Source organism: Schistocerca americana, chromosome X, assembly GCF_021461395.2.
Source record: "Schistocerca americana isolate TAMUIC-IGC-003095 chromosome X, iqSchAmer2.1, whole genome shotgun sequence".
NCBI lineage: Eukaryota > Metazoa > Arthropoda > Insecta > Orthoptera > Acrididae > Schistocerca > Schistocerca americana.
Genome location: NC_060130.1, coordinates 84908445 through 85052623, shown reverse-complemented (window position 1 = coordinate 85052623; position 144179 = coordinate 84908445). Strand labels below are relative to the sequence as shown.

Below are 144179 nucleotides of genomic sequence, written 5' to 3'. Positions count from 1 at the left end.
CACACTAGGGATGAGAGGAAAAAGACTGACAAGTTAGCTGATGAGCACGACCTTATCATGCCATTGCAAGAAAAATATCTGAAGTTGTATACTCCTGGAGAATAAGTGACAATCGATGAGCAACTTATTCAATTTCGAGGATGACATTCCATATGACAATATCTGCCAAAAACCCAAAGATATATGGCATAAAGGTTTTTGTTTTGGTAGACTTCAGAAAATTTTATCTTATGAACTATGAAATATATGTAAGTACACCGCCAGATTGTCCTTTCAACAAACCAAACTAGCATTCAGAAATAGTGCAATGTTTTGTTACTCCTCTATAGATGCTGGCCGCAGTGGCCGAGCGGTTCTAGGCACTTCAGTCTGACACCGCACAACTGCTACGGTCGCAGGTTCGAATCCTTTCTCGGGCATGGATATGTGTGGTGTCCTTAGGTTAGTTAGGTTTAAGTAGTTCTAAGTCTAGGGGACTATGACCTCAGATGTTAAGTCCCATTGTGCTCAGAGCCATTTGAACCTCTATAGGTACTGGCATAAATATAACTACTGACAAGTGGTACACCAGCATGTCTCTCGCAAGAACTCTATTGCAAGAAAAGGTGGACATTTGTAGGAACATTGCAATAGAATAAAGCAGATCCCCCCCCCCCCCCACCACCATTTTTGCCCAATTAACAAAGAACTCTAGCTTCAAGCCTGTTCAGTTTCACACAAGCTATAACAATGGTGTCATATGTTCCAGGCAAATCATGATTAATTGTACCCATCTCCATGATGTACAATAATGGAAAGACCGATGAGGATGCACTCTCTCAGAAAAAGCCAGAAAACATTTTACAACCATTCAAATGGTGGAATAGACTCGTGTGATCAATTATGTAGTAATTAGCATGTTGACAGAAGAATGAGATGATGGCTACTGGCAGTGTTTTTTCATTTGGTAAACATGCCTGCTCTGAATTAATATATCCTTTACAAATTGAGCTCTGGGTGCTCAAGCTTTATCTCTCATCCACAATAAATATTGCTCAGTTATTCATTAATAACTTTATTATGCTCACAGAGGATAAAAGAACTAACTATAGATAAACAGTTGTAGATAACAACAGTCACTATGCCAACTGTGCAAAAGATGCTTTTTATAGTCTACAATGTTTTTGCTCACTTAGTTCATTGAAGTAATTGGTGGTGTTGCTACAAAAGTTACAAGATGTGAGTTTTTGAAGAATGTCGCTAAGGCCTTAATTACTGACTATATTTTCCAGAGACTGAATGGTCCTTACATACATCGAAAACCACAACAAAAATAAAACTTTATCTACCAGAGAGAGGAACTGGTACCAGCACACAAGGCTGTGAAAAACACGACCAGCTTGCTTCCATTGCCTAGCATGAGATGAAGGTGTCACATGTGCCCAACTAGAATGACAGCAAGTATTCCACAGAAAGAGAGATCTGTTCCAAATGTGTGTGTAAACAGCACAGTAAAGTGATCTGGACAGTCTGTAAAGATGACAAGAATGGACATTTTATACAATTTAAGTGTAAAATACTATGCCTCTGTCTTAAAAGCTTACTGAAACTTCATGTTCAAAAATCAGTTAGTTGGAAACAACAGGCAATCAAAATATCATAGAAATTATCAACATCCTTTCAGAAGGGAATAGAAAAGTATATTTTAAATAATTATCTCAAGAAATGATGTATTGTTTTCTTCTTTGTGTTTTAATTTTACGTCAAATAGACACAACCGAGTAATTGCACATTGAAATAACATATTTGTATTGAAGCGTTAAGCCTATTAAAGAACAGAATTTTCATTTCCTGTATTTTCCACTTTTTAAGGAAGACACGGTAGTCCCTACTCCAGACAGGGTGATCATCAGAGCAGTTGACACGCTATGGAGAAGATACACAACAGACACCATCACGGGCGGCCTTACATTAGCCACACACGACAGCCCCCTTACAACCCGAGGTGGTGTGTCCAAAGCACTGGCAGGACAAACAGTGCATCGGGTTAGGGAAATAAGGCCGCACACTGAGATGGAGGAAGCCGGCCTTAATGCGCTCGGGAAGTTTTTTGGTGCTGAAAGTCAGTATAAATGAGTCCAACTTCAGGAGGTCACCATCCACCCATTTCATAATGTTCTCGACATTGACAATTTCTTCTTGGGACCACTTGGCTTTCAGTTCTTCTCGGGGAATGTCAACCAGATCCTTGCAACTCACAACACCTTTGCTATAGTTTAACGTGTTTTGCAGTTCACTTTCGATTGCATACTCCTCGAGGCACTGAGCTTTCTGGATGTTCTCGACTTGTTGGAAATTAGAAGTTTCGACTGAAAGGGTCCCATTCTGTGTTTGACAGTTTTTAAAGTTCCAGCAATTCCCTCTAACACTTTTTGAATGTAAAAAGGTGAAATTTTCTCAAACCTTCCCTCTTTCCGTCTAATTATAAGAAACACATTCTGGCCACAAGTATGTGTTCTGTTACTGATACCTGAGAGAGTCTGTACGAATCACAAGTCCAGAGGACTGCTTACACAAGCCCTCTTGTTTGTTTGGGTGTAGATACCTACCACCAGCCCACTCTTTCTGCTGAGAGGAGAAAAAGAAGATTTCAAAGGATCCATCTCGGTCCCACAAGCTGCTAGGGAACTAGAAGTCCACCTAGACAGAGCCCCGTGTGCCTAGTTAAGCCAACTGAGGTGCGGCAGGTTCCCCAGAGGTTGTCCGCTAATGACTGTTCCACCTCGATAGCCGTACATCTCATCAGCAAGCAGCACACCTTGAGACAGGTTTTTTTTTTTAGAGAGGTTTATTCCACCCTAGCGATCCGGGCGGTCGAGCCAAGATGCCCGTTCCCTGTGACACACAATGTTCCACCGTCGCGCTGCACGGTGGTCACTGAAGCATGCCCAGAGCTTATGGTGACAGAGGACTGGCGACGCTTACCAGTCCCCAGCTCAGGAACCCCGGGATCGCCAAGCCCATACTCAGCAAACAAATGCTGAGCCCCTGAGGGGCAAATGCAGGCAGGTGCTGTTCAATGTGCACTGTATCTCCCTGAGCATTAACTTAGGCAGATTAATTTTGAGATCTACTCTGGCTGGTAGGGGGCCCACATTAAACTGTGTCTACAGATAGTTTGCTTGATTGTACCGGTATGAAATGAGCGTTTTTTTTTTTTGTTGTGAAAATGAAACACTAATTTTGAATTGAAAAGTAAAAACATTTTATTCAAAGTACTGACCATTGCTTTCTATACATTTTGACCACCTACCTGGCAATTTGTGGACACCACGCCAATAGAAATGTTCGCCTTTTGAAGCAAACCAATCAGACACCCAATTTTCGACTTCTTCGTAGGAATCGAAGTGTTCCTCTGCCATTGCGTGTCCCATTGATGAAAACAAATGGTAATCGGAAGGGGCCAAGTCTGGTGAATATGGCGGGTGGGGTAGCAGCTCCCAGCCAAGTGTTTCGATTGTATCCTGAACCAGTTTTGCTTTGTGTGCAAGTGCATTGTCGTGTAAAAAAATTACTTTGGCATGTCTTCTGGCCCATTCTGGTCCTTTTTCGATCAATGCATAGTTCAAATTGATCATTTGTTGTCTGTAGCGATTAGTATTCACAGTTTCACCGGGTTTTAGTCGCTCATGGTAAACCACACCTTTCTGAGCCCACAAAACACAGAGCATTGTCTTCTTGCCGATTCGATCTGGTTTTGCAGTCGATGTTGATGGTTGTCCCGGATTAACCCATGATTTTCCCTGATCATGATTCTTAAAATAAATCCATTTTTCATTGCCAGTAACAATTTGATGCAAAACTGATTTTCTTTCATGTCTCTGTAGCAAAATTTGACAAATGGTTTTTCGGTCTTCCATCTGTCTTTCATTCAATTCATGTGGCACCCATTTTCCACACTTTTGGATCTTTCCCATAGCTTTAAAACGGTCAGAAATTGTTTGTTGTGCAACATTTAGCATTGCTGCCATTTGCTTCTAACTCAAAGTATCATCTTCATCCAATATTGCTTGCAATTCGGTGTCTTCGAACTTTTTGGTGGTCTTCCACGTTCTTCATTTCTTAAACCAAAATAATTATTTCTGAACCATTGAAACCATCTTTTGCATGTTGCTTCTGATAGAGCACAATCACCATACGCCTCCACAAGCATTCGATGCGAGTCTGCAGCACTTTTTTTCAAATGAAACCAAAAAATTAATGCTTTCCGCAAATCATCACTTTCTGGTACAAAATTCGACATTGTTAACACGATGAAAACATATGATGATGTTTGTTCCATGACTTGATGTATACTAAATATCTTTGACAGATGTCATACCAACCAAACAAAAAAAAAATTAAGGCTCGTTCACAACAAATGTTCCCTATCGTCACATTTGTATCTAAATGCTCATTTCATACTAGTACATCTGGTATGATACAGCATTTCAAATCAGTTTTTTTCTCTCTCTCTCTCTCTCTTTTCTTTTCTGGAGATTGTGCTGTGTTTTCTGTGAAGATCGACGTTGATTCACTCAGTACAATGACCACATTGGCCACTTGCTGTATTTAGTGTAGCTACTGGCTGTCTGGAGTAATTTATAGTAGGTCGCTTGCAAGCAATAAAGAACCACTACATGAAGGAAAAGTTAGTTCTGTTGATGTACATGTCCTTCTACATCTACATACATACTCCACAAGCCACCATATGGTGTGCGACATTACCATAGAATTTGACATAATGACAATTTGAAGAGCGATTATATGATGTACATATCTTTTTATTTAATTGTCTTAATCACAAAGTTTTTTGAACAGAATCAGAGGTTTTGGTTAGACAATAGACATCTACAGACTCTACAATATAAGTAAAAGAAAATACACCAACAAAAAAAGGCTTACTCATGGGTAACAACTCGGCTGGCACCATAGCAGAATTTTTTTTTTATTTATTAATCAGAAAATGAGTTTTTCCTCAAATTCCCTATTTTTACACAAAAGACTACCTATTTTAAAATATACGTCGGTGATATAATTTTTCTGTACGAAGGATAGGAAAATGAAACTAATAATCTTGCCCCAATGGTAAGTTCTATGCACTCAGTGGAAATTGAAAAAGAAACAACAAAGGCGATAAGCACGCATTTGACATTTAAGAAAACCCACCACCACAGATAGCATATGTGGTGTCACCGCCAGACACCACACTTGCTAGGTGGTAGCCTTTAAATTGGCCGCGATCCATTAGTATACGTCGGACCCACGTGTCGCCACTATCAGAGATTGCAGACCGAGTGCCGCCACACGGCAGGTCTAGAGAGACTTCCTAGCACTCGCCCCAGTTGTACAACCGACTTTGCTAGCGATGGTTCACTGACAAAATACGCTCTCATTTCCCGAGACGATAGTTAGCATAGCCTTCAGCTACGTCATTTGCTACGACCTAGCAAGGCGCCATTATCAGTTGCTATTGATATTGTAAAGAATGTACAGACAAGAGCTACGTTCAACATTAATGGATTAAAGTTAAGTATTCCACCAGCTACATCCTTTTTTTCTAGTCTAACTTCCTCGTCCTGTTCCAGACCTCACGCCAGCCTGCATGAGCTAAAACGCGTGCCTTTCGGCTTCCTCTTACATTAGTGGGTTGGCCCTATTGCCAATCCACAACAGCATATCCATCCAAAATCATGTCATTGTCAACGATACAAAAAAAGCCCTCTTCAATTTGATGATCCATTGTATGATATGAATCACTTTGTCACAAGAAGAAATAGATAAAGAACTCAGTGTCTTGAACAATGCTAATGGATATAAAACTAAAGATGTAATGAACATTTATTACAAGATCAAAAAGTGAATGACAGCAAGAAAACAAAACTTGTCACAATCGAATATTGTGACAAAGTGTCCCAAGAAACTGAACACCACTTTTGCAAATCCAATGTAAAATTAGGTTTCAAAACTAACACAATTTCTCAAATATGCCTTCACCATCATATTGGGCAGGAGCAGAGTAAATTTTCAAATTCAGGATTTTACAAAATTACACACAACAATTGCAACTGCTTTTATATTGGGCAGACTGGATGTACTTCTTTAAAACACAGTTTAAAGCACACACACATAAATGCGTGTGCACGCATGAGTGCCCCCACCTCCAAAACACACACACACACACACACACACACACACACACACACACACACAAAATGTGAAACAGCATTTTGTGATCACTTAAAAAAATCAAAAACATGAACTAACAGACATAGTACATAGTTTGAATATTTTGCACACCACTCCCAAAAGTAGACGTCTCAGCATTTTGGAGGACCATGATATTTTTTGCTGTAAGAGACAGTATCCTGACCGTATTCTTAGTGAGCAAAGTGATTTCAAACAAAACTTTTAGTTCACAATCTTTTAAGAACTTATTTCTTGACATTTAATTTCCTAGTGTGAAGTGTCATCATGTGCCATTGAAGGTCAACAGAGGTCAACTGTGCTTCAGTGATCTACAGATCATTGTGGGTACATGGCACTTGGGGCAGCGTGCCACTAAGTGCAGGAATGTTCACAAATTTGAATAACACAAGAACTTTAGCCAAAATGAACTAACATGAATTGCCACTAGAAATTATGCTGTCTCTCATTTAAGTCATTGAAACATTGTTCAAATGGCTCTGAGCACTATGGGACTTAACTTCTGAGGTCATCAGTCCCCTAGAACTTAGAATTACTTAAACCTAATTAACCTAAGGACATCACACACATCCATGCCCGAGGCAGGATTCGAACCTGCGACCGTAGCGGTTGTGTGGTTCCAGACTGTAGTGCCTGGCCGGCTATGAAACGTTGTAATTTACATATTTCTTGTTACTTCACATTCATTTTATTTCCATCTTAAGTTTTGTTACTTATTGGTTTAGTCACAATATATCCTGGAACATGAGAGACAGGCCAACATACACGGTCTTGAAGTTTATTCTATCTTCTTCCTTTATAATACTAATCCTGAAGCCCTCACAATGTATCCAATTAATAATGTCAAGAATTATACTTCTCAATTAACCTTCTTTTAATTACTTTCCATAATAATCTGTACATTATGCATGCATCAGTGACCTCTAAGACAGCCTTACAGCCATTACCTATCAGGTTAAAGCATGCATGGCAGTTTTGACTCCTATTGTTATTACGTGGTTATGACTTGTTTCAGTGCAGCAGAATGAGAGGTATATCATGTTTATATTATATTTTCTGTCCTTTATTTTTAATCTCTTATTGTAGTAGATAGTAATGTTTTTTCTTTTACTTCTGTTGTACATTTTGAAGATGGCTATCGTATAGCCGAAACTGGTAATTTTGTGTGTGTGTGTGTGTGTGTGTGTGTGTGTGTGTGTGTGCAAGAAACAGGTAGAAGGCATAAAAACAAGAGAGCAGATGACCGTGGTTGGCTGACCACGAGAATAATAAAGAAAAGCCAGACACTCTACGACACAATAAAACGTCAACCCTAAATGCATTATAGTGGAGAACACAAAGGGAGAAACGACATGCACTAAAACTTATACAGAATGATAAAACCCACCGTCACATATAAAATGTTAAACTAAATTAGCCAATGAGGCGATGTCAGCTAAAATTAATGGCAATGACTCCGGTAACTGAAGAGTCCATCACAGGGCAGCCAAAGAACAGCTGGGTGCTGCACCAACACTGAGGTGGGTCATCACGGTGCAGGAGGTAGCCGTGTGTCGACCAAGCGTGGCAAATGCAGAGCCGGCAAAGAACCAGAGTGTCCCTGCAAGATACCTGCATGGAGGTCTGCCACACAATCGTAGTCTCCTTAATGGAATGCAGTTTGTTCGTGCATGCTGAGGTTGTGCCATTTTGTCTCCCAAAGCCGCAAAACCTTGTGGCGTAGTACTGAACGCAGGTCAGTTGCAGAGAAGCCGATCTCCATAAGCGGTTTCCCTGCAGCCTGTTTGGCCAGCCTGTTGACAAGTTCATTCCCTGGGTTTCTGACGTGACCTGGAGTACAGACAAACACCACTGAACGACTGGACCGTTCCAGGGCATAGACGGACTCCTGGATGGTTGCTATCAAAGGATGACAAGGGTAGCACTGGTCGAGAGTTTGTAGGCTGCTCAAGGAATCAGTACACAGAAGAAACACCTCCCAAGGGCATGATGTGCTCAAGACCATAAGATATAGTCACCAGCTCGGCAGTGAAAACAATGCAGCCATCGGGCAAGGAATGCTGTGCAATATGTCCTCCATGGACAACATACGTGAAGCTGACATGAGCATCAGCCATCGAGCCGTCGGTGTAAACCACTTCGTGGCCTCGGTACTTGTCAAGAATCAAGAGGAAGTGACAGTGGAGAGCTGTGGAGTTAACTGAGTCCTTAGGGCCATGTGAAAGGTCCAAGCGAAGCTGTGGCCTAGGTGTACATCACGGAGGTGTACGTGAATGGACCTCAAGTATAGGTGGTAAAGGCAAACTCCAGTTCAGAAAGAAAGGATCGGACATGAACTGCAATTGAAAGCCCTGACCTGGGCAGCCAATGTAGGAGATGAATTGCCGTGGGTGGGAAAAGCAGACGGTAATTTGAATGCGCAGGAGAACTACGAACATGTGCTACATAACTGGCCAGCATTTGTGCATGCCTAACCTGCGTCCACAAGGATGCTGGTCACCGGAATTGTCCTAAAACCTCCCGTCGCTAGGCGAACACCACAGTGGTGCACTGGGTCGAGTAAGCACAATGCTGAGGGCACCGCCGAACCATAAACCAAACTCCCATAGTCAAGGCGGGATTGGAAAAGGGCCCTGTAGAGCTGCAGCAGCATAGAGCGATCTCCACCCCAGTTGATGTTGCTCAGGCAGTGGAGGGTACTGAGGTGCTGCCAGCACTTCCACTTAAGCTGAAGAAGGTGAGGAAGCCGAGTCAATCGGGCATCGAAAACCAGTTCTAAGAATTGATATGTCTCCACTACAGTGGGTGGATTTTCATTACAGTAAAGTTCTGGTTCTGCATGAATGGTACGACGCTGACAGAAGTGCACATCACATGACTCTGAAGTTGAAAACTGGAAACCATGGGCTTTAGCCCTGCGCATTGTGGATGGCTCCCTGTAGGTGCTGCTCAGCAATACAAGTACTGGAGGAGCAGTATGAAATGCAGAAGTCGTCTGCATATAGAGACACTCATTACAGAGTCCTGCAGGACCCCATTCTCCTGGATATGGGGGGGGGGAACTATGGGAGGCACCAACTTGTACACAAAAAGTACGAAGTGACAGGAAATTCTGGATAAAAATCAGGAGTGGGCCTCGCAGACACCACTCATACAATGTGGCAAGGCTACTCATACAATGTGGCAAAGTCACTTGTACAATGTGGCAAGGATGTGATGTCGCCCGTTCGTGTCACACACTTTTTGTACATAAAAAAAAGACAGAAACCAGGTGTTGGGGTCTGGAAAAGACTGTTCGAATGGCAGACTCTAGGGCACAAGATTATTAGTGGTAGAGTGACCCAGGTGGAAGCCGCCCTGACATGGAGTCAGTAGACCACATGACTCCAGGACCCAACACAACCACCAATACACCATACATTCCAGGAGCTAACAAAGAACATTGGTGAGGCTGATGGGCCAATAGCTATCCACATCAGTCGGGTTTTTACCGAGTTTAAGCACCAGAACGATGGTGCTCTCCTCCCATTGGGATGGAAGATCCGGCTGAAGATGACAAGGACATGTCGCTTGTAGTCAGATGATAGATGTTTAATCATCTGACCATGGATCTGATCTGGCCCAGGAGCTGTGTCAGGGCAATGAGCAAGGGCACTGAGGAGCTCCCACTCTGTAAATGGGGTGTTATAGTGTTCACTGTGGCGTGTAGCGAACGAGAGGTCTTTCCTTTCCATCCTCCATTTAAGAGTGCAAAAGGCTGGGGGGGAGGGGGGGCAGGTAGTTCTCCGACGCAGAGGCTCGAGCATAGTGCTCAGCAATCACGTATGCGTTGGTAGACGACATGCCATTGATGTTAATGCCAGCGACACCTGTTGGGGTCTGGTACCCAAAAAGATGTCTGATCTTCGTCCATACTTGGGAAAGTGACGTATGGCATCCAATAGTCGAGATGTATCACTTCCAACAACCCTGCTTCCGTCATTTGATAAGCTGGTGAACACGGACACATGGAGTCAGTAGACCACATGACTCCAGGACCCAACACAACCACCAATACACCATACATTCCAGGAGCTAACAAAGAACATTGGTGAGGCTGATGGGCCAATAGCTATCCACATCAGTCGGGTTTTTACCGAGTTTAAGCACCAGAACGATGGTGCTCTCCTCCCATTGGGATGGAAGATCCGGCTGAAGATGACAAGGACATGTCGCTTGTAGTCAGATGATAGATGTTTAATCATCTGACCATGGATCTGATCTGGCCCAGGAGCTGTGTCAGGGCAATGAGCAAGGGCACTGAGGAGCTCCCACTCTGTAAATGGGGTGTTATAGTGTTCACTGTGGCGTGTAGCGAACGAGAGGTCTTTCCTTTCCATCCTCCATTTAAGAGTGCAAAAGGCTGGGGGGGAGGGGGGGCAGGTAGTTCTCCGACGCAGAGGCTCGAGCATAGTGCTCAGCAATCACGTATGCGTTGGTAGACGACATGCCATTGATGTTAATGCCAGCGACACCTGTTGGGGTCTGGTACCCAAAAAGATGTCTGATCTTCGTCCATACTTGGGAAAGTGACGTATGGCATCCAATAGTCGAGATGTATCACTTCCAACAACCCTGCTTCCGTCATTTGATAAGCTGGTGAACACGGACACGGAGGTGCTTAAAGACTACGAGGTGATCCAGGAAAGCGTGCCGCTTATGACGCTGTAGTGTTCACCGATGCTCCTTCTTTGCCTCAGCAACTTCTGGCAACCACCAAGGGATCGTGTTTCACCAGGGGCACCCGAAAGAGTGCAGGATCATGTTTTCTGCCGCATTAATGACTGTTGTAGTCACCTGCTCAACCATCACATCCATGTTACCGTGTGGGGAAGAGTCGATGGTGACCACAGAGGTGAAAGTTTCCCAGTCTGCCTTATTTAAAAGCCCATCTGGCCAAGCGACCGTGGGCCTCACGCCAGGGTAGTGACAGGAAGATGGGGAAATGGTCACGACCACACAGGTAGTCATGTGCTCTCCAGTGGATAGACGGGAGAAGTCCTGGGCTGCAAATTGATAAATAAATGCCCAAGTAACTACCATGAGCCACGCTGAAATGTGTGGCGGCCTCAGTATTTAAGAAGCAGAGGTCGGACTGAGACAGTAAAGTTTCGACATCTCTGCCTCAGCCACTAAGCACAGTGCCACCCCACAAGGGGTTATGGGCGTTAAAATCTCCCAAAAGTAGGAAAGGTTTAGGGAGTTGATCAATCAGTGCAGCCAATATGTTGAGGGGTATAGCACCATACGGAGGAAGATATATGTTGCAGACAGTTATTTCCTATGTCGTCCTTATTCTGACAGCCACAGCTTCACAATGGGTTGAAGGGGCACATCTTCACTACAGAATGAGTTTAGGACACAAATGCAAACTACACCTGACACTCGATCATAGTCGCTACGATTCCTGTAATATCCCTTATAGTCGCTACGATTCCTGTAATATCCCTTATAGTCGCTACGATTCCTGTAATATCCCTTATAGTCGCTACGATTCCTGTAATATCCCTTATAGTTGCGGAGGGCAGGGGTCCGCATTGCCGGGAACCAGGTTTCCTGGAGGGCAACACAGATAGCAGGTATAAAGCTTAACAGTTGCCGGAGCTCAGCCAGGCGGTGGAAAAAACCACCATAATTCCACTGGAGGATGACATCGTGAGACTGGGAAGACATGGAACATTCAATGAGGCATTTTACACCTCAGAGTCACCTGCTGCCACCAATTTATGGCCTGAGCAGTCTATATCCGTTTTTTTCTGAGGGTCTGGCGAGATCTAGGTCCTCAGTGGACGCCAGAATCTCCACCTCATCCGCAGACACAGAGCTTGGAGGTAGCGGTGGTGTATTTGCTACCACAATACACTTGGTCTTCGGGATCTTTTTCGATTTCTCTCGCTGTTCCTTGGGTTTCCCTGGCTGGGAGGACTTCACTGATTCAGTCTCGGGGCCTGAGGATGAGCGTGAAGCCCTGTGACCAGCTACTTTTGGGCTCTTCAGCCACTGGCGGGTGTCATCTTTCCCACTAGCAGAAACATGGGAAGGGAAAGACCAAAAGACCTCTTCCTAGCGAGAGCAGCCGAAGAAGTTGTATGCTTCTCTGGCTTGGAAGTGGGGACGGACGTCCCCGATGGTTGGGGGGGGGGAGTGTTGCTCCTGAAGTAGATGATGCAGGAGCAACAGGGAGGGAAGTGCCTCACCCCCTCCCCATCAAGGGGGCAGGTGTAGCTTTCTGGCTCTGAGAGGTGAGTGGGGTTGGCAGAGCTGATGGGGCTAGAACTGTTGTAGCAGCGGCGTAAGACGATGTCATGCGTACAGGATGTAGGCATTCAAATTTCCTCTTAGTCTCTGTGTAGGTCAGTTGGTCCAGTGTCTTGTACTCCGTGCTTTTCCTTTCTTTCTGGAAAATCCTGCAGTCTGGCGAGCAAGGTGAATGGTGCTCTACGCAGTTGACACAGATGGGAGGCGGGGCACATGGAGTATTGGGATGTGATGGACATCCTCAATCTTGACATGCGACGCTGGAAGTACAGCGGAAAGACATATGGCCGAACTTTCGGTATTTAAAGCAAAGCATGGGGGGAGGGATATAGGGCTTTACATCACAGAAGTAGACCATCACCTTGACCTTCTTGGGTAATGTATCACTCTCGAAGACCAAGATGAAGGCACTGGTGGCAACCTGATTATCCCTCGGACCCCGGTGGAGATGCTGAATGAAATGTACGCCTTGCCATTCTAAATTGGCATGCAGCTCATCGTTGGACTGCAAAAGAAGGTCCCTGTGAAATATGATACCCTGCACAATATTTAAGCTCTTATGGGACGTGATGGTTACAGAAACATCCCCCAGCTTATCACAAGCAAGTAATGCCCATGACTGGGCAGAGGATGCTGTTTTTTTTTTATTTATTTATTGTTCCGTGGGACCAAATTAAGGAGAAGTCTCCATGGTCATGGAACGAGTCAATACATGAAATTGTAACACGATATTAGAAACAGATAAAATGAAATATAAAAAAACATATTCAGGTGACAAGTCATAAGTTTAAATAAAGAAAATCAACAATGTAACACTGGAATTTGCTTAATTTTTTAGCTCTTCCAGGAGCTCCTCGACAGAATAGGAGTGAGCCATGAGGAAACTCTTCAGTTTAGACTTAAAAGAGTTTGGGTTACTGCTAAGATTTTTGAGTTCTTGTGGTAGCCTATTGAAAATGGATGCAGCAGAATACTGCACTCCTTTCTGCACAAGAGTCAAGGAAGTGCATTCCACATGCAGATTTGATTTCTGGCTAGTATTAACCAACTGAAAGCTGCAAACTCTTGGGAATAGGTTAATATTGCTATGACATTAAAGAAAATATATACTGTGAGGGCAATGTCAGAATTCCCAGACTATTGACTAGGGGTTGACAAGAGGTTCTCGAACTTACACCACATAAAGCTCGAACAGCCCGTTTTTGAGCCAAAAATACCCTTTTTGAATCAGAAGAATTACCCCAAAAAATAATACCATACGACATAAGCGTATGAAAATATGCGAAGTAGACTACTATTCGTGTTGAAGTGTCACTTATTTCAGATACTGTTCTAATGGTAAATAAAGCAGCATGTAGTTTCTGAACAAGATCCTGGACATGGGCTTTCCACAACAGCTTACTATCTATCCGAACACCTAGGAACTTGAACTGTTCCGTCTCGCTTATAATATGCCCATTCTGTCTGATCAGAATATCGGTTCTTGTTGAATTGTGAGTTAGAAACTGTAAAAACTGAGTCTTACTGTGATTTAGCATCAAATTGTTTTCCACAAGCCACGAACTTATTTCATGAACTACATTATTTGATACTGTTTCAGTATTACACACAAGATCCTTCACTACCAAGCTGGTGTCATCAGCAAACAGAAATATTTTTGAATCACCTGTAATACTAGAAGGCATATCATTTCTATAAATAAGAAACAGCAGTGGGCCCCAGCACCGACCCTTGGGGAACGCCCCACTTAACAGTGCCCCATTGGGACTAAACATCACTACCACTCTCAATATTGTGGAGAATTACCTTCTGCTTTCTGTTCTTAAAGTAAGAGGCGAACCAATTGTAAGCTACTCCCCTTACTCCATAGTGGTCCAGCTTCTGCAGTAATATTTTGTGGTCAACACAGTCAAAAGCCTTCGTTAAATCTAAGAAAACACCTAGCATTCGCAACCTTTTATTTAATCCGTCCAAAACCTCACAGAGAAAAGAGAATATAGCATTTTCAGTTGTTAAACCATTTCTAAAACCAAACTGTACATTTGACAGCAAATTATGCGAATTTAAATGCTCCAGTAACCTTGTATATACAACCTTCTCGATAACTTTAGCAAACACCGATGGCATAGATATAGGTCTAAAATTGTCAACATTATCCCTGTCTCCCTTTTTATAAAGTGGCTTCACTACCGAGTACTTTAATCGGTCAGGAAACCGACCACTCCTAAAGGAAAAGTTACAGATATGGCTAAGTACTGGGCTAACATACATAGAACAATACTTCAGTATTCTGCTAGATACTCCATCATATCCATGAGAGTTCTTGGTCTTTAGTGATTTAATTATTAACTCAATCTCCCTCTTGTCAGTATCATGGAGGAGCATTTCAGGTAACAGTCTCGGAACACTTTTTTCTAAGAGCGCTATATGATTCCCTGTTGGGACTAGGTTTCTATTTAGTTCACCTGCTATATTCAGAAAGTGATTATTAAATACTGTACATATATGCGACTTATCAGTAACACGGACATTCCCACTACGCACTGATTCTATATCCTCGACCTGTCTCTGCAGACCAGCCACTTCCTTTACGACTGACCATATGGTTTTAATTTTATCCTGAGACTTAGCTATTCTATGATCAAGACTGACCCAGATCTCATTTTGGACAAGCCCTCCACCTCTCCAAACTTGTCCTCTAAATGCTCAACAAAAAACTGAGGCTTCATCATCGTGAAAGATTCCCGATCAGCTCTCGAACATACAAGGTATCGGGGTGAATAAGATCCACTGCCATCCTTAGCCTGACGTTCCTCCCATGGTGTGGCCAGGGAGGGGAATGATTTGGGATTGTACTTCTGTGCATTGAATTGAGCCCATGAACACTTAGAGACTGCTAGTGTTTGACCACCAGCAAGAGATGATGTACTACCCTTCATCGCATGTCATCCACCCTGATGACATGACCAGGGGGCACCAATGGGCACCACCCTGCAACAGCAAAGGCCTCCTGGCAGGATGGCCATTGTCAGGAGTCCCGATGCCCCAGGGGGATGGGCATCTACCACATGGCATACATGGGGAGTTAACGGCGGAGGCATCAGCAGAGCGATCTGTGTGTGGTCAGGGGGCTACAGCCAACAGGGTACATGGCGGCCCCACCACAACGGACTGGCTACTGTGCTGCGTATCAGGTGCAACCAAGCAACCCAGTCCATTATCATCATCAGCATAGAAAATGATACTGCACAATTGATGGAAAAATACGCACCCAGGAGGGTGACCTCGCCCAACAGTTGGAGAATGAGCAGAAGTGCAGATCCACGTCGATGAAGGATGCGATAGGTCTCAGCACATGATGCAACATGTAAGGCGACCTTCCCCATTTGGCTCGCTCTTCGGAAAAATTTTGAAAAACTGAGGTCAAACCCTACAGGGGACCATCAAAAGGCCGAAACATGTGAGACTCCTTTTAGCCACCTCTTACGACAGGCAGGAATACCTCAGGCCAATTCTAACCCCTGGACATGCAGGGAGGACACCATTGAGGAAAAAGTGAAGGTTGATTTCAGTTAATTAAAATCATGTTTATTTATACGTACCACATCTCATATGTTGGACCTCTATGGCTACAGTTTACGCACCAGTGACCAGCTGGGAGTAGTTTACCTCAGTTCATAATTGCAACAATATTTTTCTGTTCTTAGGGTAGGTATTTTTTTAAAATAATATGATGCACTTGTCCAATGTGGTCTGTATTGTTGAAATCAGAAAACTTTAGTTTTTTAAATGCAGTTATTAATGCAAGGTTTTGGACAAGATCTGTAATAGTAATAGTTCTGGTATATATTTTGAAAATGATGATCCTGACAATGACATTCAAAGAACATAGCTGGGAGAGTCTGAAAAAGTAATGTACACACAATGGAAGTACAGTAGTGCCCATACAGTCTCCTGAAATTAAAAGTCAAAGAGATCCAACTCAACAATGTTGGCTCAGTTTAAATGAGTATGTAATTTCTAGGTAAATGTAATGTCACTACACATTAAGGAGTATCAGTGATTGTGGAACAACTTACGTAACCCCCAGGGACTATATTACCTCGATGTTGTGGATGAAGTATAGTATCCAATAAATAAGACAACTGTACTACAAAAGTCTAGCTTGGTTTGGTTGTTGGTTGGTAACAGGCAACCAAACTAAGTATAGTCTGTAACAAGAGAAGCAGTGTGTGTTCCTGGATTGTGTGGCTATTTCAGGCTTATTGAAGGCTTCAATAGAATTCACAGTGGAAAAAAACTGTTTTGCATGGGGAAAATGGTGAAAGTGGCAACCCATCTCTCTTGACGATAATACAGTAAGAACTATTGCCTTGCTAAGAAGCAAGGACGTCAAAGTCTAAGGAAGCCACCCACTACAGAAATGAGGGTCCACGACACTGAGGTGGCAGCCCCATCACTGGCCTTGCCTAACAATGGACTGGTACTCCATAGTAAGGACATTCAGCTTACTTGAAAAACTACAGAAACAATCCTCTGGCAAGGCCATAATATCAATAAAGTGAACAGTTTATATATTCACGGAGTGGGAACTTACGCAATGCTGCTAATAAATGATGATGAATTTTCGAACAATTATATTACTCCTTTCCTAGAATTTCATCTCATTCTTCACTCATTTGATGCCCACATCAGTTTCCCACGCCAACTCTGTCAGTGATAATTAAGGTTATATTTGAATACATAAAGTGATATTTGACTTATTGAGCTGTGTTGCAGCTCGCGATGGTAGGTTGGCATCGTGTAATAGGGATAGTGGCGTCTCGTTTTCTTCTCATGTTACTGGTGCCACTACATTTGCAAGCGTTGTCCGTCCACCAGTGGCAGCAGCAGCAGTTATCGATACCTAGTACCATAGTACTATCTTTGGAAGGCCATCAGGTGTTTTCTGGATTGGAGAGTGTCGGATAGTTTGGTAGAGACAGAGCAGCAGTGAGGTCCGGCAGCGTGACTAGCCGGGACCACAGACAGCACACAGACACTGCCGGATCGAGGGGCTGTAGTTGCGAAGGCGACAACCTCGTTCTCCACCAGACCCAGGATGTTTGAGTTGAGTGAACATTAACCCAGTAGTGAAACCTCCACTATTTTGAGATCACGCCGTTTGTTCGTGTGTTGCTGCTGGCAGGGTCACTGAGACGAAGAGCAATTAGTGGAGTGGTAGGAGTTGGTGAAATTAATTAGCCGTCCTCCACCTTTTTTTTATTAATCATTGAATTCCTTGTTTTTATTGATGAAGTTCAACAAGCGGTATTTTTCTGCCTAGTGGCTGTTAACGTCCCAGTTACCTGCCCTAGAGGTTAGCATATTTTCGCGGCAGTGTACCTTTCCTCACCTTGCCGCTGCTGTCCGGTAAGGCGTGTAGTTGAACAGCCTCCTTGTTTGTGATTCGGATATTTGTTTCTTTTGGACTACTTTGCTCGTAGTGGGTCCTCCAGCTTCTGGATGTTCTAAACACTGGATTCTGAAGACACAGTGCCATCCACCAGTTCTGCCTTGCCTGGGTTATTCCATTGTTGTGTTGGTTATCAGACATTAGGTAGATGTTGCAAGAGTGTTGGCCTGCATTTAAACCGTCACTAGTTTGAGTTGCCATCCGGTTAAGTGAATACAACTCTTGACCGCCTGTCTCATCGTTTATGAAGTTGAGCGACTTTCCCGGATCGATCCTTGGAGCACTGTCTGAGGCCCGCTTCTCTTTTGATTTGGTCAGATTGTGATAATTGTCAATAAGGCCTTCAGCCCTGAATGAAATTTCTTTTAAGAATTTTTAATTAGATATTGTCTTTTGATAGTGAAAATTTGATGATTGTTCCTTTTTTTATACTATTTTAGTATCTCTTGGAGAAGTTTAACTCATTCTTAAGAATCTGCTATCTAGGCCTTCAGTCATCAAATTGTTTTTGAGTTATTACTATTGGGGCCTTCAGTTGACAAATAATTTGAATTTCTTATTAATAAGGCCTTCAGCTGTGAATGCAACTTGCTTAAGAAATTGTTTATTAGACATTGTGTCTTAACAGTCAAATTTGATAATTGTTCCTTATTGTCAACCTTATTTGCAACTGTCTTCAAATAAGTGTATGTGATTTAAACAAAAAACTGAGCAACCAACGGTAACTGAGTACAGCCCCGTCCACACTGAATCCTGCCTTTCCCTAAGTACCACGTCTCACTTATACCTTTGGTTTAAAATTAAATATTGGGAGTCAGGAAAGTAACAACAATAATATGTGATACTTTACCTCCAGAAACAAAGAAATTTATGGACCATTATTTTTACCCATTCTGAGTTGTCTTCTGTACGACAGAACAATGTAAGATTGTAGATCGTTAATGATACCAGAAACAACAAGAGGTATTAGTTTTAAGGCTCCTGTAAACGATCAAATAATATGTCAAACTTTTTTATGTTTGCCAAATATCTGACGATGTACAGTGCTGCTTGATGTATTTGTCAACATAGAACATGCTTCACGCGTATGAGAGAAATTTTGATTGGTGGAAAATTTGACAAGATGGCAGTTGTTGTTTGTGTTGATGTTTCACTGAATGTGTTTAGTCAAAATGAGTTTTACTACAATTTATCTCCCACAACTACAGAAACTATGATGAAGGAGAAAAACACAATAGCACTGAAAATTACGTAAATAGTAGAGGTGTTACATCTTTCCCAGCCATATATTTCATAGGAAGAGAGAAGGGAGCCATGTCATATTCTAAGCACATCATCCAAGTGGGAGTGTAATAAATTTAAAAAATTGAAGCTCTCTGGTTCTTCAACAGATGGCGTATGCTGTATAAACTCTCATTAAAGGAGCAAGTAGAAAACTTGGGATCCTTTTTCAACATGAGGACGAAGTAACTCTAAAGAAATTATTAAAAGTTTTACTGTCCATTCAGAGAAAGTTGATGTAATCATCATGTTCCAGGTGTAACATCTCCTTTAATAGATTTTCATGTGTATATGTATCTCATTTTCAACTATCCTCTTAACCTGCATCATCTTCTTCTTCTTCTTCTTCTTCTTCTCCTCCTCCTCCTTCTTTAAACACAGCATCAGAGTCAATGTTAGAAATGTTTTATTTGCATTTGTAACCACTCCAACTAGTGTTAAAATACAAAAAAATTGGAAATTTGTGGTAAGATCTTCCAGGACCAAATTGCTTACGTCATCGGTCCCTAAGCTTACACACTACTTAATCTAACTTAAAGTAACTTATGCTATGGACAAGACACACACCCATGCCCGAGGGAGGTCTTGAACCTATAACGGGGGGGAGGGGGGGGGGGAGCCGCACGGACAATAACAAGACGCCTCAGACAGCGCAGCTACCCCGCACAGCTGTTAAAATACAGTGTGCGCTTCAGAAGTGAGGTTAAATTGACAAACTTTGTTGGTACATGTACAGTCTTGTCTGACAAATCAGTGGCTTGATAAGAGCAAATGTGACAAACAAGTTTCACTGTTTATGAGGGCTTTTACGAAAGTTGTAACCAAGAACTGAAAATTAATGCTACTTTAGCCATAAAACATTACGATCATTTCGGCATTTACTTAGCAAGCAACACGAACACTACAGTGTGATTCCCCATCTGACTGCTGTACAGTTCATGTACCGGGTGGTTATAATTAAACTTTTCCTATCTGACATGTTAGAACATGGAAACTAATTACCGTATGAGTACCAAAGTTGGTAGCATTAATGTCCAGTGTATAGGGTACATGACATCCATGCGTCGCAGCACCACTGTCCAGTTCCAACTATGACCACCAGGTGCCATGATCGGTCATCGTGATTCATAGTCTCTCACACCTGACTAGTCGCAGTGCACTTGTTGATGTTTCAACGTGAGCTTGGACAAAAGGAGCAGGGCATTATTGGTGAAGCTCTATTATCAAAACAACAGTAACGCTGCAGCTGCACTTCGAGAATATCACTGGCTGAAAGGATTATGAAAGGGTCCTCTTTCTCCACCTGCTGTGCAGAGCGTGATGAAGTTCGAATCAACTGGAGAACACGGTGTCGCTCAGGGAAGAGCCCGACAACCGGTTGCACCAAAGATGGCTGATGAACTCGCTGTTGCAATGGAAAACAATGCTGCACCAATTCCTGCAGACAACACTGCACGCAATTCCCGATCCTCAGGCAGTGTGTGTGTTGTGTCACAACAGTTGATCATCCCATGGTCCATTGTACAGAAGTTGCTTTGAACCATTCCCAAATGGTATCTGTACAAGATCCATATCGTACAGCCGCTTGCACCACAGGATCCACAACGACGTGTTGATTTTGTTTTCCACTTTCTCACAAGGATTGAAGGTGACAAGGGCTGACCCTGGACCGTCCTACAGAGAGACGAAGTTCATTTTTCTCCAACGGGTGAGGTGAACACACAAAACTGCCCAGTGTGGGGATTTTCACCTCCAGTCACTGTGCACGAAGTTCCTCTGTGTGGTGAACGTGATACACCTTGCTGTGGTTTCATGGCTAAGTTCATCACTGGTCCATTCTTTCTAGAACAGATTGGCACTCAAGGACCAAATACGTGTAGTGTGACTCGCCAGCGGTACTGTGTTGTGCTTAGCCAGCATGTCATACCCAACCTACAGTAGAGAGACGCATTGAACTCAACAGTTTTCACGTAAGACGGGGGCCCACCGCACATCGCTCAGGAAGTTCACCAGCTTCTCCAAAACACATTTGGAAACAATCGAATTATGAGCTGATCACTTACAAATGCTTGGCCGGCACGATCACCTGACCTCACTCCCTGTGATTTCTGGTTGTGGTGCTACCTGAAGGACAGGGCTTACCCGGGGAACAATCACACACATGCTGATCTGAAGCATAGCATATCAAGAGAGGTACGCAGCATATTTACGGGACATTCTTTGTTCTCCTGTGCAGAATGCAATCCTGTGCTTTCAGACTCTTCTGGACACTGATGGGTGCCATATTGTGCCCATTTTGTAGCAGTAATGTTACTGAAATATAATGGTATGATGTACCGTAGCAGCACATTAGAAGTGGTTCAATTGAACTGAGTCCATTATTTCTCTTCCCCATGTCCTTGACACTAATGCTACCAAGCTCGTCCTTGTGCTGTGATTAGCTTCCATCTTATAATATGTTAAATAGAGAAAGTTTAATTATAACCACCTGGTATAGGAGGCAGGGAATGTTATGTAGGAGGAGGGTATTAGTGTGTAACATCCCGTCGACAACGAGGTCATTAGAGACTGAGCGCAAGCTCGGGTGAGGGAAGGATGGGGAAGGAAATCGGCCGTGCCCTTTCAAAAGAACCATCCCGGCATTTGCCTGAAGCGATTTAGGGAAATCGCGGAAAACCTAAATCAGGATGGCCGGAGACGGTATTGAACTGTCGTCCTCCCGAATGCGAGTCCAGTGTGCTAACCACTGCGCCACCTCGCTCAGTCAAAGGATTGTTATGTAACCATCTGGATCGCGTTAGTTATGATAATTATGAAGCAGTTCAGAAAATGGTCCATCAACAATAATAAACTACTGCAACAAACAGTATCTGCAAACCAACAAACCCTTGTTGCCTGCAACCCCTTCAGTTTAGTACTGAAGTGAACGAATTTAACTTAGGTAAAGTAGGTACAGCCATAATACCTTTATCCATTATGGATATGGAACACTGCAATAGTGATGAATAAAGATTTTCACGAATAACTGCAACCAATTGCCTTTTGTGATGGTTCAATTTTTAGAACACCATGACCACTTTCATATCATTAAGCAACTTTTAATTAAAAAGTGAGTATCATGTCTTGATGAGTTGCTAGGCAACTTGAAACCAATCATGATATAATAAAAACTGAACCATCACAAAAGGCTACTGGCTGCAGTTACTTCTGAAAACCTTTATATAAGCCACAGTTGTTATAAAAAAAAAAAAAAAAAAAAAAAATCAGTTATAAGTCATATATTATTAATACTTATTGTTGATGATGTAACTACATTATAAATACACTCCTGGAAATGGAAAAAAGAACACATTGACACCGGTGTGTCAGACCCACCATACTTGCTCCGGACACTGCGAGAGGGCTGTACAAGCAATGATCACACGCACGGCACAGCGGACACACCAGGAACCGCGGTGTTGGCCGTCGAATGGCGCTAGCTGCGCAGCATTTGTGCACCGCCGCCGTCTGTGTCAGCCAGTTTGCCATGGCATACGGAGCTCCATCGCAGTCTTTAACACTGGTAGCATGCCGCGACAGCGTGGACGTGAACCGTATGTGCAATTGACTGACTTTGAGCGAGGGCGTATAGTGGGCATGCGGGAGGCCGGGTGGACGTACCGCCGAATTGCTCAACACGTGGGGCGTGAGGTCTCCACAGTACATCGATGTTGTCGCCAGTGGTCGGCGGAAGGTGCACGTGCCCGTCGACCTGGGACCGGACCGCAGCGACGCACGGATGGACACCAAGACCGTAGGATCCTACGCAGTGCAGTAGGGGACCGCACCGCCACTTCCCAGCAAATTAGGGACACTGTTGCTCCTGGGGTATCGGCGAGGACCATTCGCAACCGTCTCCATGAAGCTGGGCTACGGTCCCGCACACCGTTAGGCCGTCTTCCGCTCACGCCCCAACATCGTGCAGCCCGCCTCCAGTGGTGTCGCGACAGGCGTGAATGGAGGGACGAATGGAGACGTGTCGTCTTCAGCGATGAGAGTCGCTTCTGCCTTGGTGCCAATGATGGTCGTATGCGTGTTTGGCGCCGTGCAGGTGAGCGCCACAATCAGGACTGCATACGACCGAGGCACACAGGGCCAACACCCGGCATCATGGTGTGGGGAGCGAACTCCTACACTGGCCGTACACCACTGGTGATCGTCGAGGTGACACTGAATAGTGCACGGTACATCCAAACCGTCATCGAACCCATTGTTCTACCATTCCTAGACCGGCAAGGTAACTTGCTGTTCCAACAGGACAATGCACGTCCGCATGCATCCCGTGCCACCCAACGTGCTCTAGAAGGTGTAAGTCAACTACCCTGGCCAGCAAGATCTCCGGATCTGTCCCCCATTGAGCACGTTTGGGACTGGATGAAGCGTCGTCTCACGCGGTCTGCACGTCCAGCACGAACGCTGGTCCAACTGAGGCGCCAGGTGGAAATGGCATGGCAAGCCGTTCCACAGGACTACATCCAGCATCTCTACGATCGTCTCCATGGGAGAATAGAAGCCTGCATTGCTGCGAAAGGTGGATATACACTGTACTAGTGCCGACATTGTGCATGCTCTGTTGCCTGTGTCTATGTGCCTGTGGTTCTGTCAGTGTGATCATGTGATGTATCTGACCCCAGGAATGTGTCAATAAAGTTTCCCCTTCCTGGGACAATGAATTCACGGTGTTCTTATTTCAATTTCCAGGAGTGTAGTTTGTTTAGAAACAGTCCATTTAAAGAAACAATCAAAAGTTTTGAATCTACAAAATGACATTCTCATAAAATTTTTACCTGCTGTTAATGATTTGTTTTTAGGACTGATATACTTTATTTGAAAGCCATCATTTCCTTGTTTGTAAAGAACATTTTCTCTCCTTTGAAACATGGAATGTATGGCATAGCTTTACTCAAAATTATTATTGTTATATGAATTCCAGAATTTTGAAATTCTAAATTTCAATCTTTTCCAAACTGCAGTCTTACTGCATTTTAGCCATTTTTTTCCTGATACTAAAATGCATAATGCTACTAGGAAAATATTGATTAATGAGATGTTTCAGCTGTATAATTTTCTTTCTAGAAAAATCTTGGCAGGCTTTAAGAGAAACTACAAAAATTTTAAGTGCTCTAAACTCCAACTATAAGAATAGAACCCTATTTCAGAGTCATCTATTATACCCATTAGATTATTGATTATTTGATTGCCTATTCTGTACAGTCAGTCTATGTTCAGCTATATGAACTTCAGGCTCAAAGTTTTTTAAAAACTCAAGAAAGTGTGGCTGCCTGATCACTAACCAAGAACCACGATGAACCAACCATCCTAGCATTAAAACATTCTCCCTAATAATTTAGGGAGCAAGTCAGATACCTTATCAAATCTTAAAACATACCACATTTATCTCATTTTCTGCTAAAATAGAGGATATTGGGAGCCTAATCTCATTATACCTGTCTGAATATAAAATATTAACAAAGAGATAGAGGGGCTGGCCAGTACTTACCTCAGCTCAGTACAGCCGATAGATACACAAAAAACAGAACCAAAATTTACGTTCCTAGCTTTCGGAACAAATGTTCCTTCATCAGGGAGGAGAGAGGGGAAAGAAAGGGAAGAAGGGAAAGTAGATTCAGTTACTCACAACCCAGGTTATGAAGCAACAGGGAAAGGAAAACAGGGAGGGTAGCAAGGATGGAGGCATGGTTGTCAGAGGGAAGCCAAAGATATTCTACTGTAAGTACTGTGCCAGCTTCAAACCAAAGAGGATGCATACAGAAGTAAAGAGGTATATAGTATAAAGATAAACACAACTATGTAGGATGAAAAGATGCATGAATGGCTAAAGAGGAAATGGAAAGAGGAGAAGACTGAAGAGTAAATGGGAGTGAGGTTGTTTAACGTAGGTTCAGTCCAGGGGGATGGCGGGATGAAAGGATGTGTTGGAGTGCAAGTTCCCATCTCCGCAGTTCAGAGGGACTGGTGTTGGGTGGGAGAAGCCAAATGGCACATACGGTGTAGCAGGTTCCTAGGTCCCTAGAATTATGCTGGAGGGCATGCTCCGCTACTGGGTATTGGACATCTCCTAGGCAGACAGTTCGTCTGTGTCCGTTCATGCGCTCAGCCAGTTTAGTTGTTGTCATACCGATGTAAAAGGCTGTGCAGGGCAGGCATGTCAGTTGATAAATGACATGTGTAGTTTCACATGTGGCCCTGCCTTGAATTGTGTATGCTTTACCAGTAGCGGGGCTGGAGTAGGTGGTTGTGGGGGATGCATGGGGCAGGTTTTGCAGCGGGGTCGGTTACAGGGGTAGGAACCACTGGGTAGAGAAGGTACTCTGGGAATATTGTACGGTTTAACAAGGATGTTACGGAGGTTAGGGGGGCGACGAAAGGCAACTCTGGGTGGTGTGGGGAGAATTTTGTCAAGGGATGATCTCATTTCAGGGGTTGACTTGAGAAAGTCATATCCCTGGCAGGGGAATTTGTTGATGTTTTCGAGGCCAGGATAATATTGGGTGACAAGGGGGATGCTTCTGTGTGGTCTGGGGATAGGAACATTGTTGTTGGACAGGGAGGAATGTATTGCTCGGGAGATCTGTTTGTGGACAAGGTCTGCAGGATAGTTGCGGGAGAGGAAAGCACTGGTTAGGTTATTGGTGTAATTGTTGAGGGATTCGTCACTGGAGCAGATACGTTTGCCACGAATACCTAGGCTGTAGGGAAGGGAGCGTTTGATGTGGAATGGATGGCAGCTATCAAAGTGAAGGTACTGTTGTTTGTTTGTGGGTTTTATATGGACAGAGGTGTGGATGTGAGCTTCAACAAGATGAAGGTCACCATCCAGGAAGGTGGCTTGGGTTTTGGAGAAGGACCAGGTGAAATTCAGATTCGAAAAGGAGTTGAGGTTATGGAGGAAATTAAGGAGTGTTTCTTCACCATGAGTCCAGACCACAAAGATGTTATCTATAAACCTATACCAGGCCAGGGGAAGCAGCTGTTGGGTCTTCAGGAAAGCCTCCTCCATGTGGCCCATGAAGAGGTTGGCATAGGACGGAACCATCCTGGTTCCCATGGCCATCCCCCTGATTTGTTTGTAGGTCTGGCCTTCAAAAGTGAAGTAATTATGGGTGAGGATGAAGTTGGTAAGTGTGATAAGGAACCTCACTCCCATTTACTCTTCAGTCTTCTCCTCTTTCCCTTTCCTCTTTAGCCATTCACGCATCTTTTCATCCTACATAGTTGTGTTTATCTTTATACTATATACCTCTTTACTTCTGTATGCATCCTCTTTGGTTTGAAGCTGGCACAGTAATTACAGTAGAATATCTTTGGCTTCCCTCTGACAACCATGCCTCCATCCTTGCTACCCTCCCTGTTTTCCTTTCCCTGTTGCTTCATAACCTGGGTTGTGAGTAACTGATTCCACTTTCCCTTCTTCCCTTTCTTTCCTCTCTCCCCTCCCTGATGAAGGAACATTTGTTCCGAAAGCTAGGAACGTAAATTTTCGGTTCTATTTTTTGTGTATCTATCGGCTGTACTGAGCTGAGTTAAGTACTGGCCAGCCCCTCTAACTCTTTGTTAGTATTTGAATATAAAATATATTCATTTAAAAGGTAGTGCACTGTAAGCTCCATACCACAAGCACCAAACATTTGGGGCACCAGAGCAGGAAGCCATGTGTCATCTGATTGTGCCTTCTCCAAAGGAGAGTACCTATGATTTCATGTTGCCTCAGAAGATGGAACTGCCAAGTAGCTGGTTTCACCAAACTCTCTCTTCTTCCCACCAGCACACAACCCTGTAGCTCAAAAGTATACAGCACATAGGGTGCACATCATGTTCAGCCACAGATGTATTAGCAGCTCAAAAAAATTCCAGGGATATTACAGTAGAAGGAGAAACAAAAGAAATCCTCTAAGCAGTGAAAACAAGTCAAGAAAAATCGCTCTGGAAACTAGGTGTTTATGTCAAGTTACTGATGGTCTGCCAGGGCCTTTACACCATTTGTTAGCAGTGTATAACACCATGCCCCTATCATCTACCAGTCACGCCTTTCCTTTCTCTTTGAGTCATGCCACATTCTCTTCCCTTATATTAATTAATTTTATGTTATAAAGTTCCTTTTTCCCTCCCTTGTCCATCCATTCTCTCGTGACAATCGCTTTTACCACTCATAATTAAAACCCAACTTTCCATAACTTCTAATTATTGTTGTACTTATCGTGCACAAATACGCAAAATGTGCAAGTTTTTCCTTACCTGCAATATTGTAATTTGTAATTTCTAAATATAGTATAACATGCTTATTGTAATATACAGGGGTTGGGCACAAACACGGAAACACTGTGAGAAACGCATTCTCGAATATAAATGCAGATGCTAGCCAAGGCTGTGCTGTTGTATTTGTCAATGAACAGTGTCTCTGCAATGTCATTAATATGTTACAAGTGTCAGTGTAGTCAGAACAGTGTTCTGTGTAGTTGCGAGTGCATTACGTCTGAGCAAAATGAACGTGGGGGAAATTGTCGGTGCTTACACGGTGGGAACTTTCGTAAACACGGCAGCTGAAGTGTTTGGTGTTTCAAGAGGCACCATATTGAAGTTTTACACTGCATATGGGGAAGAAACTGGAAAAATATCACCCACTAAGTCACAACACGGACAAAAGTATGTATTGAGGGATTGTGACATACGGTCATTGAAAGGATTTTGACGAAAAATAGGGGGACGACAGCTGCAAAAATCAGTGCAGAATTAAATGTCATGTTCGTAAATCCTGCCGGCACCAAAACAACATGAAGGGAGCTTCATAAGCTGTAATTCCAAAACCCGTTATCAGTGATTCAAATGCCTGTAACAGGAGAATGTAGTGAAGAAGCCATAAAATCTGGACTATGGAGCAATGCAAGCTAAACATTTGGTTAGATGAATCTTGTTGCACACAGTTTCCAACTTCTGGTCAAGTTTACATCCCAAGAGGGAAGGATGATAGGGTTTCAGTGGTGATTCGGATAGCCATATCACACAGCCAGAGCTAAATGAAGAAGAAGAAGAAGAAGAAGAAGAAGAAGAAGAAATGTTGAAGCAAGGTATCTTGAGGGCTGCACATTGGGGATTTCCCTTCACTAAATTGGATATTAGATATTTAGTTAAAGGCTACCGTGAAAAACCAGGCCGAAAAGAGAAAAAATTTCGTACTAATTTGCCAGTAGAAGAATGGGTGCATTTATTCCTCACACGACAGTCAGAAGATCTTTCTGTTTGCTAAGGCGAAAATATTAAACGTGCTCATGCAGAACCTATCTGTAACATATAAAAGTCATTGTATCATTCCATATCAATTATTCGTAACAAAGGGCTACCTTAAAATGTGTAAAATGTCAACAAAATCAAATAAAAAGCATGTAGAACTTTTAAAAAAGGCAGTAACTGTCCAAATTCGCCCTCTATATACTGTAACTTCGGACAGATATTTAAAAAACACATGTGTCCGAAATCACCCCAATCCAAGGGGTGACTTCGGACACTTTATTTAACTGCCTCAGATAAATATACCTACACATACACGTTCTGGTTCTGGGATATTTTATTCGTTACACATATACCCTACCACTTCCATAACAATCAATTTAATCTAACAATATACACGAAAGTCACAATCAAAATAACAAAAAAACCGTCCGAAATCACCCTGTTTGATGGTAGTAATTTCATTTTATTAGTTTTGTTTATTAATAGAAAATGTTATGCAGGCATGCTGTTCCTATCTTGTCTTAAAGGTTTCCCTGTCTACTCCACTGTTATTTATTTACTGTTAAATTTTTTACTTTTTCATTGCATTACCACCACACTGTCAAAGATGTTACTTATTGCAGGTTTCTTCCAATGTTGTTTGCAAACATTGTAACTTCTTTGGTGACAATACTCAGTAAATGTCTGAAGATGGCCTTGTAAGCCGAAAACTGGTTAATACAATAAAAGTAATATTGTAGAACAAAAGCAAACGTGTGCTTTTCAATTATTAATAGCTGTTCTATTCACAGAGACAACTTCTCAATTTACGTATGGCACATTTTCTGTCATCATTGGCCTTTGGAGACTTAACATGATCAAAACCTACTCCTTACATTATAGTTGGTATTTGTTAATTCTAGTGCACTTTAGCCAATCTAATCTATGTATTGTGCAAATCCATAACAAACAACACATATTTTATATGTAAAAAGTACACTTTTATTACAATGCAAAAAATATAGTTCGGAATTTACATAAAATTTAAAATACAATATCCAGGTTGATCAGTGTGTCACATTTCACTGTTTGTCAACCAGCAAACTGAGATCATGAGTGTATCACCACTTGCAAACAGGATCCAAGAGTTTTAGTATTTGGGTAGACTAGTTAGTTTACTCTGACACTTGTTGCAATATAATTTTTTATTTTATTTCATTAGCATGTTTTCAGGCTACACTCAAACTCCCATATCCCAAGATTCTATCCAAATTAGAACCTTTGAAACCAAAATCCATGCTTTTACTGTGATGTTTCTTAATGGCCTTTCTAGGCTTCAAAACACTCTTGATGTCATACTGATGGGGCTCTTCTTTGTAAGAAGGAACTGATTCACTGAAGAAACCTATTGATCTCTGAATATTATTGACCCCAGCTCTGTTGTCTGGAGATGATGGACTGACAATCTCAGATGTAATGTTCTCCACTACATCTGATTCATTAAGATACTGTGAACACATTTTCTTTTTCTTTCTTTTCTTCATTTCAGGGGGCCCTTTATGTCCTTCAGAAATCTGAGTTTTATGTGGCTTACCCACTTTTTTTACCTTGATCTTAGAGCCTCTAGTGTCAGCTTCACTAATCATACTGGCATTTTCAGAATCTTTGTTTCCAATTTCTTCAGCATCTGACGTAACTTCCGTAAGTTCTTTTATCAATATTTTACTGCCTTCTTTGTCACTCTCGTGTTCTACCACTGGCTTGTTTTTCTTGTCTTTCTTCTTATTCTTTTTCTTTTTTTTCTTGTCCTCCTCATTTTTATCCATTTCCTCACCCTCATGGGCCACAGTATCACATTCACTCACTCCAATTTGTGAGCTTGAAATCATGGTCGCTGTAAAGACTTGTTGGTTGTTTTGTGAATCTTTTGCATGTTTCCTCTTTCTTTTAAACCTGATCTTTTCTAAAGATTCTGACAAAGAATGACTGGCAGAATTATCTTCAATTTCACTTTTCCACTCCTGATCTATATCCATACCTGTAACAGAATTTTCATTCACATTTGAAATTTCTTTCAAAATATCATTCTGCTTCTCTTGCTCATCTTTATCTTCATGCCTGTAAGACCCAGGTTCACCTTTTACCCTATGCTTGGGCAAATGTGAGGATAAACAGTCATCAATAGTTTTTTCTTCACATACATTTAAACTCCGCCCAACTGTATGTTCAGCAGAAATCACGCCATCCTCTGAATCAGCTTCGGAGATGTTTACTGTATTAGTGTGGTATGAATACTGTATCTCAGATGATTTACTGTTAGCAGAACTGTACTTCTTTCCAAATATACAAGCCACCCCAGCAGAAATCACGCCATCCTCTGAATCAGCTTCGGAGATGTTTACTGTATTAGTGTGGTATGAATACTGTATCTCAGATGATTTACTGTTAGCAGAACTGTACTTCTTTCCAAATATACAAGCCAGGTCATTAGCACTATATCGACTGACATCCTTTCCCCTTGTAAACTTCTGGTAACTGCAAAGAAAAGAAACAGACTCTAAGCAATAGCTTCAAATACAGAAATTTATCATTTAACAATCAAACTTCATTTACAAACAATACCATAACATGCTTAATTGTTCCAATACTTTCCAGTTACATGTTTTTACTCTATTCAGTGTTAGTTAATAATATGAACTGTTAATTGTTGCACGATGGAAAGCTTGGTCACAGTAGGCCCTGTGCCACAAGTGACAGATGACATTATTAAAGATTACCAACAAAATGCACTTAAAAAGCAAAACTTGTAGAAGACCAAGAAAAAATATAAGGAGAGAAAGTGATGTAACACCCTAGTCTATAGAATTATAAAAGCCTAAAATGAAAACTTTCTCCAAGTTGCATATCATCCTGTAAACCAGAATAATGAAAAAAATAGACTTTTGCATTACAAGTTAATTCCAAAGATAGTTAAAAATCAGATGTGACTTACTCATATCAGACTCTACTGAATGTTCTGTAGCCGAGCTACTACATCACAAATGGTAGTTTTCTATATCAGCATACATTTCAATGATAACAAAATTATCATAAGGTATACAGTGAAATTGCTGCCTTTTTTTCTGCTTAACACCAAACACAAGTTACGTCTGAAGCAACAACACATGTAATAACTAAGTACATAGGTTACAGATTAGCTGTGCATCATTATCAAATATATTACAGTCAGTGCATAACTCAGTGGAAGTGGAGAGGTCTTGTCAGTGTTCACCTGGACTGACTTAGGGATGCCACGGAAAGTCTAAATCAATACAGTTGCATAGTGGTTTAACGTCCACTGCAGAGAAATATGAGATTAGTATATGTATCACATTCTCATCATAAAAAAAGGTCTTAAAAAACAGAACCAATGTCAAACAAATCAACAACAAATCAGCTTATACTAACATAGAGGTGTACTGTTTATTTTAACCCTTTTGCAGGCACATTTTTTGTAGCGACTCAGTGAAGTTAATCAAAAAAAAAAAAAATATTCATTTCTTGGATAATTTTATTTTTGTGATTTAGGACAAAAAAACTATGGTGGCATGATTATCCCCCACAGCTCTTTTGTGAGCTGTTATTTTGTTGATAAATGTAACAATTTCCCACTGTGGAAATGAAGCAATCTTTTCTGACTTCACAAGTGACAACAGTAGTGAGCTCATGACAATCAGAAACTGACTGTTGTAGCAGTTTTTATACACACGATACAGCGTATTATTACAAGATGTCAGGCACATTCAGAGGAAGTAAGACATATTCCCAAAGGCCTTGAAAAACCATTAAATTGGTGGTAAGTATGCTTCCCAAGATCCACAAAAGAGAGACAAATTTTGTGGCAGGTATATCTTCCAAGCCTCTTGGAGAAACTATTTTGATGGTAACCATATTTCCCAAGGGCTTTTAAAACAACGTTGTTTGGTGGGATTTATAATTCCCACAACAATAAGAGCTGTATATAGTAACAAACAGAAACTACAACTGGTGCAGCAGATTACTGCTAGTTGCCAGGAGTGTGCAGAAGTGATACAACATATTCTCGTAAATGCAGTAAAGAAATACAGTTAGTAGTAAATATAACCCCCAGGGTCCACGAAAGGATTAAAAAGTTGTGGTGTCAAATGCAGCAGTGATAGTTGTATTAGATGCCAGAACTGTGTATCAACCATTATAGGCAATGGTACATTGAGATGAGACTATCATTCTGTGCTGCATCACATGATAAAAGTCATAGTGTTCAGTAACAAATATATTTATCATTCCTGTGAACCTGGATTGTTTCCAAGTTAAATATTTCAGACTGTTCAATTTTTAATAAAGTGATCTAATATTTTGAGTTTGTTGTTGTATCCTCCAGAAATAGAGCAAGGTTTGCTAGGAACAACTACAGTAGCCTCTGCTCTGGCAGATGCCACAGTTTGAGTATTCTCATAATAGGTTGTTGTTGTTGTTGTTGTTGTTGAGGTCTTTAATCCAAAAACTGGTTTGATGCAGCTCTCCATGCTACTCTACCCTGTACAAGACTCTTCATCTCCAAGTAATTACTGCAACCTACATCCCTCTGAATCTGCTTACTGTATTCATCTCTCGGTCTCCCTCTATGATTTTCACCCCACACACTTCCCTCCAGTGCTAAATTGGTGATCCCTTGATGCCTCAGAATGTGTCCTACCAATCAATCCCTTCTTTTGGCCAGGTTGAACAACAAATTTCTCCTCTCTCCAATTCTATTCAGTACCTCCTCATTAGTTACGTGATCTGCCCATCTAATCTTCAGCATTTTTCTGTAGCACCACATTTCAAAATTTTCTATTCTCTTCTTGTCTAAGCTGTGTATCATCCATGTTTCACGTCCATACATGGCTGCACTCCATACAAATACTTTCAGGAAGGCCTTACCAACAGTTAAATCTATACTTGATGCTAACAAATTTCTCTTCTTCAGAAATGCTTTTCTTGAGTCTAAATTTTTTATCCTCCTTACTTCAACCACCAACAGTTATTTTGCTTCCCAAATAGTGTCTCATTTCCTAATCTAATTCTCTCAGGATCACCTGATTTAATTTGACTACATTCCATTATCCTTGTTTTGCTTATATCTTCTTTTCAAGATACTGTCCATTCCATTCCACTGTTCTTCCAAGTCCTGTGATGTCTGTGACAAAATTGCAATGTCATCAGCAAACCTCAAAGTTTTTATGTCTTCTCCCTGGACTTCAACTCCTATTCCAAATATTTCTTCTGTTTCCTTTACTGCTTGCTCAATATACACACTAAATAATATCAGGGATAGGCTACAGCCCTGTCTCACTCCTGTCTCAACCACTGCTTCCCTTTGGTGCTCCTCGACTCTTACAACTGCCATCTGGTTTCTGTACAAATTTTAAATAACCTTTTGCTCCCTATATTTTACCCCTGCCACCTTTTGGATTTGAAAGAGAGTATTTCAGTCAACATTGTCAAAAGCTTTATCTAAGTCTACAAATGCTATAAACATTAGGTTTGCCTTTCCTTCACCTATCTTCTATCAGAAGTTGTAGGGTCAGTATTGCCTTGCATGTTCCTATATTTCTCCAGAATCCAAACTGATATTCTCCAAGGTCGGCTTCAACGAGCTTTTCCATTCTTCCGTAAAGGCTTTGTGTTAGTATTTAGCAGCCATGACTTACTAAACTGATAATATGGTAATTTTCACACCTGTCAGCACCTGCTTTCTTTGGAATTGGGATTATTATATTCTTCTTGAAGTCTGAGGGTATTTTGCCTGTCGCATAAATCTTGTTCACAAAATGGAAGAGTTTTGTCGTGGCTGGCTCTCCTAAGTAGCTCTAACAGAATGTCATCTACTCCCAGAGCCTTGTTTTGACTCAAGTCTTTCAGTGATTTGTCAAACTCTTCACTCACTGTCATCTGCCTTCTCATCTTCCTCTACGTCCTCTTCCATTTCGATAATATTGCCCTCAAGTGCATCTCCCTTGTATCGACCCTTTATATACTCCTTCCACCTTTCTTCTGAGTGAAATGCACTGACCTAAAATGTTATCACTATTGGTATTTATACCATTCTGCAACATAATTTATTATTTTTGAAGAATCATGTCCCTTTGGTGATAATGGAAAACACGAGTATAATATAAACAAAAGGTGAAAAGTTCTTGGCCTGGTGCAGAGGTGGGATTCATTTCAAACATTCCCACACACTCACAGTGTAGAGTAACACAAGCAGGTGTCAACTTGAGCTGCAGAACAGTTTTGTTCGTGCAGCTTTTTTAAACAGTCACGTAGCATGTGTTTGTTTCAAACAGCTAAACTGGAACACTATGTTGGCAAAGTTCTTAGTATCAGCAATGGAAATTCAGTCAAATCTAATGACAATCTACATCCTACATCTACATCCTACATCTACATCCTAATTGTCAACAGTTGTGAAATCACAGATGAAAATATTAATACTGTGCTGAACATGGTAGTGGACAATTAGCAGTTAATGGTGTTTGAAAGAGCTCACACCATAGGTATATATGAACAAGACACATTTCAGATTTTATATGAAAAATTAATTATGGGAAAACGTTATGCAAAATTGTTTCCACTTTTGTTCACTGATGGTCAAAAGCAAATGTGAAGACTAATTTCTCAACAGTGTTTGAGACCATTTAAAAGAAATCTGACTGGTTTTGTACATTCATTTGTTATTGTGCACGAGACACGAATCAACGCATGATAGCAGAAAGGAAACAGCAATCAAAGCAGTGGGTGTAAACTAGTCACTCTGCATTATGAAAGGCAATTGCCAGCATTTTCTGGGAGGTGAAAGGGATTTTTCTTATTGATTACCTTGCAATAAATGGTGAATACTAAGGCATTCATTTACGAGGACAGTGTATCTGCCCCAAAAGATGCTGTGTAAATGGTAAAGCAGATTTAAAATATTGATTGTTGGAACATCTACTCCATTTACCAGACAGACATCACTTCTCTTTCAGTTATTTCTAAATCTACAGAAATTTGCGGCTGGAAAATATTGAGGCAAACGAAGAGATAATGGTAGCCATAGACTGGTAATTGCTAGACCTTCCAGAACTGCATTGTTGGGATGACTGAAATGCACTGACCTAAAATGTTATTAGTAAAACAAATAAATAAAATAGAGAGGCATTTTAATAACAAAAATAGTCTTTCATTGCCAAGCTGCTAACTTTTCACCTTGCCTTCATATTTTGTCCAAACTAATTATACTAACAGGGTAATAATAATACCAACTGGTTACATGTGAGAATCGAGCAAGCTTGATGAAGGAGCATTTTGGAGCAACCCGAGTGTCATGAAAGTCAGTTTCAAAGAGCTGGAAACTGAATCCATAAAAATGTATGTGATTGGAAATGTCAGAACTTACAATGGAACCTCTAAAGATCCTGCAGATAGTCTTCATGACAAAATCTTGAAGAATGAAATTACAATGAAATCCAGACCATTAGCTGCTTACAGGTGTTCATAAATATCAATGGGGACAGTTGAAAATGTGTGCCCTGACTGGGACTCGAACCCAGGATCTCCTACTTACATGGCAGACACTCTATCCAACTGAGCCATCGAGGACACAGAGGACAGTGAAACTGCAGGGACTTATCTCTGGCACGCTTCCCATGAGACCCACACTTTCAACTTATTGCCCCTACCCACTATACTCATTACTCGCGGCAGTCAGTCTACCGATTCCCATAAGAGTTTGAGCAATGTGAGTTCATCCATACTGAAGAAGATCATTGGCTGGTAAACCTTATCTATATGAAGATGGTATCTGTTCTTTCGGACATGTCCAAAAGAACAGATACCATTGGCGATCTTGCAGCTCTTGAACAATGAAATTACAATGAAATCCAGACCATTGGCTGCTTACAGGCGTTGATAAATATCAATGCACTCACATTGCTCAAACTCTTACGGGAATTGGTAGATTGACTGCCACGAGTTATGAGTATTGTGGGCAGGGTCACTATAAATGTAGTGTGTGGACAGTAAGTTGGAAGTGTTGGTCTCACGGAGGAGCATACCAGAGAGAAGTCCCTGCAGTCGCACTATCCTGTGTGTCCTCGATGGCTCAGTCGGATAGTATGCCTGCCGTGTTAGCAGGAGACCCTGGGTTCGAGTCCCGATCGGAGCACACATTTTCAACTGTCCCTGTTGGTATTTATCAATGCCTGTAAGCAGCTGATTGTCTGGATTTCATTATGATTTCATTTTTCAAGAGCTGCAAGATCACCAGTGCTATCTGTGGTTTCAGACATGTCGAAAAGAACAGATACCATCTTCATATAATATCTTAAAGAGGTTGCATCGGAATTCCAGCACGCATTTGCCAATTAACACTGGCAACACTTTATTCTTAAACATAAACAAAGATGTAACCATGCCTTTTTCACTCTTATTGTTTCTTCTGTCTGTGGTCTCTAAAGTGATTCAGATTTACCACCCAACCGGAGTATCAATAGGGAGAACACGTCAGAGATACTTGGGCTACAGACTTTGGCCACAGCTTGCTCCCTTGCAAAGTCCTGCTGCGGCCACAAGCAAGTCGTGGAGAGTTAGCCACTGATGTGAGTATGCCAGTAAATACTACAGTCCGGCTCTTGCTACTTCGTCTCTCGCTAGTCTTTGAAGTCTTTAATAATGTGCTATTGAACAGCAGTTTTGGTCTTGCCTCACGTTTGTGACTTGGATTGCTCCCTGGACTTTTGTACATGCTTAAGGTGCCTTTGTTAGGCTCTGGACTTGTTTTTGGTTATCCTTTTACTTTGTGGGTTCTGCTGTCATTGAGCTCAAGAATCACCTGTTTGTTCTGCAGGTCTCAGCTTTACCACTAGCGCAATGATCATAAACTGTGTTCTACCTATGCTGAGTAGGATAGAAAAGTGGCAACAAGTGCTTTCCCATTGTGCAACTATCACAGTGACACATGGATACCAAGTTTATAAAGTTATGGCAACAGCAATTGCAGCTGCAGCAGCAACTACATCTGTGGCAACGGCAGCAACAACAGCTCGAAAAACAGTGGGAGCAACAGCAGCAGCATGAATAATGGTGGGAATTCCAATAACAACAGCAAAAATAGCTATTGAGACTACTGCAAAACCAACAACAGTCTGCAACTGGAATTTCCTAGCTTCCCCCTGTGCAGTTTGCTTGCTTCAACGTGGCACATGAGATCTGGGAAGTCTATTTATGTGGTTTTGTTCTTCACTGCATGGCAGGTCAAGTGAATGACCCATAATGTGAGACTGCACATTGTCTTCTAGTTATAAGATGTATTAAGTAGTGCAAAAACTAGATGTATTAAGTAGTGCAAAAACTATGCCCATTCTCAAACACCATTAGAAGGAGCTTTCCTGATATTTGTGGTTTGCTGGCTAACTGCTATGGTCACCAAACTCGTGCAGTTGCAGCTAGGCTTAAAATTAATCAGTGCGTTAAGCAACGTCTGCAAACATTCATTCACAGCATGGGCTGCTAACTTGCAAGGCTTTGCACACAAGTGTAAAATTTCCTGAAAACCTTGTTTTAAACTCTGATGTTGTTATCTGACAGAGAAATTAGATTTGACTGATGGAGAAATTAGAGTGAAATTTGATCCCACCTCAAGTGATGTGTTAATGACTGCCAAAGCTCACAAAGAAACTGCATCAGTGCAAACTACGTTTTACGATTCCTCTGGTGTCGACATTGTTAGTAGTATTAGTTGCCGTTGTGCTCTACGATCAACTGATAACTTCCAATCCACATCATCATGTGACTCACTGAGCACCCGTTCATCCTGTAACACGGGATTCAGTAGTTAGCGATCCACCTCCCTTAAATTATCAGTAGACACACAAAAACAGAAGCACTCAGTTCACTATCACTGTGCCCCAAAGTGAGTGGAGGGTCAGCAACGATTTCTCCCTATTGTTGCTAAAGTGTCCCAGGAAAGTTGATGGAAGATTGTGGCTCACAGCATAAATGGTGTCACTGCCGTTTCTGTGACATCACCTGTTTTAAATGCCACAAAGTGGGGCAACTAGTGAGTGTCTGCCTCATCCGACATGTGTCAACAACACTGGCTACAAGCGCCTGCATGCTATCTTGCCAGTGCCTGCAGTAGCAGCAGCTGGGATGTAGAGGCTCACGTTGCCACTGGACATTAATGGAGTGATCGAAGACTTCCACAGGTGCAGCCACATCTCTGATTAATGAGGACACATACAAACACACTGGCTCCCCACAGCTGAGGCCCCTCAGCACAGAGTGGTGACTTATGATGGCCAGTACTGTTATGGGATCAGATCAAAGTCCAATCTAAGTATAGAAATTAGTCCAGCAACTAATCCTGCTAGTAGTCAACTCTTGGACGAAAACTATCATTTTTGGCTTATATGCTTTTGCACTTTTTGGGTTTCAAATTCAGGTCCAGGTGAATTTCATTTCAACTGCAATACCATTCACAGAACTTGATATGTCATGTGTATAATCTAAGCAACTGTTTGAATCTACATTAAGTTTTGTAACAGGGTTCCAGGCTCATGTATCCTTAAAGCAATCAGCAATACCTATGTTTTCTAGAGCTTGTTCAGTGCCTTTTCCCATGCGTGAACAAGTTAAAACAGAACTAGATATGTTGCCAAGTATGGGAGTTATATCAGCAGTATTGTCTAGACAGTGGGTCACTTAAGAAACCAAATGGATTACTCAGAATTTGTGGTGATTGTAAGTCCACCATTAATACTCAACCAAATTTCTATCTGTATCCAATATCTAGGCTGGACGAATTATTGGCAAAATTGGCTGAAGGGTCATTAATTTTCAAAGGTAGATCTCACTGACATAGCAGTTTCTAGATATTAACAAATCATTTGTCATATATCCATGTGTCACTATAACAGGTTGCCATTTGGGGTCACAAGCACTCCAATGTTCCACAGGTACCTCGAGTAAATCCTCCCAAGTATTCTCAACGGTAATAACTATATAGATGACTTGCTAATTACCAGGGACAGGTGGGAAAAGCACCTGTGCAACATACTGATGTTGCTCGAGTGGCTCAAAGCCAATAGTCTGCATTTTTGTCTCGACAAATGTAGTTTCTTTGATCTGAGTGTCAAGCACATGGGACAACCCCTAACAACTCCAGTCAGACCTCAGCAAAGTAAATTACAACAAAAGATTCTCACAATGCTTTCAAGTAACTCAAAAAGCACCTTCGGTCAGCCCCTTGTTTAGCAGTCTGGGCAAACTCTTGCCACTGTTGTGTCAGGTTGTGACATTGGTGCAGTTCTATCCCATGAATAAGCTGACAGCACAGAACAGTCCATTATGTCTGTCTCTAAAACATTAAATGTGACACAGACAGATTATTTTCAAATTGAGGAAGAGGCACTGGTCATCATACATGACGAAAAGAAGTTTTAAGTCTATTTATATAGCACTAAGTTTCACCTAATAACTGATCACAAGCCTCTCATTTCATTATATAGCCCCAATTCAAAACTTCCTAATAAGATAGCACAGCAGCTGCAATGGTGGCCATTATTCCTTATTATCTATGCCTATGAGATCCATTATCAGTCCACCACACAGCACTCCAATACAGACGCACTTTCCCCCTTGCTGTGTGGCAATGTAACTGACAGTTGTCAGTGTTCTCTTTAACTTTCTCTGTGTCACATGGATGGCTACCATCACCATCACAGCAGCTACAATCCATGCCCTATCGATCATCTTTGCAATAGAGGGGCACCTTCCATCGTGGTTTCCAACACTGGCCCTCAGTTCACAGTGTCTGCATTCCAGGGCTTTTGTCAATGCAATGGGATCAAGCACCTGACTGCCGCTTTCCATTCTGCATCCAATTTGGAATCCCAGCAGATGGTCAGGACCTTCAAAACACAAAATGAGGACAGCTGACTCCAAGAAAGCATTCAACAGCTTCCTCACCACTTATCAATCCACTCCTGTAACTGACAAAATTTTACATGGGCAAAGACCCTGCAGCCTCATTGACCTGCTGTGCCCACCGCCCATGCACTGTACCATTCCACCGTGTGGGCTCCCAACCCTGGACTCGTATTTCCAGCCAGAACCCCGGGTATTCTGAAGGTGTCATTGTTGGCAATAGGGGGTGGCACAGGAATCAGCTTCATCCACAATGTGACATGCCCCATTCCCTTTCCATTCAATTGCCGACTGAGCATGACCTCCGCAACCATGCCAGGGACAGGCCTGCCCACCAGCCTATCTGCTACCGCTATAATATCCACCCTCATGTTATGTGCGACGGATTCAACAATGACTAGTGATGAGAGAGCCACTTCCAGCTCCCACCACCACTACTACCGGCCTCCTCACCACATCATCGACGGAGGTTGAGTGCTTTCGGACTGAGATGCCTGTGGCGGCAAAACCATCGTTCCCATCTCCATCACAGCTGGTACCCACTCCCCTGCAGGCTGGCCTAAGCTGTGCCCTGGAACCCACCGATCAGCCAGGACTCCCACAGACAGTACCGCCGTCTTCTGGCCCAGCTGATCAATGTTGAGGAACTACCGTGGGAGTCGCCGGCATGGATTTATCATGTCTCCCCCCTTCCTTGATGGTGTCAGCACATGCTGGGCCATTTACGGCTACCCAGGCATTGACCTATGTCTGTGCGAATGCGCACAGGTTACCTGAACTCTTACGGGAATCATCACCTCAGCTAGTGCGAGTAATGAGTGGATGGGCAAATATCTATTGGGAACATTACGAATGTTGGTCTCACGGGAAGTGTGCAAGGGATAAATCCCTGCAGTCGCGCTATTCATCTGTATCCTTGGTGGCTCAGATGGATAGTGTGTCTGCCGTGTAAGCAGGAGATCCCGGGTTCAAGCCCTGGTCGGGGCACACAATTTCAGCTGTCCCCATTGAGGTATATCAACAACACCTGTCGGCAGCTGAGAGTTTCAATTAATCATCATTCACTACTCGTTGTTTCTGCTTAGTCACCTAAACGTTTGGTAGTGGATGATAACTTGTGCGAACACCTTCTCTTCGACATGAAACCACACTGGCGGTATGCAACATCAAACGGTGCACACGCATCAGTCTCTCTACCAACAGATGGTGCTGCCATACCAACAGTTACGTGGTGCCGCCACCTTACGTGTAAGGCAAAAGTAGACAGACTGACCAGGTTTCATTTGAATGAACCTCATACATAAACGGGCTACAATTATTTCTTTTCCCCTTACAGCCAAAGGTATTGCTCAAGCACACTCTATTCAGAAGCATTTTGCTATTCACTTTTTTTTGTTTTTAAATAATTATAACATCATCTCCTAGGAAAAAATACATACCAGAGTATCATACCTGATGATGTAGGACTACACATTTGACAACTTTCTGGTGTACCTTCAGTAATGACGCGTGATTGTGTGTCTATACAGCTCACAGACCTGCTTATAGAAGTCACCTGGGTCCCTGGCACACACTGGCGAGCCGCCAAAGAAACAGTATTATTTAAATGATCACAAACAAGTGCTTGGTCTATTCTGTAACCTGTATTACTGTTGTCCACTCAACATGTCCAATGCTATGCACAACACGTACTTCATTGTATCTTACGTATTGCTCTATAAAGAACTTTGTTCCATAAATCTTGTTTGTTCTTGCTACAGCAAACTTGGCAACGAGTGATGGTTACGCTTTCTCCACATGTTGGTGTCAGTGCTAAGTCACATGACAATAATCTCAATGGAAGAAATACTCTAACATATCACTGCCCAATAAGAAGTTTTCGTGGAACAGCAGTAGGCTCTCACCATCGCTCTCAATCAAATGGCACCTGCTTGTTCATAGCAGGTCACTCACCCATCGGTGTACGCATTGCCCTTTCTGGCATATTAGAAATTGGCTGAAGACTGAACTGTTGTGACAGTGCCACGACATTTAAGAGTGCCGCCACGTCAGTACGCGCAAACGGTGATAGAGGCGCTCCGCAATTAGGCTGAGTGCAGGAGTGCCACCCAGCTATGAACGGCGCCGGCCACATGTCACGGCATGGCAGTCGAATGACCGATACGGAATTGGTAGCATGTAACCAGCTATTGTTTCTACGTTTGTATATCCACGCAATTTATTTGTGATTGAAGGTTATAACACTTTTTGGCGACGAGGTCGGATATTTTTGTTCCTGCGTTGTGGATTTGTGTGTTCGTGTCGGGGCAGACATGGAACAGCTTATGCAAGCGCTCATTGAACAGCAAACACAGCTAACAGCTGCTATTCAGGCGTTGTCGACGTCACTTACTCATCATCTGTCTTCCTCTTCTCCGCCTCCGTTCCCTCCTTACGACGAGGCCGCTGAAGACTGGGAGGATTATGAGAAGCGTTTGCGGCAACACTTCTTGGCTTTCGGCGTTGTCGACGCTCCTATGTGTAAGTCTTTATTTCTATCTTGGATTTCCCCACGGATCTATCAGCTGCTATCTCAGTTAGCCCCGCTGCGGGAACCTGCCTCTCTGTCCTTCCAAGAAATGTGTGACTTATTGTCAAACTATTAGCGAAAAAACACCCACGTCATTGCCTCCCACGTGGCGTTCTACCGGTGTCGTAAACAGCCCCATCAATCTTACCGGGCTTGGGCGGCGGAACTACACGGTCTGAGTAGGAAATGTCAGTTTGTCACGGACACTCATCATGAGTCTTATGCAGATTCAATGGTTAGGGATGCTATTCTACAGCTTGCTCCTGATAAAGAAGTTCGGCAATGTGCCTTACAACTGCCAAACCCATCGCTGTTGGAAGTTCTAAGCACTGCTCAATCTTTTGAAGTGTCTCACGCTGCTGGTGCGCAAATAAACGCGTGGTGTGATGTAGGCGCTATACAGACCACTTTCGACACGGACAATTTGCCTGTTTCCCAGGGGACCGACGATGTGGCGGCGGTTCACTTGCGTCAACAACGTCGCGTTGGGCCGCCACGCTCGCAGCGAAAACAGCAACCACAGAAGCAGGTTCGTTCCGCACTTCCTTCTTTTCCACGTTGTTTCGTACAGCATGACAGGGCTGCGTGTCCAAAACGTTGGGCCATGTGTAATTCATGTAGGAAAAAAGGCCACATTGCTTCTGTGTGTCAGTCCCCTAAAGTTCCTGTCGACGAGGACGAGGCATCGGACATGGATGTTAACTGTGTGCTTTCTCAAACAAATAAGTTGTTTGTTACTGTTCGTGTTCTGGATAAAGACATTCACATGCAAGTGGACACTGGCTCTGCAGTAACTCTCATTAATTCTCACACGTATTTGGAGTTGGGCTCCCCTCCCTTGTTTCCAGTTACGCGAAACCTGAGAAATTATAATAAACAGAAAATTCCTATCGTTGGCCAGTTTGATGCTTCCACTGCCTACAAGTCTGTTGTTCGGCCCCTCACGTTTTATGAGGTGGATCATGCGGGCACTGAAAACCTGTTCGGTTATGATGCTTTCCAGTTGTTCGGGTTCTCCATTGATGATGATGTGCACCTCATATCTGAGGATATTCTGTATCAACAGCTGGATGGATTGTGTTCTGAATTCTCGTCCGTGTTCTCTGCTGGTCTGGGTTGTGCCAAGGATTTTGAAGCCCACATTACTCTTAAACCTACAGCTCGCCCTAAGTTTTTCCGGGCACGCCCTATTCCGGTGGCGTTGCGTGCACCTGTCAAGGCTGAGATAGACAGGTTAACAGCTTCAGGAATTCTCCTTCCTGTTACCGCCAGCGAATGGGCATCGCCAATTGTGGTGGTTTCTAAACCAAACGGGAGTCTGCGATTGTGTGGTGATTTTAAAGCCACTGTCAACGCTCAGAGCCTCATTGACACTTATCTTCTTCCCCGTCCTGAGGAGTTATTTACCAAGTTCGCTGGGGGCCAGTTCTTTTCCAAACTTGACTTATCGGAGGCGTACCATCAGTTGCCGTTGGATGCGTCTTCCAAGGAATTTCTCGTCATCAACACTCCTTGTGGGTTGTATCAGTACCAGCGGTTACCGTTTGGCGTCGCTAGCGCGCCGGCCATTTTTCAGCGGTTTTTGGAACAGGTCACGGCTTCCGTTCCCGGCTGCATAAACTATCTGGATGACATTGTTGTCACAGGAGCCTCCAATGGGTAGCACCTTCGCAATTGGCGTTCACTGTTTCGGGTTCTGCATTCGGCTGGGTTGAAGTGCAATCTGGACAAGTCACAGTTCTTCCAACCCTCCATCGTGTATCTTGGTTTCCACTTGCCCCGTGAGGGTATACGTCCCCTACGTCAGCATGCTGCGGCCATTACCGCTCTACCCCAGCCGTCTACGGTAAAAAAACTTCAGGCGTTTCTAGGCAAGATTGCTTATTATCACAAATTCATTCCATCCGCAGCGGCGGTAGCTCATCCTCTGCATCAGCTGTTACGCAAAAACGTGCCTTTCTGTTGGTCCGACGAGTGTGAGCAGGCTTTTGTCCACCTGAAGGCTCATTTGCAGTCGGCGCCTTGTCTTGCCACATTCCGTCCGGGTCAGCACTTGGTTCTGGTGACTGACGCGTCCCAGTATGGCCTAGGGGCTGTTCTCACCCATTGGTATGAGGATGGGTCGGAATGACCCATCGCCTATGCTTCCAAGACCCTCAACAATGCGCAACGGCGTTATTCTCAAATCGAAAAGGAGGCGCTTGCTATCATTTATGCTCTAAAAAAGTTCACCATTTTTTTTGTATGGTTCTAAGTTTCACCTCATCACCGACCACAAGCCGCTGGTCTCTCTGTTCAGCCCATCGGCATCGCTTCCGGATAAGGCAGCTCACCGCCTGCAATGTTGGGCCTTATACTTGTCTCGTTTTCACTAGGAGATTCACTATCGCCCCACGGCCCAGCACGCCAACGCTGACGCGTTGTCGCGTTTGCCGATGGGCCCCGATCCGGTTTTCGATCGAGATGAACTACTCTGTTTCCACATTGATGAGGCAGAACGTTGTACGGTCGAGGGTTTTCCGCTTAAAGGTTCGCAGGTCGCGTCGGCTACTGCACGGGACCCGGTCCTCCATCAGGTGATCGGTTTTATTCAACGGGGTTGGCCGGACAGGACCAAGGGCCGGGCATTGGATCCCCTTCGCAACTACCATGCCTTGCGCCTTCGTCTCTCTGTTCGTGATGGTGGTGTTCTTCTGGCCACGGATGGCGCATCTCCACGGGTCGTGGTGCCAGCCTCTCTTCGCAAAGATGTTCTCAAACTGTTGCATGAAGGCCATTGGGGGATTTCTCGGCCTAAGTACCTGGCCTGCAGGCATGTTTATTGGCCCGGTATTGATTCGGACATCGCCCACATGGTCGCTGCGTGTGGTCAGTGTGCTCAACAACTGGCTGCACCCCGTACAATGCCCTCTCCGTGGCCTGACCCGGCACAGCCATGGGAACGGGTGCACGCTGACTTTGCCGGCCCCTTCCTCGGCACTTATTGGCTGCTGTTGATTGACGCCTTCTCGAAGTTTCCGTTTGTTGTTCGATGTCCGTCGCCCACCACTGCGGCGACGACGCTGGCTTTGTCCAAAATCTTTGCGCTAGAAGGTCTTCCATCCACGATCGTCACGGACAATGGCCCTCAGTTCTCTTCGCAGACCTTCCGTGATTTTTGTACTGGACACGGGATTTATCATGTTACAGCACCGCCCTTCCATCCGCAATCGAATGGGGAGGCCGAGCGCCTTGTCCGCACTTTCAAAAGCCAGATGAAAAAATTCCTTAGTGATTTTTCCACAGATGATGCTCTGTTGCATTTTCTGAGTTCTTATCGCTTCACGCCTCTGGGTGATCGCAGCCCTGCTGAACTCTTGCATGGCCGCCAACCGCGCACTCCACTGCACCTGCTTCACCCTGTCAGGCCTTGTACTGTGTCCCCTCGTGTGGGAAAATACTCGGTGGGCGCTGACGTGTGGGCACGAGGGTATGGATCTCGCCCTAAATGGATTCCAGGGGTGGTCAAGGCTCTTCGCGGCCGCCGGCTTTGTGAAATACGTATGGACGACGGCATGGTTGTTCGCCATTACGACCAGATGCGCCCACGAGTGGTGGCCACGCCGGTGCCACCGCCCCTTCCTTCGCCTCCACCAGCCCGAGAAGCCAGTCCTGTCGCTGCTGCCGATCTCCCGTGCGTGTTGCTGCAGCCGACGTCGCTACCGCTTCCGAGTCCGCCGGAACCAGTCCCATCCGCGACGCTGCCCTCTCCGGGACCCATCTCGCTGGAGCACACCGCCAGGTCCACGACACCTATGGATGCTGCTCCAGAGTTTTCACCCATCATCTCGTCGAGGAGGCATGTTCCACGCACGGGCTTCCGTCCTGGACATTTTCGACCGTACTCTCGTGTTTCTCCGCAGGATCTTCTCGGGGCCTCCCAAGAGGCCATGGATGTCTCCGCGCTGTCCATGTATCCCAGGAAGTGAGTGTTTTTTTTCAAGGGGGGAAAAGTGTTGTGACAGTGCCACGACATTTAAGAGTGCCGCCACGTCAGTACGCGCAAACGGCGATAGAGGCGCTCCGCAACTTGGCTGAGTGCGGGAGCGCCACCCACCTACGAACGGCGCTGGCCGCATGTCACGGCACGGCAGTCGAATGACCGATACGGAATTGGTAGCATGTAACCAGCTATTGTTTCTACGTTTGTATATCCATGCAATTTATTAGTGATTAAAGGTTATAACATGAACTCCTATGAGACACGGTTACACCAACATTTCCAGGTTTTTCACGTGGGAGATGCAAACCTGTGTAGGGATTCTTTCTTTCCTGGCTTTTGTCGTGTTTTTATCAGTAGTTGTGCCAACTTGTGCCTTTGCAACAACCGCCAGCTTATCATTTAATGAAATGTGCAAGCTTCTCTGAACCTATTACTGTGACAGAATGCATTGAAACGTGTGTAGAATTTTACTATTGTCAGAAATGTCCAAACAAATCTTACAAAGCCTAGACTTCAGAATTACGTGGGTTGAACTATCTTTGTGAATTTGTCACTAGTACCCATCACAAATCCTATGCTGATCACACGGTTTGTGACGTTATTATTCGCCTGCCCCCAGAAAGGGAAGTCTGCAAAAAAGCACTTCAATGTAAAAATCCGAAACTTACAAGTGTGCCCAATATAGCATATTGTGATCAGATTGTTGCACGGGGGGAAGGTACTGGAAGCTGCTCAGTCAACCATTGTTAGGCATGCTGCAAGTGTTCAGGATAACAGGAAATCCATTGTAGAAGTACAAACTTCAACTCAGCATCACATGGGGCATCAGTTATGGCCACAGCAGCAAGAGGCCACGTCACAACAGTGACTGCATGCCCCCCCCCCCCCCCCCTCCCCTTTCCGTCTTGCCCATACAGCTTCATCCAACATCAGCATGCTGTGTGACCTAAGTGTTGGGCTGTTTGCAACTGTTGAAAGAAAGGCCACATTGCATCGGTGTGTAACTCCTCTTAAAACATGGCAGACACAGTAGTACCAATGGACATATACTGTATCTCTACAATGACTATCTTCCCAAACAAATTGTTTATTAACTTGTGTGTTGGCACGGTGTTGGCACACAAATACACAGGCAGGTCACTCAGACCCATTGCTTATGCTTCTAAGACTCAGCAGCAGTATTCTCAGACTGAAAAGGAGGCTTTAGCGATTGTGTTTGCGCTCAAGAAATTTCAAGTCTTCTTGTATGGTTCTAAATTCCATTTAGATAGGATCCAAAATCCCTTGATTGCACTTTTTAACCCTTCAGCTCCTGTGGCAGACAAGGCAGCGCATCATTTGCAGCAGTGGGCTCTCTTCCTCTCCTGTTATTATCAGGCCCATTATGGTGCAACATGTCAATGCCAATGCCTTACCTCACCTGCCAATCGGACCAAACCCATTGTGTGATCTTGATGAGTTGCTTTGTTTCTATTTAGATATTGACAACCAGAATGTGGTCAATGGTTTTCCCATCACCAGTGCCACAATAGCATCGGCTGTCACCGTGGATCCTGTACTTAGTCAGGTCCTCTCTTTTGTGCAGCACAGTTGTCCAGAAAACCCCCAGGCCATGCCTCGGATCGATGCATAATTACTTCTCCGTCCAGCACCGCCTTTCTGTGTTTGATGGGTTTCTTTTGTTAGCTATGGAGGATGCTCCTCCCGAGGTTGTGATTCCCGCCTCCCTACACCATGATTTACTGTGGCTTCTGCATGTCAGTCATTGGGGGACCTCTCACACCAAAGCTGTGGCCCACTGGCATGCGTATTGGCTGGACATAGATGGGGACATTACACAGCTTTTTGCTGCTTGCACTCACTGTGTTCACAGTGTTGCCACAAGTTTCCCCAAGTGAAATCCCTGATTTCCAGACAACTTTTAGCATTTTTTCCTGACAAATTTTGAGATGTAACAGGTAAGTAAAGACATAAGTTGACAAGAAACATGTAAGGTCTTCTGTATTTCTGTGAGCAAAAATCTTACTAACATCAACATCTTTTGCAATGAACTGTTTTTAGATGGAAAAAGCAATCCAAATGATATGTGTGTTTCATTAAGACCACTGTTGTTATTTTATTTCAATAGTACAAAATATGCATTTTCTTGGAGTCGCAAGACAAATTTAAAATGTCTTCACTGATTTCAGAAATAACCTCAGAAAAAAGTAGGCCTCTTGAAAGAAGTGTATAAGGCACAGAAGAGTTGTGTAAACCAAAACCATAGGTGACCACCAATAAAATGTTGGTTCTACTATGTTTCTTATTGTCAATTATTACCCACTGTGTTATGTCTATTATTTTACAGGTACTGTGTAATTTTTCTTTCGAGAAATATATGAGTATGTAGCACATAAACTGCCAGCGACTGCCACAGTTTGCTGCTTCTTATCATCCATACTTTCTAATATGTAAACTACTTTCGAAGTGCCAAAATCTATTTCTATAAATAAAATGTCTATAAAACAGCGCACTGTACAATGTACTTGTGGTGAGACAGTCACAATTCCTGAAATCCATCAACTGTGGTCTCTGGCCTAGCAGCAAGAAATTGTGGCAACACTGACTGCAAGCTGAGGGGAGTGGTAGGAAAGGGAGAAGCAGTAAGAATGGGGGCGTAGGGAAGTGGTGCACGTTCTCAGCTGCGCCCAGCCAGCGACAATGCATGACATCTCAGTAAACAAACCATTTCATCTACTGAGACAAAAATGAGATTTTTCCAGTGTGGTCCCCCCCCCCCCCCTCCAAATTTACCTGATATGTTTGAAATTCCCTGATTTCCAGAACTTGGGGCAACCTTGGTTCAGGAACAGGCGGCCCCACAGGTATCTTTTTTCCCCGGCTGACACCGTAGAATCCGTGAGCAGTGTGTACATATTGATTTTGCTGGGCCCTTCCTAAATCACCTGTGGCTCAATGTAGTGAATGCCTATTCCTTACCTACATGGAGTGTTGTCTGTCCACGTCCGTGGAGACCTCTATTTCAACCCTGTCCAAGATTTTTGCACTTGAGTGAATTCCATATACCATGGTTACTGATAACAGTCCCCAGTTTGTTTCTCGACAATTTGCATCTTTTTGTCAGGCTAGCAGAGTTCGCCATCTCACAGATCCGCCGTTTCATCCTCGATCTAATGGTGACGCCGAACTCATGGTTTGGACATTTAAAACTCAGGTGCAGAAGTATGTATCCGGCAGGTCTTCCCAAGTTGCTTTAGACCGTTCTTCGGGTTTGTACAGTTTCACTGTGGTGGGGAACAAGGGCCGAGCAGTGCTGCTACACGGATGCCAATCATGGACCCTCCTCCACCTGCTGCATCTGACACCGAATCTGCCATCATCGCTGGCTCTGTGACAATTCCAGCCATGTATGCCTGTTTGCGCTCGTGCTTTCAGACACCAGATGAACTCTGTTCCTGCCGTCAATGAGCACTGCTGGGGCCACCACCTGTGTGTCATCTACACTCCCGACGGGCAGATGTCCGGTCCCTTCGACCAGCTGCGGGTGCGCATGTCGGGGTCTGTTCCAGAGAACTACTGCCCCCCCCGCCCCCCCCCCCCCCCCCCACCAATACCAATGCCTGTTCCTGTGTTGCACATGGTCTGGTTTGCAACGCAGTGGGGGTGCTGCCTGGCACATCACTGCCTGAGGTTCCCGCCTCCACCCCCACTTCTCGACTGTCATCGCAAGTGCAGCCTCCACTGCACCTGATGCTGCAGCCGCCGCTGCCTCTGCCAGAGGTGTTACACTGTCATCTCCAACGGCCCCATTGACACCTCCAACGTCAACCGCTGACCTCAATGAGCACGTCGCTAAGGAGATATCAATACCCAGTCCTGCTCTACAGCCTCTCACGAGAAGGGGGATGGCATGCCAACCTGCTCCCTCATCAGCTCCGCAGCTACTCGACGATGTCTGCCTGCCACATGCTGCAGCAGCCGTCATCGTCATCAGGCAATGAAATGGATTACCAAATAAGCAGCAACCAGTCGCAATTTTGCATATCGATTTCAACTGATTAACAGCCATCATCGGTTATTACTCAAGAACATACACGTTGAAAGCACCGATGATGGCTGTTAGTCAGCTGAAATCGATAGAAAACTGCTATGTAAACAAAGAGAACTTCATCTCAGATTCAAGGGAAGAAAAAACATAGCTGACAAACAAACGCTGAATGAAGTGAAAATGAGCATATGGAGAGCAATGAGAGAAATGTTCAATGACTTTGAAGGTAAAAATCTGTCAACCGATCTGAGTAAAAACCCTAAGAGGTATGGGTCAAATGTAAAATCAGTAAGTGGTTCAAAATCATCTATTCATTCACTCAGTCAACATATTAGCAATGAAATGCAAGATAACATAGAGAAGGCCGAAATAGTGAATTCAGTCTCCCAAACTTGTTTCACCACAGAAGATCATAACACATTCCCTCCTTACAATCATCGTATGAATGTCAAAATGGCAGGCATTGAGATAACCGATTGCGGAATAGAAAAAAAACTACAATTGCTTAGTAGTGGAAAGACATTAGGACCAGATGAGACACCTGTAAGATTCTACACAGATTATGCAAAAAACATGCGCCATTTCCAGCAGTAATTTATTATAGGTTGACAAAGGGTACTTAGCAACTGGAAGAGACAACAGGTCTTTCCCATTTTTAAGAAGGGCCGTAGGAAAGATGCACACAATTATAGACCTATATCATTGATGACAATCTGTTGCAGAATTATGGAACACATTTTATTCTTACGATTATGACATTTTTGGAGAATGAAAATCTCCTCTGTAAAAATCAACATGGACTCCACATAGAGAGATCCTGCAAAACTCACTTGCTCTGTTGGTCTACAAGATCCACAGCACTGTAGACAACAGCACTCAGGATGATGCCATTTTCCTTGACTTCAGGAAGGCATTACACACTGTCCCGCACTGCAGTTGCTCGAGTTTATTCAAAGTCTTCACGTATGCCACTGAATTGATGGTTGACCCTCTTGGCATCACATACACGAGAATGACATCATCACAATCCCATAAGACTGTCACCATGACTTTTCCGGCAGAAGGGGTTGTCTTGAATTTCTTCTTTTGTGATGAATGAGGAGGATGCCACCCCATGGACTGCCTTTTTGTTCCCACTACAAAGTGGTGCACCCAACTTTCACTCCCCATAAGAATCCGTTACGGAAAGGCCTCTCCATCGGTCTCAAAACACTCAAACAATTCAGATGAAATGGCCTTTCTTTGAATCTTGTGGTCTGCTGCGAGCGTTTGTGATACCCATCATGAGCACCTCTTTGAAAATCTGTGAGTCTCGATCATTGCAGATGCACTTCCACTGCTGACCAACAACTGTAGAGCCAAATGTCGAGTTGTGATGCGTCGGTCGGCATGAATAATGGCATCCGCACAATTCAGCATGTCTGGAGCAGTGGCTGTGAAAGGATGTACCGAGCGTGGCTGATCAAGGAGCTCTGTTTCTGCATTTCCTGAAGCTGTAACTTTCCTGGCCTATCACTCAACTGTACTCCTATCAACTGCAGCATCATCATACACTGCACACAAATGTTTACGCAAGTTTACCATGGTTTCTTTTTCCGCCACAAGAATTCAATAACAGCTTGCTTCTTGTAACATGAGTTGTATGTAGACACCATTTTGATGCTGTACTGCGGCTCTGCCATCTGCCAGAATGGTTCAAAACTTCACTGGCACACAGAACAAACATCAAATGTGAAGCACCAACAAGGACGTTTGTCTGTGTATATTAAGGGCTTTTTTTTTTTTTTTAAATGAGGGGCATTACTTACTGAATGACCCTCATATTACCTGTGTGTGAACATGAAAGCTGTAGACACTTGTAGTGAACTACATGCAGTGTGTGGAGAGAACATTGCATTTATGTACATCTGCATGAGGCTTATCATATTCACTCTTGCATGAAACTTTGCACTTATGAAAAATCGAGCGAAGTGGCGCAGTGTTTAGCACAACGGACTCTCATTCGGGAAGACGACAATTCAAACCCGTGTCCAGCCATCCTGATTTAGGTTTTCCATGATTCCCTTGAATCGCTTCAGGCAAATGCCGGGGATGGTTCCTTTGCAAGGGCAGGGCCGACTTCCTTCCCCATCCTTCCCTAATCCGCTGGGACCGATGACATCCTGTTTGGTCCCCTCCCCCAAATCAACCAACCAACTTATGCAAAATGGTATGAAATTTATTTCATTAATAAACATTTGTTAAGTATAAAAACATAGCTTTAAACACCAAATGAACAACAGTTACTACAGAATTAATGGTGCTATGGAAAATGGATGGATGGCTCTTGTCTTTTGGTCCTACGGAGTGTGTGAAAGCAGTTTTTCTCTTTATTAGAACATAAGTTTACCTTGCACTTCTCACACAGCTTTTGCAGCTAGGACATTTGTACATTTTTCTCTTCTCATTCTACACTGACCAGTCCTTCAAGGGATCTAATCTTATATCCTTTCGAGGTAACAATGATCCCTTGTATTTATGCCTGTTGGTCTCTATCTGATCTTTGCTAGCTGCTCTACCTCTTTTTTCACTCCAGGACCAGCCTAGTGAAGAGTTTGAGCCAATTCAGTTCTAAACTCATTCTGGTTCATTGATGTGACTGCTACTTCTTCACGACCCCCCTCCCTCGTCCTCCCTCCTAGTTATAACCTTCTGTAGAGGATCCAGGAATTTATTACAATTATGTCAATTAGATGGAAAAACAAACTTAAATTCCACCTTTTGGCTCTAACCTTTATATAGCATCTGTCAATGTTGCTGTCTAATAAATCTACATTTTCCATATATGAGCTACAAACAGAAACAACAAGACCTGCTACCATTCTGTGTTCTCTTTTCTTTTTGTCAAACATTTTCACTTCAGATTATGGCAGCTCACAGACAAAAATAAACAGGAAATGGACAATAGTATTGTCTATATACAAAATGGAGGAAATGACCATTCTGTCAACAGTAGTAATGTATTCCTCAATACTCACATACTTCTTTCTTCGGTTCCTTTACATTTTGAAATTTATAGTTTGGTATATTATTCCTTTGGAACCTACTCACTGAATGCCTTGCTTGAATTGGTAAACATCTAGATCTATGGAGGTATAATATCTGACAGAACAGATCTTATAGATCTGGTCCCTTGGAACTTCCCTTCTACTACTACGTTTCCTGATGCTACTATATCTGGTTCATGATCTAATCTGAATTTTGGATTATTTTCTTGCCCATTGTAGATTTCAATTTGCAAATACCATTTTTTTCACTCAAAAAGATAAGTTTATACCCTGTTTATGCGGTTTCTCTTTCACTGGCAGGAATACCTCTGGTAGACGCACGTCCACGAAGCTCTTGCTAAGTTAAGTTATTAATATTTAAATAAAAGCAAATTTAGTTAATATTACATTTTAGACTAGTCCATTTACTCCTTCTCTGGGCTATCTAGTGAAGATTTTGCTTTTCTGTATTTAGATAAAAAAGAAAGTATTTGAGAAAGGAGGGTATTCATTAGTTTTGTTTACATTTTAGGTTCAAATGGTTCAAATGGCTCTGAGCACTATGGGACTTAACTGCTGTGGTCATCAGTCCCCTAGAACGTAGAACTACTTAAACCTAACTAACCTAAGGACATCACACACATCCATGCCCGAGGCAGGATTCGAACCTGCGGCCGTAGCAGTCGCGCGGTTCCGGACTGAGCGCCTAGAACCGCTAGACCACTGCGGCCGGCTACATTTTAGGTGTAAATTTCATGTGAGTGCAGATCTCTATTTTTGACTAGACTTGGTGGTTCAAAATTAAATTAATTCATGTCTGTCATAAATAGTTTAGGTAGTTAATTTAACTTTCAAAAGTAAGTTTAAAAGTTTGTTGGCATTAGCATTTAGTTACGTATTAGTACAGGTTGCAAAATTTCAGTGCTCTTGTGCCAAGTTATTTTCTGCTTTTGTATAAATTTTTCTATCAAATCATGTGTGACAAATGTGGTGGTTGCCGTAGAAATCTGAAGGAAGAGGTGTTGTGTGAAGACTGTAGGTTATGGTTTTATTGGGGCGAACGTAGCGGCGAGGAAACGAGGGTAGATAGTGAAGCTCTTCAATGGCAGTGTAGGTTATGGAGAAAGCACATTAAAATCACTGAACTGGAGGAAAACATTTGTGCCCTTAAGGCTGAATTAGAAAATGTGAACTTGGAATTATGTAGGCTAATGGAGGAAAAAGAGGCAGGATGCTCAGAAAAGGCAGCAAGCAAAGAGTGAAAAAAGGAAACCGTTGAAAAAAAAACTTTCAAAATTCAATTAGTAAATCAGTTTGCTTGCTATCTGAAGTAGTGGTGGAAGGGCCTCATCCAGATGTAGTTGAATGTACATTGAAACAGAATATTAGCTTAAAGAAAAAATGTTGCGATCAAATCAGAATAGGAAAGAAGAATTCTGCTTCTAGGTAACAGTCATGGGAGGTATGTAGGCCAGCAGCTTCAGGAGAAATGAAGTGCAGAGTACCATGTCACAAGTTTTGTGAATCCAAGTACTAGCCTTATGCTGTCTGTCAGACAAAAAAAGATGATCTGTGGTGATTTCGATGTAAACGTTCTATGCAATTCTGATAGGAATAGTGCAATAGAAGTTATTAATGACATATAACTTAGAATCAGTGATCAATTTCCCTACACGTATAGCTCAAGACAGTAGCACTCTAACAGATAATGTATTTGTGCATCAAGAGGATGTAAAACTAACATATGCTTTCCCTGTGATAAATGGATCATCAGACCATGATACACAATTGATTAACTTACAAAATCTAGCAGGGAGTACAGTTTAGAAAGCATTAAGTAAAAGTGTAAGGTTGCTCAAACCAGCATCTACAGAGCACTTCAGAAAAAGTTTAACAAATGTTAATTGGGGAGATTTATGTAATGAGACAAATGCTAATGATAAATGCCACATATTTCTTGACAAACTTATATCCCATTTTGAACATTGTTTCCCAAAATAACTGCTAAAAGTAACACCAAACAGTTTTCGAAGAAATCTTGGATTATTAAAGGTGTTAAAGTGTCTTCGGAAAGAGGAAGAGAACTGCATGAGACATCAAGAATTAGTTAAGACACAGAAGTGATTTAACACTATAAAAATTATTGTAACCTACTGAGAAAAGTTGTCAGAAAATCAAGAATATGTATGTTGGAGATGAAATTAACAACTTGGGTAACACAATCAAATCAATATGGAATGTTTTTAGATGGGAGACAGGAAAAGTAACCACTGGGGCAGGTAGTATCACTATTAAAGAGAATGAGACCATCTTAACCAATAGTACACAAGTAGCTAATGTATTTAACAAACATTTCTTAAGTGTTAGGTGAAGAAATTGACAAGAATCATTCAAAAGAAAAATCCAAGCAGTACATGGAAGAGCCAGTTTTGAGAAATATTAGATTAATTTTCACCTAACAACCTCTTGTTAAATAAGGAAAGTCATTACAACTTTGAAAAATAAATGTTCTGCTGGAGTATATGACATCTCTAACAAGATATTACAACAATATGGAGCAATTAAAGCTGATGTTCTGAGTCACATATGTAATGCATCACCAACTCATGGTATTTTCCCAGACAGGTTAAAATACGCCATAGTCAAGCCTCTCTACAAAAAAGGGAACACCAAAGATGTCAATAATTACCGGCCTGTATCCTTGCTTGCAGCATTTTCAAAAATAGTCGAGACAGCAGAATACTCAGTACTGGTTAGCCATCTCAACAGTAATGGGATACTTAGTAAATCAGAGTTCAGACTTCAAAAATGCTGTTTCACTCAGACAGCAATATATAGGGGGCATTCAAATGAAACCGGGTCACTAATGTAAAGTAATGGTAATGACTGTATTAACTCAAAAATGTAGTTATACACAGTACACATACTCAAAAATAATCACCAAAACTGTTGGCACATTTATACCATTGCTAGACTAGTCAGTCAGTTCCATCCTTGAGGAAACTAGTGGGCTGCTTTCGGATCCAGGCCTGGACCCAGTCACACTTCATCATCCATTGCAAATCGATGTCTGCAAATAGCTTGTTTTAGAGGTCCAAACACATGAAAGTCACATAGTGAACGGTCGGGACTGTACGGTGGATGTTGCAGTGTTTCCCACCGAAACTGCTGCAATGACATCTTCACCGCATTGGCCGTGTGGTCTTCACCGCATTGGCCATGTGTGGGAAGGCATTATCATACAGGAGGATAAGGCCATTGGACAACATGCCTTGGTGTTTCAACTTGATGGCTCATCTAAGGTTCTGTAAAGTGGCTTGATAATGCTGGGCATTGATGGTGGTTCCCCGTTCCAGGAACTCTGTAAGTAGTGGGCTCTTGTGGTCAAAATAGGGGGACATCATGACCTCACCAGAACTGGTGTGCATGGCCTGTGATTTCTTTGGAGAGGGTGAAGACGCATGTTTCCACTGCTTGCTCAGACACTTGCTTTCCAGTTCAAAATGGTGACACCATGTTTTGTCACCTGTGACAATATGCAACAGAAAACCGTATTCCTCCTCATGATAACATTGCAAATGACTCAAAGACAGCACCATTCAAGTATTGCACTGTTAGGTGATCAGTTGGTGGGGAACCTACTGCACACAGATTTTTCAAAAACTCAAGTGTTGATGCATTATGGTGTGGGCGGCGCCCAAGCTAATACTCAGTAACAGATGATCTCGTCCACGGTGATTCTGCGGTTGTCCAAAGCTAAAGCATTCACTTCCACAACCATTTCTAGTGTGAGCCTGTCCAGGAAAAGCATCATCTTCCAGTGATTCACACACCTCAAGGAATTATTTGCGCGTCTCCAACTCCCTCCGCCACCAAAAATTGAATCACTCCTCGTTGTTCCTGCTTACTCGCCTGCATGTTCGGTAGTGGACAATAACTTGTGTGACCACCTTCCCTTCGATGTGAAAACACACTGGTGGTATCCAACATCAAGCGGTGCACACGCATCAGTCTCTCTACTAATATATGGCGCAGTTATGTGGTGCCACCTTACATGCAACGCAAAGGTAGACGCACTGACCAGGTTTAATTTGAATGAACCTCGTACAATTTCACTGTCCACACAATAGAATCTTTAAATAGTAAAACATCCCCAACAGGAATTTTCTGCGACTTATGCAAAGCATTTGACTGTGTGTACCATGACATTATGTTATAGAAATTACAATTCTATGGCATGAATGGAACAGCATATGAGTGGTTTATGTCATATCTACAGAACAGGAAGCAAAACGTTTCTTCATATGGTTTAAGTGATTTAAGGAAGTTTGCTACATCATCTAACTGGGGTGAAATTACATTAGGTGTTCCACAGGATTCGATCATGGATCCCCTTGTGTTCTTCATATATGTGAATGACCCTTCTTATCAGAAACAAGAAACTAAACTGACACTGTTTGCTGGTGATACAAGCATCATTATTAATTCATTAAAAGGAAACTCCAACAGAAAATGATACAAATGAGGGGAGGGGATGAACCTCATCTAGCTGTAAGTCACAGCAGGATGCAGCAAACTTCCAGTGAAGAAACTCAGTGTAGGTCATTAACAAAAGAGAGTAAGAAGAAAGGTGTCTTGCTCCATAGTAGTGTAGGCCAGATACTACAAGACATATAAGGAACAGGGTACCAGGTCACAAGTATTGTGAAGATAATTGCTAGCCTTAGCCAGGTGACAGAGGACATAGGGAATTTGGGCAAAGAGGATCATGCTATTATACAATGAAGAGCTAAAAAAACAGGTGTACCTGCCTAATACCATGTAGAGCCCCCACGAGCACACAGAAGTGCCGTACCACAATTTGGCATGGACTCGACTAATGCCTGAAGTATTGTTGGATGGAACTGACACCATGAATCCTGCAGGGCTGTCCTTAAATCCGTACGATTACGAGGGGTTGGAAATCTCTTCTGAACAGCACGTTGAAAGGCATCCCAGATATGCTCAATAATGTTCATGTCTGAGGAGTTTGGTGGCCAGTGGAAGACTTTTAAACTCAGAAGAGTGTTTCTGGAGCCACTCTGTGGCAACTCTGGACATGTGGGGTTTCACATTGTCCTGCTGGAAGTGCCCAACTCCATTGGAATGCACAATGGACACGAATGGATGCAGGTGATCAGACAGGATGCTCAAGTATGCGTCACCAGTCAGAGTCCTATCTATATGTATCAGGGATCCCATATCACTCCAACTGCACACGCCCCACACCATCACAGACCCTCCACCAGCTTGAACAGTCCCCTGCTGACATGCAGGGTCCATGGATTCATGAGGTTGTCTCCATACCCGTAGAAGTCCATCCGCTCGATACAATTTGAAACGAGACTCGTCCAACCAGGGAACATGTTTCCAGTCATCAACAGTCCAATGTCAGTGTTGATGGGCCCAGGTGAGGTGTAAAGCTCTGTGTTGTGCAGTAATCAAGGGTACACGAGTGGTACTTCAGCTCCAAAAGCCCATATCAATGATACTTTGTCGAACGGTTCATATTCTGACTTTTTTTGAGAGCCCAGCTCTGAAATTTGCAGCAGTTTGCAGAAGTGTTGCACTTCTGTCACGTTGAACGATTCTCTTCAGTCGCCGTTGGTCGCGTTCTCACAGGATCTTTTCCAGCCGCAGCGATGTCTGAGATCTGATGTTTTACTGGATTCCTGATATTCAAGGTACACTCGTGAAATGGTGATACAGGAAAATCCCCACTTCATCGCTATCTCAGAGATGCTGTGTCCCATCGTTCATGCGCCAACTATAACACCACATTCAAACTCACTTAAATCTTAATAACCTGCCATTGTAGCAGCAGTAACTGATCTAAGAACTGCATCAACACTTGTTGTCTTATGTAGGCATTGCCAATCACAATGCCATATTCTGCCTGTTACATATCTTTGTATTTGAATACGCATGTCTATACCAGTTTCTTTGGCACCTCAGTGTAGTAGGTGGAGCAGGGAACAGCCTGGCTATGGGCAGTAGTTACAGCATTTGGGGTGACCTCGATGAAACAGGTGTAGCAACTACATGCAAAAAAATTTGAGTTTTGTGGAGGTCCTGTTGTGCGATGACCAGCCCTGGGCTATGACTGATGTGAGCCATGTGAACAATAAGTTGAGGAGCTGCTACTGGCTGAAATGAAATATATGAGTGTGGTGCCAGTTGTACTAATTGGGAGATGGGGATATACTCAGGGTTGCCACAAGTTTCCCCAAGTGAAATTCCCTGGTATTTCCCTGATTTCCAGACAAGTTTTATCAATTTCCCTGACAATTTTTGAGATCTCAAGGGTAAGTTAAGAATCTTAAGTTGACAATCTGTCATTGCAGTTACAGTACAAGAAACAATAGTGCAAACAAGCAAATATCTAAAAAAAAAATTACAAGCAGATGGCGTTTCCTGATGTGAGCAAAAATCTTAAGTACTAATATCAACATCTTTTGTAATTGTAGTAGCCACCAGAAAGATCGCGGGAGGCGCACATTGGCACGGCGCGTCACGGACGGTAGTTGCCGCAAGTAGAGTCCCGTCCACCAGAGGGCACGCGAGAGTTCGGACGCGACCTCTGCCAGCATGACAACAACAACAACAACAACAACAACAACTCCGGCAGCACGGGCCGTGCCCAGTCAGTTAACATCGGGCATGCCTAGGACACAGTCCCGGTCTACGCCAAGTGAAGTGCGACGTAAACGTGAACAGTGTTACTACACAATTGGCGACGAGTAGGGTCGTTCTTTCGCGTGTTGCGTCGTCGTTCCGGTTTCGCAGCTTCTCCACGGCATGGAGGATTTGGTGCGAGTTTTGGTTGCGCAGCAGACGGAACTCATGGCCACCATGAAACAAGTGCTTCCGGCGTTGCTCTCCACGCCGTCTGCTCCGGCGCCGTTCCCTCCTCCCTTTCCCCCGTATGACGAGACGGCGGAGGATTGGGACGCATATGAACATCGCCTTCGGCAGCATTTCCAGGCGTTTCATGTTGCCGATGCGGAGGTATGTCGTGCTCTCTTCTTGTCTTGGATATCTCCCTCGCTGTATCAAGTTTTGCGGCAGCTAGCGCCGTTGCAGGAACCCTCGTCCTTGTCTTTTGACGCATTGTGTTCATTGCTGTCTTCATATTATCGCCACCGCAAGCATGTTGTGGCAGCTAGGGTCGAGTTCTATCAATGCAAGAATCAGCCCCATCAGTCTTACCGGGCGTGGGCCGCTACCCTGCACGGTCTTAGTCGCAAGTGTCATTTTGTCACGGAGTAGTCGCGAGAGTCGTACACCCAAGTTATGGTACGCGATGTCATTGTTCGTTCAGCCCCTGATAGGGAGGTCCGGCAACGGGCCCTGCAGTTAGAAAACCCTTCCCTCGAGGAAGTCCTGTCCATTGCTCAATCGTATGAAGTCTCTCACGCAGCAGGTCAACAGCTGGAAGCGTGGTGCGACGTCGCGGAGGTTCAGGGCGGCGCAGCCACGTCCACTGTGTCAGGGGTGGACGACGTGCGAGCGGTACAAGCCGGCCGTTACGGCCGCTCCCGCACGGCGCGTAAACAGAATTCCGGCCGCCGGCCCCTGTTGCCGTCCTGTGCGTCGTGCTATATACATCATGATCGGTCAGAGTGCCCCCAGCGTTGGGCCATTTGTCGCAAATGTAATAGAAAAGGTCACATTGCTAAAGTTTGCCGCTCAGCCTCAAAAGAATCGAAGGAAGCAGGTGCAGAGGACATGGACGTTGACATTCCGGAAGTTTCATCGGGCCAGGCTCCCGACGCATCGGCACGCAAACTCTTTATCGAGGTGTCGGTTCGGTCACGCCGGTTACAACTGCAAGTCGATACGGGCGCGGCGGTTTCGTTGTTGAATGCACAAACTTATTCCAACCTTGGATCGCCCCCATTGGCGCCAGTTTACCGGCGTCTACGTGGTTATGGTACACAGTTCATTCCCCTACTGGGTCAATTCAATACCGACGTGACTTACAAATCAGTCACTCGGCCTATTACTTTTATTGTTGTCAGTGACGCGAGCTCAGCTAACCTTTTTGGCCTGGATGCCTTTCAAGCTTTCGGTTTTTCAATCGCTGACACCATACAGTTGGTCTCCGAAGACGTTCCCTATCAATCATTGGAATCTTTGATCTCCGACTTTTTGAGGAGGGCCTGGGGCGTGTTTCAGATTTTGAAGTTCACTTGACGTTGAAGGCGTCGGCTCGCCCGCGTTCTCTACGCGCGAGGCAGATCCCCTTGGTTCTCCGCCCTCAGGTAAAGGAAGAGCTAGACCGGCTGACAGCCCTAGGGGTCGTTCTTCCCATTTCTTCCAGTGAGTGGGCTTCGCCCCTCGTTATTGTAAGGAAGCCCTCGGGAAAATTACGTCTTTGTGGCGATTTCAAGGCCACCATTAATTCCCAATTGGTGGTGGACACCTATCCTGTGCCTCGTGCTGATGAATTGTTCTCCTCTGTGGCAGGAGGCCAATATTTTTCGAAAATCGATCTGTCGGAGGGTTATCATCAGATACCACTTGATGAGGACTCCAAACGGTTGGCGGTCGTCAACACACCGTTTGGCCTTTACCAATACCAGCGGTTGGCCTTTGGAATATCCAGTGCCCCGGCGATATTCCAGCGTTATCTTGAGCATGTCACGTCGACAATTCCTCATTGTATTAATTACCTGGATGATATAATTGTCACAGGCCGCAGCACGAAGGAACACTTGCACAACCTTCGCACCCTCTTTCTCAAATTCAGGTCTGTGGGCTTGCGTTGCATCCATTGAGTATGTGGGCTACACCACCTCTCGGCACGGTATCCAGCCACTAGGCAGTTTGGTCCAAGGTATCGTCAACCTTCCTCGGCCCGCTTCACTGAAAGAGTTACAAGCTTTTTTAGGCAAGATAGCCTATTACCACTGGTTCATTCCCAGGGCTTCCACCATAGCCCACCCCCTGTACTGCCTTCTGCACAAGGGTGTTCCTTTTGATTGGTCGCCTGCATGCGAGCGAGCGTTCACCTTGTTGAAGGGCCTCCTCACGTCAGCCCCTTGTTTGGCTACTTTTGATCCCCATAAGCCGTTGGTCCTGGCTACAGATGCTTCGCAGTATGGGGTGGGGGCAGTCCTGGCCCATCGCAACGCAGATGGTTCCGAGCAACCACTGGCGTTTGTGTCTAAAACGCTTAGTCCCGCGCAGGCCCGTTACTCCCAGGTGGAAAAAGAGGCTTTGGCCATTGTCTACGCTGTTACCAAGTTTCACCCTTTCTTGTATGGCACGAAGTTTCAGTTAATCACTGACCATAAGCCGTTAATATCGTTATTTGGCCCCGCCTCTCAGATTCCGGATAGGGCGGCCCACAGACTACAGCGCTGGGCCTTGTTCCTCTCTAAGTACCATTATGACATTCATTTTCGCCCTACAGGCCAGCATGCCAACGCCGACGCTCTTTCCCGTCTTCCAGTGGGCCCGGATCCTACGTTCGATCGCGAGGAGATTATGTGTTTTCATTTGGATGTGGCGTCCCGCCAAGCGGTTGATGGCTTCCCGATCACTAGTTCTTGAGTCGCCAGGGAAACGGCAGCTGACCCGGTTCTCCGGCAAGTAGTTCGCCTCATTCAGCAGGGATGGTCATCCTGCCCTCCGGGCCGGGCCTCGGACCCTCTTCGTAATTATTTTCTTCTACGGGACCGCCTCTCGGTCTTGAAAGGCGTTCTCCTTCTGGCTACCGATAATACAGCTCCTCGCGTGGTTGTTCCTGCAAGTTTACGACGGGAGGTCCTCACGTTATTACATGCGGGGCACTGGGGTGTTTCCCGTACTAAAACCTTGGCTCGCAGACATGTGTACTGGCCCGGTATTGACAGAGAAATTGAGCACTTGGTGGCTGCCTGTTCCCCGTGTGCGAGCCAACAACCATCTCCCAGGGCAGCGTTCTCTTCATGGCTGCCGGCAACCCAAGCATGGGAACGTGTTCACATCGATTTTGTGGGCCCGTTTCTCAACGGTTTTTGGCTCATTGTCATTGATGCTTATTCCCGATTCCCATATGTGGTTCGCTGCTCCTCAACCACTTCAGAAGTTGCAATCCAGGCACTAGCAAAAATCTTTTCTGTGGAAGGTCTGCCAATCACACTCGTCTCGGACAATGGACCGCAGTTTATTTCGCAGACCTTCCAGGATTTTTGTAGGCGCTTCGGTATTCGGCACGTTAGCTCTCCCCCCTTCCATCCACAGTCGAATGGGGAAGCCGAGTGCATGGTGCGCACATTTAAGACGCAGATGAAAAAGTATGTGCACGAATTTCCTGCGGAGGAAGCATTGACGTTTTCCTTGACGGCATACCGGACCACACCAATGGGAGAACGCAGCCCCGCAGAGCTCCTCCATGGGCGTCAACCTCGGACTCTGCTGCACCTCCTCCGGCCTGGTCCTCACCAGTCTTCACAAAACGGAGTGCCTGGCTTTCCACTGGGTACGTCAGTCTGGGCCCGTGGGTTTGGTCGCAATCCACGTTGGATACCAGCGGTGGTCCTGCGCCGACATGGCCGCCGGCTCTATACCTTGCAGGCGGGGGACCGGGTGGTACGTCGTCACCAAAATCAGCTACGTCCACGTTTGGGCACCCACCCTCCGACCTCTCGGACACCGGCTTCCCCATTGCCGGCACCTGTGTTGGTTTCACAGGGTACGTTCCCTCCTCTCCCCACTGTGACTCTGCCGCACTGCGATGGTTCTCAGCCTTGGCAGCCTCCAGTAGCTCCAGCACCGGCATCACCATCATTCGAGATGCCACAGCGAGAGCCTGCCCCCTTAGCAGGCCCGGTTTCTCAGGAGGCTGGTTCACCTGGAGTCGTCCCTTCCCCTTCGTCCCCGCCACTGGGTCTTGACCCTCCCGAGGTGGAACAGGATCCGGCGTTCGACAGCTTGTCGCCCGTTCTGTCCCGGGCTCCGGTTGTGGGATGACGGGGGCCTCTTCGTGTGGGTCACTTCCAGCCGTATTTGAAGGTTCCGGCTCGAGGGTTGGCAGATCCCCTCGACTCCGGCCATCCAATGGATGTGGAGGTCATCGCTCCTGCCCGACGCTCCACCTTCCGACGCAGTGGATCACAGTGGCTTCACCCCCCGAAGGAGGAGGAGTGTAGTAGCCACCAGAAAGATCGCAGGAGGCGCACATTGGCACGGCGCGTCACGGACGGTAGTTGCCGCAAGTAGAGTCCCGTCCACCAGAGGGCACGCGAGAATTCGGACGCGACCTCTGCCGGCATGACAACAACAACAACAACAACTCCGGCAGCACGGGCCGTGCCCAGTCAGTTAACATCGGGCATGCCTCGGACACAGTCCCGGTATACGCCAAGTGAAGTGCGACGTAAACATGAACAGTGTTACTACAGTAATGAACTGTTTTTAGATGGAGAAAGCAATCCAAATGGTGTGTATGTTTCATTACGACCACTGATGTTATTTTATTTCAATGAAACGAAACACATTTCGTGACAAAAATATGCATTTCCTTGGAGTTGCAAGACTGATTTAAAATACCTCCACTGATTTCAGAAATAAACTCAGAAAAAGTAAGCCTCTTGAAAGAAGTGTATAAGGCGGGGGAGAATTTTGCAAACCAACACTGTAGGTGACCTCCAATAAGATGTTGGTTCTACTATATTCATGATTGTTGCTTATTACTCGCTGTGTTGTGTCTATTACTTTACAGGTATTGTGTGATTTTTCTTTCGAGAAAAATATGAGTACATAGCATTCAAACCGCCAGCAACTGACAATTTTCTTCTCCTTTTCGTCCATACTTTCTAACATATAAACTAAGTGCCAAAATGTACTAGAACAAATAAAATGTCTATAAAATGCCACACTGTACAACATACTCGCAGTTAGACAGTCGCAATTTCTGAAATCCATCGCCCATGGCCACTGGCCTACTGAGGAGCACCGCAGTCCTGGGTCCATGATAAACTATGAAAGTCTGTTGCATTACACCACACACAAACAGATCTGGCCTGCAAACAGATCAGTGAGACTATATCCGATGGGCAGGACCCGCATTAGTGGGAAATTGTGTGCTTCAGATCGGCAGAGATACCCGCAGAAACGGCCTGTGGTTTTGGCCCGTCACGGGAATCCACTCGTGTGGCCAGCTATTCACGTTTCACACATGCCATGTTGATGAAATGAGACTGCGGTGATCAATCCATGCAACAGATAACGTGCACAAATACTCTGAGAATTAGTACTGATGAGGATAGGTAGCATCTCACTGTAACTAGCTATAGACAGGCACGTAGAAAAAACAATCACACTCTCACAACTAAATTTTCGGGCATAGCCTTTGCCAGAAAATGAGAGCACACACACACATTCACACAAACACTTAGACACAACTCATGCACACATGACCACTGACTCCAGCCACTGCATCAACAGTCTCTGAGAATCCGATCCAAACAAGCCTCTCGTCAGCAGCTGCTTGTCTAGCAGCAAGAAATAGTGGCAACACTCCCCCTATTTCCCTGATGTGTTTGAAATTCCCTGATTTTCATAACCTGTGGAAACACTGGCACCAGACATAGCCTACACCTGAATAGGAGAGGGAAATATATGTTGGCTGAGATTCTTGCTGATAATACATGGGTGCCCACAAGCACAGACAGCACAATCCCTGTGCCTACTGATGTCAGAGAAGTAGGTTTTTTAGGTTGGAATTAGGATTCAAGCACCCTGTTTTAAAAGAAGTCAAAATAACAGAACAACCATATAAATTGCTTAAGAGTACACAGAGAAGTAAGATTAGCTTATTTCATCAAAATAGTAGTAGGTAGAAGAGTTTCTTGTCTGTTTGGAAAGTTTAGAGAGCTCTGAAAAGACAGACTTCCTATGTATATCAGAGTAGCAGATAACTACAGGGATAGATAAGTTGTTGTTGTTGTTGTTGTGGTCTTCAGTCCTGAGACTGGTTTGATGCAGCTCTCCATGCTACTCTATCCTGTGCAAGCTTCTTCATCTCCCAGTACCTACTGCAACCTACATCCTTCTCAATCTGCTTAGTGTATTCATCTCTTGGTCTCCCTCTACGATTTTTGCCCTCCACGCTGCCCTCCAATGCTAAATTTGTGATCCCTTGATGCCTCAAAACATGTCCTACCAACCGATCCCTTCTTCTAGTCAAGTTGTGCCACAAACTTCTCTTCTCCCCAACCCTATTCAATACCTCCTCATTAGTTACGTGATCTACCCACCTTATCTTCAGCATTCTTCTGTAGCACCACATTTCGAAAGCTTATATTCTCTTCTTGTCCAAACTGGTTATCGTCCATGTTTCACTTCCATACATGGCTACACTCCATACAAATACTTTCAGAAACGACTTCCTGACACTTAAATCTATACTCGATGTTAACAAATTTCTCTTGTTCAGAAACGATTTCCTTGCCACTACCAGTCTACATTTTATATCCTCTCTACTTCGACCATCATCAGTTATTTTACTCCCTAAATAGCAAAACTCCTTTACTACTTTAAGTGTCTCATTTCCTAATCTAATCCCCTCAGCATCACCCGATTTAATTTGACTACATTCCATTATCCTCGTTTTGCTTTTGTTGATGTTCATCTTATATCCTCCTTTCAAGACACTGTCCATTCCGTTCAACTGCTCTTCCAAGTCCTTTGCTGTCTCTGACAGAATTACAATGTCATCAGCAAACCTCAAAGTTTTTACTTATTCTCCATGAATTTTAATACCTACTCCGAATTTTTCTTTTGTTTCCTTTACTGCTTGCTCAATATACAGATTGAATAACATCGGGGAGAGGCTACAACCCTGTCTCACTCCTTTCCCAACCACTGCTTCCCTTTCATGCCCCTCGACTCTTATAACTGCCATCTGGTTTCTGTACAAATTGTAAATAGCCTTTCGCTCCCTGTATTTTACCCCTGTCACCTTCAGAATTTGAAAGAGAGTATTCCAGTTAACGTTACATTTTAAAAAAATTACACTCTAGCAGCTGACTCTTGCAGAATTAATAGAGAAAAGGAGGAGTTATATACGAGTACATATTAAGACAGAATACAAGCTCAAAAATATAGAAACAAGTAGTTTCTGTAGTGATCAGCACACAGAATTCTGCGCTTGTGAATTAAAACTGAAAACTAGTTCATTTTTAATTGTAACTCTATGTAGATCTCCACAGGGAAATTTTGAACTGTTTATGAGGAATCTGGATCCTGTACTGTGCTACATGACAGACAGCAGCAAGCAGTGAATGGTCTGTGGTGACTTCAAAATAGATTTTCCTAAGGACTGTGATAGGAAAAATGATCTGTAAATCTTATTTGAATCCTACAATTTGATCTCAGTATATAACTTTCCAAAATGGGAGGATAAAGACAGTAGGAATTTAATTTATAATGTTTTCTTTGGTGACACTGAAAGCAGGAAAATAACTGTTTAACCAGTAACAAATGATCTCTCTGATTATGATGTACAGTTAGTTAGGATAACTAACATAGTGCCTTACAGTATGGGCACTCCTCTGTGGAAATCAGAATAATTAATGCCTCTATAACAAATGTTTTCAAGAATAGTTTACAAGACATGACCTGGAACGAAATTTATGTTGAACCAAATGCTAACATAAAATGAAATTTATTCAATGATAAATTTATATCATTGTTTGAAAATAGTTTTCTGCATAAGCTAATCAGAAAGGACGTCAGACAGCCACGCAAAAAAATCATACACCACTGGAGGGATAAAAGAATCTTGTGAAAAGGAAAAGGGAAATGTATCCATTGGCAAAAATGAATAGAAACCCTACAGTAGCTGCACACTACAAAAATTACTCAAAATTACTGGGAAAGCTAATTAAAAATTCAAGGAACATGTATATATTGTCATAAATCAGTAATTCTGACAACTGACTCAAGGCTATATGGAATGTAGCGAAGTGAGACAGGAGAACGAAACACAGAACAGAGTGACATCACTATTGAACTGAAGGGAAGGACTATAAATGATGAGTCACAGGCAGCAAACATATTCAATAATCAGTAGAAAGTATAGGGACAAACAGTTCAAGAGAAAAATCATTGCAATATGTTGAAAAAACAACGCTCATAAAATTCAATCATATGAATGAACCACCAACTTCTCCTTCTGAGATTAGGAAAATTATACATCCTCTCAAGCATAGAAGCTCATCTAGTTTTGGTGGTGTTTCCAATAGAGAGCTAAAGATTTGTTCCCATACAATATGCCCAGTCTTATCTGAAATATGTAATACATCATTAACTCAAAACATTTTGCCATTGTTCAACCCCTCTTAAAAGAAAGGTGATAAAAGAGATGTCAATAACTACCGACTTGTTTCACTGCCGACATCTTTTCCAAAAGCTTTGAGAAGGTGATGTATTCAAGACTAGTATATCACTTTAACACAAATAGTATCCTCAGCAACTCACAGTTTGGGTTTCAGAATAGTTGCTCTACTGAAAATGCCATTTACATGTTCACTCACCAAATTTTACAGGCATTAAACAATAAAACAGTGGTGGTTGGAATTCTCTGTGACCTATCTAAGGTGTTTGACTGTGTGAGTCTGAATAATTCAACCAATGTAGTAGGTGGACATAGTTCTGATAGGAGAAATCACACGTGGAGTTGGTTGGTTGTGGTTGGTTTAAAGGGGGGGAGGGGGGGGGGGGGGGGGGAGGGACCAAACTGCTAGATCATCGGTCCCTTGTTCCGATTACAACAATTCCACAAGGGTGAGAGTAAAACAAATGAGACACAACACAAAGCTGGAAGAAACAAAAAACCACAAGAATGACAGAAGGGCAACAAACACTACAAGGAACAAAATAGGACAAGAGTACCATAAAGAGATGTAAAACAACAGGTAGAAGAGTTTAAAACAAGAGAGGAGATTACTATGGCTGGCTGATCACGAGAATAAAAAGGATAAGCCAGCCACTATGCGACACATTAAAACCTCCAACCTAAAAGCAGAAGGGGGGAGAAAACAGAGGGACAGAGGGACAGAGGGACAGAGGACAGGCGCTAAAACTTATATAGAAGGATAAAAAAAACCTCACGCATAAAACGTAAAACCAGATAAGCCGATAAGGCATTGTCTGCTAAAATCAGCTGCAACGAGTCCGGTAAATGGAGATTATGATGCAGGGCAGCCAAAGAAGGACAGCTTAACAGTACATGGACCACTGTCAACTGCACCGGCACTGAGGTGGCTCATCATGGTGCAGGAGGTAGCCGTGTGTCACCCAAGTGTGGCCAATGCGGAACAGGCAGAGAACCACGGATTCCAGGTGAGAGGCCCGCATGGAGAACTGCCACACATTCACAGACTCCTTAGGGGCACGCAGTTTTTTGTACATACTGAGACTATGTAAATTCCATCTCCCAAAGCCAAAGATCCTGGCAGTGTAATAATGAATGCAGGTCAGTGAGAGGGATTCTGATCCCCAGAAGTAGTTTCCATGTAGCTTTTTTGTCCAGCCTGTCGGATTTCGACATAACCTGGAGCCCAGACAAAAGCCACTGAATGACTGGACCGTTCCAGGGCATAGATGGACTCCTAGATGATCGCTACCAAAGGATGGCAACAGTAGCACTGGTCAATAGCTTGTAAGCTGCTCAGGGAGTCAGTACAGAGAAGGAACAACTCACCAGAGCATGAACAGATGTACTCAAGGGCACGAGATATGGCCACCAGCTCTGCAGTGAATACACTGCAGCCATCGCGCAAGGACTGCTGTTCAATATGGCGTCTATGGAAGCAGGCAAAGCCAACATGACCGTCAGCCATCGAGCCATCGGTGTAAACCACTTCAGAGCCCTGAACACATCAAGAATCGAGAGAAAGTGACAGTGGAGAGCTGCTGAGTTAACTGAGTCCTTAGGGCCATGCGAAAGGTCCAGGCAAAGCTTCGGTCTAGGTTTAACCATGGAGGTGTACATGAATGGACCTCGAGTAGAGGTGGTAAAGGGAAGTACTCCAGTTCAGACAGAAGGGATTGCACGTGAACCGCAATCTTAAGCCTGATCTGGGCTGCTGATGTGGGAGATGAACTGCAGTGGTTGGGAAAATGAGACAGCAATTCAGACGATTAAGAGAACTACGAATGTGTGCAACATAACTGGCGAGCAGTTGTGTATGCCTAACCTTCAATGGAGGGACACTGGTCTCGCCGAAAAAGCTCCCGTCACAAGTCAAATGGCACAGTGATGCACAGGATGAAGTAAAGGACATGCAGAGGGCGCCGTCGAACCGTAAACCAAACTCTCATAGTCAAGGCAGGATTGAATAAGGGTTCTGTAGAGTTGCAGCAGCGTAGAGCGATCTGCACCCCAGTTGGTGTTGCTCAGGCAACGGAAGGCATTGAGGTGCTTCGAGCACTTCCGCTTAAGCTGACGAATGTAAGGAAGCCAAGTCAATCGGGCATTGAAAACTAGTCCTAAGAAACGATATGTCTACACTACAGTGAATGGATCATCATTAAGGTAAAGTTCTGGTTCCAGGTGACCAGTATGATGCCGACAGAAGTTCATGACACACGACTTTGCAGCTGAAAACTGGAAGCCGTGTGCTAGAGCCCATGACTGCGCCTTGTGGATGGCTCCCTGTAAGCACCGCTCAGCAACACCAGCACTGGACTAGCAGTATGAAATGCAGAAGTCGTCCGCATACAGAGAAGGTGAGACTGATGGCCCTATAGCTACTGCTAGACAGTTAATGGCCACTAAAAACAGAGATACACTCAATACAGAACACTGTGGGACCTCCATTCTCCTGGATATGGGGGGAATTATGGGAGGCACCAACTTGGACACAGAAAGTACGGAGCGACAGAAAATTTTGGATAAAAATCGGGAGCGGGCCCCGGAGACCCCACTCGTATAATGTGGCAAGGATATGATGTCGCCAGCTCGTGTCGTAAGCTTTCCTTAAATCAAAAAAGATGGCAACCAGATGTTGGGGTCTGGAAAAGGCTGTTCGGATGGCAGACTCAAGGGACACAAGATTATCAGTCATAGAGCAACCCTGGCGGAAACCGCCCTGGTACGGAGTAAGTAGGCCACGTGACTCTGGGACCCAACATAACCGCTGACATTTTAACAGTTTACAAAGAACATTGGTGAGGCTGATGGGCCGATAGCCATCCACATCAAGCGGGTTTTTACCGGGTTTGAACACAGGAATGATAGCGCTCTCCCGCCATTGCGATGGAAAGACACAATTGCCACCGATCCGGTTGAAGATGATGAGGAGATGTCGCTTGTAGTCGGACAAGAGATGTTTAATCATCTGACTGTGGATCCAATCTGGCCCAGCAGCTATGTCAGGGCAATGTGAAAGGGCGCTGAGGAGATCCCACTCTGTAAATGGGGCATTATAGGGTTCACTGTGGCGTGTAGAGAACGAGAGGTCTTTCCCTTCCATCCACCTTTTGAGAGTGCGAAATTCTGGGGGGTAATCCTCTGATGCAGGAGCTCGAGCATAGTCCTCAGCAAAGTGTTCGGAATTCGCATTTGCATTGGTAGATAACACGCCATTGATGTTACCGCCAGGGACACCTGTTGGGGTCTGGTACCCAGAAACACGTCAGATCTTCATCCAGACTTGAGAAGGTGATGTATGGTAGCCAATGGTCAAGACACACCTCTCCCAACACTCCTGTTTGCATCTTTTATAAGCTTGCGAACACGGGCATGGAGCCATTTAAAAGCTCTTAGATGCTCTAGGGAAGGGTGCCGCTTGTATCGCTGTAGAGCTCGCCAACACACTTTAATTGCCTCAGCAATTTCCGGCGATTACCAAGGTACTGACTTTTACCCGGGGCACCCTAAAGAACAAAGGATCGCATTTTCTGCCGCACAAACAACTGTTCTAGTGACCCGCTCAACCACCACATTGTTGATACCATTTGGTGGAGATTCAATGGTGACAGCAGAGGTGAAAGCTTCCCAGTCTGCCTTGTTTAAAGCCCATTTGGGTACACACATCTGGGGGATTGGTGCCGAGCGAGTGATCGGAAGATGGGAAAGTGGACACTACGACACAAGTCGTCATGGGCTCTACAGTGGACAGATGGGAGAAGTTCTGGGCTGCAGAGGGATAAATCAATGGCTGAGTAAGTACCACGAGCCACATTGAAACATGAGGGGGCCCCAGTATTTAAGAGGCAGAGGTCGAACTGAGACAGTAAATTTTCGACATCTCTACCACTAAGCACGGTGCCACCCCACAAGGGGTTATGGGTGTTAAAATCTCCCAAAAGTAGGAAAGGTGTAGGGAGTTGATGAATCTGTGCAGCCAATAAGTTGAGGGATACTGCACCATCTGGAGGAAGATATATGTTGCAGACAGTTATTTCCTCTCGTCGTCCTTATCCCACAGTTTCACTACAGTCTGAGTTCAGGACATAGATGCAAACTCCACCTGACACTCTAATATAGTCACTACAGTTCTTGTAATATCCCCTATAGCCGCAGAGGGCAGGGGTCCGCACTGCTGGGAACCAGGTTTCCCGCGGAGCAATGCCGAAAGCAGGTGTAAAGCTTAACAGTTGCTGTAGCTTAGACAGGCTGTGGAAAAAACAGCTGCAATTCCGGAGGATGACGCGATTGTGAGGCTCGGAAGGCATGAACGCTCAAGGAGGCAGTTTACGCCTCAGTGTAGCCTGCTGCCACCGACTGAGTACCTGTGCGAGCAATATCCATTGTGTCTGAGGGTTAGGCGAGCTCTAAGTCCTCAGAGGACGCCAGAATCCCCATTTCATCTTCAGACACAGAGTTTGTAGGTAGTGGTGGTGTGGGTGCCACCACAATTTCCATGTTCTTGGGGGTGTTCTTTCTGGATTTCTCTCGCTGCTCCTTGGGTTTCCCTGGCTGGGAGGACTTCACTGGCTTAGTCGTCCAGGACTGAGGAGGATCGTGAAGCCCTATGGCCAGCTGCTTTTGAGCACATCAGCCACTTGGAGGTGTCATCCTTCCCACCAGTCGAAACCTGGGAAGGCAAGGACCCAAGGGACCCACTCCTAGTGAGAGGAGCCGAAGAAGTTGTACGCTTCTCTGTCTTAGAAGATGGGAAAGGGGTGGGGGGAGGGGGGGCAGTGCTCCTGAGGTAGGTGGCGCGGGGGCAACAGGGAGAGAAGTGCCCCCCACCATCAAGGTGGCAGGTGTAGTCTTACAGCTCTGCGAGGTGACTGGAATTGACAGAATGGATGGGGCTAGAACCGTTCTTGTATCGGCGACATAAGAAGATGTAATAGGTACAGGATGTAGGTGTTCAAATTTCCTCTTAGCCTTAGTGTAGGTCAGTTGGTCCAGGGTCTTGTATTCCATTATTTTCTGTTCCTTCTTGAGAATCCTGCAATTGAGTGACCAAAAAGAATAGTGCTCTCTGCAGTTGACACAATGAGAGGCGGGGCAAATGAAGTATTGGGATGTGATGGATGTCCACAGTCACGGCACATGATGCTGGTAGTATAGTGGGAATACATATGCCAGAACTGCCAGCACTTAAAGCACCGCATAAGGGGAGGGATATATGGCTTGACCACACACTTGTATACCATCACCTTGACCTTCTCGGGGAATGCATCACCCACAAAAACCAAGATGAAGGCACCGATGGCTACCTGATTTTTCTTTGGATCCCTATGTACGCGCCGGATGAAATGAACAACTTGTTGCTCTAAGTTGGCGCACAGCTCGTCGTCAGACTGCAAAAGAAGATCCCTGTGAAATAAAATACCCTGGACCATATTTAAGCTCTTATAGGGCGTGATTGTTATAGAAACATCCCTCAGCTTGTCACAAGCGAGTAACTTGCGTGACTGGGCAGAGGATGCTGTTTTGATCAAGACTGAACCAGATCTCATTTTGGACAAGCCCTCCACCTCCCCGAACTTGTCCTCTAAATGCTCAACAAAAAAACTGAGGCTTCATCGTCATGAGAGATTCCCCATCAGCTCCTGAACATACAAGGTACCGAGGTGAATAAGATCCACTGCCATCCTTAGCCTGACGTTCCTCCCATGGTGTGGCCAGGGAGGGGAACAATTTGGGATCGTACTTATGTGCATTGAATTGAGCTCGTGATCGCTTAGAGACTGCTGGTGTTTCACCACCAGCAAGAGATGATGGACTATGCTTCATGGCATGTCATCCACCCTAATGCCACCCACTCCGACTAAGGCCCCCCCCCCCCCCCCCCACGGGCGCCACCCATCCACAGCAAAGGCCACCTGGCAGGTTGGCCATTGCAGGGAGTCCTGATGCCCCATGGGGATGGGCATCTACATCTTGGCATATGTGGGGAGTTAACGGCGCAAGCATCAGCAGAGGGCTACAACCAACAGGGTACATGGCAGCCCCACCACAACAGACTGGCTACTGTGCTGGATATCAGGTGCAAAGAAGTCCATGGTCATTGTCGATGCAGAAATCGACACTGCGTAGTGCATGGTGGAAAACACTCCGAGGAAGGTGGCCTCGCCCAAGAGATGGAGAATGGGCAGGACTGCAATGTGACAACGAGAAAGTGCGCCAAAGATCTCAATGCACGATGGACACAATGTACCTTGTAAGGTGCCTCCCCCAATTGGCTCGCTCTTCGGGAAAATTTTGAAGAATGGAGGTGAAACCCTACAGCGGACCCTCACAAAACCCGAAACATGTGAAACTCCTTGTAGTCGCCTCATACGACAGGCAGGAATACCTCGGGCCTATTCTAACCCTCGGACCCACAGGAACTGCAAAGCCATGATGACGAAGAATGAAGAAGATCTGAGTGCACGATGGACATGATGCACCATGTAAGGCACCCTTCCCCAATTGGCTCGTTCTTCGCGAAAATTTGGAAAATGGAGATCAAACCCTACAGGGGACCATCACATACAAGCCAAAATGTGTGAGACTCCTTTTAGTCACCTCTTACGGCAAGCAGGAAAACCTCAAGCCTACATATGGAGTTCCCTAAGGCTCAATCTGAGGTCCACTACTGTTCTTCATATATGCAAATGATCTTCCAACAAATATACAACAAGCAGAATTAGTTCTTTTTGCGAAATGACACTAATATCGTAATGAATCCAAGCATACATACAGAAACAGAAGAAATAGAAACAATGTCCTTAAAAGTATCATTGACTGGTTTTATGTGAACAGTCTCATCATCAATTTTAAGAAGACACAACATATTCAATTCTGCACATCTAGGGGTACTATACTAATGATGTGTGTAACATATGACAAGAAAATAATAAATAGGCTGAAAACTTCAAAATTCTTAGGTGTCCATACTGATGAGAGTTTAAATACGAAAAAAGCAAATTTTGGAACTTCTAAAACAACTTTGTTCAGCCACATTTGCACTTACAATCATTGTAAATCTTGTCAGTAAGTTAACATATTTTGCATATTTATGTTCAGTAACGGTGTATGGCAGTGGTTCCCAACAGGTGGTCCATGGAGCCCCAGGAGTCCGCGAGCTATGTCAGAGGGGTCTGCAAGATGCTATTAGAATAAGAAATATATTAAATATATTTCGTATGATAACAGATTTTTTGTTTTGGCTGCTCAATATTTTTTCAGAAATGACTATGTCAATGTTTTTTCTAAGTACCAAAAATAGAAAATGTATAAAAAGACTCTTAATTTGGCTTTTTTAGGTAATTGATACTGTGATATGACAAGGTACCAATCATGCTCAATGAGGGTGTCCTCGAGAAAATTTTGTTGGGAACCCCCGGTGTATGGGATTATGGTCTGGAGTAACTCATCTTTAAGAAATGTAGTCTTCATTGCTCAAAAAAGTACAATCAGAATAACATGTGGTGCTGACCCACAATCATCTTGTAGACATCTGTTTAAGGAGTTGGATATTCTGACTGGTGCTTCACAGTATGTTTATTCCCACACGAAGTGCCTTTACCTTTTTTTTTTATTTTTTTTTTTTAAATAACCCATTACAGTACAAAAGAAACAGTGATCTACAAAATTACAATACCAGAAGAAAAACTGACAATCATTACTCTACATTAAGGTTGACTTTAGCACAAAGAGATGCACACTGCTGCAACAAAAATCTTTGATCACTTACCCAGTGATATAAGGTGTCTGATACAAACAGTACAGTAAAATTTGAAAACAAACTGAAAAAGTTTCTCCTTGACAACTCCTCCCATTAAGTAGAAGTAGGTCTGTTATTGTAATGTGTAAAAGGTGGTGGGTAGGAATTACTAACTCACATCTGTATAATTAAAAAAATAACAACGAAATTATAAATGTTCTGCATGTAGCCGCATTTACAAATTAATTTGCGAAACCTATATTTCACACTCACCTTACCATGAGTCAAAATAGAGAACAGATCAACACAAACTAACAGCGTAACAGAATTTTAACATAATTTAACCCTTTAACTGCTCTTGACGTGTTAACATGCACACCTTTGTACCTGTCCGTGCGTGCTCTGAACGTGTTTACGCGCACCACCAGTCCTCCTATCTGGTACTCTGAACATGTCTACGCGTCTTCCTATACTGATATGACATTCCACCCCCAACAGCTATATGACAACAAGTTCATGTCCCTAATTCCATTACTCCCTATCATCATGAAGAATGATATGTACTGCCCAGCTTGTGTAGCTGATTGTTCAGCATCTGTCATCAGGATGTACATTAGATGAAGTGCTTAGAAGGTACAATGTGAATCAAAAGTACCTAATATGCTTCAATGTCTCCACAGTTGCATTCAGCTCTGCACTTCAGAAAGTACAATGGAAAAGTAGATCTAAAGCCATACTTCAGCAAAATCACTGAACTGTAAAACTATTTTGACCTAACAATAGCCGTATGTTGTGATTAAAAAACACAAATTGCAGGTCCTCCTCTTTTTTTATTTGTCAAATTGAAGTTACACTGAGCCTCTGAAAACTATATGGTGGATTTTTACTGAATTTATACATTAGCAATTACTTTAGTAACATCTATTTCTAAAAAATGTAGAATCCATAGTACTTCATGATTAACAGGCAGTTATTAAAATAATGTTCAATTGGAGAAAATTAACAGTATTATACACAGTCACCTGGCATATGGAATACATTTAAATGCCTGGCCACACGATGAGTTTTTAAATGTTCAGACACCTGGCCTTATTCCATCATGACCAACTCCATGCAGTTCTTTCAAACACAGTACATCAGTCTGTTGGATGAATATAATTCTCATCCTTAGTCCAGCTACAATTAGGTAACAGCTCTGTAAAACTGAAAGATACAGTCTGTCGATGCTTCTAGGATAATCAGATGCTATACACCGCTATTTTTCTAATTGAAAATGAGGATGCAAAAGTCAATGTATTTTTAAAATTAAGAACAGTGTAATGAATTTAAAGATCTGGAAAATTAAAAACAAGACAAGTGGTTCAATAGGAACATGCGTATTTTCCAGTACATAAATTTATATCCATATATTGTTGATATGTATTTCAAATTTTTATTTCAGAGTATCATTCATGTCCAAAAGCAATGCAAAATTCATTTAGGGGCATATATCTTATCTCATTTCTATGTGAGGAATTCTTTCCAGCCATTAATGCCTCTTATGTGTCTATCAGCTATGGAAAGGCAGCCTCCAACAGCACACCAGCCAACTGTCTAGTGAAGCAAGCTACAAAAGAAGGACAAACGACTGACCAAACAGCAGAGAAAAGACAGCCTCCAACAGCACATCAGCCAGTTGCCTCCAGAATCGGCCATCACAGAGTATTCCACTCGATTTCACCACTCCTGCCCCACCTGGTGGAGCATCCTTGAGCTTAACTCCATCTATTGTGTTTGTCGTCATGCTTTAACCCTGGAATGTTGCCTAGACTCCTATGAAATAGCCTAGCCTGATGGACTCCAAACTTTCTCCAGTACTGTGTTACTATTGACGCAATAGACCCATGTACGTGACAGAACCTCCTGAAGACTATTTCTTCACTAGAACTACAATTTTTGAATTACTTTGTGGTGAGGGCTCCATGATGATTTGTGTGAATAAATAAACCAACTGTACCCAGACAGGTGGCGTTTATTTGCTGTAGAACCCAGCAGACGCAAAATTTAAGTTTTCATTTAAATGTAATGTCATATTAAACATTGTACAGAGCTAATATTTGAAGGCTCTGAACTATGAATCTCCTAGATTTGGCTATAGAAACTTCCTCTCCATGCTTAGCACTGTATTAGGATTAATTTGTAAGACAGACATCAAAATTAATTTAGTAAAAATTTTGATATTAGCATTTTACAATTTTTTTGTAGGAAAACATTGTTAAGAGAACCATTTGACTCTTACAGCACGATACAAACAGCATATTTTCCAATTGAAGAATAGCAAAACAACAGCACAGTCACAGACAATATCTTCATGATTATTTAGCTCTTAGCCACAGAGTGAAATAAATTAATAACAGCCTGCCACATTATGACACACAAACGTTGAAACTTAAATCAATCAAAAAAATTGTTCCACTTTAGCATAATAAACAGATGGTTTAGAAATAAGGGTCCACTTGAAATGCAGACATTTAAACACTTGAGAAGAAGTCCACAGTACAAACAATTTGACTGCAGAACTAACATGCAACCAAATTAAATAATTTATAGTACTAGAGTATTATGTTGAAGGGCAGTCGCAGATCAGTTAAAGATTTGCTTTACAGACAATACCATCATAAAGTACCAAAGAATTTCAGTGGACAAACCAAAACTGTCCATTACATCAGGAGAACAGGGAGCTCACAGAACAAAATTAGTATGGCATGTTCACTTGTGAAACAAATATCAGGATAGAACATGGGTGTCTATTTTTACATCTTTCATAAGGGGAAATAAAATTTTCATTGTCCACTTGGATTGCACAACCTAATTACCACTTTCTGTCAACAGTTGGCAAATTTTACAGCTTTAAGCAAATATAGAATTATAGAAAAAATACACTGCATAAATTATTAAATAACTAAAAAGCAAAGATTCACATGGAGTATGAAATATCAAGTAGGCTTATGACGATCAGGTTACAGTACACTAGTGCTGCATTTAAATTTGTGCAATGTCTTTCAGGTATAGTCATTTTCCAGAAATGCTGAATTATACAAAAATGATAAAATAGATAACTGACACAACTACAGGCCTATTTCATCACTGCTACTAGTGTTTTCAAAGGTTTCTGAGACGGTAGTGTATATCATAATAGCAATATACCTCAGTACACATAAACCGTCTGACCTGAACTAGATCCTAAATGTGATACTTCCTAGACAGCTCTTCATATATCTTCAGTCCTAAAAATTTGAAATGTTTTGTTTATTGGTTACTCATCCATAATGAAAAACATTTTCTTTTCAAGAGAGTTCTGTGAGAACTGTGTGCACTGTTTTATTGTAATGGAGTGGCAATTTGCTCTCTAAAAGCCATGAGCTGAGACACTGATATCTTGTTCAGGGGCAGCTCTGTTTTCATATAGAATATTCTTAGCCTCAAAAAATTGGCAATCAGAGCAATTTACAGTGTCAATTCATAAACTCTTTGTGACTAAGCGTCTTGCAATTATACATTCTGCCACGCCTGTAAATATATTCCCTTTTGGGATTTATGGTTAATAAAACCAAATGGAATTATCTGCACCATTCACTCGGAGCCACTGAATAATGACATTTGTGGTTTTATGAGTTCTAGACAATGCAGTCATCAGTCTTTATATTTTAAGAGAACTCTGTTAACAGCAACCTTTTTAGGTGGCAAAACTATTTTCTATGACACATTACTGTGATCCACTACTTGATTAAAGTAATAAAAATCAGAGGAAGAATGTCCAGATATATAAAACAAAACACTTGAGTTATAGAGACTAAAAGAGAAGTAACCTATTCCAGCAAACTGGAATAGTGTCAGAGGGTGACTCTGTAGCGAAGTACCCAGCTGAAGGACACCCAGTGCTGTTATTGTAGGAAGAGGTTATATCTCACATCCATCCAGCACAACACTTATTACTGACAAGATGTACAAAAAACACTTTTGTCAGATATGTTAAAATGAGCAAACAAGACAGGTAAGGTTGCTGGTGCTAGAAGGATTGAATGTATAATCCTCTGACTGCTGTGGATGACACAGTTATTCCTGCTCCACCACTACCAAGGTGCTACTGACGAGTTTTCAGCATAGCCCTTGCATTTTCCAACAGTGCTATTGATGTGTTTAAGCATCCTATTCCATCAGCCCTTTGGTGCTGGTGCTGGTGCTAGAAGGATTGAATGTATAATCCTCTGACTGCTGTGGATGACACAGTTATTCCTGCTCCACCACTACCCAGGTGCTACTGACGAGTTTTCAGCATAGCCCTTGCATTTTCCAACAGTGCTATTGATGTGTTTAAGCATCCTATTCCATCAGCCCTTTGGTGCTGTGGATGGCTTTATGCACACTGATTCACAGGTACCTGTGTGCCCCAGACACACATAAATACACAGAGTTGTATTTCCGCATTGGTCTTCCAGTAGCTGTTCAGAGTTCCAGTTTGATGCATAGTTTGACAGAAAATTCAACTTTGCTTTGCGTTTTTCCATCAGATTTAACTTCATGTTTTTTTGTCCTATGAGAGATGTGTCATGTCCCTGTTTCCACAAATAGAGAGATCATGGAGATACTCAATAGGAGCCACAGTGAATAGATTTCTCTAATTTCAGTAGCAACAACGAATCTTCAATGGAATCAGCTGGTACAGCACACCAGCTTGATGTTTCTACAAGAGGTGCAGTCGGTAGCTATTCAGAATCTGAAGAATCAGAAAGTGATAACAAAATGCTCTGGAAAAAGAGCACACCTTATGACACTTTTGATTGGAAACAAACTGATTTCCAGCCATTTAAGCATGCATTTCTTGCCTTGGCTTCAGGACACAAATGTCAACTGGTAAATGACTCAAGCATTTTGCCATTTTTAATTACATTTCTGTCAGGAGACCTGTTGCAGTTATAGCAGATGAAATGAATCAACTTCAAGTGTACATCAGAGCAAATACTGCAGAAGCTGCGCATTCTTGCATGTCAAAGTAGAAAGATGTTGGATTTCAGGCACTTTGTTTTGTTGCTATTTTTCCTCAAATCCTTGAAGTTAAATAGTTGAAAATAAGTGATTATTGGTCCACAAATATACTTTTAATATCCCAGTTTATAGAAAAAAGGTCCTAAGACCGTTTTGAGAATGCTACCCTTTAGTGACAACTCTGCAAATACTGGAAGTGACAATTTGTTTGAAATTAGGAATACCACCGATAATATTAATATGACATTTTTCAGTACATTTAGTGCACATCAGAAGTCTTGTACTGGCGATATCTCTTGTTGTTCAAAAGTCAATTATCTTTTAAACAATTTATTCCATCCAAGCAAAGTTAATTTGGAATAAAGACATTTGTACTGTGTGACTGTCAGACTGGGTAGATTTTGAATTTCATTGCACATACAGGCACAACAGCAGTAATTGGATTCCACAATTTTAGAACAAGTGGTAAAGCAGTGGCAACACTTACTAGACCATATTTGTAACAAGGACATACTCTGTACGTCCACAACTGGTAGTCCAGCCAAGACCTGTTTCTCTGTCTTCACAGCTATGGAACAACTGCATATGGCACTGTTTGTAAGAACAGGCACAGCAAGCCAAAACTGCAGATGACACTGAACGAGGAGAAACTGAGTTCAAATCAACTGACAAGATGCTTTTATCAAGTGATGGGATAAAAGAGAAGTGAGAATGTTGACCGCATGTAACATAACACAAATTGACGAAACAGAGAAGACTGAAAGAAATGCTGGCAAAAAAAAATCAAGAAAACCCAATGTATTGTAGATTACAATTTGAGTATGGAAGCAGTTGACTTTTGTGACATGCTACTGAGCTCAGTAAGACCTGTGTGGAATGGTACAAGGAGTATTTTTTTTACATTCTGGATCTGTGCATTTTAAATGCTCATGCTTTTCACAGGTTGTTTACTCAAAGAGTTTATCTCAGTAGGTAAACTGCAGAAAAATACACAACAGAATAGAGAAAAGCAGAGGAAAGTGCTCTGATGATGAGAATCCTCTACAGCTTACTGGGAGGCATTTTCCAGGTGTAACTGAGAGTGAACATTAGAAGAAAAGTATGCTAATGTTCGGATGTGTGGTTTGCACAGAACAGAATGAGTACCAAGAAACCAGGTACCAATGCTAAACTTGCAACATAACAATATGTGGTGAGACCTGTTTCAAGATTTATCACACAAAGAAGCATTACTAAACCAGGAACTAAACGTAATAGTTGAAATTAATTAACACTTCTTAATGAATTACTTAAAAAAAGAAAGATGTAAAAAAGACAATATAAAAATTCATTTTCAACTTTGCTAAGCTTGGGTAAAAAGGAAAGACAAAAAATACAGATACAATAGGTGTAAAAAGTGTTGAAACAGTTTCTGACTTCATCTCTTCAGGTGATATAGTTACTGGCAAATGAACAGGCTTGGTGTTTCAGAAGCTACAATATCTATTCTGCACATTACGTAATTACACAGCATACGCTGCATTAGTAAAACAAAACTTACACATCTTTGCATACTTATAATATGCTGAAATTATTGTTATATAATGTAGACAATTGTATTTTGATGCCCTTACTGGCAAGACTGTTTGGGATGTATGGCAATATGGCCAACTCTACGTTCTGAATTTTTTCTTGCCTGTGACAAGAGATGTTTGCTAATAGGAACTTTTATTAATTGTGATTCACATGCATTATTCTCTTCATCATAAGAATAATACGAATGTGAACATTATGCCGTGTATTCTTTCATGTTTGCTGCTATCTCATTTAAATCCTATCTGCCAAATAAACTACGAAACTAGAGTGAGACAACAGCAAACATGGAAGAATATATATATCATAAGAATATACATATCATTTCATGTTTATATTCGTATTATTCTTATGCTGAATAGTGATAGAGTCCAAAATGAAGCACGGCAACTGACTAGATTTTTAAATCTAAGATGACTAATTTCTGTGCAGAATGTAATGTACTACAGAGGCGTCTGCAAAGATTTTCAAAGGGAAAATTTTTTTCGCTAAACCCTCGTTCAGATCATCATCTGTCATACAGAGTCTATTATTTGGTTCCTGTTGATCATTAGCAAAGAAAGCAGCAGTGTAAGTAACAACAAATAGCAGTTTCATGCCATTGTTTTACTAATGAGACAATTCTTCTTTCTTTTTTATTGTAAGCGGCGGTAGCGCGCATACAAGCAAGCCACGCCGCGAGTGGCGACAGGTTGTAAACACTCATTATCAGAATGCGACAAACAATGCATGACACAGTACAATAATGCATTTTCAGCTTAGAGTGACGTAAACACCTATAACAAAGAGAAAGGCACGTATCAGGTCAAAGCAAAATAAGCAATCGATTCAAACCAGACGAAGCACGTGAAAAAGAAAGGGTACAGGTATAAATACTGACGGAGCACTTGACGCACAGCAATGGCTCCCTGGTAAAGCTTAACTGCTAAGTTTACGACTCGAAGCAAACTACTGTAGCTGTAACTTCATACATTCGATCTAATTTGTCTCTCATGTTACAATGGACCACATTTGTTTTGATTTGGAGGTGCGGTCTAAAACTTTTCTCTCCCCTTGAATTTCGAGTCTCAAATTTTAGATGCGGCTTAGATTCGAGAAAAAAATTTTTTTCTGGATTTTGAGTCCCATTTCTCAGGTGTGACTTAGAATCGAGTGCGGCTTAGATTCGAGAAAATACGGTAACCTGCCATTGTAGCAGCATTAACCGAACTAATGACTGTGGCAGACACTTGTCGTCTTATATAGGCATTGCCACTGCAGAGCCGTATTCTGCCTGTTTACATATCTCTGTATTTGAATACGCATGCCTATACCAGTTTCTGTGGTGCTTCAATGTAGATACATATTTGTAAGATTTTTGGAATCCTCAAATCTGGATTGCAGAAAGGATGTGGTAGAGCCAGGTACTTTCCTATGCTTCCTACAAACTGAAAAGTATGGGAATGAAATGTAGGCTGTGCATTATGGCTTCTGGAACCAAATGAAGTATATAAGAGGATCAGTGGTGACAAGGGATTCTTAAAAGGATAGATATTCCTCGGATTTGAGCCACCAGAGCTGTTATTGGTTCACCATGCTTTTGAGCACTTTGCACACACTAGAGCGATGGTGCCATACATGGTACGAGGTTTGTCAGTAGAGACCAATGCCTGTAACTGAGTATGGGTCACCATTTTAATCAGGGCGGAGAAATTTTGCATTTTGCTAGTAGAGGTTACTTGTCAAAATTTTTCTTCAATATAAACAATATTAGGCTAAGTAAGGACTCGGCATCAATTCGGGTACAAACTAGAAACTGCAAGGAGAGGAGGGGTGGGGATTAAAAGAAAAGTTATGCTTATTATGTCAAAATTAAAATACAGCACAATCAAGTTACTGCCATGTCACATGTCGTACCATAGCCATTTACAGTAGAACAGAGGTCAAATAACTTTGGTGCAACTACTTCAAAAGTTATCAGTAAATATTTGTCAACAAATTATCAAAAACTAACATGCACAGACATCATTTAATTCATATTTTAATGTCTTTAATGTCTTTTTCTGTATAATGAAACCTAGAATTCTACGATTTTCATTAGATGGCCCTGAAATCAATAAAGAAATTAGTACTCTTTAGCAGATAGCCATTGCTAATAATTATGATGCAAAAATTGTAGTAAAAATACATAATAAAAATAAAATCAAGAGCAGACCCACCAATGAATCACAACAAAATAAAATCAACGAATATACAAGACAAAATAGCTGCAATTGCATACAATGAACCTGAGAGAGAAAAACTGAACGTACTCTTCAGAAAAATAATGTAAGAGTAGCTTTTAACGACCACTAATTTGAAATTAAAACTATGACATAATATCACACTTAGGACATATAAGTTCTCAGTAAGTGGACTGCATAATATTACATGTCAAGATTTCAAGAGAGAATACATTCATTTCAATGAACATATATAAAAGAGCAACATACCAGCATTGGGGTTTCATATTAGCAAAGAAAAATGTAGTATTACAAACAAGAATGAAAACTTAAAAACCTTGCACATAATTGGCAAGCAAAGACACTTGGACACCATTGAGGAATTATGAATTTACGTTACTAAACAAAAAGACCTGAATAAATTGTTAAATGACCACAATGATCATGCAAGAGATGAGTATTTTTAAAATTTTTGATGACATTTTATACACACATCATTCCACCTGCCATATGGAGTCATACGTGGACACCACAAGTACATGTCAGGTTGAATTAGCCTTCTACCTGCCTAACCATTCTTAGCGAGAGTGCTGTTAACAAAGTGACGAACATGCACCTGGCGAGCAGGATGCTGGTCAGATAAAAAATTATCTGCATTTTAGACAGCCCTGAACATGTTCAGTGTTTCCTTTTAACAATAATGATTATATATATGTAAGACACAATTATTCAATATGAGATTTTAAAGGATGTTTAAAAATTTTTAAAGGTATGAACTTATTACCATACTGTCATACCATTTTACATAACTACACGATTGTTACAGACGCATTTGTGTCATAAAATACGGTAAATGCCAACTTTGTAATGCAGTTTTATACATTTTATTGAACAAAGTACTTTCATATGTTCTTAAATTTTTTCCTGAAAAACTTTTTATTGACTGGAAGTATGAATTAAAAAATGCCTTCAGTCACAACTTTACATGTTTTATTGAGCAAAGGATTAGCTGTTATATACAGGACCCTCCACACGTATATTCATTGACTATGTGGTTTCATCATTGGTGGGACTGAATCAAGGCGTGTATTTTCATGACATTGTTTTATATTGCTGTATTAAAATTTTGATGTAATCTACAAAAATTATATTTCAATTTTTAAACATATTTGTCTTATAGATCTGACGATGGCTGATGCCAGCTTAAGTTGGTTATTTCGTTAAAAATTCATATGACTTGCAAACAATAAATTATTTTCAAAACAATCACTGCAGCCTACAACTAAACTAAAATGTTGTTCTTTCCAAAGATTTTTTTGTCCTGTTACAGTTAGGAACTCTGTAACAGTCACTCCCAGTGCATGAATTTAGATTTTTATTGTGTTGGTGTTTTTAATCCATAAAAGTTCAGCCTTTCCTTTGGGAGTTTTATTTATAAGTTGATGCGACAGGCAGGTAGAATAACACTAAGCATTTTTCAAAAGCCCTGAATGCTAGACAAGTCTATCACAAACAAAATGTGTATGGTGGCACAGAGGTTGCTCACTACCTAGCATTTCTCCTCAATATGTATTACCTAGCATTTCTACTCAACATATATTAGTCATTTCAGCTTATTTCTGAACCCAATGTTTAAGTATATCTCTCAACTTCCAAATTACAATGTTACTTCTCATAGTGTTTGGTAAAGCAAGTGCGGAGATTAGCACAATAAATCTGGTTACTATCCAGGTGCCAGCTCAGGAACAATCAATTTATCAATATTAATACTTATTCCTACTATTCAATTTATTTGAATGAGTTACATTTACCAGAACACAATCAAGCGAACCAACAAATTCACAAATGACCATGACTTAAAACACTGTCTATTGCTGTACAAGGGCTTCTCTCTTTCTCTGCTTTGATTATATCCAACAATCTTTGGTTAAAAATGTTCTTAGCCCGTCTCTTACATTATTTACTTCAATTCCTACCCCTAGGTTTCCGTACCTCTCATTGTTGACATGCTCCTGTAACTCCTGATGATGGACACTTAAAGAAGAAGAAGAAGAAGAAGAAGAAGAAGAAGAAAGTAAGAAAGGTATGTTTCTTAAGAATTCTAATCTCACTGTCAGTTACAATTTTCCTCCTCCTCATCTTTATACTGAGTCTGAAGATATTCACAAAAGCCATCTTCAATGCACAGATGTGTTAACTCACCACAAATTGCTAATCAAAACTGAATTTCAATAGCACAGAAGCTTTGGTCTTTTATCGCCAGCTGAGATCTAAGCAAGGGCAAGGAATGATGGTGTAATAATTGCATTTTATTGGGGAAAATTTACAAACACAACTCAATAGAGAAACTGTAGATTAAAATAGCTCCCTAAATATATTCAAAACAAATTGGCTTATAATGATTCAGAGAGGCAGTAGGAAGGTAACAGAGTAGATTCAGCTTCATAATGACAAGTTAGTGGAGACAGAAAAGAGTAGCAATTATCGATGAACGCTTAAATATATTTTATACTTACTGCACCCTGGCTCGGGATTTCTTCGATTTTTCTTCCAATGAAACAGGCTTAGTTTCTGATGTTCCAGGCGGTCTAATTTCTTCACATGTGGAACTTGCGAGCTCCGATAGCAAACTTTCAAAATTTTGTTGGTGATGGATCCACTCATTGTCACTACTATTTTTACACCCTAAACCTGTAAAAAAAGTGACACCAAACAAAATCAGTTATATAACGGATCATGGAAAGTATCGAATTTAAGCAAAACGTTTGTAAGGGTGCTGTGCCCAAATCACTGACTTAAGAGAGCTAAATATCTGCAACAGGTTGTCCCAGCTCGAGTGCCATATGCCCACAGGCAGAGGTAAATAGGAGTGGACAAAACCGCTGACATACAGGTGGTTACAGAGCTAGGCAGTAGCCTACGAGACACTATGTCTCAGTTGAGAGTCCGCAGCAGAAGTGGCCAAATAGCTTGTACATGCCTGGAACAAGGAACGAATGTGGTGCAATAGGACCACCTTGCAAGTAGCCTACTCACTTATGCCTGCCTGCACATAAGCTGACAGGCACTCATAGGTGCTGTCATCCGTGAGACAGAGTTGGAATTGTTTAATCTACAATTTAAAACAAGGAATGAAAACAGGCAAAGTAACATGGTTTCTCTTGCAGCTTTAATTACTATGGAATTTCACATAAAGTGGTAACTCATAAATGCATACACTTCTAAGAAAACAGACAAATGCATAGTTGCTCCTCAAAAAGACAAGACAAGAGTGTATAGTAAACACAGTTTCTTAACAATAGTATGGAAAACAACACATTTTATGATATGCTGGCCTGCTGATAAAACCTACAAATACTGACAATTGGAATTACTTTTTAACTGACTAGCTGATTATCTAATACATACTGAAAGAAGTGCACGCAAAATCTGGGAGTCTGCACCTGTGCACACTAACAACACAAGCGTGCTGTTTGTGTACAAAATGCTACTGCCTTTTTATCAAATGGTCCTAGGTACAGTAGAAATAAAACGAAGGCACAAAGAACTTAAGCTGAATTTATCCTAATTTGATCCAGAGTGAGCAAATTGTGATTTTAAGCTGCATATTTTAGGAGTAAAGGTAAGCAGAGGCACTGAATTGTTGACAGACACACAAACAATACTGAAAACTACACTAGCTTTCATATGAATTTTTCTCACTGCAATGAAAAATGCCTTTGTTTTAATGATTGTCAGCCTAACTCAAATACCGTTTGTGTGACACTCTCCCCCCTACTTCATGATACAACAAAACAAGCTGACCTTTAAACTTTTTTAATGTCCTCCATCAATCCTATCTAGTAAGGATCCCATAATATGCAACTATACTCCAGAAGGGTACGGAGAAGTACTCTATTTAGTATATTTGTTGCATCTTGTAAGTGTTCTGCCAATAAACTGCAGCTTTGGTTCACCTTCACCATGTCTTTTTCTATAAGATGGTTCCAGTTTAAGTTGTTTCTAATTGTGATCCGATCCTAGAAGTCCAGTCAGCATAGCCTCCAGTCCCTAGTCAAGTCCTTGAGCCATTACCAGAATCTCTCTCCCAAATCCATTTCCATCCCCATCATAATGACCACTCTCCCCTCCACACACCCGCCTACTACATGCTTAACAAAATCCATAAACCTAACAATCCATGGCCTCCCCTTATAGCTAAATACTGTGCACCAAATGAAAGAATCTCTGCTCTTGTTGACCAATTACTCATAGACGTATTACAGATACAATCAACCATCCTCACTCCATTAACATATGTATTCCTTATCATTATTGCAGCACCTCCATAGACTAGAAAACTCCGGTGCCCAAGGCCTTGGCACTTTTGAACACTACCTCTCCGGATGTCCTTCCAACTCCAAATCCACCTCTTCATTCCTTATACATCTAACTACTTACACCCTCAACACACATCTAGCACAAATTTGACGGGAAGATATACACATAAATCTGAAGAGTGGACATGGGCACTCACATGGCACCCTCCTATAGGTTGGTTGGTTGGTTGGTTAAAGGCGGGAGAAGGGACCAAACTACGACGTCATCGGTCCCTTGTTCCTAATAAAACAATGCCACAAGTGTGAGAATAAAACAGAGGAGACATATAACACAAAATGGAAAGAAAGGAAAAGCCACAAGAATGAAGGGAAGGCAATGAACACTAAAAGGAACAAAAGAGGACAAGAAAACAACAGAGAGATGCTAGAAAGATGTAAAACATGACAGCATGAAAGAAGATTACAGTGATTGGCCAACCACGAGAATAAAAGGGAAAAGCCAGCCACTCTGCAACACATTAAAACCTCCACCCTAAAAGCACTAGGGCAGAGGACAAGGAGGGACAAAGGACATGCACTAAAAACTACATAGAAGTATAAAACCCACTCCCATGGATAAAACGTAAAACTAAAGCTGCTGTGGAGGCATTGTCGCCCGACACCGAAGGCAGGGTGCTGGGAAAGTTAAAAGTCTGCCGCAGAGCGGCTAAAAGTGGGCAGTCCAGCAAGAGGTGGACGACTGTCATTTGGGAGCCACAGTGACACTGAGGTGGGTCCTCGTGACGGAGAAGGTAAGCATGCATTAGCCATGTATGGCCAATGTGGAACCGGCAGAGGACAACTGATTCCCTGCGAGAGGCCTGCATGGAAGACTTCCACACATTCATAGTCTCCTTAATGACACGCAGTTCGTTGTGCGTGCTGTTATGCCATTCCATTTCCCAAAGCCGGAAAACCCTGCAGTGCACGAAGAACGCAGGTCAGCTTCGGAGATGCCTATCTCCAGAAGCAGTTTCCGCGTCGTCTGATTGGCCAGCCTGTCGGCAAGTTCGTTGCCAGGGATTCCAACATGTCCTGGGGTCCACACAAACACCACGCAACATCAGGACTGTTCCAGGGCATAGATGGACTCCTGAATGGACGCTACCAGGGGGTGGCGATGGTAGCACTGGTCGATAGCTTGCAGGCTGCTCAATGAGTCAGTACACAGGAGAAATGACTCACCAGGGCATGAGCAGATGTACTCAAGAGTACGAGATATGGCCGCCAGCCGTGTAGTGAAAACCCTGCAGCCAACTGGCAAGAAATGCTACTCAATATGTCCTCCATGAACATAAGCAAAGCCTATGTGACCATCAGCCATTGAGCCGTCGGTGTAAACCACTTCAGAGGCCTGGAAGACGTCAAGAATCGATAGGAAGTGACAGCGGAGAGCAGCGGGGTTAGTGGAGTCCTTAGGGCCATGCAAAAGGTCCAGACGAAGCTGTGGCCGAGGCGTACACCATGGAGGCATACGTGAACGGACCACAAGTAGAGGTTGTGAAGAGAAGAACTCCAGTTTGGAGAGAAGGGACCGCACGCGAACTGCAAACGTTGGCCCCGATCTAGGCCGCCGATGGGGGAGATGGACTGCCCCGGGCGGCAAATGGAGACGGTAATTCGTATGGTCAGGGGAACTATGAATGTGTGCTGCATAACTGGCGAGCTTCCGAAATAGATGGTGCAAGAGCAACATAGAGGGAAGTGCCTCCCACCATCAAAGAAGGGGCAGGTGTAGTCTTCCAGCTCTGGGAGGTGACCTGGGTTGGCGGAGCTGATGGCGTCAGAACTGTTCTAGCGGCAGCGTAAGATGATGTCATACGCACAGAATGCAGGCGTTCAAGTTTTCTCTTAGTCTCAGTGTACATCAGTCAGTCCAGGGTCTTGTACTCCATGATTTTCCTTTCTTTCTGGAGAATCCTGCTCTCTGCACATATGGGAGGCGGGGCACATGAAGTATTGGGATGTGATGGACGTCCACAGTCACGACATATGATGCTGGAAGTATAGTGCCAGGACTGCCAGCACTTAAAGCACCTCATTGGGGGAGGGATATATGGCTTAACATCACACCGGTATACCATCACCTTGACCTTCTCGGGGAATGTATCACCCACAAAGGCCAAGATGATGGCACCGATGGCTAACTGATTGTCCTATGGATCCCTATGTACGTGCCGGACGAAATGAACACCTTGTCGCTCTAAGTTATCACACAGCTTGTCAGACTGAACAAGAAGATCCCTGTGAAATATAATACCCTGGACCATATTTAAGCTCTTATGGGGCGTAATTGTTACAGGAACATCCCCTAGCTTGTCACAAGCGAGTAACTCGCGTGACTGCGTAGTGGATGCTGTTTTGATCAAGACTGAACCAGATCTCATTTTGGACAAGCCCTCCACCTCCCCGAACTTGTCCTCTAAATGCTCAACAAAAAACTGAGGCTTCATCGTCATGAGAGATGCCCCATCAGCTCTCGAACATACAAGGTACCGAGGTGAATAAGATCCACTGCCATACTTAGCCTGACGTTCCTCCCATGGTGTGGCCAGGGAGGGGAACAATTTGGGATCGTACTTATGTGCATTGAATTGAGCTCGTGATCGCTTAGACTGCTGGTGTTTCACCACCAGCAAGAGATGATGGACTATGCTTCATGGAGTGTCATCTGCCCTAATGCCACCCACTCTGACCAGGGACCCTCCCCACAGGCGCCACCCATCCGCAGCAAAGGCCACCTGGCAGGATGGACATTACCAGGAGTCCCGATGCCCCAGGAGGATGGGCATCTACCCCTTGGCATACATGGGGAGTTAACGGCGCAGGCATCAGCAGAGCCATCCCTGTGTAGTCAGGGAGCTACAACCTACAGGGTACATGGTGGCCCCACCACAACAGACTGGCTACCGTGCTGGATATCAGGTGCAAAGATGTCCATGGTCATCGTCGATGTAGAAACTGACATTGTGTAGTGCATGGTGGAAAACACACCCAGGAAGGTGTCCTTGCCCAAGAGATGGAGAATGAGCAGGGCTGCAATGCGACGACGAGAAAGTGGGCTAAAGATCTCAATGCACAATGGACACAATGCAACTTGTAAGGCGCCCTTCCCCAATTGGCTCGCTCTTCGGAAAAATTTTGGAGAATGGAGTTCAAACCCTACAGGGGACCATCACAAAGAGGCCGAAACATGTGAAACTCCTTTTAGTCGCCTCGTAAGACAGGCAGGAATACCTCGGGCCTATTCTAACCCCTGGATACGCATGGGGAGCACCCTCCTATACTAACCTGTTTAGGGGCCATCTAGAGGTAACCTTTCCAGCTTTCCAGAACCTCTTATACAGGATTATTGATGATATTTCCATGATCTAGACTCAAGACCAAGACATACTATTGTCATTCCTCCACAGCTTCAACACCTTGTCTCTCATTCACTTCATCTGGCTCTCTCAGCGCCATGTGCCACCTTCTTGAATGTTGATTTCCACTTCTCTGATAACTCGATCTATACTTCTGTTCCTATCAGGCCACTAACCATCAACAATACCTGCATTTTCACGACTATCATCGCTTCCACACCACATCACCACTCTCATGTAGTCTGTCTACCCATGGACCAGTGACCACAATTTCCTTTGCCCTATATGATAAATACATCATCTAAAAGGCAGACAAATTTCCTGCACCACATTTTCACACATTCCTATTCCTCCCAGCACCCCCAAAAACCAGCTACAAAGTAGCAGCCCCTCATTTCCAAAATCATCTGAACCACATCAGGGGTTCAACTATTATTCATCAAGCCAAGAAATGAGAAATATTCTACCCACTCCCAATCTCTTGCCACATGAGTCATATCCATGTGGAAGACCCAAATGCAACACATATCTGATACACCCAACCAGTACGTCCTACTCCATGCCCAACACAGGATTATCCTAACCCGTCAGTGGTAGCAGCACCCGTGAAAGCAACCATTTCATATACCAAATCTTCTGCAATATCTGCACAGCATTTTATGTGGGCATGACCACCAACCAGCTGCCCACCCAAAAGTATGGCCACTGCCAAAGTGTGGTCAACAACAGAACTGGCTATTCAGAAGTGGAACATATTGCTGAGCACAAGACGCTTGATTTCAATGGCTGCTTCACAACCCATGCCATCTGAATCCTCCTGCCCAACACCAGCTTCTCTGAACTACACAGATGGGTTTTATCCTTATAACACTTGCTTTGTTCCCATAATCCTCCTGGCCTCAATCTCCCCATCACACATCCGCCTCCACCCTGCCACAGGCCCCTAACTTTACTCATCCTGCAGCCATATCATCATCCCTAGTCTCCCATTTCTCTGTTATGTTGCCCCTTCTCAATTCACTCTTTCAGGTCATCGCCATAATGCACTGCATTAATTCAGTGGTGCCTGTGCCCTTGTTGCATTCCCATTCCATGCACCAGCTACCTTTCACCCAGCCATCAGCCACCCTTCCCCAATGCTCATTTCCACTCCCCGCCACCTTTCTCCTCACGCCCCAGTCCAGCTGTAGAACTGCATTCCCGACACAGTGTATTCAGTTGGCTCAAAGTAGCTCTGCGTGTGTGTGTGTGTGTGTGTGTGTGTGTGTGTGTGTGCACGCACACACACACACACACACACACACACACACACACACACACATTGCTTGCAGAAATTATAGGGACATATCTAAATTTTGTTGAATCTGTACGTATCCTTAAAGTAATAGCATTTTGTCTATGTTTTACTTTATGTTATTAGACACCGTAATTATGGGTTTTCAATTAAAATTCCACTGTTCTAGCTCTAATACATTTGGAGATGGAATGTTGTTCCATTTTGTAAACTAGGCTAAAAATTCCTATTTTTCTGACTAAAATGTTTTCTTTCTTCACAACTGCTAGAACTACTGCAACAAAATTTTTACTTCCTTTTTGCTGTAATAAAACAACAGTAAAAATTTCATATCTCTGGGATTAACCATTTCAGGGAAGGAAAACATTTTAGTCAGAAACCCAGGGGTTCATAGACCTAATTACAATACAGAAAAACTTAAATATGCAAAAGTGTTAGAGATGGAGCATTGAAATTTTAATTGAAAACCCATAATTCAGTTGTCTAAAAACATCATGTCTTAAAACTTTCTGCAAGTATAGTATAAAGATAAATCTATTTCGTCATATGTGAAAGAGTAAATGTAATACTGGGTTAAAACTGTTACAAAAAATAACTTGGAGTAATGAAATGATTATTATCAATTAATATACAGTAAATAAAAATCTCTTTGTTGTAGATGCTATTCAGCTCCTTATCGGAGCAATCAGTGTGCCTGACTGCCACGTGGAGAACTGGGCTTTGTTCCCAGTAGTGCCACAAATTTTTCCTTGGTGAGAAGAGTGGAATCTTGTGCACTCAGACTCTTGGCACCAATTCATGAGCTGCTTGAATAAGATTTTCCCAACTCCAAAATATGGAAAGCTTACACTGACAATGAGAAAGGTGAGCTGACTGCATGCGACTCTGTATAGCATCCAAATGATCCAATAAAGCAAAAGATGATACAGTGGCCACGCAGGGTCACATGCTTCTCTCAGCCTGCTTGCGAAGGTTACTCTTTATAGGAAATGTGATGGTGAGAAGCGAAACCATTAAAAAAATATTCAAACATTCAGGAGAAGAGTGTCAAATGTTTATGTCCATGTGAGATGGGCCAAGGCATTGATTGCTCTTAGGTAGAAAACTGTCTTTGAAAAAAGGTAAGAAGAAAGGGGCCCAGCATTATCTTTGATAGTGTCTTTACACTCATCTTCTCTTTGCTTACCACGCGAGTTTGAAAGAGAAAATTTAGTATAATGAAAACAGTAGTGTGAACACATATAAAATCAAAGTTTGTTACAGATGGAAATATGTACAGTAGATTAGGAGTGTAAAAGTTTGGGACAATGTTTCATAAACATAACTGAAGTGATAAGAAATATTTTTCTAATAAAATTAAAATTAAATATTTGGTTGTAAAAGATACTTTGATTAACAACATACATGAGTAATTACTTGAGCACAGGCGAGATAACTAATATTTAAGTGTCTACGATGGTCAAAAATAACCTCACAATTTGGAAAACTGCAATATCAGACAAGGGGAAAAAAGTGTCAATCTCAAAAATGTAGTCATTTCAGTACCTTTGGTGTCATTCTTGGCCGACACTTTGACATGTTCTTTCATCCCCTGCAAGTTTACTCCAAGACCACATCCTTTCTTCCATCCCATCTTCTCCAACATTCGTTGACCAAATTTATTATTATCTATAAAAGAAAAATAGAATCATATAATTTACAAACAATATCTGATGAGGATGTGCAATAGTCACACAAGGGGTACACTGTTTGTTGTGGTAAGAATGGAAGAATCAGATGCAAACCACTGCACACAAATAACTTAGTGTGTTGTTTATAGCAAACAAATTGACACACAATCTCGTGTAGGAAACCTTAACCATAAAACTAAACAGAACTGCTCCACAAAAATTGTATCAACCAGTTTTTACAATTTGCAAAATATAATGTTCCACTGATTTCTCCAATTTTATTTTGGCAAAATACTTATAATATCCTTGCTGGGCCTGCAGCCAGCTCATATAATCATCTCGACATGATATTTCAGCAATCCATCTGACTGCCATAGGTGAGAACACTGGTTGCTAAACCTCACCAGAATGGGTGCCTATCATAAATAGCAACCCTTTCATACACCGTGGACAACCAACAGTGCATGTGCAAAAGGCTGTCACAACTACCCCCAACACAAAATTAAAGTACAGTACCCCAGTTATGTAAGGTGGCAAGAACAATAAGTCACTACAGAATATGTAGGTCAATACATTGTGCCAGCTGAGTCAGAGTCAATTATTTTTTAATATCAGACAAAACAGGAGTCCATGTTTCACTTACAGGATTTCCCTTCTCCCTATTTATAATATTTTCTGCCAGTCTAATTTCAACTAATTCCCTTGTAACACAGTCCCAATAGCAAGATGCCGGGTCAACTATCTGTGTCTCATCATACAACATTCTGTACCCCTCAATTAGAAAGCACTTTGCCACCGCAGATCTCTCAAGTTGGAGTAAGCAGATGTGGCGATGTTGCTCAACTTATTTGTCTTAAATATTGCAGATTGTCTGGTCGACATATATTTTTCCTTAATGCCAAGCGATTTTGTAAACAACAGACTTCCTCAGTTCTAGATCATCTCTAACCGAGCCATGGTAGCTCCGATCTCAGATGTCAGATGAAACATACTTGCGTTGTACATCAAAACCAACACATAAATGTGCAAAGTAGAATGGTATATTGCAATCTCCAGCACACTTGCTACTAAAGAGTCAAGTAGACAACATGATCCAAGCTACCACTCACAATAAATAAACAAAATGTTAAAAGATGCAGATGATATACGAACAAAAACATCACAGACAACAATTATCTGATCTCTCACTTTAAAGAATACATTGATGTTTGACACTGTAAATTAGACCTGAGGAGCCTACCATCAGTTACTATTCTATTGTGGAACATGATTGTCTATCTGTTAGTCCGTTAAACAGTTTCCAGTAGTGAGAAATCCAAACCACTGAAAAGTGCTGCTAATTGAAAGGTGACCCTCTCTCCCTATACCTCACATCATTAACTTCAGTTAACACCTAAAATAAACCCAAAGCACACACTTAGCATGCGCAAATACTGTCATAATAAGAACAAAAGCTAAACACACACATTTTAAAATTGCAATCATCAACTGAAAAATGTCATCATACAGAAAACCTAAAATACATAAATAAAATTCAATAAAAACTTCCAATACATGTGCTAAACAACACAAAAAAACAAGTACAATATCTTCCCAACCTACTTCCCTACAAACAAAAATGCCTCCCTTGCCCACCTACCAAAAGCCCCTTCCAGTATCTAATACCCCTCTTCCTACCTCAAACAGCAATAAAACTAAAATTAAATGGCAATTCTTCCATTTCAATGACAACCCTAGGTCCCACTATGTGATACAAACTTAATTTACTCAGAGTACACTTTCCTACAAAAAGAAAACTAATTAATAATAGACCATTTGCTAAAAGTCATCTTGTTGGTTGGTTGATTTGGGGGAGGGGACCAAACAGCAAGTTCATCAGTCCCATCAGATTAGGGAATGATGGGGAAGGAAGTCGGTCGTGCCCTTTCAAAGGAACCGTCCCGGCATTTGCCTGGAGTGATTTAGGGAAATAATGGAAAACCTAAATAAGGATGGCTGGACACGGATTTGAACCGTCGTCCTCCCGAGTGCGAGTCCAGTGCGCTAGCCCCTGCACCACCTCACTCGGCAGTCGTCTTGTTGACTTAAAACCGTATAGCCCCATTGCAACGGGGCCAGCTGCAACACTACACAAACAAAATCACCAGAGACATGGAGATGGTAAACGAGCCCCTGACGGACTGCCAGGAGCACCAGACCGAAGATGGAACACCCAGAAGTGGGACTGGTGGGTGCGGACCGCAGAGGGAACATACAGAGCCGCAGCAGACGAAAAACGGAGCGGCAACGCTCCAACAGGTCGTGGTGAGCGGGCACGGACCGCAGGGGGAACGCCTGGTACCCCAGACCGTAGATGAAACCCCCAGGAGCGGGTTTGGTGGGCGCGGACCGCAAAGGGAACACCCAGAACCGCAGCAGACGGAAAACGGAGCAGCAACGCTCCAGCAGGTCACAGGGAATGGGCGCGGACCACAGAGGAAGCGCCTGCAGCCGTTGGTGGAGGGGGAAGGCCATAGGCATAAATACTGGACCAGGTCCACTCGAGGAGCAGTCTCAGGTCGCACCTGATGAAGGTCTCGAGCTACGTGACCGAAATATCGTGCAAGTACGACGCTGATATCCGGCAGAACACCCGACAACCCAAGATGTCATTAGATCGCCGGGAAAGCCTGAAGAGTAATATTCCACACAGTACGGACATACACACAGTGCCCTCATGATATTATCACATGAATCCGTCGCTATTGTGTGACTGAGCCACCTCCACCATTTTAATTTCCTTCTCACAATGGTGATACATAACAGCTTTCCGTAACACAATAGTTTTGTAGATAACTTATCATACTTGTCACATCGACCATCACCATGTCAGATCCACAGCACGCCATTCCGTACAACTACTTCCCTGACGAAGAAACTCAGCATTAGAGAGTGCCACCTGCTACAAAACACCAACTCATAAACTAAATTTCAAATAAACCACTCATCAGAGATCAGAAACGGAGAAAAGATGAGTAAAATGTTGAAAGCTTCATACATTAGAAATCAAGACATTGCTGTTACATCAGTGTTATACTGTCCTCCTTCCTTACCACTGTCATTCTCTACGTATGATGAGTCTGAGAACAATGGTGCAGCAGTTGCTTCCTACTCATCGACTTGCTCCCTCTTACTGAAGTGTACAGGTGTATGAGGCAAGCTGTGACTTGGAAGTTGAGAGCATTATCTTTCTGTTGTACCGTAGGACGAAAATGACCGACACTCAGGATCAGATGGCCTCTAACGAAACTGTGTTTTATGAGACTGTCGAGGTTGTAAGGTGAAACATTTCTGACACAGTGCATACAATTGGAAACGTGCTCTATAAGAGAAAGAGTGATGTCTGAAAGAAGTTCAATGCTACAGTCCACACTTCATAGGCAAAACATAGAAAGTTCGTACAATGCAAACAAAATTTAAAATTCTTGTTTAGTTTGCTTTCACCATGAGAAAACATGTGTGTTCCACCAAACGAAAACTGGGTACAGAGCAACATCGTGCCCTGCCATCAAAAAATGCACTATTTGTGATTCAGAGGCACCCTTGCACTGCGAAGATCTTACATAGGCCTAATTCAGTATGGTTCAATAATCAGTCGTAAAGGTAACCCAAGCAATCATACCTGTATGAAACAATGCAAGTCGTGGAGTTGATGTGAATGCTATACTAAATCATCCAAATATGGTTACGAATTGAGTAATTTCCACAGCAGACACTATTAAAAAGGTGCTGGTACCACAAGTTGCTGCTGCTATTACTGTTAAAAGAGCTTCTTTCCATGATAAGCAGATGGATGACACATGTGAAACATCCTACATTACATTGATTATACGAACTATCAGTGCAAAGTGGCGTATGGAGGACAGAGTATTATTTACTGCTCCATAGCCCATGAGGAGAAAACAGCAGCTAACCTTATACTGTAGCTTGTTCGCCATTTTGATTCCTTGTAAATTCCTACGAGTTTAATAAAATTGAGCTCCTTTCATAACAGATTAGGATTCTAATCTGAACAGTTCTCGGGTATCCGACCAGGTAGCGTCGTAATTTCTCCACAATATTTCGGCAGACGTACATGCTGCCATCTTCAGGTGGATCCTGACGAATGCTGTGCCGTTCCTCTCAACGCCCTATATATACTAGCCGTTACCCCCTCCACCATTCCTGAGGTGCCGCGACCACAAGCGCCATACCGAATTATGCCAGGCCACTAAATCAGCCGTGGCTGACCATAGTATAAAGACTAGCCATACTATGGACTATGAAAAAACAAAAATACTCTGTCAATCCTCCAACTTCTGGGACTGCATTACTAAAGAGGCCATCAAAATCCGACTACAGGACGATCTAATTAATAAAGACAGCGGCCTTCGACTTAGTCAGGCTTGGAACCCTGCACTCAGCCTGGAGAGAAATATGCAGTCCCACAGATCGAGGACCGCGCCCGACGGCAGCAGCAGGGAGACTGCAGACCCCAGTTCAGACCCAGGCGCCACTTCCCCCACCACCTCCAGTAACCACCGTGCTGGCCACTCCGAAGACACCAGGAGAGGAATGGTGGAGGGGGCAACAGCTAGTATATATAGGGCGCCGAGAGGAACGGCACAGAATTCGTCAGGATCCACCTGAAGATGGCAGCATGTACGTCTGCCGAAATATTGTGGAGAAATTACGATGCTACCCAGTCGGATACCTGAGAACTGTTCAAATTGGAAATACGCTGGGAAAACTTCAGATCGCAGATTAGGATTCTAATATACATCGATTGGCCAGAATACTCTGCAAACTAGGGATCTGACAGTTTATAGGTAGGTTTGTGAAGGTATATGGCTTGAGATGTCTATGCACAGGTCATGAAATTCATGTAAATAGTGGACTGCTGATTTGCATACGCAGTGATGGCACCCGATAGCGACCCAGGTGGATTCCATAGGATTTACATCAGGTGAATTCGGTCACCGAAACATCAATGTAAGCTCACTATAAAGCTCCTCAAACCACTATAACACAGTTCTGGCTCCGAGACATGGACAATCAAACTGCTCAAAGACGACATCGTTGTCGGGGAAGACATCACACATTAAGGGATGCAGGTGGTTCTCAGCTGTCACTGTGTCTTTGATTACTACCACAGGTCCTATGCAAGTGCAGGAGAATGTCTCCAACAGCATAAAACTGCTCTCAATACCTTTGTCTGCGGCATGCTGCATGTTTAAAGCTCCCTTTCACCTCGATGACAACATTCGTGGAGACGACCATCGACCTAGTGTAGTGGAAACATAATTCAGCTGAAGAGCTGAACATTTCCATTGATCAACAGTTGAATCCCAACGGTCCCATGCCCACTGCAATTGTAATTGACGATATTATTGGGTCAACAAGTCAACACATATTGGTGGTCTGCTGTGGAACTCCATGATCGACAATGTACGATGAACGGTGTGCTCTGAAACACTTGTGCACGCAACAGCACTGTACTCTTTTGGCAGAGATGCCACAGATCACCATCTATCCTACTTTACAGAGCAGTCAAGCCTCAAAACCCCACATTCTGTGAAGAGTTATGGACATCCAACAATTTATTGCCTAGTGGTAGTTTCACTGTCCTCCTACCCCTTTCACAGACACAAAGATCATCGGAGGGGCCGGCCGCTGTGGCCGAGCGGTTCTAGGCGCTTCAGTCCGGAAACGAGTTGCTGCTACGGTCGCAGGTTCGAATCCTGCCTCGGGCATGGATGTGTGTGATGCCCTTAGGTTAGTTAGGTTTAAGTAGTTCTAAGTCTAAGGGACTGATGACTTCAGATGTTAAGTCCCATGGTGCTTTGAACCATTTGAACCATTGGAGGGACAATAGCATGTGAACATTCGACCAGCTTTGCCATTTTCAAGATACTCATTCACAGGCTCTGTTTTTGTTTTTAGGGCGCAAAAACAAGTAGGGTAATACACGCCCATGCCAGAACTGTAGAACACAAAGGAAGTTAAAAATGGCTACACATTAAGCCCAAGCAACGGAAGGAAAGACAGCTAGAACAGAGACTTGCAGAAAGGCTCATAAAATATGCCATAAAGAAACAGAGGTCCTGAACTAAATGTTAAATGTCCTTCGTCATATGACTAAGACGGATAAAAAGTAGAATGCTATCTACAGCCCACACATCGTTTGCTAAAACGACCGATACCTCAGATGGCAAACACAAATGAGAATGTACCTGGTTAAAAACAGGGTATTCCGTCAGGAAATAGCAAACCGTTAAAGGTTGAGGGCAATGAGCACAAACTGGTGGGGGATCACCACTTAACAAAAGGCAATGGCTAAAAAGACAGAGCCCAATACGCAACCTAGCTAAAATGATCTCCTAGCGGTGAGAGGGCCGAGAGGAGGTCATCCAAGCCACTGGGAGAGGTTTAATTCCCTGAAGCTCGTTCCCATGAAGGGAAGACCAGTGGCGGTGCCAAAATGACACCACCTGCTGACAGATGGCAACACAGAGATCATCAGACGGAATGGAAGAACTAGCGGACCAAGGTATGAGGACTGCAGCCTTGGCAGAAATGTCAGTGACCTCATTTCCTGTCAGACTGACATGACCAGGAAGCCACATAAACATCGCAGTGGCTCCACCAAGAGCGAGCAAATGACAGTGTTCCTGGATTCGCTGCACTAAGGGATGGACAGTTTACAGCACACAGAGGCCCTGAAGGGCACAAAGAGTGGGAGCAGATGATGCAATTGAAAAGCCTGTGTTTCCAGATGAACTGCATGGCCTGATACGGGGTGAAGAGCTCTGCTGTAAATACCGAGCAGTGTTCCGAAAACTGATACTGAAAAATGTCGGTGCCAATGACACAGGCACACTCAAAACCACGGTCAGTGCGAGATGCACCAGTGTACATAAAGGTACTATTTCGAAATTCCATGCGAAGGTCGTGAAACTTACAGCAATAGAATGAGGCTGGAGTTTTGTCCTTAGGAAGTGAATGAAGGCAAAGGTGAACACTGGCCGCAGCACAAAAACAATGTGGTGAAGGGTTCACACCCATCATGGAGGGGGCAGGTAGCGTGAAGTTAAGCTCCCAGAGCAAGAGCTGAAAGCGAACTCCAGGAGGTAACAAGAGAAGAGGGACACGCCCCATACTGGTCATCAAAGGAGCCGTCAAAGGAGGCATAGTATGGGTGACCAGGCGTGGCAGACAAACAGTACGCATATTGGCTGAGGAGAAAGTCACGGCGGTATGACAGTGGTAGTTCAGTAGCTTCTGCAAACAAATTCTCAATCAGGCTAGTGTAAAGGTGCCAGTGGCCAAACGGATGCCACAATAGTGGATAGTATTGAGACGGCGTAAGAGGGACAGATAAGCAGATGCATAAACGAAACACCCATAGTCTAGTTTCGAACGGACAAGCGACCATTAGAAATGGAGGGGGTGGTCCAATCCGCTCCCTAGGAAGCACCACTAAGGACACATAGGGCACTGAGGGACTGTATACAGCGGGCAGCCAGGTAAGACACGTAGTATGACCAAGAGTGTTTCCTATCGAGCAAGACTCGCAGGAATTTCGTGGTTTCAGTGAACTGAAGAGCAACAGGCCAAAGATGTAAAGACAGTGAAAGAAACTAATTGTGCCACCAGAAATTCATACAAACGATTTTGTCAGTGGGAAAGTGAAAGTCATTGTCAATGCTCCACAAGTAAAGACGATCAAGACAATGCTGAAGATGCCACTCAAGGAGGCAAGTACGTGGAGAGTTGCAATAGACAGCAAAATCGTCAATGATAAGGGACTCTGAGTAGCCCGGCAGGAGACAGGCCATAATAGAGTTAATGGCGATAGAAAAGATAATGATGCTCTGGACGGAACCCTGAGGCACACTGTTTTCCTGTATATACGTGTCTGACAAGGTAGAACCCACACGTACCTTGAAAACTCTGTCTTTTGAAAATTCCTGAAGGAAACACAGCATGCAGCCATGGAGGCCCCATATGTAGCAAGTACGGAGGATACCAGTCCTCCAGCAGGTGCCGTAGGCTTTCTCCAAATCGGAAAACATGGCTGGTCTGGCAATTCTGCAGAAAACTATTCGTACATGGGTTGACAAATTGACGGGATGGTCAACTGCGGTACAGTACACTCGAAATCCACACTGTGCAGTGGTTACTAAATTGTGAGACTCGAGCCACCATACCAGCCGGGCATGAATCATACATTCCATCACCTTGCAAACACAGCTGATGAAAGAAATGTGGCGATAACTAGAAGGAAGGTGTTTGTACTTTCCAGGATTAGGTATGGGTATGACAGTGGCTTCACACCAGCACGCGAGAAACATGCCATCTGCCCAAATGCAATTGTAGGTACAAAGGAGGAAGTGCTTGCCCGCCTGAGTAAGCTGCTGCAACATCTGAATGTGAACATCGTCCAGCCCTAGGGTGGAAGATCGGGATGAAGTGGGAGCATGATCAAGCTCCCTCACTGTAAAGGTGGCATTGTAGCACTCGCAATTCTGAGACGAGGAGAGTATCACCCAAGCCTCCTCCAGTCGTTTCTGATAGAGGAAGGCAGGATGATAGCAGGTGGAGTTCGAAATCTCCACAAAATAGTGGCCCAAGGTGTTGGAGATAGCAACAGGGTCCACTATGACATCACCTGAGATGAAGGGAAAGCTGGGCAGTGCAAAAGGAGTCACTGAGCAGAAGAAAGGGGTGAGGAAGTTGCCAAATAAGCTGGAGGAAGTATACCCTGGTGACACCAAATTACAGAGGCATGTAAACGTTAAAAAGGCAAAAGGTCAGATGAGGAAGAAAAATGCAGACTACAAAAGCTTGAAGCTAGAGTCAGGGAGATGGGTTGACTATGGAAGTCATCCTGGATGAGCAGCAAGACTCCGCCATGAGATGGAATGCCGTCCTTGAGCACAAGGTCAAAGCAGGCCGGGAAGAAACAAGAGAGATCAAAGCAGTCGTGCGGGTGTAATTTTGTTTCCTGGAGGCAGAGAACAAGCGAGCACTGCAATTCCAAGAGTAAGTCCTCTTTACTGGATTGTTGGATCAAAGGCTGTGAACGTTCCATTGGAGGAGAGTCATGATGAGGAAAGGGGAGGAGGGAAAAAATGAAGGGTTGTCACCTTGGTGGGTGGCAAATGCCAGCCTTCGAAGACTCACCACTACACGGCATAGGGGCTGGAGGACCCCGCTCCATGAGATCTACAGAGGCATTGGCACTGTCCTTCTCTTGGTCTCTGGAGTCCAGGGCAGAAAAACTGTTGGTGGTGCACAATGGCAACACAGAGGTCGGCTGGGCAAGAGTATCACATGGTGACACCGTCAAAGAGGATACTCGAGTCGGCGAAGGATTTTTTTTTTTTTGGTTTAAGGGCGCTCAACTACTGAGGTCATTAGCGCCCAGTCACAATTGGTAGAGCACATAGAATCTAGTAAAACTCAAGGAGGGTGGGGGGTGGGGGGTGGGGGGGGGGGGGAGGGGGGGACACCAGAAAGTTCTTACAAAGATGCAGATAAAATAAGTAAAAGAGTTAGATGTCTTTGGATAAGCCAGTCAAAGTAATAAAACGAAGAACACGAGCAGCTGCTCGAGCGTCATCAGCTAAAATATCCTGTAAAGTAGATGGCAGAGACAGGACAACACGAGATTGACTAAAACGGAGACACGACAATAAAACATGGCGCACTGTTAATGCATGACCACAAGCGCACTGCGGGGCTGGGTCACCGGAGAGCAGGTAGCGGTGGCTAAACCGGCAATGCCCAATCCGCAACCTGGTCAGAAGGACCTCTTCTCGCCGAGATGGTCGGGAGGAGGTTGTCCAAGCAGTTGGGAACGGTTTTACTTCCCGGAGCTTGTTTCCTTGAAGTGAGGACCAAGTATCCCACCACAACGACACAAGCCTCTTACAAACAACCCCACTAACATCAGACGACGGGACACAATGGGAGGCGGGCCGAGGCAGGAGGACTGCTGCCTTGGCTGCAGCATCAGCAGCCTCATTCCCAGGCACTCCTACATGGCCGGGAACCCACAGAAAGCAGACAGGAGAGCCACCATCAGCAAAAGAATGGAGGGACTGCTGGATCCATTGCACCAAGGGATAGACTGGATAAGGAGCTCCAAGGCTCTGAAGAGCACTTGAAGAGCACTGAGTGAATCAGAGCAGAGTACATATGATAAATCGCGGTGGCGGCGGGCATACTGAATGGCCTGATGGAGAGCAAAAAGCTCGGCCGTAAAGCTGGAACATTGGTCGAGGAGCCGGTATTTAGAGGCGACGGCCCCGACGACAAAGGCACAGCCGACACCATCGTCAGTTTTGGAGCCATCAGTGTAAATAAAGGTGTGACTGGCAAGTCGCGCACGAAGTTCGCGAGCCTCTTCTGCCTCTTTCCTGGGAAGGAAGGCAGGGTGGTAATGGTCGGAGCTTGAAACCTCCACGAAAAAGCCGCCGAAGGCGTTGGAGACATCCACAGGATCAACAAGGACCTCAGTACCTGAAGTCAGGCCAGGTACCGAGGAGTGGGCCTTAATGCCCGACAGCCGGCGCATGCCGCCCCAGACGACAGAAGAGGGAGTAAAACTGTTAAAGGAGCTAGTGAAAGAGGCCCAACAAGCTTTTTTGCTGTCTTTGATGACTCTACGGCATTGCGCTCGGAGTCGTTTGCATCCAATACAATTCGCCAACGTAGGATGGCAGCGAAAGGTGCGTAAAGCATGTCGTCGAGCACGGATAGCGTCTCTACAAGCCTCATTCCACCAGGGGACGGAAACGCGACGTGAAGAAGAGGTAGTACGAGGAATAGAACGTTCGGCAGCATTGATGATAACAGCCGTGAGGTATTCGACCTGACTGTCACAACTGAGAAAATCATGGTCCGGAAAGGTCGCCAGGGAGGAGTAAAGTCCCCAGTCAGCTTTCGGTATGTTCCAGCTCGAAGGACGTGGGGATGGGGTGTGGTGTAGGAGACGAACGACACAGGGGAAGTGGTCGCTCGAATAGGTGTCAGAAAGGACATACCACTCGAACCGACGGGCAAAAGTGGTAGAACAGATCGAGAGGTCCAAGTGGGAGTAGGTATGAGTGGAGTCCGAGAGGAAAGTCAGGGCGCCAGTATTGAGGCAGACAAGATTGAGATGGTTGAAGACATCCGCCAAGAGGGAGCCTCTCTGACAGGATGCAGGAGAGCCCCAAAGGGGATGATGGGCATTGAAGTTGCCAAACAATAAAAACGGCGGAGGAAGCTGAACAATCAGGTGCATCACGTCAGCCCGACTAACTGCGGATGACGATGGAGTGTAGACGGTACAAACAGAAAAAGTAAAGGCAGAAAGAGTTATACGGACAGCTATTGCTTGGAGTGGGGTGGTCAATGGGATGGGATGGTAATAGACATCGTCCCGAACGAGCAACATGACCCCACCATGAGCTGGAATACCGTCTGCAGGGGTGAGGTCAGTCCGCTCTGAGGTATAGTGGGTAAAAGCAATACGGTCAGTTGGGCGCAACTTGGTTTTCTGGAGACCAAAGACGAGCGGACAGTGCAGGCGGAGGAGCAGTTGTAATTCCTCCCGATTATATCGAATACATCTGACGTTCCAATGTAACAAAGCCATCGCTAGTCAGAAAAAAAGGGGGGAACGAAATGGGTGAAGAGCTGGTCACCTCGACGGCCGCGGAGAGCCAGGCTTCGAGGGAACAACGCTACAACCGGCGGGAGGCGGATCCTGTTCCATCGAGTCGTCGCCAGCTGCGGCCGCTTTCCCGGGTTGCGTAGGAGGGGCAGCATCATTCGCCGACGAGAGGCCAGATGAGCGCCTGGCAGCAGAGCGTCCCGGCGAAACTGAGGACGGCCGGGAGCAGCGACTCGCGGATGGAGCATCAGACGAAACGCGCCGGGGTGGAGAGGGGGATAAAGATTTCTTCTTGGAGGCCTTCTTGGAAGTCAGATGAGGCACGGGGATGGTGGGATGGACCCGAAGAAGGTCCTCACGCGCGGGGTCCGTTTTGGAACGCCAGACCTCGGAAGCCGGGGGTCCGGAATGTTTCCCCGATGGACGCCTGAAAAGAGGATCGCTTCTCAGGCGGCGGAGGAGGAAGGGTGGCCCCTGGGGCAGAGGGGCAGGGGCCGCAAGGGAGGAGGATTTGGAAGGGTGGGATTTGGGAGGCGGAGGCATAGACCCCGGATGGGGTGAGGAGGTGGAGGGGGGACAGGATAGGGGTGAGGATACTGTGAAAGGAGTGGACACGACTGAGGCAAACGAAGTTGTCAACGTCACGGGATGGAGGCAGTCATACTTCTTCCTGGCCTCAGAATAAGAGAGATGATCCAAAGTTTTTAATTCTTGAATCTTCTTCTCCTCCTGATACGCGGGGCGGTCTAAAGATCTAGGCGAGTGGATGCCAGGACAACTGACGCACCGAGGTGGTGGGGTGCATGTATATTCCTCACGAAGAGGACATCCACAATCGCCACAAAGGGGCTCAGCCTCACACCGTGACGACATTTGCCCAAAGCGCAAACACCGAAAGCAGCGCATAGGAGGCGGGACGTAAGGTCGCATGTCGCACTGGTAGCACATCACCTTTACCTTCTCCGGGAGAACGTCCCCCTCGAAGGCGAGGATAAAGGCTCCGGTGTCGATGCGATGGTCTTTGGGGCCGCGCTGAACTCGCCGGACGAAATGCACGCCTCGGCGCTCCAGGTTGGCCCTGAGCTCCTCATCAGATTGCAGCAGGTCTCGATGAAAAATAGCCCCCTGCATCCTATTCAGTGCCAGATGCGGGACAATGGACACTGGGATGTCCCCTAGTCGGTCGCACGCCTGGAGCACCGCCGACTGTGTGGCGGAGGCGGTCTTTATAAGAACGGACCCCGAACGCATTTTACTGAGAGCCTCAATTTCCCCGAAGATGTCCTCGATGTGCTGGACAAAGAACATGGGCTTGGAGGTGGTGAACGTCCCCCCATCGGACCGAGAACAGACTAAATAGCGGGGGAAGTATTTCGCCCCAAGCCGGCGGGCCTGTCCTTCCTCCCAGGGAGTGGCCAAGGGGGAAAGGGTAGGAGAACCAGAACCAGAGACAGTACCTTTCCTCTTAAAAGACTCAGCCGCAGAGCGACCTGATACATGTTGACGTTTCATCTGCAAAACGTCCGCCCCGATACCACCCACTCCGACCAGGGGCTCTCCCCACGGGCGCCACCCAGCCTCAGCAAGGGCCACCTGGCAGGATGACTGTTGCCGGGAGTCCTGATGCCCCAAGGAGACGGGCATCTACTCCTTGGCCGATGTGGGGAGGGTGCAGCTCAGGTATCGGCAGTACGATCCCTGTGTTGTCAGGGGGCTACAACCTAGAGGGTACATGACGACCCCACCACAATGGGCTGGCTACCGTGCTGGATTTCGGGTGCCATGGAAAGTCCATCATGATCGTAGGTGCAGATGGGGATGTACTATGTGCGGAACGTGTGCCACCCATCAGGCGTTTAGGCCCAATTGGAGGAATAGTGGGTGTGGTTACAACGCCGTTACAATGCTGAGTGCCAAGGTCTTAGTGCACTGAGGACCAGTGATACACCACGTAAGGCGTCCTTCCCCAAAAGGCTCGTACTTCTGTAGAATTTTGAAAAAAGGAGGTCAAACCCCAAGGGGGACCATCACATGGAATGCCGAAGCGGTTGAAACTCCTTTTAGTCGCCTCTTACGACAGGCAGGAATACCTCGGGCCTATTCTTACCCTGGACCCGCAGGGGGAGTCGGCGAAGGAGAAGACCATTTGCCTTTGTTTGGTTTCTTGGAGTGTTTGCGGTTGGCAGAGGTAGATTCAGATGTTTGGTGGCTGGAGAGACATAAGAAGTCTTTGTGGGAGTATTCCTTCACTCTGGCCTGCCAGTTGTGTAGCAGGTGACTTCGCCCTGTGGGGCGAAAGTTTCGTTGCTTGTTGCATACCTGGAGCATGAGACAGGGATGCGATCATGACACTGGGCGATTTTACAACCGCAGTGATGAATTTGAGGTCGCATGTCTGCACGGCCATGTCCTTGGTGGAGTAAGATGTAGCAGCAACGGTACTGTAAGTGTTGGATGTTAGAACGCAGGTTTTCCTACTAGCCAACAACTTGCGATCGACAGGGTAAGGCACTTATTCCTTCACCCACCTCTCCTGGATGGCCCGCTCATTGATGTACATGGGACAATCTCAGGAGAAAGCTGCGTGGTAGCGATTGCAACTGATACAGTGGGGAGGAGGAGGAGGAGGAGGTGGCAATTGCCCTCATGAGCATCCCTACCATAGGTTACACATTTGGTTGGGTGTCGACAGGACATTCAAAATTGGTTATAACAAAGACACTGGTAGCAGCACATCGGGCATGGAATGTATGGTCTGACTGTGATAACTTCATAGACTCCTTTGAGCTTGGACAGAAACACCACTCTAGCAAAAGTAGAAAAAGAGAGTATGTCTGGGCACTAAGGATGCATCTATCTTTTTCATCACCTGATGAACTGCAATGGCACCGTGATCAGAGAGGTACGTTTGGATTTCTACATTGGTCAGACCACCGAGCAACATAATGTAAATCACACCATGGGTAGAGTTCAGCATTTGATGGGACTCAACACAAACAGGATAGTCATGGAGGTGCAAAGTTGCAAGCGGATGCTGTGCTTGACAATCACAAGTAATCTCCAAAAGCAAAGTGCCACTGTGTAAACAAGAGCAGGATTTCACAGGGTCAGCAACTGCATCAACATCTTGCTGAATAATTAACAGTTTGATCGTAGCAAAGAACTGATCGTCTTCAGTACGTGAAACCACAAGGAACCATGGTGCAGCTGGGAGGGTCTTTGAATCATTAGCCTCATTCCATTTAAGTTTAGTAGATGTTGACTGTGACGGCGATGATTGGCTCATTCCGAGGAACTCCCCCATGATTGTCAGTGTCTCTGACTATGTGCTCCTTGCAATGGGGTGGGGGGCCTCAGAGGGGAGTGTACCCACCTTAGGTGATTGTTCACATCTCAAGCCACACCACCTGACCACCTGACAGAGGGACCAATCGGTGATTTCGGAAGGTAGCACCTCAGGTAATCACTCATCCCTGGGCCTGGTCTGTATCGGCATACGTGAAAAAGAAAAACCTCAAAAGCCGAAGCAGAGGAAGGATAGGAGAAAAGGAACAAAGAAAAAAAGGAACGAAAATCAGTGGAGAGACTGTTCTGATATCTGCTACTGAAAGTGCTGGACACATTCCCAAAAACATCCCAGACATGTTCCCCAAGGGAGGGGAAAAACAATAGCAAGAGTATAGACAAGCAGCACAGAAGGGAAAAGATTCCGCAAAAGCTGGGACATCATGGTAGCCAAGCACAAACCCGCCAAAGAGCTGTAGGCCCCCTGGGGAGGAGGGGGGGGGATTCACAGGATCTGCATAATAATAATTTTCCCTTTGCGAAAGTTGCTTATCTCATTGGATTTCCCCATTTGTAGCCCATATCTTTGCTAGGGTTATCTCCCGTCCATGTCTGCTCCGCTTACATACTTTCGTTACCATGTCATGTGCCCACAACACCACCAGGCGGCATCCAACCTCGCAGTGGGCGGTGGTCATAATTTTTTGACTTATCAGTGTATTTAAATGACTTAGGAGATAATCTGAGCAGCTATCTTAGGTTGTTTGCTGATGATGCTGTCATTCATCATCTAGTAAAGTCATCAGACGACCAAAAGAAATTGCAAAACGATTTAGAAAAGATATCTGTATGGTGCAAAAATTGGCAGTTGACCTTAAATAATGAAAAGTGTGAAGTCATCCACATGAGTGCTAAAATGAATCTGTTAAACTTCGGTTACATGATAAATCAATCAAATCTAAAGACCATAAATTCGGCTAAACACCTATGAATTACAATTATCAACAACTTAAATAGGAAAGAACACACAGAAAATTTTGGAAAGCAAACCAAAGACTGCACTTTATTGGCAGAACACTTACAAGATGCAACAGTTCTACTAAAGAGACTGCCTACAATATGCTCATCCGTCCTCTTTGTGTACTGCTGTGCAGTGTGGGATCCTTACCAGGTAGTTTTGACAGGGTACACTAAGAAAGTTTGAAGAAGCGCAGTATGTTTTGTATTATCGAGAAATAGGGGACACTACAGGATTTGGGGTGGACATCAATAAAACAAAGGCATTTCTCGTTGTGGCAGAACCTTCTCATGAAATTTCGATCACCAACTTTCTCCTCCAAATGCAAAAATATTTTGTTGAGACCAACCTACATACAGAGAACCGGTCACATAATAAAAATAAGTAGAGTTCGCACAAAAAGATAGAGGCGTTGATTATTTCCACACCCTGTTCACGAGTGGAACAATAAAGAATTATTGTGAAGATGGTTTGATGAACCCAATGCCAGGCACTTCAGTGTGATTTACAGAGTACCCATGCAGATGTAGATGAATACACTATGGATAGTTGTCGATGCATTCGGAACGCGCCTGGCATGCCTGGGATTTTTAAACATGTATGGACATCGATGAGGAAATTTACTACAGGCTGCCTTCACATGAATGGTGACCACGTGGCCTTGTGTAAGCTTGTTGTGATGTGTTTGTCATCAAGGACATATCTGCAGACTGGATCCTTGGGGACTCTGCTATAAGGTGTCCATGTGCTCAATCATAATGCAATGTACTGGGGAAACCACAGGTTTCCTGACCTACATTTGTTAAGATTATTTGCTTGTTTCATTGTCCTCTTCTAGTCTCTGTTTGTACCTAACCTGTATATGTATGTATGGACGGATGGATGAATAAAAAGAAGAATCCTCACTAGTCAGTCATATTGCTAAATAAAAATCATCATGACCAACCATTATGCACGTAGAAGCATTGTCATGAGTGATCAGTTATTCATGCGAACTAGAGTACACTCTGTCCTTTTTACATTGCTAAAGTCCACTTGTACCCATCAACAGGCACATGTGATGAGTTTTCAATTAAAAAGGCATCGATGGAGACTGGCAAGTTAAGACTCCAAGTGAACGGAAACGGTGAGTTCGGAGATGACATCATAGGAACTGCTGGTGAGCTTAAAGCGAGTATACAGACATTTCTGATCTCTACTGCCCACATATGACATCACACATAACAATTTCATTACATCACACATCAAAACCAATGCCAACTACCATTTGGCTATGAAAAGTTTACCCTTTTGACTGTGCTGACAGTAGCACAGAAAAATGGCTCTAGTTGGAAAATATTCATTTGTCTAATGGATGTTGCCAATATTTCCGTATGACTCAGCCTCACTTTATAAGCAAAAAACACGGGTAATACTGTCAGCACTGCAGAAAGGATGTGGAACTGCCTCTCCCTCAGCAGTTCTAATGTGGGGAGCATCACATACCCCCCTGCCATTCCTCACAGCAACCACAAAGGATCAACTTATTGTGGCCAAACAATACAATGACAGCATTATTAATATACTGTGTGGCCACAATTATGGGCAAGGAAAAGTGTGAAAAATCTGTAAAAGATCTTGCACACTCAGATCATTTATGCCAAATAATAACAGTAAAATCAGATATGGAAAAAATCCCCAAGTTACAGGCATACTGAAGACTTATCACGCCTCAAAATGCAAGCCTTTTAAAGGGAACCATCAAACAAAAATTTGGGTGAAATGTAAAGCAAAGCACATGTGAATGTGAAATTCTCAGAAGTTCTCACCATTAATTAAACTGAAATTTGAAAATACATTTCCAAAGGACCAACATCATTAGCTACATCTCAAAAAACAAATTGATGGCAGCAGGCATTAGTAAATTCTCCTACCCTCTTACGTACCTAATTTCCATGAAACAGAGTCACAGCGACCCACAGTTCTCAAATTTCTTCCTACAAAAATATTTATAGAAGGATGCAGACTTCTGCCAAAAATGTCATCTAATGACAAAATAATTCACAGTGTAAAGAACAAAAGGAAAGTAGTCTAGGATGTGATAAAACAATAAAAGGGGAGAGAAAACTGTGACAATGAAATTATCTGGATGCGTGTAAGTTTTACGTGAATTATCGGATACCTTTACTGGTCACCTGATCTCACCATGACACTTTTACAATCATTCAGAGGAAGTCTATGCACAGTAGTGTGGAAACAGCCAGATCATGTAGTATTAGTTGGAGGTGACTTTAACCTACCAAGTATAGACAGAGATGTCTACGGATTCATTGTAAGTGGCACAAACAGGCAGTTGTGTTAAGTAGTTTCGAACAGTGTCTTGAAAAGTATCTTGAACAACTAATTTGACAGCCCACATGCAATGGAAATATTTTAGACCTTGTAGCTACAAACAGGCCTGACCTTGGTGACAGTGTCAGTATAGAGACAGCAATTAGAATTCAACGGTTACTAAGGTTAATAAATCCATCAAGAAGGCAAGGAGAATATTTCTGCTAGAAAAAGCAGATAAGCAGTTGTTAGCGTCCCACTTAGACAATGAACCGTCTGCAGTTAAACAATCAAATTCAGAAAAGGCTGAGGAAACAGAGATTGTTGCACTCTCAGTTCATAAAAGGGAAATGTCGAGAGGCAAAGGTTAGTAGAAATTTGTGTGTCTGTAAGATCAATGCGCGGACCATACAACTTCCCTCGTCATACCTTATGATGTTATGGTGTATGGGAAGGTTTCCTCTATAAGTGACAGGAGGAGGATACAAAATGACTTACACCAAATTTCTAGTTGGTGTGATGAATGGCAGCTTGCTCTAAATGTAGAAAAATGTAAGTTAATGTATATGAGCAGGAAAAACAATCCCATAATATTCAAATACAGCATTAACTGCATGCTGCTGCACAGAGTCACATTTATTATTGTAGCAAGGTGTAAGAATGCAAAGTGATATGAAATGGAACACTCACATAAGGACAGTAGTAGGGAAGGTGAACATCTGACTTCAGCTTATTGAAATTTTAGGAAAGAGTGGCTCATCTACAAATGAGACAGCATATAGAACATTAGTGTGATCCATTCTTGAGCACTGCCTAAGTGTTTGGGATCCCCACGAGGTCATTTAAAAGAAGACATCAAAGCAATTCAGAGGTGGGCTGCTAGATTAGTTACCAGTCAGTTTCATTAACATGTGAGTGTTATGAAGAGCCTTTGTGAACTCAAATGTGGATCCCTGAAGGGAAGCTGATGTTCTTTTCACAGAACACTATTAGGAAAATTTTGAGAACCAGCATTTGAATCTGACCGCACACTGATTTTACCGCCACAAAATGTACATTTTGTGTAAGGAGCACAAAGGTAAGAGAAACTAGGGCTCATATAAAGGCGTATGGACTGTCATTTTACCCTCTCACTATTTGTGAGTGGAACAGGTACAGAAATGACTGATAGTTGTACAAGATAACCTGAGCCAACACACATCATACGGTGTTTTGCGCAGTATGTATGTAGATGTGGATGTAGAAACAAAAGTGTAACAACGTACAGATAAGGATTGGGAATAAAGTGAAACATCATTCACAACACCAAACAAATTTTGTGAATGAACATTTTTCAAATATTGCAGAAACATTTTCACGTAGGCCTAACTCTCAAAAACAGATATAATATCTGTTGTGGGCTAAGTACAATGATGTTAATTCCATCCATAGGGCATCGAGTCAGAAATCATATAAACATTTAAAAAAATTATAGGTCAGCATGCCTACATGAAGCATCAACCTGTGCAATGAAGCAATGCATACAGGACATAAAATCTCCCTTAACAAACATAAGAGAGTCATTCACACCAGGAAACTTCCCACTGTATTTCCAACAGGCAACAGTTGTTCCTCTGCTAAAAAGAGGTAATGCAGACCACACAGAAAACTACAGGTCCATTTCCTTACATTCTAAAAAACACAGTCAGCTTACAATCAAAGTGAAAGAGATATTGTCAGTGTTCTGTTCTTTTTCTATTTGAGCATGTATAGTGTCATATGCCTCAGCATCATTATGTTATGGGATTAAGCTACCATGCATTATCGGTAGGTTCACTTGACTTGAATCAATTACAAAAGACAGATTAATATTTTTTTTTGTTAAACAGGATCTTCCAAATGTACCATAGTAACTGAAAAAAGAAAGAAAAGTCCTTAAGAGTAAAAGCCCAAATCAGGGCCAGTGGCATACTTACATATTTCATGCAGCAATGCTGTCAGCAGTGGGAATGAAAGGGGTATGTCAGCCCTGGTTCTACACAGCTAATGAGAGAGCAGTGGACAGATAACACGTTTTGAAGTAAGAGAGAAAGGAATATTGTGACACAGTCACATACATACACCACAAACTCGGAAATTGTAAGAGTCAACTATTTGTGACAGCCAAGATCATAAATTCAATTTCTACAAATGAAATGAGCATCAAATTAAGCTGTGGCAGTAGATCCCAACCTAGACGCAACCTTGTAATTTGTGACATATTCTGAGCATTATGCTCAACATCAAAATCTTGAATCAAACCATTCAAACCTGTGTGCACATGCACACATTGAAAATCAATAAAATATTTTTTACAACAGTGAAAAAGAGAATGGTTTCTATTTCAGCACTAGAAATTATTTACCTCTTCTCGCCACTCACTGGTTATGTGAAAGTATCATTTTACTGGCTATGCAAAACTGATGTGTTGCCCATTTATGAGCAACAGAAAAACACAGCTGTGATTGGTGCTGGCTCTGATCTAGACTTTAGCAGAGAAAGTAAATGAACCCCTCGAGGAAGTTTAGATTTGATCAATATGCAATAAAGTTACACTGAACACAAGTAAAACACCATGAAGTTCAGTTGAAAGAGGAAAAATGGCAATGATAAAATTAAATGCAGATGATGCCTCTACAGAGTGCATAACAAGCCAACTTTCTAGGAATGAATATTGGTTCCCACTTGAAGAGGTAGGAACACACAAAATACTTGCAAACAATATAATCAGCATTTCATGTGTTTATAGTCCTGTCATCAATATGCAACAGTGTCTTGTAGTAGTGGTAGTCTTATACATGGATCACTTTTACACGGATTGTTGACATGTCATGATATTACAGTTTCAGAAAAAAATATCATAATTCTTATGTATTGGTGTAGCCTGACAAGGATGGGACAGGTAGTTCACCATGGCGGGTGGCAGAAATGGAGATCAGAACATCCATCCTCCAGAATACAAGGCCAGTCTGCTTAGAATAGTACAGCCTCATTTGGTTTATCCTTTGTGTACAATGTTGCATTGTTTATATACTGATGTAAAGCAGTTATTTCATAATGAAGAAGGCTAGTGGTACACTGTTCAATCATATCCTTGTAAAAATGATGCATGAATGAATAAAACAACTAATACTTCTCTTACTACAAAGCCATTACTAGCACATTTGAGATAAACAGCTTTATCACCCACCAACAATTGTAAACAATCTAATAGATAATAAATTCAAACAGAAACTGAAATCATATGTGCTAGAGAGAGAGAGAGAGAGAGAGAGAGAGAGAGACTGACCAACATAGTTAAGCAGAAATCATGATGGAATGAAAAAATTAACATAAGAGAATCATGCAAATGGTCAATATATTGCAATGCTTTCACTAACAAAGTGATAATTGTAAAACTGACTTTCCACATCAAAGCCAGAGGTCACTATTTCATGTACTGAATGTGTCATAATTAAACTCTATACTCTGATTAAAATTACTTTGTGACTGACAAACTTCAGTGCTGGGGGGGGCATATGTACTGCTGGCATGCAGCCAGCCATGCTTAACAAGGCACTGCACGTACCTACAAAACAGGTAACACAGTGAGCATGTGGCGGCACCCAATAAAGGGCACAACTGGATGGAGGCTAGCTCCTAACACTCAACTTGTTGAAACATCGATAACAAAGTAATTTTAATCAGAGTATAATGTAAATGACTCAAACTGTACTATCTGAACTTTGGAATTTTCATCAAAAGCTGCACACGCGCTTAACAAGGAATGTTTTAACCTAATACAATTTCCAGCCAAACAAGCCATTTACTAACAGCTCTGGTCAATAATCATACTGCATCTGGTGTGTGATATATCAACCGATACATACTTCTGAATGCAGGATCAAAATGTACCCCTACAGTGTGGTATTGTGTAAAGTCTTTGGGATATTTAAGACTATATGACACATTTATATTTTCAGTCAGTTATAAGATTTTAGGTCAAATAACAAGAATTTCAACATTTAAGACTTGACACAGTGATCTGTCTGCATACATTAAAAATAAAAATTCAATGTGTGTGTGTGTGTGTGTTTGTGTGAGAGATAGAGAGAGAGAGAGAGAGAGAGAGAGAGAGAGAGAGAGAGAGCATGTGCACAAACACAGATTTCAATTGTTTGATTCAAGATTTGGATGTTCGGCATAATGCTAAAAATTGGCAAGTGTTAATTTATGAGTGTAAAAGTAGTTCGAAAGCAATGTTATTAGTAATTCGTTAGTACCATATTAGCAGCAATTAACCTTCTATCAGAATATTTGGTTCATTCACTTAATAAGAACAAAACATACAAAATCACGGCCCTCTGACTGTGGGTTAACAAATATAAATATTACGAGTGGGCGAACTGCTGTCATTCAAAAATCATTTCACTACTTACAGGTTGGTTTAACAAAATACTATTGTTTTCTGTATTTGTGGAACAGCTGAGAGATCAAAACCCACTACAACATCAAGCAATGGGCTATCAGATAAAAGTATCTTCCATGAAAGGAAAATGTTAAGAATTAACCAATAATTGTGCCCCTGCTTCATATTAAACTATGGCTGATGATTAACTTTGCGAAGGCTCTTGATAAACACAGGGCGAAGCATTCAATTGTTTGAAAGAATCTTTGCCCAATATTAGTGAAGGCAAGTTGAGAAGGTGTGTTTATTGAGAAAAATTTTTGTAAGTACAAGGCCCTTGCATTTTTCATCATTCTTTATGAACAAAGTTCCAGGGCTTGTTGGAATCTATATCACATTCTATACCAATTCGTGGCTGCGTTAGCCACTCTTTTAACCATTAATATACTATAGATCCCTCCAACAAGAAAACTGTGGCCAATAGCCAGAAGAAGGCAGAGATCACACCTGTCTGCAAGAAGGGCAGCAAAAATGGACAAAATTACCATCCAATATTCCTGTGGATATTCATCTTCAGGCAAGGGTGACAAGCAGAAAACTTGTTGAAATGTTGCCACAGAATGACGTACTGACTCAGCTGATAACCCGAGAAGACTTAATCATACGCCTCGATAAGTTTTCAGTGTGGTGACAGACTGGTGTGTAGCTTGACAAAATCAATAACATCATGTTATAGTCACCATACTGTTTACTAATTCTGATGCATGCTTCCTATGCCTCTGGTCACTGCCGACAACTCATATCAAACATTCCTCTTGCCCCAAGACAAACATTAACTACATACTATGCTACAGGTTAGCCGTTGACACATTTATTTTGCATTCACATTCACAGGCTTTGTCAGCTCTCAACCAAACTATCACTCTTAAACCTAGAGTTCAGGCTACGCGACTGATCTGTTTGTCACTACCACCCAGATTTTAGGGGGCAGTACAGGTGTCCACTGTCTCTATAGGACAACAGAAAATTGTTCATTTATGATAATTTGATGCTAAACTCGCAAAAAAAAGACATTGTTCACCGTTTTCTAACTAGGATTTTTCACACAAAATTTGGATGTTGTTAGTGATTAACAGGGTCAAGAAAGTCTTACCATGGAATATTGCTACCATCACCAATGAAACACTTGGGTGATCAAGGATTACCATAAACTATTTTACGTGTATATTCTGGGGAACCGCAGCTGTTGAAAGGCATGATGTAAGGAAGAACTCTGCTGACAGCTGGTAAAATTGTTGTTTATTAAAACACAGCCGGTTTCACGTCTTAAAGCCACATCATCAGGTGTAACAACATTAAAAGATCATAGGCATACCCATCGCCTATAGTAAAAAATTTACTACACAGGGAATATCGTCAATTCGCTCACCATAGTATTGCCGATATTCTCTAACTAGTAAATTTTGACTAGTGGTGATTGGTATGCCTATGGTCTCTTAATGTTGTTGCACCTGATGATGCGGCTTTAAGCCGCGAAACCAGCCGTGTTTTAATAAACGACAATTTCACCAGCTGTCAACGGAGTTCTTCCTAATATCATGAAGAATAACTGTTGGTTTTCGTTTTCTTTTATTTAGAGATACTCTGTGGCATTTCACAAGAGGGTCACAACCCATACCAAGTGGTCCAAGAAAAAAATAGTTGGTTGCTTGACCATCTCAGAAAAATTTTATATTTGCTGGGTGAATTTCCCAATGTTTAGCAGTCACAAAAATATTTTTTTTAAAAAAAATATTGTTTATTATTTTGAAATGGGGGCCATATTAGTTCCAGGCCACATGTGTTTTTTCGTATTTGCAAGCATCTACATTTTTTACAATTATTCAGTAGTGGATTGTCCTAAGCCTTTCAGATAAAATGCATTTGCTTCAACACTCTCTGGGCTACAAATTAACATCACTATCACTTAGCTGAATGTATTCTTTAATATATTTGTAATAGTTCAAAGTTATCAGCCACAAATTAAAAAAAACTCAATATTTGAACAGTAGTTTTCCAAAGAAAGATTAATTTCTCAGCTTTAATATTTTTTATGCTATTACATTGTATAGTATACTTACTTTTTATACAGTATCAATGCTGAGCAGCGTACATTTAAAAAATACACTGTTTTAAAAAATAGATTTTTTTAATTTTTCCATTTTGTGGGCTGAAATATCTTTGTTGGGGGGGGGGGGGGGGACCAGATAAAAATCTGAAAATTTCTCAGTTAATAGCCATTTATGATATCAAACTTCAGTATAAATTTCAACTCTGAGATTCAACTGGAAGTTATGGAGAAACACGAGTCAAAAAAACATTTTTAACATCTGCGATATCTGGTAGGCTAATCAAATAAAGTATACCAACTGCATACAGTAACACACCACATTAGACTAGCTACTGATTATTTGTCGAAACAATGCTGTGTTAATTGTTTCAGTAGGCTAACAATTGCATCTGCAAGCCTATACAAGTCTGATTGTTGTCTTCCCCCTGACACCAATAATTGTCCACTCACACTTATTTAGCTAGAAGTTCTTGAATTGTGCAGTTGAAAAATGGTGCCTCAGTGTTATGTTAGTGTTATTATTAATTAAGCATGTCATAAAAGTGAGTGTGTATGGAGTGAATCATAAAGACATTACATTAATCGAAGACTGCAGTGAAGAAGAAAAAGTGTTGTTTTACTTATCAGTTTACTGCCGAATTCTTGGAGTCGAGCAAAAGTTAGTGATAAATTTAATGTGTCAGAACGTCTTGTTAAGTTAACAAGGTAATTAGTAAAAGAACAGGGAATTTTACCAGCATTACAACTCGGTATGGGATGACCTACGAGAAAAATCATCTGCATCCCATTTTCCCAAATAAGTTTACAAACTACGCAATGCATTAACAATATTATGATTTTTTTGATGTTTCGTGTGTGTGAATAATTTCCAGTTTATGAGAAAGATTTAGTCAGTACTTTGCATTTCGGCAAAGTGACGTGAAAGAAATTTGCTTGCACATCTGAATTCAACCTAGCAAAATTAGATAAATCAATCCACTTAGAAACGAAACAGTTTCAATTCGTTGACCAGCGTAATTATTGTACAATGTATAGATTAAAAATATAACTTACAGTTATCTCATGTACATCAAACATTTATTAGAAATGTATAAGGAAATACGTGTCGTTCATGGTCCTAAATATGCCAGTGCTTAGATGTGTTACCCCAACCCTCACTAACATCTAATATTAATGTGAACAAGCTAGATGTGCCTCTTCGAAAGTACGAGCCAAAGTTAAACTCTATGATCACTCATACAGTAACCATACAGTCACTCAACTCCATTAACTCACCGTTACTCCAGTCTTTGCCATTAGGGTTGAGACACCACTTCTTTTTCGTACGCCTCTCCGCAAGCATAGACATTATTAGGGTGTTTTAAAAGTCCAAAACTAATATTTACAAGATATTTCTTTAAACCCTTACGTTCACAACATCCACACGCCACCACCAACACGAAATTGAAAAAACAAACTGTTTATCGACGTACAAAGTTCATAGCATTCAAGACAAACCAGCGCTTCTGCATGCATACCCACTCTCGCTCATGCCGTATCATTTGGCTGTGGAAACACACTACTGGCACACGACAGTCAGGAAAGTTAAAAGCTGTTTAACCTCACTGGCCTTTTGTCGTTGTCCCCACAACCGCACAATAGTGTCAGCAACTGTCCTTGCAGGCAGTAATGTGCTCATTCTGCTTTCGTTCGATTGATAGTGCAGCTCTTGAATAGCTTGTTTTTTCTTAAATCTTCTGGCAGGAATCTCATTCTAACCTTCACCTATTTCCATTAACCACTGTATGGTATAAAAATTATTCAGTATCATTTCCACTAACGCAATGTTTCCAAAAGTATGTCTATGGTAACTTAGAGTATGGACTTGTCGAGGTACACACTACTGCCGAAATGGATTTTTACTGTATTCTGATTTCAGAATAATGATAAAAGTCTTTTGCTGTGGTCACTGACTGTAAACAGAATATTTATTTGTACCTTCGGAGATCTGAAAAAAAAGAGGTTCCTTTACTGTGACCTTCTGGAGCAGCATTTTTGAAATTTAGACTTCCTAAAATGTTATTTTAACGCTTTTCTATGCAATTTAGAAGTGCTAATACATCAACTGTACTGGTAAAAAATAAAGTTCTATCGTACCACATCTCAAAATCTGTGGTTCTAAGTTTTCTTTGTCAAAGGTACTGGTACAGAATGTCAGTGTATAGTGTCACAAATCACACACTGATTAAATGTATTCTTGACCTAAGATAAAATCCCATTAAAATACAACGTTGTTTTCATTTGAGGAATGGGGGACACTGCAGGAGCCTCCACGAAGATTGCGTTCACCACTCGAACAACAAGCAATCGGGCGTCCCCTGGAAACGACCTAGTCGGCCAATCCTGCAAACACCGGAGCACCAAAACCAAAGATGACAAAACAACTCTCCGAAGAGACTCAAAAAAGGCCTTTATCAAGACCATCACTAGTGACAACTTCCTGCAATATTGAAGGCTTATCTGTAAATAAAGAAATTTTATTATCTGACATGTGCAAACGAAACAACTGTGATGTTTTAGTGTTACAAGAAACACACAGAGCACCAACTAGCCATAGACCAAAAATACAGGGCATGAAATTAGTTCTTGAGAGACCACACGAAAGGTACGGAAGTGCTATATTTGTGAAACCGAACTTAGACGTACGCTCCTGTGCTCTGACCTGCGAAGAAAACATAGAAATCTTAACTATTGAGCTACATTCATGTACTGTAACATCCGTGTACAAACCACCCGGTGCGAGGTTCAAATTTACGGAGCCTGGAAATTTCCATTCAAAAAACATGAAAGTTGTACTAGGAGATTTTAACTGTCACGGTCTCGCATGGGGTTATAAAGAGACAAATGACGATGGCGAAATGCTGGAGGCCTGGGCAGACCAGACTAAACTGAAATTGATACATGACCCAAAGTTGCCTGCATCATTTAACAGCGGAAGATGGAAACGAGGATATAATCCAGATAACATCTTTGTCTCCGAAAAGGTATCCCTGCAAACTGTAAAGCAAATCGAGGACCCAATTCCAAGATCGCAACACAGAGCAATAACTTGCTGCATTACTGCAGTAATCAAATCAGATGTAATGCCCTTCAAGAGACGCTTCAGTTTCAAAAAAGCTCATTGGGAACTTTTCACAGAGGACCTTGATAAGGAGATCCTGGAAATTAATCCAGAGATACAAACATATGAAACTTTTATAGACCTTGTCAAGAAAATCTCTCGTCGGCGCATACCTAGAGGGTGCCGCACCCAGTATATCGCTGGACTCAATGGTAGCAGCAAGGAAGCTCTGAAAAAGTATGAAGAACTGTACAATAAGGACCCCTTCTCAGAGGAAACGATCCAGGCAGGTGAAGCACTGATGTCTGGTATCTCCGAAGCGAGAAAGGAAAAGTGGTGCAACCTCCTACAAGAGACGGACATGAAGCACAGCAGTAGGAAGGCATGGAAACTGGTCAAAAGTCTCAACAACGACCCAACAGAACCACAACCAAATTACAGTGAAGTTACACCTGATCAGATAGCTCACCAACTACTCATGAACGGAAAAACTAAAAGGAAGATCAGGAATGGCAAAATTAAAAGAAAATTGAACGAGGAGATTAGCTTCCTAGCTCACCCGTTCTCCATTCAGGAGCTACAAGATGCCATCAAAGATTTGAAAAACAATAAGGCCGCTGGCCTCGACGATCTGAGATCTGAGCAAATTAAACATTTTGGACCGGGAGTACAAGCATGGATCCTAGAGCTAATGAATAACTGTATTACAACAATGCAAATTCCTAAACTGTGGAGGAAAGCCCGGGTTATTGCGTTACTAAAACCAGGGAAAGACCCAGCTGAAGCTAAAAATTTCCGGCCTGTCTCACTGCTTTGTCATTTATTTAAAGTGCTGGAGCGAATGATCCTCAAACGCATAGCTGATTATGTGGACAAAGTCCTCATTAACGAACAAGCTGGATTCCGACCAGGAAAATCATGCTGTGGCCAAATCCTGAATCTCACACAGTACATCGAAGACGGCTATCAGAGAGGAGAAGTAACTGGGGTCGCATTCCTGGATCTCAGTGCTGCATATGACACAGTTAACCATAAGTTGCTTACCCAGAAAGTGTATAATGTCACTAAGGACTACACCCTTTCTATGTTCGTGCAATGTATGCTACAGAACAGACGCTACTATGTAACCTTACAATCTAAAAACAGCCGATGGAGGACACAGAAAAATGGACTTGCACAGGGCAGTGTTTTGGCTCCAATATTATTTAACATCTATACCAATGATCTTCCCATCAGCGACCAGACACGAATGTTCATATATGCTGATGATGCAGCAGTGGCCACACAGGATAAAACCTTTGAACAAGTGGAGGAGAATCTCACAGGAGCCTTAACAGAACTTGCTACCTATTACGACGGCAATAATCTCAAACCAAACCCCAGTAAATCACAAGTATCCGCCTTCCATCTTAGGAGCAAACAAGCCAAACGGAAACTCCGAGTCATGTGGCAAGGGGAAGAGCTGAAACATACAAACAGCCCAAAATACCTGGGAGTAACATTGGACAGAGCACTTACTTTTAAGCAGCACTGTCACAACACTAAAAAAAAGGTCTGTGCCAGGAACAACATACTGCGGAAGCTAACAGGTTCATCGTGGGGAGCTCAACCACATGTTTTGCGCACCACAGGTCTGGTGCTGGGTATCTCAGCTGCGGAATATGCGGCGCCAGTTTGGAGGAACTCTGCCCACGCTAAGCAAGTTGACGTCGCCGTAAACGAAACTGTACGTATTGCCACAGGATGCCTCAAACCAACTCCCACAGACATCATTTACCCCATCATAGGCATAGCACCACCCACTATCCGCAGACAAGTAGCCGCCGAGATCGAAAGAACAAAACAAAAGAATGATCCTCGACACCCGATGTATATGCACCGAAAACAACGTGTCCGGCTGAAATCCCGCAGGAGTTTCATTGAAACTACTGAAGAGCTCGCCACCAAGCCCGTCGCAAGGCGGCTATCTCTCTGGGAAGAAATGGTGCCACACTCCACAATGGAACTACTTGAGGAGGGATCTGCAGGATTTCAACTACCTTTTACAACTTGGAGGTCATTACAACGGCTGCGCACTGGAGTAACTGGGTGCAAATCAAACCTATTTAAATGGGGTTACAGTGATAGCGATAGGTGTGAATGCGGAGCAATACAGGACTTGGACCACCTACTGATCTGCCCAGACATGTCTATGACATGCACTAAAGATGATATTTTGAAAGTCAATGACAAAGCAATCTACGTTGCTAATTACTGGGAAGGGAAGATATAATTGGTGCATCCGGACACGGAAGAAGAAGAAATTTGAGGAATCACTGAACGATGAGAGGATCTACACTATGGTTACATAATTAAGTACGGGGATAGTTATATTTACACTACCAGTGACCTCTCATACACATGACTAGTTACAAGAATAAAACAAAGCTGAAACTGTTATTTTAGGAGCCTTACTGTCACATGTGCCTTCGGAGTAATGTAGATATCAACTTTCATTTTACATAAAACTTTTAAGTTGTGCATTCAGGAACGCTGTAAGACATTCAGGAACGCTGTAAGAATAGTGTAGTGATGATGGAGGGTGTCTCCAGTAGACAATAGCCAGATATCTTATTGTTTCTTGTAACTTAACGTGAGCTGGGATGGCATCTAGCACATGTATATCTGACTTAGAGGTAGAAATACGACTCAAAATTAATTAAAAATTAGTTTTACTCGTTAGAAAGTTTTAGAATGACAGTTCATCTTCTGGCAATAACTCATTTACCAGCGAATTTAACGGTTCAAACGAGTTCTGCAAGAAATACATTTTCGTGTCCAGCATTCTAGGGTCAGTTTTCAGTATGTTAAACTCTTGGTAAAATATGCACAACCACATTAAGAACCAATGACACCATCTTAAAATTATGTCAGTAACAATTTCGACCATATGTGCAGAAATACCAACTGACGTTTGAAGGTGGGTGAGTTCGCCTGCTCACCATCATTGGTCAAAGGGCAAAGTATGATTATGCCAACAGGACTTATGTTTGCTGCTTTGAAACTTGCGCTTCCATCTCTCCTCCATTAAATTTTCCGACTAAAGCAGTCACCTTACTTGTGAAAACACTCTACTGCCAATATGAATGGCCAGCTGTTAAGATAGCCAGCAAAGTTAAAAAATTTCTGCTATTATAATGCTTCCCCCAATATTGCCCAAGATCTTCCACTGCTGAAGATAAATGTTACCCACTAGAATTTAGCCTGTTCTGTTTATACCTGCATATTACTTGGTTAGTTTGCTCGTTTATTTCCCTTTTAAAAAAGCACTATGGCAAGAAAGTATGTTTCTCCCAAAAGTATTTGTTTACAAAAGGGTATAAGGGGAGACTTAGATTACGGAATAAGATAAACGAGATTACAGGAATAGAAATAAAAAAACAGAATGTGTTACAATAAACGAAAGATGGTTTTAATCTAACGTAATTAATAGTAACCTAAATTTTTCAGAAATGAATCTTAATTTTTTGTAAAATCTTTATCTGCCAAGCTCTCAGGTAGGATAATGAATGTTGAATTTTTGTAAAGTCTTTATTAGTCAAGATCACATATAGGGAAATAGAGCCTCATATTATATAAATTTTCACTGTTGCTGAGACACCTTGTGTTGGCCATTTTTATTTTAGATTTCAGCTGATAGCTACATCATGGCAACTGCCACTATCTATTTCTGTTTATCACTTTTATATCAGTGATGTCATTACGATGTATGTTGACAACAATCACATATATTGGTCATTTTCATATTTTATATAATTTTAGCAAATCCATGCTAACGTCATTTCTTTTATCTACAGGGCGTCCAGAGACTAAGTATCCATTTTGTAGAAATATATGCTTTATGATCATTGCAGGTACATTTAACATATTTTGTGTGTACTTTCTGTTGCCTGATATGCACTAAACTACTAAACTCATGCTGGTAACTAAAAATGCGTTTCGTTGTTTACAGCATGAATGTGCATGTTTTTTTTACTGTAAAATAGACAGTGGCTACTGCGACGTGCAGGCTAAAGATGTCATCATATGATGACATCAGATGAGATTTCACTGCAGATTCCATCACGATGGTCCCAGTGATAAAACAATCCATACATTGGTAAACATGTTCAGGTGCACTAGATCGCTGGCAGTGGAGCCTGTTGTTGCGGTCTTCAGTGCAAAGACTGGTTTCATGCAGCTCTCCATGCTACTCTGTCCTGTGCAAGCCTCTTCATCTCCAAGTAACTACTGCAACCTACATCCTTCTGAATCTGCTTGCTGTATTCATCTCTTGGTCTCCATCTACGATTTTTACCCTCCACACTTCCCTCCAGTATTAAATTGGCGATCCCTTGATGCCTCAGAACATATCCTACCAACCGATCCCTTCTTACCAAGTTGTGCCACAAATTCCTCTTCTTTGCACTTCTATTCAGTACCTCCCCATTAGTTATGTGATCTACCTATCTAATCTTCAGCATTCTTCTGTAGCACCACATTTCGAAAGCTTCTATTCTCTCTTTGTCTAAACTGTTATTGTCCATGTTTCACTTCCATACACAGCTACACTCGATGCAAATACTTTCAGAAACGACTTCCTGACACTTAAATCTATACTCGATGTTCACAAATTTCTCTTCTTCAGAAACGCTTTTCTTGCCATTGCCGTTCTACATTTTATATCCTCTCTACTTTGACTGTCATCAGTTATTTTTCTCCCCAAATAGCAAAACTCATCTACTACTTTAAGTGTCTCATTTCCTAATCTAATTCCCTCAGCATCACCTGATTTAATTCGACTACATTCCATTATCCTCGTTTTGCAAATAGGTTTTTGCAATAGGTAAACGAGTAAAAATTACCTTGCAACTGAAGGCTGAAAAAATTATTTATATCCTCGTTTTGATTTTGTTGATGTTCATCTTATATCCTCCTTTCAAGACAACTGCTCCTCCAGGTCCTTTGCTGTCTCTGACAGAATTACAATGTCATCGGCAAATTAGAGATATTCGAGTGCGCATGGAGGCTTTCCGGTAGTCGTTCTTCCCGCGAAACATATGCGACTGGAATAGGAAAGGGAGTTAATGACAGTGGCACGTAAAGTGCCCTCCTCTACACGACATTGGGTGGCTTGCGGAGTATAAATGTAGATGTAGATTCAGACTCTGCAGTTCACTGTTTAATGAGCTCCTCTTCTTCTTCCACGTCGGGTGTTTTGATGACTGAGTTGTGCTTCCGCCATCTCATGCGTTCGTCTTTGCGCCTGGCTTGCCAGCATGCCCCAATTGGCACATCATGTAGGAATGCTGTCCGGCGCGTAGCACGCTGAGAGAGGGTGGGCATGTCCATCGGCTGTTAGCTCGCCACTCAGGTAAACTGTCTCGGCGAAGAGCAACAAACACCCGATCTGCAGGCACCAAAGGGTATCAGAGAAGGGGAGGGGGAGCTAATGTGGCTCCACCCTTATGCGTGTGCTTGGCATGCTGTCAAGTTCCGCCGGCTTCAGCGCCCTTGGAACGTCTGCTGGGAACAGCTCATCAAGTCTCCCACCGAGTCACCAGCTTATGAAATTTGTTCATCTGTACTCAGAAAAATACCTCATGATAACTTTACATAGCTCATGATATACAAATAGATATAAAAGGAAAAAGGATCCTACCATTACAGAAAGGTTTCCATGAATAAGGTCCCCAAAATAACTATATGAGGTAGGCTCTCATTTTCAGGAGAAAATAGTGTGAATACATATAAACATTTACATGAACAAATTGCGCCAGGGCGACTTTATAAAATGGGCTCTTAAAAGTGATTCTTCAAAATGAAAAATGACAATTATGGACACTTTCATTTTATGTTGGCCAAAATGACTGTGTAAGTATGGTACTTGAAATAAAAAAATTCAGAAGTAAAATCAATGAATAATGAACTTAAAGTTAATAATAAAATATCAGTAATATCTGCTTTTTAAACTTTTAACAGACAATGAGCAAGAATAGGTCAATAAACGACTCCTTCAATCAAGTGCTTCGAATTAGTAATGATACTGACAGAAAATATGCAGTAGTAATACTGATAGATATATAAGGAGCATTTGACAACATGTGGTGGCCCGGATTATTCTTATGGCTAAGAGAGCTGCAGGTCCCGGGCACCCTATACCACAACTTGAAAGACTACTGTCGAGATAGGGTCGCCCAATGGAGAGAAGCAACAGAAAGGTAGTCAAGAAAATAACAAAAGGATGTCCACAATGATCTATCCAAGGGCCCCTATTTTGGGATATTACAACTGAGCCACTTCTCTGTCTCACGGAAGAAAGCGTCAACACAGAAGGGATCACGGGCTATGCTGACGATCTATCAGTTTTAGATAGCTACCTCGGAGTCTAGCTAGACGAAAAACTATCATTTATGCAGCATATAAAGCTGACAACAGACAAGGCAGTAGCTATTCTACACGAACTCGCCAGGATAAATACGGTATAGGATGCCACTAAATGTGATTAAGACATATTACTATGCAATATACAAGTCGATAGTGAGTTTTGCCTCTAGCACACGGACACACAGATTACGCCTATCGACATATGTGACAGCCGCCAGAAGTGGTCAGAGGAATGTACTCCTGCGGCTATCAGGCGCCTTCGGAACAACATTTACTGAAGCCCTACGCGTAGTGCTCGGCACGTATCCTATAGATATAACAATTAGATATAGAGAGGCAGCGTAATGGCTGAGATGGGGAGAGCATCACAAAGTTCTGGAGATAACTCGTGAGGATATCCCGACTAGACACGACTTAAAGCGACAGAGATTAATGGATTGGCAAAGGCAGTGGGGCACCAGTGAAAAGGGCAGGCACGTATATGAGTTCTTTCCTAATATTGAAGAGCGCTTAAAAATGAGACACGCTGACCCAGGTTCAGGCACGATCCATTTCCTTACAGGTCACGGACCGTACCCAACATACTTTAACTGTATATATCAGGACAGAGCCGCCAATTCCACATGTGGAATCCTGGGCACACCAGAGAGTGTTGTTCTCCACTGCAACAGACCTGAACCGGGTGAAGAAGTACAACTGCTACAAGACAATCTGAAGCGAGCACTGCGGGATCCTGATAAATGGAAGTTAATCAGGAGTACAGGAGAGGGAGGCAACGCCAAGCTGCGCAGTTCCGCCCACAGCAACGACAGTCCCACCAGGACTACATCATCGGCGAGGAAACAGAGGAAGATGGCACGGACGAGAGCTACCACGATGTGTCAAACTGAGAGTTGTAAAATTGTAATGTTCTGACGGTATACATAGATATTACAGCTATAATGTACTAATTGTAAGTTTTATGAACTGACTAATTGTAAGTTTTACGAATTGACCCAGTAATAATATGTTAAGCTTTAAAGTTGCGTATGAAAATTTTAAACTCCTGACTGAATAACACTGGCAATGTCAATGTTTATGTCAATGTCAAGTTTTATGCTATCACGTCCTTGATAGGTAAGGTTTTAATGCATATAATGCAAGTAACAACTGAACAACCACATACATATGATATCTGTTAATGTTAAGTATCGTATATTGGTGAGGTTTCAATAGTCATAATCGAAGTAACAAATCAATATGAGCACGAAATAAGTCTGTGTAAGGGTCTACGGGTTGCACACAGCCGTAACACGCGCTCGCCAGCAGACCTGCTGACAATTTGCTTGGACAGTACGAGTGCGTCCGGCCGCAGGGAGTACGCCACTGGCCGCCGTTTTAACTAGCGCAGCCTTGGGCGCGAATATGTCTCTTTTCTTAGCTCACCGTGGAGCCCTTCGATACGACCGTAATTAAGATGTCGGACACAGTGATGAAGCGTGCGAGTAACGTGCGTGTTTTATAATCAGCCTTTGTTAATAAAACTGTTTAAACTTACTTGTCGGTGTTCGCGTATTGCCGTACCTTAAGGACCCACCGCTTAAAAATCCTGACAAATATTTCATCTAATTATCATCCGTGGCAACAACACAAACAACCGCCTTATAGAAGTGGTGTCAGCTTGGGGATAATTACGGAAAATCTACAGTCCTGAAGAGGTGCAGCACAATGTGAACTTCGAGCAGCAGCAGCAGCAGCACGAACATCTTCCGACTACGCAGGGACATCCGACGCTGGAATTCAGTTTGGTTTACTGCAGTTTAGGCAGTGATGGATTTTTGTTTTACATTTGAGAGGCTCATTGGCGTCAATTTAGACGAAATGTCGCAATCCAGTCAGAGTAACATTGTTGATCTACAAACTGTTATTAATGAACTGCAAGAAGAGATTCGCCAGTTAAAACCAGAAAGAAGCGAGCGTAAAATTCCGAAAGACTTGTCAAATGATAGTTCGTGCAGTACAGGTACAATTATAATAAAGAATATTTCATTATTGCCATCAGTACCAGTGTTTAGCAGGAGACTCGAAGATGACGTGAAAGTGTTTTTTTCGTAAACTTGGAGGTGCCGCCCTTTTAGGATCGTGGACAGATTCCGATAAGCTAGTGGTTGCCAAATTAAGAATTCAGGGATCAGTATAAGATTTCATTAGCGCAGAGTCCACTTTCGTGAAAACAGAAGATTGCAATGAGTTTAGAACGAATGTTGTTCAGAGATTTAAAAGTAAAAACGCGATCAGATTTTACAGAGAGCAGCTTTACAGTTTGCGAATGCGACGAGACGAATCTATCGAGCAGTTTGCTGACAGAATTCGAAACGTCAACGTTCAAACGTACGAGTTAGTAGAAGATGAAAATGAAAATCGCATTCAGTTGTTCGAAGCCGACCAGAGAGTCTTGGACACATTCATTCTTGGATTGAACGGAGAGGAAGTAAGCAAAGCAGTTCGACTGGCATGATGTAAAACGTTTCTGGAAGCAGTAGAATCAGCTGTTGGTTTCGTTGAAGCACTAAGACGCCAGAATGACACGCAGAAACAAGAACGCAGAGTTTTCAACACAACAGTACAATTCTACAGATACAGTAAGCTGGGTCACAAGAGTAAGGATTGTAAAGAGAAGCGAATCTGCTATCATTGCGGGATGCAGGGTCATGTTCGAGAGATTGTCGTAACAAGAGGAAAAGTAATGCGAACAACAGACAATTTGCCAGATCTTTAAACGAGTACGGGGACGTACGGGCCACCACACCGTCCGCCCCTTGCCAGAGACAGTGATTCCTGTTAGTTCCAGCGAAAATCAGACCGAAAATGACTTCGTGATAGGTGCTATATATCGTGGGAGAAACATCAAACTACTTATTGATACAGGAGTACAGACCTCATTACTGTGGTGTGGCGTAGATAAATTGAAACCGCCGCTATTAAATGTGCGAGGCTTAAACGGAGGAAAGCTACCTAACTATGGAGAAGATGACGTACAATTAATTCTTGGCCAAGACCAAGATGAAGGTATAAATAAAGATAAAGATAAATACACAGCAAGGGTGCAAGTGGTTTCAAATAACGAAACGCGTTATGACGGTGTACTTGGATTTGATTTCTTATCCGCTAACGAGTCAGAGATATTTGTCGCAGAAAGATCAGACTAGGCCGTAGCAACTATAACCTAGGAAATCGTTCTTCAGATCGTACTCAAAGGAGCAGCAATACTGACGTCGTGGGAATGGACCGCCCAAATGATGCATCAGTTCAAACCGTCCGAGTCGATGTTCACATTGATCAGCCTCAGCAAATTCCCAAGGGAGCAGGAAAGACAATCTACGTTAAAGTTAAGTCACTCCGATGCAAGGAAGAAACTTTGTTATTAATTGAGCGATCCGACAAAAGTGAGTTACTGGATGTAATGCATTGTTATGTTGCTAGAAGTGTAGGTGACGCTACAATCGTGAGACAGAATGTCGCAAAAGTCCCGGTTACAATAACGAATATGAGCAATTAGGATGTTGTTTTGCCACGAGGCACGAAAGTTGCTGTAGTGTGGAGCGTAAGTAAAAGTGACACAATACAGATTCCAAGTGAAGTAAGAAATGCTGCAGTTATAAACACAGAGTTTTGTAACAGTACCGCAAAATTGCAACGAGGAGACGAAGTTAATAATGAACTGAAGCGCAAAGTTTGGAAGAAGATAGAACATTTGACAGCTGATGAACAGAAAATTTTAGCGCCTATTTTGTTGGAGTATGCAGATTTATTCCGAGAACGTGCAAATTTACCTGTCACTCATTTAGTTCGACATCGTATTCATACAGGGAATGCTGCCCCAATCACACAGAAACCTTACCGAATACCATTCAGTCAGAGAGAGTTCGTAGAAGACATGGTTAAAGAACAATTAGAAGCCGGAATTATAAAACCAAGAGATCCTTCAGACCCGCCGTGCTGGTCGCCTGTTGTAACTGTAAAGAAGAAATCAATTTCTGGAGAACCACAGTTCCGTTTTTGTGTTGATTACCAATCTTTGCATGCTGTGACCACACTCGACATTTACACTTTGCCAAATTTAGTGGAAACCTTGGATTACTTGGGCAGATGTCAAATTTTTTCAGTATGTGATTTAACAAGTGGTTATCACCAGTTAACAGTGCATCCAGATGAGCAAGAAAACACGTCATTTGTAACAGCAACAGGAGTATACAAGTATCTTCGTATGCCGTTTGGACTTCGTTTCAACGCCTGATGGATTCGGTTTTACGAGGGCTCATCCCAACACAAGTTCTTGTTTACCTTGTTGATGTAATAATTTTTGGTGAAAACATGAAGCAGCATACTCAGAGACTACAAACTGTTTTTGAGCGTATAAGAAGCGCAAACCTGTCTTTATCAATAGATAAATGTCATATTGCACAAAGTAAAGTTAACTAACTTGGTCATGTTACAACCAGTGAAGGTGTTCGACCTGATCCAAAATTAATTGAATATGTAAAGAATTTTCCTGAACCACAGAATTTGAAAGAACTACAATTATTCTTGAGATTGTCAAATTTCTACAGACGATTTATAGCCGGTTATGCGAATATAGCACGTCCAATGACACAGCTACTGAAGAAAGAAGCCACATTTAATTGGTCAACAGAGTGCAAAAAGGCAATGGAAGAACTTAAAACTGCTCTAACCACAGCCCCAGTGTTAGCCTATCCGGATTTCAGTAAACCTTTTAATCTTTTAACAGATGCATCCAATTTTGCCATAGGTGCAATCTTGTCTCAGGAAGTTGATGCTCATGAATATCCAATCTCATCCGCTTCCAGACAATTAAATAAAGCAGAATGTAATTGTACTACTACTGAGAAGGAGCTTTGTGCTTTGGTTTTTGGTATAACACATAACAGATGTCTCTTAACAGGAAGAGAATTTACAGTTATTACAGATCATGCCGCACTCAAATGGTTATCGAGCTTAAAGGATCCAAGTTCCAGATTAATAAGATGGACATTAATACTGAGTGAGTACCAATTTAAGGTTATTTATCGACCTGGTAAACAAGATGTGAATTCTGATGCAATGAGTCGAAATGTCAATGTTTGTGTTACAATAAGTCGAGAAGAAGAGTTAAAGGCAGCTCAAGAAGAAGAACCACAACGCAAATTATGGAAAAATGATCAACTTTTTGTTGAATTAGATAGATTAGTGTACAAAATCACTAGTCAAGGAAACCACCTAGTTATTCCAGAAAGCATGAAAGGACAAATCATGAGAGAACAACACGATTCTTTATTATCAGGACATTGCGCTATAAAAGCAACGAACATTTAAATAGCTCAAATGTTTTTTGGCCGAGCCGCAAAGTTGACGTTTTCGAGTTTGTTTCACAATGTGATTCCTGTAACAGACGGAATAATGTAGGAAAAAGTGGAGCACCATTGCAAGAACTGCCAGAGCCAAGTGAACCATTTGAACGAGTAGGACTATATGTCGTAGGTCCGTCGCCTAAGACTAAAGATGGAAACAAATACATATTGTCAATGTTAGATCATTTCTCTAGATACCTTCTCATGATACCAATACCTGATCAGAGCGCTGAGACTATAGCTAAAGTTTTTGTAAAAGAATGGATTCTTAAGTTTGGATCACAATTAAGTATAATTAGTGATCAAGGACGAATTTTATAAGTGAATTACTTAAACAGACTTGTAAGCTCATGCAAATAACTGAGTAAAGGACTACACCAGCACAACCTGAAGGAAATGGAAGAGTTGAGCGAGTCCACAGAACAATTATTAAAATTGTTAGGCATTATGTGAGCAGCAAACACGATAATTGAGATATCTGTTTAACGTACTTGGTAAGTGTTACAATGCCAAAACATACAGTTCAACTGGCCTAAGTCCATATGAGATCGTCTACGGAAGAAGAATGCATTCACCCTTGGACTTTGCATGATCGACTGCCAGAATCAGCAATGAACACGTAAGGGATCTAGCATGCAAGCTAAAGGAAGTATGGAGGGGAGTGAAACAGAGAAATCATCAATCCTTTTTTCAGCAAGAAAGACACCACGACCGCCAAGCAGCAGTGCCAGAGTATCGAGTTGGAGATCTTGTGTACCTGAGCAAAGTGGTGTTAAAGAAGACTCAAGTCAAAAAGTTTAAGAAGTTTTGGAAAGGACCATATCCAATCTTGAAGGTGTTGTCACCAGTAATCTTAAGCTCCATCTGCCCTTTCGTTCGATTGTCGTTCTTGTCAATCGTGTAAAGCCATTTCTGGGTAGATTTCCTGTAGTATCGCAAGACAACGAGGACCGACCGAGAGGCAGACCTGCTGTTCTCAAACTCAGGAGGCGAGAATCGCAAGGTCGCAGACCAGACTTCGAGGCCGAGGCATTGCCACGTTCCGAGCGATCATGTTCCAGACACCCCTACAACCTGCGTAACGCGTGTAGTGTGTGAGAGTGCAATGCGTGTGTTTATTTCAGCCATGTGCTTATGTGAATGTGTTGTGAAAATTTAGTATTGAAGCTGCTGCACGAGTGCACAAGTGAAACTAAACCTTTTATTCCACAGGTTACCACAAGAAACTCATTTATTTTATGTTCATTGTTAACTCTAGTATTTAGAACTAATTAACCATGTTCATTTTTATTCTAATGTTTACTATGATAACGTATTCTACTAATGCTGTAATAGTAGTACTACAGAGTACAGGTGTTTTGTTTGAACCACGATCAGACATGGTAGTTTCAACAAGTAATGCAAAATTTGTCCTCAAGTACAATCTGAGTGAAATCCAGCAGCAGTTCAATTCTGTAAAGGAGCAAATTGATCTAATTCGTTTTGTTAAGGGTAATGATACAATTTTGGAAATCGGTACATCTTGGTATAATAACTGGATCACAGTCAAAATGCAGGTAGAGTCTACATTTGCTAATTATGAACAAGAGATTTGCCCTTATTTTAAAAAGCTTTTGCCACACAAAACCTTAATTAGGCATAAACATGCCTGGTCTGATTTTGCAGGGAGCATCCTTCGTACGTCGAGTACACACTCAAGCCGTACTTCCCTAATTGCAACTGTCACCATCGAGCTAGCTGCTGGAGACTTCCTGCAACAATTCCTCTGTGATATCATCCTTCCGCACAAACAATACACATTCGTTTGCCCCTGCCAAGGCCTGTTCCAGTGCCTCATCCTCCGCATCTGCTAACTGTCATTGTTCAGTCCATCCATTAGGGCCTGCCTGATTGTGCCTGGAATTTGCTGACCTGACTTCAACTCCAGGTGGGGGACTTGATCCAACATTGTTCTCACGCCTTTCTCCCTGACATCGATTGCTGTTCCCATAATGGTTTTTCTCCTCTCGATTCCGGTTGTTCCCATTATCATCGTAGTGATTCCCATAGTCACTATCATCATTATGCCATTTCTGGTATGATATGATAGGCACTATCATAACAGTTGTTCTGACTACGTGCACGGGTATAATCCCATCGCCTGTTTCGACTACGTGCACGATTACTATCATGCTGTCTGTTTCTGTAGGAGTTCTGCACAGCATATTGTGCGCGCTCGCCTCCATCATATTGCAGATCCTGCAGCGAATTCCTAAGCTCCTCTACGTCACCTTTACACCTTCCTGTGAGGATAGTGTGTCGCAGGTTCATAGGGAGCTCCGACACGCAAATACTGATCAGCTCCACGAGCCTGAAAGGATCATATAGAAACTGATTTTGGTGCAACATATACTCGAACAGCTGAACAGGACTTGAGAAACTGGACTGATTAAGGTTCAGAATCAGGATAAGTCCATGCTTAACGCGGTCCTGGGCCGCCTCAGACCAGTAAGCTGATAGAAAGATCCTCTGGAATTCCCTGACTGCACTGCATTGCCGCACTGCCAATCTCATGTGTACAGCTGGCTCGCCCTCTAGGAAGCTGCACATGTAATCACTCTTGTGTCCACTCGGCCAGGTATGGGGTAGGGAAAATTCAAATTGTTGCAACCAACCACGAGGTGGATGCCTCTTGGCGAATTTCTGAATGCCTCAAACTTTCTCACCGAGAGGAAGTATTTGAAATCAAACTCCTGAGTTTCCTCTCGTGGAGATCGTTCGTGAAGGTTCCTGTGTTGCTCCCACCTGTTCCCAGTAACACACTCTTCCCTATTGTCCTCAGATCCTGCATCGTGTCTAGAATCCCTGTTCAAACTATCTTGCCTGTATTTGCGTATGCGCTTGCATGCTTCGGTGTCACACTTGAGGTGTACCTCTAAATGCTTTACACATTCACAAAGGTCGTATGTAACTTCCTTATGCTGCCTATTTATCTCATACTGACCTCATTGCGATTTCATTAGAGATTGCACTTCTGACGTCTCGCCCACCCCAAACGGTTCAGCCTTGTCACTGCTCTCAGTGATAGACAAGTTTCCTATCTCCTGTACCATCTTTGCCATTTCGGCCTCCAGCACATGGATCGCCTGTGCATTCTCGCCCACCCAGACCTAAATGGCCTCCAATACCTACGCCTCTACCCTTTCGACCCTTGTTTGCAGTTCCTTGTGCTGCTGGCTGCACGACTCACTTAGTGTTTGGAAATCCCCAGGATGCTGTTCTGCCTGCAGGCTAAGTTGCTCGTCGACTCGTGCCTGCCCCGCTTCCAGTGCACTAGGTCGCCGATCGACTATTTCAATATGTTCTTTAAATTTGGGAACCATATCCTCTCTAATATTCACTGCGAGACTATTTAACTATTGTTCCATATCTTCAGTTAACTTTTTTGCACGATTCTCATTCTGCTCAGCCAGATTTTTTGAATGACTTTGATTTCGATCAGATAACTTTTTTGCTAGGTTTCAAATTTCCTTAGTTAGCATTGTTTTAGGTCTCTTGTAACATCCTGATTATCCTCGGATATTTTCTTTGTATCCAGTCACACACCGGACCCCCAAAAATACACAAAAATAAGTCACAAAATATAAAACAAAGCAATGCAGATCACCAAACAATGCTGCGAATTGATCAAAAATTTAATATCTGAACAACGTGGAAGTTGTTTGAGCACTAGAGAATAAAAACTGTGCGGTTAGTACATCCTACCTACTGACTGCATCTCATTACTGCCACTGGTTGTCACATCCTGGCAGGGTCGCCATGTAAATGGGATCTACTGAAATGGTATGTGGGGCCTTTTAAACTTATTGGACTACCGAATCCTAATGCAGATAAGTGCTCTGATATTCTCTTTTATAGTCAATTATTTAGGGTCGCCACCCAATGAAGTTGGGAATAAATTAATTACAACTAATTAAATAAATTATTAACTTGTTGCAAAGTAACCTTTAAAATGCCAGTACTCTCATCAAATGAACACTGAAATTAATTTACTCAAAAGTGTGACCATACTGAATGAAGGCATTTAGTTAAATTAAAACATAATTCTTTAGAATCTAATTAAAATTCACAATTTTTGCCAGCAAGAATACTGTGCTTTGGTAATATGAGGTTGGATGTACTAAGATCGATTTTGGAAGGTATGGCTGCGTTGATGGACACTCATGAAGTATAAACACAATTTATTTAACCAAAAACACAAGTTAAACACTATACAATAAACATATTGTAATAACGTTTGCCATTGCCTTAGTTAAGTTTAGCACTGTTTGACGACATGAAGGGGAAGGTATGTGAAAATTCTGGGAAGAGGACAGGATAAATGCATGTACTTACATAAGATCCATACCAAAGAACAAAGCTCAAGACACATTACACCTTCACCCAGGGCCAGTGCAAGGCACGTGCGAAACGTGCGACTGCACGGGGCGACACTTTCCGAGGGGCGACAAATCTGCCGCCCCACCTTTTTTTTTTTTTTTTTTTTTTTTTTAGGACAAACTCAACATTTATGCCCAAGAGGGGATTCGAAACCAAACCTCGGAGAGAGCAGCTTCAGGAACTGTGGCATGGTGCCTCGACTACCTGCTGGCAGTCCCTGTTGAACAAGTGGAGGGAGGAGAACTAATTTCTTCCTAGCCACTGTTGCAGCACCGTCGTGTTTACGCCGGGGGAACAGAGAGGGGGAAGCAGTCTGATGTGCACACGAGTATTCTTATGAGTGGAGTGCTGCCAGAATGTTACACACTGTGCATTTACTCACAACTAATTTTGCAGAAGAAGAAATCTAATTTGGAAATTCGAATACAATGTTCGATTCTGCGGTTGCATGTTAAGCCTGAAGCAATTTTGCTAAGCCCTTTGATAGCAGTTTCCGAGTGTTTTATTCTTACAACATTATGGAAAAAAATTGGTTGAACATTACTACAGTCAAACATGTCCAACACCCACAATGGCTATGGCTAGAAGTATTCCGAATGGGTAAATACGCAGCGAGTAATTACAAGGGATAAAGACATTGCTAATAAGCCTGGCATAAGTTGGGTTTCGACGTATTTTTGAAAATTTTTGCTATCCGTTTCTGAGTGATAGTCGGACGTTTTGGTTTTTGAGCCATGAAACACCTGTCTCTGCCTGCATGAACAACAATTAAACTCTGATTGGCACTTTTGTCTGACACTACTACTCGCACACTAACACTCTGCCAACATTCATTTACTGTATAATGCATGTGAATCCATGTTTCATCTTAGTAAACTACTGGTCGCTTTGATTCTGCTGAAAACCTGAGGAAGTATGGTCTTTTAGCAACAATGCCCTCTTGTCCGCACAAAACAAAACGCTAATTTTGACAATTTCTAAAACGAAAATCCATAGACAGAACATTGCTTCTAAGAGTTTCCTTGCTAGCTTTGAAGCCCATTTCTGTTTAACAAAAGTGCGTATTTCTTTCTATTCTTTGTAATGCCATAGAAATTGCTGCCTGATAATACATTTATCCATATCATTGGTCACATACTTATTGTGAGCTTCTTACTTCTTCTTCTTGGGCGCTAGTTTAACCGTAGCCTCGCTGTACCTCGTCACGTGACCTAGTTCCTGGCACTTCCGCATCACCACTTCGCCTTTCCAGACAATAGGTGTTGTTATGTTCTCTGCAGCGAAAGCTACAGAATTCGTTTCGGTAGTTGGCCGAGGGAGTCAAGATTTGTCAGAAGCACTTTCATTGCATTTCGTAAGAACATAAGAATTGGTGAGTCCGAATTTCTTGCAACTTGGGATGTAATAGGTAAGTGCTTTTTATATAACTTACAATTAGTATTGCACATGTACATTACTCATAAGTTAGAATCTTTCTCCTTCAAGATTGCAGAATAGGAAACTTTATTTTTCTTATGTTCTGTTACTTCAAAATTGGCAAGTTGGCAAATAAGCACGCGTCGTCCCAATAGCTAGAATGAAAATAAAGTGGAGAAAAGTGAAGTGATACAGCGATGACTAATTTGTTACCCCTTATTCCATAATCAGACACCAAAGAAGTGACACCATGTCGAGTGTCAGTTCTTTGAAATGAACAACCGCAGAGCAGTGAGTTAATACACTCCTGGAAATTGAAATAAGAACACCGTGAATTCATTGTCCCAGGAAGGGGAAACTTTATTGACACATTCCTGGGGTCAGATACATCACATGATCACACTGACAGAACCACAGGCACATAGACACAGGCAACAGAGCATGAACAATGTCGGCACTAGTACAGTGTATATCCACCTTTCGCAGCAATGCAGGCTGCTATTCTCCCATGGAGACGATCGTAGAGATGCTGGATGTAGTCCTGTGGAACGGCTTGCCATGCCATTTCCACCTGGCGCCTCAGTTGGACCAGCGTTCGTGCTGGACGTGCAGACCGCGTGAGACGACGCTTCATCCAGTCCCAAACATGCTCAATGGGGGACAGATCCGGAGATCTTGCTGGCCAGGGTAGTTGACTTACACCTTCTAGAGCACGTTGGGTGGCACGGGATACATGCGGACGTGCATTGTCCTGTTGGAACAGCAAGTTCCCTTGCCGGTCTAGGAATGGTAGAACGATGGGTTCGATGACGGTTTGGATGTACCGTGCACTATTCAGTGTCCCCTCGACGATCACCAGTGGTGTATGGCCAGTGTAGGAGATCGCTCCCCACACCATGATGCCGGGTGTTGGCCCTGTGTGCCTCGGTCGTATGCAGTCCTGATTGTATCGCTCACCTGCACGGCGCCAAACACGCATACGACCATCATTGGCACCAAGGCAGAAGCGACTCTCATCGCTGAAGACGATACGTCTCCATTCGTCCCTCCATTCACGCCTGTCGCGACACCACTGGAGGCGGGCTGCACGATGTTGGGCCGTGAGCGGAAGACGGCCTAACGGTGTGCGGGACCGTAGCCCAGCTTCATGGAGACGGTTGCGAATGGTCCTCGCCGATACCCCAGGAGCAACAGTGTCCCTAATTTGCTGGGAAGTGGCGGTGCGGTCCCCTACGGCACTGCGTAGGATCCTACGGTCTTGGCGTGCATCCGTGCGTCGCTGCGGTCCGGTCCCAGGTCGACGGGCACGTGCACCTTCCGCCGACCACTGGCGACAACATCGATGTACTGTGGAGACCTCACGCCCCACGTGTTGAACAATTCGGCGGTACGTCCACCCGGCCTCCCGCATGCCCACTATACGCCCTCGCTCAAAGTCCGTCAACTGCACATACGGTTCACGTCCACGCTGTCGCGGCATGCTACCAGTGTTAAAGACTGCGATGGAGCTCCGTATGCCACGGCAAACTGGCTGACACTGACGGCGGCGGTGCACAAATGCTGCGCAGCTAGCGCCATTCGACGGCCAACACCGCGGTTCCTGGTGTGTCCGCTGTGCCGTGCGTGTGATCATTGCTTGTACAGCCCTCTCGCAGTGTCCGGAGCAAGTATGGTGGGTCTGACACACCGGTGTCAATGTGTTCTTTTTTCCATTTCCAGGAGTGTATATTTCGACTACCATTAGCAGCCGTCGAAGCCCGGGTGTGTATTTATTGCATTAGTATGTTACTCCATCTCCTTATTCTTCCTCTCTCCATTGTCTTCCGCCCACTCTTTGACCGTTTCACCTGCGTCTGTAGTGAAATTCGGCCTGAAATTCAGTTTCACGCGGCTCAATT

The 144179-nt window shown here is 43.1% G+C and overlaps 1 protein-coding gene and 1 non-coding gene across 3 annotated transcripts; both read right to left on the bottom strand.

Annotated features, from left to right (window-relative positions):
• Nucleotides 1-29504: 29504 nt before the first annotated feature.
• LOC124555152 (PIN2/TERF1-interacting telomerase inhibitor 1) lies at nt 29505-123036 on the bottom strand. 2 transcript variants are annotated; one of them, XM_047128971.1, is made up of 5 exons: nt 122830-123036; nt 96619-96741; nt 88576-88750; nt 30955-31060; nt 29505-30825 (listed from the first exon to the last, which is right to left on the bottom strand). In XM_047128971.1, the coding sequence occupies exons 1-5, from the start codon at nt 122900-122902 to the stop codon at nt 29755-29757; spliced, it is 1548 nt and encodes a 515-aa protein (XP_046984927.1). In that variant the 5' UTR covers nt 122903-123036; the 3' UTR covers nt 29505-29754. The 2 variants fall into 2 exon arrangements, with proteins under 2 accessions (XP_046984927.1, XP_046984926.1); XM_047128970.1 differs by having other exon boundaries at nt 29505-31060.
• Nucleotides 36093-36167, bottom strand: Trnat-ugu. Its single transcript has one exon. It is a non-coding gene; the product is annotated as a tRNA-Thr (tRNA).
• Nucleotides 123037-144179: the final 21143 nt, after the last annotated feature.

What these genes read in the sequence shown, in the direction of transcription:
- LOC124555152 (XM_047128970.1), bottom strand. Translation starts at nt 122,902, where the DNA reads ATGTCTATGCTTGCGGAGAGGCGTACGAAAAAGAAGTGGTGTCTCAAC. An exon ending in GGCCAAGAATGACACCAAAG is followed by an intron (nt 88,751 to 96,618) that starts GTACTGAAATGA and finishes CTTTTTTTACAG; the next exon opens with GTTTAGGGTGTAAAAATAGT. An exon ending in AAATCCCGAGCCAGGGTGCA is followed by an intron (nt 31,061 to 88,575) that starts GTAAGTATAAAA and finishes TTTTCTTTGCAG; the next exon opens with TTACCAGAAGTTTACAAGGG.